The 132318-nt window shown below is 42.5% G+C and overlaps 3 protein-coding genes across 5 annotated transcripts; all 3 read left to right on the top strand.

Moving 5' to 3' along the window:
* The first annotated feature begins 13439 nt into the window (after positions 1 to 13439).
* Positions 13440 to 36071, top strand: RNPC3 (RNA binding region (RNP1, RRM) containing 3). 2 transcript variants are annotated; one of them, XM_048860287.2, is made up of 15 exons: positions 13440 to 13771; positions 16096 to 16143; positions 19287 to 19405; positions 21023 to 21106; positions 21886 to 21997; positions 23215 to 23283; positions 24370 to 24518; positions 25749 to 25874; positions 28365 to 28501; positions 29718 to 29891; positions 30152 to 30246; positions 30325 to 30383; positions 31187 to 31319; positions 32083 to 32155; positions 34861 to 36071. In XM_048860287.2, the coding sequence occupies exons 1-14, from the start codon at positions 13574 to 13576 to the stop codon at positions 32140 to 32142; spliced, it is 1563 nt and encodes a 520-aa protein (XP_048716244.2). In that variant the 5' UTR covers positions 13440 to 13573; the 3' UTR covers positions 32143 to 32155; positions 34861 to 36071. The 2 variants fall into 2 exon arrangements, with proteins under 2 accessions (XP_048716244.2, XP_048716245.2); XM_048860288.2 differs by having other exon boundaries at positions 13441 to 13771; positions 35831 to 36071.
* A 6485-nt stretch (positions 36072 to 42556) lies between these two features.
* LOC125641008 (pancreatic alpha-amylase) lies at positions 42557 to 65696 on the top strand. 2 transcript variants are annotated; one of them, XM_075131589.1, is made up of 12 exons: positions 42557 to 47552; positions 48626 to 49571; positions 50232 to 55433; positions 57001 to 57147; positions 57947 to 58144; positions 61153 to 61383; positions 62535 to 62668; positions 62757 to 62879; positions 63037 to 63136; positions 63264 to 63385; positions 63477 to 63602; positions 65440 to 65696. In XM_075131589.1, the coding sequence occupies exons 3-12, from the start codon at positions 55233 to 55235 to the stop codon at positions 65627 to 65629; spliced, it is 1572 nt and encodes a 523-aa protein (XP_074987690.1). In that variant the 5' UTR covers positions 42557 to 47552; positions 48626 to 49571; positions 50232 to 55232; the 3' UTR covers positions 65630 to 65696. The 2 variants fall into 2 exon arrangements, with proteins under 2 accessions (XP_074987690.1, XP_074987689.1); XM_075131588.1 differs by having other exon boundaries at positions 42557 to 49571.
* A 566-nt stretch (positions 65697 to 66262) lies between these two features.
* On the top strand, positions 66263 to 79158 carry LOC125641010 (pancreatic alpha-amylase). The gene is made up of 12 exons (XM_048860290.2): positions 66263 to 66457; positions 70682 to 70752; positions 71790 to 72005; positions 72695 to 72841; positions 73073 to 73270; positions 74184 to 74414; positions 75411 to 75544; positions 75632 to 75754; positions 75849 to 75948; positions 76191 to 76312; positions 76422 to 76547; positions 78625 to 79158. Exons 3-12 carry the CDS (start codon positions 71838 to 71840, stop codon positions 78812 to 78814), a joined length of 1539 nt encoding a protein of 512 aa, XP_048716247.1. The 5' UTR covers positions 66263 to 66457; positions 70682 to 70752; positions 71790 to 71837; the 3' UTR covers positions 78815 to 79158.
* Positions 79159 to 132318: the final 53160 nt, after the last annotated feature.

Here is a 132318-nt window from a genome sequence, read left to right as displayed (position 1 = left end):
GGTGTAAGTCTTTGTGAAATAACTAGCTCAACAGATTTAGCATGCTGGACTGAAGTTGGTGCCCAGCCTTTTGTCCAATTACTAGTTCAATACCTCTAGCCTCACATCAAGGAATAGGCCTTTGTGAGGTGGTCAGTGACTAAGTACCTCTAGATTGCTTAGCTGATACCAAGGGGCAGGTCACTGTGAATTCACCGTTGGACCGTTGTTGGACTTATTCACCGTTGTTGGACTTATTTCAGAAGCACAGGCCTCTGTGCATATACCAGCTCAACAGTGAGAGAATATGGACAAGGGAATACATGTATCCGAAAGGAGTCATGTTCCTAAAATGGGCCAGGACAAGCCCAACAAAAAAAGTTTAGTGTGTGTACGTACACATGGGTTATGAAAATCTGTAGGGAAACTTCCCTTGTTCTACCAATCAATTTTACCAACTCTTTCACTGCTTCACAACAGCATGCCAGGAAGAGGGGAGGAAATTCACAATGTTTTTCCTAGATTGTAGCTACAGGTGGAGAACTGGAGATAGCAGGCATTCCCTCTGTGCCCCTCTACAGAGGAGGTGGAACCAGCAAGGGAACATTAGGGAATATCCTGTAATATTAATAATAGTATTCTAACAGCCCCTTGCAGCCACTAATCAAGGATCAGAGCCCCATTGTGCTGGGCACAATACAAACCTACAATAAGGATAGTCCCTGTCCAAAAAAGCTTACAGTCTAAAAGACAAATGACAATAGGTGAGGTGGATTCAACAGATGGGAAGAGCACAAGTTAACACTGACAAAGTTATGATCATTGTAATAAGGGGTCATAGCACACCAGCTACCTGACCATTGTAGTCCCTGTCACGGTTCCTGAGTTAACTGCACTTCTGTCCCCACCATGGTCTTCTCAAGGATGCCACTTTAGGTCTTAGGCCTCTAATTGTCACCTCTTTATGGTTGGGGACCTGCAGCTCTCTCTCCCTCCAGACCTGGGATTTAGGCTTGCACTCCCCCTGCAATTCCCCTATCCCAGGTCTGATTTTAGTCCTACAACTGTGGTTTGCTCTCTCTAGGGAGTGTTTACCAGTGACGAGCCAGCTTTCACAAAGCACTGTATGTTTATTTTTAGGCCAAAACTGTTACAGAAACAACATAGACTAAAACAATAAACAGTCTAGAAGCATGATAAGCTTATCAGGTGTCACTCATCTTCCACTTGCAGACACCAGTAGGTTTCCAGTCCTTCAAACCCTTCCAGCGAGGCTTTCTTCCGGCAGCTCGCAGAAGCTACTAGATCGCACGCCCTGGTTCTCATGGGTGACTTTAATTTTCCTGATATCTGCTGGGAGAGCAATACAGTGGAGCATAGACAATCCAGGAAGTTTTTGGAAAGCGCAGGGGACAATTTCCTGGTGCAAGTGCTAGAGGAGCCAACTAGGGGGGGAGCTTTTCTTGACCTGCTGCTCACAAACCGGGAAGAATTAGTAGGGGAAGCAAAAGTGGATGGGAATCTGGGAGGCAGTGACCATGAGTTGGTTGAGTTCAGGATCCTGACACAGGGAAGAAAGGTAAGCAGCAGGATACGGACCCTGGACTTTAGGAAAGCAGACTTCGACTCCCTCAGGGAACGGATGGGTAGGATCCCCTGGGGGACTAACATGAAGGGGAACGGAGTCCAGGAGAGCTGGCTGTATTTCAAGGAATCCCTGTTGAGGTTACAGGGACAAACCATCCCGATGTGTCGAAAGAATAGTAAATATTGCAGGCGACCAGCTTGGCTTAACGGTGAAATCCTAGCGGATCTTAAACATAAAAAAGAAGCTTACAAGAAGTGGAAGGTTGGACATATGACCAGGGAAGAGTATAAAAATATTGCTCGGGCATGTAGGAATGAAATCAGGAGGGCCAAATCGCACCTGGAGCTGCAGCTAGCCAGAGATGTCAAGAGTAACAAGAAGGGTTTCTTCAGGTATGTTGGCAACAAGAAGAAAGCCAAGGAAAGTGTGGGCCCCTTACTGAATGAGGGAGGCAACCTAGTGACAGAGGATGTGGAAAAAGCTAATGTACTCAATGCTTTTTTTGCCTCTGTCTTCACTAACAAGGTCAGCTCCCAGACTGCTGCGCTGGACATCACAACATGAGGAATAGATGGCCAGCCCTCTGTGGAGAAAGAGGTGGTTAGGGACTATTTAGAAAAGCTGGACGTGCACAAGTCCATGGGGCCGGACGAGTTGCATCCGAGAGTGCTAAAGGAATTGGTGGCTGTGATTGCAGAGCCATTGGCCATTATCTTTGAAAACTCGTGGCGAACGGGGGAAGTCCCGGATGACTGGAAAAAGGCTCATGTAGGGCCAATCTTTAAAAAAGGGAAGAAGGAGCTTCACAGCTTCCAGCTTCACCTCAGTCCCCGGAAAAATCATGGAGCAGGTTCTCAAAGAATCAATCCTGAAGCACTTACGAGAGGAAAGTGATCAGGAACAGTCAGCATGGATTCACCAAGGGAAGGTCATGCCTGACTAATCTAATCGCCTTCTGTGATGAGATTACTGGTTCTGTGGATGAAGGGAAAGCAGTGGATGTATTGTTTCTTGACTTTAGCAAAGCTTTCGACACAGTCTCCCACAGTATTCTTGTCAGCAAGTTAAAGAAGTATGGGCTGGATGAATGCACTATAAGGTGGGTAGAAAGTTGGCTAGATTGTCGGGCTCAACAGGTAGTGATCAATGGCTCCATGTCTAGTTGGCAGCCGGTGTCAAGTGGAGTGCCCCGGTCCTGGGGCCGGTTTTGTTCAATATCTTCATAAATGATCTGGAGGATGGTGTGAATTGCACTCTCAGCAAATTTGCGGATGATACTAAACTGGGAGGAGTGCTAGATATGCTGGAGGGCAGGGATAGGATACAGAGGGACCTAGACAAATTGGAGGATTGGGCCAAAAGAAATCTGATGAGGTTCAATAAGGATAAGTGCAGGGTCCTGCACTTAGGACGGAAGAAACCAATGCACAGCTACAGACTAGGGACCGAATGGCTAGGCAGCAGTTCTGCGGAAAAGGACCTAGGGGTGACAGTGGACGAGAAGCTGGATATGAGTCAGCAGTATGCCCTTGTTGCCAAGAAGGCCAATGGCATTTGGGGATGTATAGGTAGGGGCATAGCGAGCAGATCGAGGGACGTGATCGTCCCCCTCTATTCGACATTGGTGAGGCCTCATCTGGAGTACTGTGTCCAGTTTTGGGCCCCACACTACAAGAAGGATGTGGATAAATTGGAGAGAGTCCAGCGAAGGGCAACAAAAATGATTAGGGGTCTGGAACACATGATTTATGAGGAGAGGCTGAGGGAACTGGGATTGTTTAGTCTGCAGAAGAGAAGAATGAGGGGGGATTTGATAGCTGCTTTCAACTACCTGAGAGGTGGTTCCAGAGAGGATGGTTCTAGACTATTCTCAGTGGTGGAAGAGGACAGGACGAGCAGTAATGGTCTCAAGTTGCAGTGGGAGAGGTTTAGGTTGGATAGTAGGAAAAACTTTTTCACTAGGAGGGTGGTGAAACACTGGAATGCGTTACCTAGGGAGGTGGTAGAATCTCCTTCCTTAGAAGTTTTTTAAGGTCAGGCTTGACAAAGCCCTGGCTGGGATGATTTAATTGGGGATTGGTCCTGCTTTGAGCAGGGGGTTGGACTAGATGACCTCCTGACGTCCCTTCCAACCCTGATATTCTATGATTCTATGTCCTTTTGGTTACAATCTCATGTCAGTTTTTTGATCAAAATGAAGATCTCTGAGTCAGTTCATGCTGACCCTTTGTACCAAAAGCCCTTTCTTTGTCTCCTGGGCCTCATGAACCTGGTCTGAACCAGTATATACAATTGCTTCTAGGAAGTAGTACTTCTCTGAAGTTGTTCACCTGTCCTGGGATTTGCAGTAATTACTCCTCCCCCACCCCTCCCGCCCCCGCCAGCTCCCCCACACACAGATTTTAATTTGAGGGAAGCTTGGTAACTGTCCCACGTGGAGCTAGAATACAATCCACAGTTCACAGAAATACATATAGGGTTACCATACATCAGTATTTTCCCAGACATGTCCGGCTTTTTGGTTCTTAAATCACCATCAGGGAGGAATTTTTAAATATCTAAAAACGTCCGGGATTTTGCCATTATTATTTTTCCCCAAAGAAGAGTTGATCATTCAAGAAAGAGAGTGAATGTTGATCACTGGAGAGTGTGCCCACTTTTCCCCCCTAGCTCCCAGTGCTTGTGCTGCGAAACAGCTGTTTCACGTGGCTGGGAGAAACGGGGGAGGAGGGGGAACGCGGCGCGCTCAGGGGTGGAGGCGGGGCTGGAGCGGGGATTTGGGGAAGGGGTCTAATGGGGCAGGAAGGGGGCGGAGTTGGGGCGGGGACTTTGGAGAAGAGGTTGGAATGGGGGCGAGGAAGGGGGAGAGTTGGGGCGGGGCCAGGGGCGCGGGGGCCAAGCAAATTCTCTCTCCCCCCCCGTGGAGTGTCCTCTTGTTTGAATGTTCAAATATGGTAACCCTAGATACAAATAATATTTATAGATACAAAAATCTGACTAACCTCTCTGACTATAGTGTCTGGCATATCTCGATATATATCTGTTGAAGTCTGCATGCTTCCAAGGCCTCACATCTGTCACAACCCCCATCAAATTCACTTTGTGTTTAATTATCTATTCATATCACGCTCTCCATGTGGTGCCAAGCACTTGAAGTAAAATGGAGCCTGTGTCTTCACAGAATCAGTTAGCTTACCCTCAGTCTTCTGGGGATGAGTCTGAGAGTGAGGCTGTCATGGACCGTGTAGCTTGGGCCTAGAACCTGAGGAACTCTGTGTTTTTGTTTGGATCTGGTGGTTGCTGTCTGTAGTGAGGTCATGTTGGACGAGTAAATTGTATATGCTCCCATCAGGTGCTGGAACTGCTCCACCTGGACATTTTTTTCCCCCACTCAGCCAGTGGATGTAGCCTGCTTCTGTATCAGGATCCACTGATGGAGTTCTGCTCCAAATTATGTACCCTCAGAAAGAGCAAAATAACTTAATATTTTTAACAGGTGAATACATGATACCAGTCCAAAGAGGTACTGCAACTTAATGTGGCAAAAATATCTTGATCTTCTGAGAATATATACAAGATATTGGGAGTGCACTGAAATTTATGCATGACTTTGATGTTTGCATGCAACATGAAAAACAGAAAGCATTCAAAGCCATTTGGAACTCAGTTTTTTAATCTTGCGATGTTGAAATTGGAACAAAATGTTCCTGGGTAGTAAATGATAAGTTAGCCCTGATCCAAGGGTAATAAATGTACACGGTGATGCACATTCCTTGACTGATTAAACTAGGACATTTTTGTCCACTTTGAAATAAAGCAGAAAATATTTGAATTTTAAAAAAGAATGAAAGGGAAATAATGAATTCTGACAAATGTCAAATAAATTTACTCAAAAGGCTGGAGAGGTAGAAATCTGTTCCTTCTTGCCAGAGTTTTGCCTTTTCATGTTGGTGTTTAAAAAGCCTCATGCTTGGATCCCTCTCTTGTTATGCCCTAACTCTTTTCAGAACAAAAACAAAAAACTCCACCCTTTTTTGTCTTCTGTACTCATGCCTCCCACACAGGTCGGTATATACTTCATATATACTTTTTTGGGGAAAAGGGAAATTCCAGATTACAATGTCCCAATCTTGCTTGTGGCACCTTAGAGACTAACCAGTTTATTTGAGCATAAGCTTTCGTGAGTTACAGCTCACGTCATCGGATGCATACTGTGGAAAGTACAGAAGATCTTTTTATACACACAAACCATGAAAAAATGGGTGTTTACCACTACAAAAGGTTTTCTCTCCCCCCACCCCACTCTCCTGCTGATAATAGCTTATCTAAAGTGATCACTCTCCTTACAATGTGTATGATAATCAAGGTGGGCCATTTCCAGCACAAATCCAGGGTTTAACAAGAACGTCTGGGGGGGGGGTAGGAAAAAACAAGGGGAAATAGGTTACCTTGCATAATGACTTAGCCACTCCCAGTCTCTATTCAAGCCTAAGTTAATTGTATCCAATTTGCAAATGAATTCCAATTCAACAGTCTCTCGCTGGAGTCTGGTTTTGAAGTTTTTCTGTTGTAATATCACAACTTTCATATCTGTAATCGTGTGACCAGAGAGATTGAAGTGTTCTCCGACTGGTTTATGAATGTTATAATTCTTGACATCTGATTTGTGTCCATTTAGTCTTTTACGTAGAGACTGTCCAGTTTGACCAATGTACATGGCAGAGGGGCATTGCTGGCACATGATGGCATATATCACATTGGTGGATGTGCAGATGAACGAGCCTCTGATAGTGTGGCTGATGTTATTAGGCCCTGTGATGGTGTCCCCTGAATAGATATGTGGGCACAGTTGGCAATGGGCGTTGTTGCAAGGATAGGTTCCTGGGTCAGTGGTTCTGTTGTGTGGTATGTGGTTGCTGGTGAGTATTTGCTTCAGGTTGGGGGGCTGTCTGTAGGCAAGGACTGGCCTGTCTCCCAAGATTTGTGAGAGTGTTGGGTCATCCTTCAGGATAGGTTGTAGATCCTTAATAATGCATTGGAGGGGTTTTAGTTGGGGGCTGAAGGTGACGGCTAGTGGCGTTCTGTTATTTTCTTTGTTAGGCCTGTCCTGTAGTAGGTGACTTCTGGGAACTCTTCTGGCTCTATCTTCACTTCCGCAGGTGGGTACTGTAGTTGAATTGGAATTCATTTGCAAATTGGATACAATTAACTTAGGCTTGAATAGAGACTGGGAGTGGCTAAGTCATTATGCAAGGTAACCTATGTCCCCTTATTTTTTCCTACCCCCCCCCCAGACATTCTTGTTAAACCCTGGATTTGTGCTGGAAATGGCCCACCTTGATTATCATACACATTGTAAGGAGAGTGATCACTTTAGATAAGCTATTACCAACAGGAGAGTGGGTTTGTGGTGGGGGTGGGGAGAAAACCCGGATTTGTGCTGGAAATGGCCCATCTTGATTATCATACACATTGTAAGGAGAGTGATCACTTTAGATAAGCTATTACCAGCAGGAGAGTGGGGTGGGGGGAGAGAAAACCTTTTGTAGTGGTAAACACCCATGTTTTCATGGTTTGTGTGTATAAAAAGACCTTCTGTACTTTCCACAGTATGCATCCGATGAAGTGAGCTGTAGCTCACGAAAGCTTATGCTCAAATAAATTGGTTAGTCTCTAAGGTGCCACAAGTACTCCTTTTCTTTTTGCTAATACAGACTAACATGGCTGCTACTCTGAAACCTGTCATTATGCAAGGCACTGCATTTAGCTGTATGGAGTGGAAATCTATCAACTGCATGAAAAAACTTGTATAGATACAGACAGACATCATCTTCCTTTCCAAATGCAAACAGATGGACATCGTACCAAAAGGACTGAAAGTAAAAAATCCATTACAATCTACATACCACACAGACTATGCTGACAGCTTGTGCCACACGCTCTCAAAGAAACTGCGGAACCACCTGATCAACATCCTCTACAGCAAACAGGGAAACATAAAGAATGAGCTCTCAAAAATGGATACTCTCATAAAAAAACAACCTTCCACACAAACTTCCTTGTGGCTGGACTTTACTAAAACTAGACAAGCCATTTACAACACACACTTTGCTTCTCTACAAAAGAAAAAGGACACTAAACTTTCTAAACTACTACATGCCACAAGGGGCCACAGCAATGGTTCCCTCAACCCACCCAGCAATATTGTTAACCTATCCAACTATACTCTTAGCCCAGCAGAAGCAGCTGTCCTATCTCGGGGCCTCTCCTTCTGCCCCTCCACCCACACGAACATGATACAGTTCTGTGCTGACCTAGAATCCTATTTTCGACGTCTCCAACTCAAGGAATATTTCCAACACACCTTTGAACAACATACTAATCCACAGAGACCTCCCTACCAACACTACAAAAAGAAGGATTCTAGGTGGACTCCTCCTGAAGGTCGAGACAGCAGACTGGACTTCTACATAGAGTGCTTCCACCGACGTGCACGGGCTGAAATTGTGGAAAAGCAGCATCACTTGCCCCACAACCTCAGCCGTGCAGAACACAATGCCATCCACAGCCTCAGAAACAACTCTGACATCATAATCAAAAAGGCTGACAAAGGAGGTGCTGTTGTCATCATGAATAGGTCAGAATATGAACAAGAAGCTGCTCGGCAGCTCTCCAACACCACTTTCTACAAGCCATTACCCTCTGATCCCACTGAGAGTTACCAAAAGAAACTACAGCATTTGCTCAAGAAACTCCCTGAAAAAGCACAAGATCAAATCCGCACAGACACACCCCTGGAACCCCGACCTGGGATATTCTATCTACTACCCAAGATCCATAAACCTGGAAATCCTGGGCACCCCATCATCTCAGGCATTGGCACCCTGACAGCAGGATTGTCTGGCTATGTAGACTCCCTCCTCAGGCCCTACGCTACCAGCACTCCCAGCTACCTTTGAGACACCACTGACTTTCTGAGGAAACTACAATCCATCAGTGATCTTCCTGATAACACCATCCTGGCCACTATGGATGTAGAAGCCCTCTTCACCAACATTCCACACAAAGATGGACTACAAGCCGTCAAGAACACTATCCCCGATAATGTCACGGCTAACCTAGTGGCTGAACTTTGTGACTTTGTCCTTATCCATAACTATTTTACATTTGGGGACAATGTATACCTTCAAATCAGCGGCACTGCTATGGGTACCCGCATGGCCCCACAGTATGCCAACATTTTTATGGCTGACTTAGAACAACGCTTCCTCAGCTCTCGTCCCCTAACGCCCCTACTCTACTTGCACTATATTGATGACATCTTCATTATCTGGACCCATGGAAAAGAAGCCCTTGAGGAATTCCACCATGATTTCAACAATTTCCATCCCACCATCAACCTCAGCCTGGTCCAGTCCACACAAGAGATCCACTTCCTGGACACTACAGTGCTAATAAACGATGGTCACATAAACACCACCCTATACCGGAAACCTACTGACCGCTATTCCTACCTACATGCCTCCAGCTTTCACCGTGACCACACCACACGATCCATCGTCTACAGCCAAGCTCTGCGATACAACCGCATTTGCTCCAACCCCTTAGACAGAGACAAACACCTACAAGATCTCTATTAAGCATTCTTACAACTACAATACCCACCTGCAGAAGTGAAGAAACAGGTGCATTTTGATCATGTGGTTAGTATCTGAACTAAGTACATAAATGAGACATACACAATGTGGTGATTTTCTGTCTTGAATAGGACGTCAGGGGATACTGGAGTTACTCGGAAACATGTTTGATACTCTTGAACAAGAAGAACTGATTTGAATTTAAAACTATGCCAATATTATTCCTAAACACTATAGGAAAGATTATCTCTTATACCGGAGTTCTGCTCAGTGCAACAGAGACAGGACCCTCAGAGAGCCAGTTACAACTCCGTGATTCTTAGAGCTGACCCTGGCAGGATTTAGAGCTGTTGCCATGCAGCTCTATTGCACCACTGGTGGTGCATTTCCCATTCCTACTGCCTTTCTTCCTAAACTGGAAGAAAAGGAGCTGGGAAAGGGGGACAGAGGCAGTGCTTAGTTTGTAATGAAAGAGGTGCTGGGTCTCAAGCAATTTTTTTTTATATTGATAACTGATGCAGCAAGCCCAGAGGTGCTGGGACTTTGAACTGGCAAACCTAGAGCTGTCAGCCCTGGTACAAATTAAGCACTGGACAGAGGAGCAGTCTCAGCTGTGGCACAGTTCTACTCAGGAATTTGAAGCTAGATTATGGCTCCTTTATCACCATCTGATTGGTGCAACAGGCCCATGCTACAGAGAATTTGGCATTATACATTACAACTATGAAAGAGAACGTTTCTTGAATAGAAAATGTAACTCCTTTTGCCACTAGGCAACTTAGCATCAATTCAAAATTGTGAATTTATCATCAGGAAATAACACCTCAACCAGACAACTGAATGAATGTTTTTAAAATCTAAAAGCACTATGCATTATGCCCATGAAGAAATGCTTTCATCTTAAGTGCATCAACATGAATATTAACTCAAACTTCATTTTCACTGTTCATGAAAACTTATGTTCACTTCACCTCCAAATTGGCCAGTTATTTTCACTGTGAACTTGCTTTCAGTGTTTAGAATTCGTTTGCAAATAGCTGCTTGGGATGGCATTGGTACTAGATGGGGGCAATCTTCAAATTGCTTCAAAATTTCTTGTACAGTTTAAAAATTTGCAAAAATATCCGTTTTTTTTTAAACTTTGTTAAAATGGTCATATTTAGTTTCTTTTTTATTTCTTTAACAGTAAAGCTCTGAAGTCTCTGGTGAAATCAGACCTATTTGACTGGTTCCTAGCCCACCAAAGACAAGAGAAAAAAATGTGCATCTACATGAGTGGCTTTCAAGTGTTTTCACTTTCACTTCACTTTAGTCTCAAAGTTACCTATATTCCACACAAATATTGTGGCTTCTCACTTCTTGTTAAATTCTTTAAAACAGAAAGTCATGAAAATTCTGGTTAGAGAAACAGCATTTACACTCAAGGAAGGAATTCCACAACTTCAAGTTTCCTTCATAAATAACTTTTGGCTTCCTTTATTTTGGATCTATCACACCTTTGGGCCTTTGCAGCTTGTGAGGCATAGTTTGATACAATACCACATTTCATTTGATTTGTTCTATCCATTTCATTCATAACTGCTGAGTTGAGTGACCTATTTAACTTTTAAACTCTGTTCTCTCCTCTCCAGCATCTCAGAAAAACAAACTTTTTAGAAATAGATGCTTCTTAAGTAAAGAACTTTGAAAGTGACACACACAATCACAGCCAGCTAGGTGCTGTCAAAATCTGTACTGGTCTGCAACTATGAAGTTTATCAAGCCTCCCATGTCTGAAGCAGACAAAGTTTTGAAACTTAGTTTAATTTAGGAAATGTTTGGAATTGGAAAACTGGTGGATCTCAGGATTCAGGAAATGGTAGGGTGGAAGCCAGGACAGTAAAACTCACACCAGTCCATGTGCCCCCCCAACTCCGCTCCCATTTAGCATCCCCCGATGAAAAATGTCCAACAAGGGGTGGCAGCCTCATCTCATTAATTCTAAGTTGTCCAAAGTAACAGAAGTCCAACTCCAATCTGTTGAAATAAAATTGTTTCTAAAAGTCAGCAAAAGTTGGAGACAAATAGACTGGTACAAACTGGATTGATTAAGTTAGAAGAACTATAATAAGGGGCCTGGAAGGCTCCAGGTAAAGTCATGGGTTGGCACGGCAATGACTGAAATGGGAGGAAATATTTATAGCTGAAATCACAGACGTGTTTTGCTAGGTTAATGTTAATCTGATCCCCTTCTGTACATTGTTAATATGGGCATCACAGAATGCGAGGGGAGGGAGAGGGAGGAGTGGGACACATAGAGTGGAACGAGTGACCTTTACTATCCCTAGGTTGAAGGGAGAAATGAAAGAAGAGGAAAGTGAAATTATTTGAATACAATGTTACAATATTACTGCACTGTCTGTGTTTCTATATGACATTATCTCACATGTGTACTGTCAAGCTGATTCTTCATTAAAATGTGTGTTTGGAAGTTCTGCTCCTTCTCTGTTGGTGTCAAAGTATTCACACAGCAAGGGATTGAAAAGCAAATTATTCAAAGTGAACAATGCTGGAAACTCAGCTGCCATAAAGTAAACAGTAAAAATGAACACTGGCAGTCCAACTGCCTCAGAGTAAACATCCTGGGAAGCAAATAATCAGTACATTACTTTTATATCCAAGGTAAAAATAATGTAAACTTTCTCCCCTTTAACTTTTATCTCCTTAGTATGCATTCACCATCTCTGCACGACTCTGCCCAGTCTCTGGGTTCTTCCTCATCAGGACAATGGCAAGTGCAATTAGAAGGGGAAAGGTGTGGGACAGCAGACCAGTACAAGTGATGACGGTCTTAACATTTTTTTAGTATGTGGTAGCACTGGAAGATGTGAACTTGCTTGAGATCCCTAAGTGGAAGAGAGAACAGTTGTTCTAGGCTTCTGGGAGAAAATCATCCATTGGTGTCATGGAACTGTTTTGTTGTCTGGTGACTGAGGAGCAGATTAGTGACTGGAATTAATGAGCTACATGGGATGAATTTGGGAAGTCTGCTCTGCCTAGAAACCTGATAGACCAATTCAAGTTTCTCCTAAATGAAAAGTTTTCCTGCACCATGAGCTAGGAACAAACTAAAATTCAGGCCAACATAAACAGGATGCTGAAGTAGGATGCAGACATAAAACCATCACAAATGTGCCTTTGTAACACCTCCCTCCCTTCCACTCACAGCAGCTGGATGCCGGACCTGTATTTCCAAGAGACTTTGAAAGTGGGAATACTCCAGACTTAATATTGCTACAGGCCATGCACTGGATTTATTTCCTAGGCCTCGATTATCTTCAAAGTTCTGGCTGCCTCTGAAAATGCTGTAATGCTATTGCCATGGTGAGAAAAAGTAAGTAAGTAAAGGTCATTTATCCATGTTTGAACACAGACACTAACATAGCAGAATTTTCTGAAGCCTTCTGGAGCCACCACCAGCATTGCAAATTCAGCAGCTGACCTCCCAGTGATTTGTGACATACCATCTACCCATACCTGCACCTGTCGTCCCTACAAAAATGACCTGCCATCATTCCTTCCATGATAACTTTTTTTGGGATTATTTCCACCTCTATGCCTGATGTGCCCAAGGTGTGTGCGGAAACGCACGCTGCTACATATGTACTCTTCAACTATGTTTGCTTTTGCAGGCAATACCTGGTTGGTACTAATGTCTGCTTTGCACACATGCAGACACTGATGTGCGTGGTGCACACTGATGATTCCCCCGGTTGGAATCCATCTTGGATCACTTGTGTCCCGTGGGGAGAACCTCAGGAGTTCGGTTAGCCTAAGTAGGAGACTCAGCTAGGGACAGGGTTCAACATTCTTCACAGTCTGCGCAACACAGCCAGGCTGACCTAATTCTTCAGCGCCAAGCAGCCAGCAGGCGGCGCGGAGGGCGTGTCTACACAGGGCAACTGATAACTGTGCGGAGCAAAGCTGCCCCAGAACAGCTCCATGTGGACGCGTTCTGAAAGCGAAGTGACTTCGGACCCACGTGTACTGCGCAGCGCGGCACCGCGCCCGCAGGGGGAGTCAGCGAGCCAGCCACAGCCGCGATTCGCCAGGCTGGGGAACACGGAAGCGAAGCCCCTGAACCCCTGCAGCCCCGCCCAGGCTCCGCTCCGTGCCCGCCTCCCAAGGGACCGCCCCCTCGTCAGCCGAGCGAGAGCAGCCTGGGCGCGCGCCGGAACAACCCGGAAGCGCAGAGACTCTCGGGAGGTTTGTACTCCCCGCCCCTCACCCCCGGCGTTCTCGCGAGGGTTGTAGCTGCCGTTGCCGGGTGTCGCGGCCGGGCTGGCACGGCCTTTCCGACCCTGGATCTCACACCCCCCCGCCCCGCGGCATGGCGGCCCCTGGCGGCTCTGAGGAGGACAAGGCGGCGGCAGGGGGAGGGCCCCCGTCCGTGGGGCGGCGGCGGCGGCGGAGCCGGACGCTGCTGGTGCGGCACCTGCCTGCAGACCTGACGGCCGCGGAGAAGGAGGATCTGCTGAGGCACTTCGGGGCCGCGTCCGTGCGGGTCCTGTCCGACCAGGGGCGGCTGGTAGGGAGCGGGAGCGGCCTGGCGGCGGGAGGGGGGGGGGGGTCGCGTCCGGCGGGGTTCCCGAGGGAGGGTGGCCCTGTAGCGTCTGATACGGGCGGGGCAGGTTGTGAGGTTACCCCCAGCCCCTCCCCCTCCTCCAGCGCTCGGACGGCGCCACTTGCGGGAGGAGGCTCCACCTCTCTCGTCGTTCCCCTGAAGCCTCGGCCCCCGAGGGGGTGGGGAAGGGCCGTCTCCGGTCCGGGGAGAGGACAAGAGCCTCGGCATCCCCACCCCCGCAAGGGAGCCGGGGCGGGGTGCCTGACCCGCGGGGGGAACTGGCCCCTCCTTCCCCTTTCTTGGAGCCAGAGACGCGTTTGTTCTTGTCCGGCCGCCTCGGCGCCGCTCCGTAATAACTATGTTTGAGGCGGAACCTCCCGGCTATTGGCAACTGTTTGCTGCAGAATTAGATCTGTATGGGGTTCGGCGGCGCTGGGGCTGGCGACCCAGGTACCAGTCCCTGCATATGTAATTTGGACCGCGAGCAACAGCTCCCTTGGTAGAGCAGGGGTTTGAACCGGCGTCTCCCACAGTGCAGCGGAGCACCCTCCCTAATCGCCACTTTCGCCAGGTTATTCTCGGGCATCCTCCCACCTCTCCATCCTGGACCCAACTAAAGTTTTGTTGAAACTGTTACGTTCCCATAAAACTTCAAAACATGTTGAAAAATTCCCGACTGGCTCTCTCACAGAGCTTAGTTGATTTCAGTGGGCCTCCAGATAGTTGCAGGGGTCTGTCCACATAGAGCTTATTTCAGGATCGAGCTTTTGTTGTGACAATGATAAATGGATGACAGAAGATTTGATTCAACCCTAAATAATACACCAAAATTATGCAATATGATTCCCATGCCCAATATTATTATGAAAGCATTCTGAAAATAACCACACAACTTCAGTTTTTATTGATGTATAGTGGGGTTAGCCTTCAGGGTTATAGGAGTAAAAACAGAGATTCCAGTTTGGGGTTAAAAGTTGTCAAACCCCATTGAACCAGAAATCTGAGAATGGCCTTTATATTAAATAAAGGTATTTCAAACACTAACTTAATTTTTATCACTACAAAATCCTATTATAATGGTGCAAGTGGATGCTTCAGATCTCCCAGACATCCAAGATGTGTGGACTGTTGGTTAGAGGTGACAAAGCCAAATTGTTTTTAAAAAACTGCAAGATGATTTAAAAGCCTGAACTAGTGCGCTTAATTTATGTTGGACAGTTCCACAATAGAGGGGCTCAATCCTGGATGTAGTAAATGCCCTATTATATACTTGGTCTGTCATCTTGAAATGTAAATTTTCTTTATTATCTTCTGTTAGATCCTTAATGCTTTTTCACTATAACAGACTATAATGTTTAAACCTCAGTCTAAAATTCAACTACTGGAGCTACTTTGGAAAATAAAGTTAAGTATGTGTTTTTAGTGTTCGCAGGATCTTTGTAAAAAGATGGAAAACAAATGCCAAAATAAACTATAGTAAAATTTGGTTCCAGTATATACATATAAAATTATGCCAACTAATACAACTTTAGGCTGAAGTCTAAACTATTAATTAAATGATAGTTTGTTTCAGATTTGAAATCTGAGGCAGTACTTTGGAACAAGTGGCTTGTACTTAGGAAAAAGAGGTAAATCATCTATGCTCAAAATAAGCAGAAAATCTTCCAAATTTCAGAACATAGCATTAGGTGTGATGTTGCCTTTGTAACAGGAAAGTAGTGTTCGTAAGAATTACTTTGATGAAGATGTTCCACCACTTAGCACTGTTGACTTGGATTTTATTCACTAGAAAAGCCTATATCATAAAATATGTCTAATATACAATTATGATGACTTAGAGATGATATACTCATGTGAAAATCAGGGCTTGATAAACATCCCCAATATCTGCTTGGCCACAAACTAAGCATGCTTTAATTTTACATTGGCAAATCTTCACTTCTTCCCCACAACCCTTTACCTCTTTGCAGAGCTCCATTGCCTTCATGGACACAGAGCTGACTGTTTTCCTCCCTCTTGTTCCTTTTTGTGAGCCATGTACTCCCTGGTCATCCATCTCTTGTCCTAAACATACATTTAGTAGACTAAAAACCAGAAACCTTGAAACCTGCAAATAATTCATTAACTTTGAAATTTTCATTTATAATTTAAAATCTAATTTAAATGTAATTTCTAGTGCTAAATCTTTGGGAAAAAACTGTGGTCCAAAAGTTTGTTTATATGTCTGAGATCTCTCATACTCTGATCTAAAAAAAACTATAACAGACAAATAATTGTTTGTTTTCCAGAAACATACAGCTTTTGCTACTTTCCCCAATGAAAATTCAGCTGGAAAGGTTTGTATTGGGCTCTTCATTAAATATTTTAGCAAATGGTTTCCAGCTAACTTTTAACATTTCCTGGATCTCCCAAAATTGGGAGTTTGGGAAAAAGATGCAAAACAAATGCCAAAATAAAGTAGAGTAAAACTTCTTTCAAGTATATGCATGCTATTCAGACTAAAACAAACACTGTTATATTACAGGTTTGGTTATAGCAAACATAAAAGTGTGTGTGCAACTACAACTGAACGTTTGCTAGAACATCTGCTAAAGGACTTCACAGGTGGTGAAGTGTGCACATTCGGGACTGCACCCTGAAAAAATCTTTGTCCTATTTTGATAAGAGCGGGGATGTTGCCATGTTGATAGGCACCTTGTAAACAAGGTAGAGAGGTAATAATAATGTTATATAGCACTTCTTGTTGGCAGATCTTATATTCCACCGAAAAGGAGGTAATATTCATTATGTCCATTTTACAGTTGGGAAAACTGAGGCACAGACGGGTGAAGTGATTTGGTCAGTGTCACCCAGCTGACCAGTGGAAGAGCTAGAGATAGAATCCAGCTCTTCTGAATCCAGTTTTAGGCCACGCTGCATACTATAATTTTCAAGAAAGTGGTGTTGAATGTGTCATTTGAATAGTGACTTGGCTTCAAGTGGCTCTGCTGTTCTTTATTATCATGCCACAAATGTGACAAAAATGTTAGTTATCAACTCTAGTTGCTCACCAGAATACAGGCTCGCTGACTTGCCAGAGCTTCATAAATTCACAGTTCAGGAATCTTGGTTCTAGAGCATTGTTTTGTATGCAATGAGATTTGAACCATGCTATCTACAACCAGTACAATACAATAGAGTATGTAGAGGCCTCCGTATTTTCCTGAGTTGATATGGTTAGAATCCTATAAGGTGAGTGAGTAGTTTACAATTATTAATATTCAACTTCTGCTATTGTGTTGACTAGCTTGGTTAAAAGTTCCTCGGTCTTCCCTGGACAGTTTTTGATCCATGACAATACTTTCCCTCTCACCACATGACTATTTAGATTCTTTAGTAGCCTCTTGGGAAGAAATTTCTCAGCCTACGTCTACACTGCAACTTAAAGCCAGGATTAGTGGGACTTGAGTCCACTAAGCTGTGTTGGGTGCACTGTTCTTGAGTGTCTACATTGTATTTTAACCCTAGGTTAAGACTTTTATAACCCAGGTTCAAACCTAGGACTCTGGCATCCACAGTGCAGGGCACAGACCCGAGTCAAAGTAACCATATCCCAGAGTCCCTAGTGTCCCTTCTCCCCCACAAAATATGGCTGCTCTAGCGCTCTAACCATGATGCACTGTGGGAAAACTTTACTGCCTGCCCTGCACGCAACCAGCTCGCTGTGCAAAAGGTTTGATTGGATTGCGCTCCATTGCAAACCGAGAAGGTTCTCTGATAGTGTGCCTGCAGATCAGTGATCAGAAGAAAATGGGTGAATGCTGATCTGATCTGCTGCCATTTGCAAAGGGTGGGTGGCTTCCATTTTTAATAGAGTGGATTGTAGACGGTTGGGATAGAAAGGACTAAGGAAGTTGTCCCATGGAATTTTGGGATACTTTCATCTGACTCCTGGGACCCAAGTCACTGGGGCTGTATCTGCGCTGCAAAGCAATAGGGCTTGGGCCCTGGGTCTCTCCTTAAGTCGAGCTCAGACCCTCCACCCCGGTGGTGTCCTGGGACCCTGGGTCTGAGCCCTGGGCAGTGTTCCCTCTAATTTTTTACATCCATGTGCAGAATGAATTTTGTTATGTGCACCAATATGGAGGTGATGTGTGACACATAACATTCATGTGGTGGGGGTGGGGCCAAAGGGTTGGGAGTGGGAGGGGGCTCAGGTCTGGGGCAGAGGGTTGGCATGCAGTGGGGGGTGAGGGCTCTGGCTGGGGCTGCAGGCTCTGGGGTGGTGCCAGAAATGAGGGGTTCGGAGTGCAGGGGGCCTCAGGGCTGGGGCAGAGGGTTGGGATGCAGGGGGTACAGGCTCTGGGGTGGGGCCAGGGATGAGAGGTTTGGAGTGCAGGCTGCCCCAAGGCTGCGGTGGGGAGAAAGGACTCTCCCCCCCCAATCCTCTCTCGCTGCAGCAGCTCAGGGCTGGGGAAGGGGTGCCTCTCCCCACCGGAGCAGTTTCGGCTGGGCTGGGCCAAGGGAGGGGCTCTTCTCCCTAGCAGCTCCGTCGGACCTGGGCCAAGAGAGGGGCTCCTCTACCCCGCTGCCGCAAGTCTAGGGCATCTCTCCCCGCCGCAGCCCTGGGCCCCTGCTCGGCCGCACAGCTTAGACGGAACTTAGGTCCTGGGTTAGTGCAATTTCAGTGTAGACGCAAAGCGGGTTAGGCCTGAGCCTGGCCTCAAGCATGGGCTTGTGTTGCAGTGTAGACATACATACACTGTAAGGCCTCTTGAAAGTTTACATACACTATGTCAACTGGTTTTGTTTCATTCATTGCTTTGTTGACATATTCAAAGACTTCTAATAATTGGTGAGAGCTGATTTACCTTTGCAGAAACTGTACTGGTTAGACCCTATCATATCATGATTTTTCCAGGTATTCTACCAGTCTATTTTTAATCATTGTTCTATTAATAAATATAGAATATTTAAGTTCTACATGGAGAGCAACAGATTAGCTGAATAGATTTTGGTTTAATAATTAAATTTTGCTTTCTAATTTGAAGGATATCTGAGTGTGTTACTAATATTGATACAGGAGTCATTTTTCCTATACAATATCAACATTTTTCAAAAATAACTTGCTATAACCAAAGAGGCTTGATCTTTGTAAGCTAAAAATAAAACATGTAATCACTAAATCTTTGACTGTTGACAGCCTTGACTTAGCACTTCAGAAAATTAATACAAGTTAATGTCTTTCCTTTTCCAAAACCAACTTCCACCCAGGTTGGCAAGTGTTATGGTAGGATTCTGCCTGTTCTATTGTATATAGTAGAAGTTTAGGTGAAAATCAGGTTATATAATAAAATGGCAAGGGGCAGTATGTTAGGAAGAAAAAATGAGCCTTGAAAAATGATGAAAATATTATTTTTATTGGAATGTATTTAAATATTTATATTTATTAACTTAACTGAGTCTTCATATTCTTTTTTGCTATTGTGGTTATTTTAAGGCACTGTCAAGACTACATCAGCTGAGACTTTTAGGCCACACTTTAGTTGTTGAATTTGCAAGGGAGCAAGACAATGTTCATGTTCTTAGCCAACCTTCACTCTCAGAGAAAAATAAAAGGTATGTATGTGCATAATAGCTTGTTTCCGTGTTTAGAGTTTTTTATAACTTTGACCATAACAATAAGAAAAAACATTTTTAAAATGTGTTCACAATATCTTAATTGTCATTTATTTTCAGTCAAAAAATAAAACATGTCCATTTAAAAACATTAACATATTTGAATTCAGTTTCTACAGTAAGAACAATAATAGATCTCTAGACTGAGGGCCCAAATCCTGCCCACATTACTGACTTCAGGTCCAGTTGTGCCACCATTATATAGAATAGTACCCTAATCCAGCATTTCCCAAATGGTTGGTCTTGACTCACCAGTTGCTCATGGAAAGATTGTAGATGGGTCACAGGTCTGGTGCAGAGGGCAATCCATGAAGGAGAGGGATGGTTGGAGAGTGAGCCTGCCCTGCACTCACCCCACAGTGGTGGCTCCTGGGGATGGGCCAGCTTCCTGCTTTGGGCATTGTGACGTGGCATATAAGGTCACAGTACCACTCAGGAGTGGAAAGCTGGGCCCCTTCTCCACCTCACCCAGCGCTCCCATAGGTTGTTGGCGACTGAGGAAAAAGTTTAGGAACCACTGCCCTAATTGATGTGTAGTCCCACTGGTTTCCACTTGCAGAGTAAGTCTCCAGTCCTTCAGTGATCTCCACATGTGCTATCCACTGTTCCCACACAAGACCCATATGTTAGGGATGGAATATCTTTCACTTCTCATAGCTCATGGGCTACAATTCCCTGTGGGTCTGTAACAGAGCACATAGCAGTGTGGGGAGGTTTTCCAAGCCCTTTTCCACTGTGAATCTGACTGTACTAGCCTCAGTCCTGTGAGGAACTCCTGCGCAAGTGCACAGTTTCCTTTCATGGAGCTCCTTGCAGGCTTGGACCTTAGTGATTTATTCATATCAACTTACTTTTAAAATTTTCAATACAATACAAAAATGTGTGATTATTCTTCAAAATAGCCCCATTCATTCTAAATCTGTAGGTATATAAACAAGGAGTGTGATAGTTTGGGTCTCATTTTATAATCTTTCATATAATACTTCATTTCCAAAGACACATAAGGGGATCAAGTAAAAGAATGGAAGACTTAAAAATTCTAAATTTTTGATTTCAGGTCACAAGATATAATTTTGAATTTTTAAATCAGAATAGATCTGACTACCTGGTTGCCTGATTACTTACATTATACAAAATATAAAAAGCTTTTGTCTGTCAAATTTGTGTTTACATATAATTAAAATCAACCACAGAATAAAATAAACATTTGACTTGTACACACAAAAGAAGAGAAATTGAAATAAAGCTGAAATATTTCTCAAATCATAATGTTATACTTTGGTATTGTACAAACCTCCAAGCACTAGGTAATATGACATTGCATTTAACTCTGAATTTATTTGTTTTTTTTAAGAGCTCAGGACAAGTCTTAAAGGTCTAGGTGCTATAATTACAGTACTAGCATTGTCTACAAAAGTTGTAAAGGCCAGTAGACTAACCCATTGTATTCTGAAATAAATTATGAATGTTACAAGAGAAACTCTTCTTCTGGGCATTGTGTATTACGTATTTCATGGAGTTTTGCCCAACTTTAATTAATACTAATCTATTTTTCAGGCCAGAAGAACCAGTGGAAGAAGAGAGAGAACGGAAAGAGCCAAGCTGTCCTAAAATAGAGAATGGAATTGCTCCCAGCCATGGGTAAGTACTGATTCTTTGGCTGCTTAACTATTATATTCTTGGCATAGTATAGTTACTGAATTAGCCTCCTATCCTCTAAATACTTACTTAATGTTTTAATAATGTAAATATGTGCATATGGGTTAGTGGAGTTGGAGATTTAATATGGATGTGTAACCACACACAGCTTATTGGTGGGGGGGGGGGGCAGGCACTGTAATTGTTACAAACTGAGGAAAGAAAAGTCAAAGTTGTCTAGAGTTTGTTGTGGTTAGCATATTTTAACGTACAGGAATTGCTATACTGGATCTGACTCTATCTCTGAAACTCTGAAACTATCCTGTTTCAAATAGTGGCCAGCATCAGATGATTCAGAGGAAGGTGTTAAGAACCCTGCAGGAGACAGATGATGGAGTAATCTATTTCCCTCCTTTTGTTAGGTCTCATCCTAGTAGTCAGAGATCAGCTTAAGCCCTGAAACATGAGGCTTAATATCCCTTCCAGTGGGTTTTATTTGTTTTTTGTATTGTATCATTAAGTATGATAACTCTGGACAGGAGATAAGTTCTGAAATTCAAGGTTGAGTTTTGTGCTATACTCTTTTTGGCTGAGATGTCTGCATTTTATGGAGTGCTGTATTCTATTAACCATAGGTGGCTCTGAGGATGTATTTTAAGAGGTATTTCGGAAGTTAAATATTTCTTTAATTTTACCTGTAGGGTTCAAGAAATGTAAGATTATTTGATGTTGCTCCTGGTTTATTGTTTTTAAAATTTTCTCCAATTTTTATTTTTTCCCAGGCTAACCTTTCCTATAAACTCTTGCCTCAAATATCTATATCCACCGCCTTCAAGTACAATCCTAGCAAATATAGCAAATGCCTTAGCAAGTGTGCCTAAATTTTATGTACAGGTAAGTGAAGAAGGGGAAAAGTAAAGGAATACAAGTCAAACACCAATATTTTCCTTTTTTTTTTTTTAAAGTAACACATACTATAGTAGCTATTATCCTATAGAATACTGCTGTTACTTTAGTTCCTGTGGATAATTAAGACTTGATTTTCCAGTGCTATGAGTTAACATTTTACTATTAAATAAGTTGAGATAAATATAGAGAAGATTTAGTTGGCAAGAAGTGGATGTAATTTCACTAGCATTGAAGACACCACTGGATAATTTCTTTGTACTGTTTTTGACTCTGGTACCCAATCCTGTAAACTGGCTCAGAGCAAACCCTTTGTGTTAATTGTACTTAGCCACTGTCAGGTGTCTGGCCTCCATTGCTAACTCATTAGCTACATTTTAATTTTAGTCTTTATTTCTTCATAGTGGAATGTTAACTTCATAAGGTAAGCTTCATATGAGGTTAGCTCTTCAGCTGGTGTAAATTGGCATAGTTCTGACTTCAGGGGAGCTACACCAGTATACACAAGTAGGGATCTCACCCAGGGTACTTAGCTAATTTACAGTACCAATGCTGATGGATTACAATATAAGTGTTAAGTACTTAAAACAAAAATAACAATAAGAGTAACTGTTCTTATTATCGTTGTACTGCGTTTTAACGTATACTTCTATTTGAAAATAATTGCAAAAAGACACCCTCGTAGTGGAGTGGAAATTGAAGATTGCAAATAGCTTATATGCTAGAACCTCAGAGTTACAAACACCAGAGTTACGAACTGACCAGTCAATCACACGCTTCATTTGGATCCGGAAGTACAGAATCAGACAGATGCAGAGACCAAAAAAAAAAAAAGTAAATACAGTACAGTACGGTGTTAGATGTAAAATACTAAAAAAAAGGGAAAGTATCTTTTTTCTTCTACATAGTAAAGTTTCAAAGCTGTATGAAGTCAATGTTCAGTTGTAAACGTTTGAAAGAACAACCATAAAGTTTTGTTCAGAGTTACGAACAACCTCCATTACCAAAGTGTTTGTAACTCTGAGTACTGTACTGATAACATTTCCACATTTAACAAACACGGCTGTTGTAAAAGTCTGTATATTTTTACCTGTATGATGTACAATTGAGTAGAATACTAAAAAGTCATATTAAAGAGTTAGAAAGTACTGTACCAAAGAACTAGTTTGTTTATAAAGAGAATTGTTACTTAATTTTTATTTCAGGTGCTGCACCTTATGAATAAAATGAATCTACCCCCACCGTTTGGACCAGTTACTGCTCGACCACCCATGGTAAGAAACTTTGTATATTACGTTTAATATGTGTGCCTTGTCCTAGGAGGTTCATCGGTTTTTGCTTTTGATTAGACACTTGTGCACCTGTTGGATGTGTTGGCATGGGCTCCAAACAGGTGTATGTCTATTTTCTGTTGCAAGGAAAATTGAATTTTCCAACAGTATGAGATGAAAACCAGTGTGTTGTGACCTTTTGGTAATATCTTCAGAATATTTCAAAAATAATGGAGGGCATTAAAATGGAGATTATGGTAGTGCAAACAATATCTTGTAACAGTTATAGGAAACGTGAAAATCAATTGAATATCGCATGGTTAGTCTATTGCATGAAATGTTCTTTGATCTATGCATTCGTAGAGAGTTCTTATGAGATTCTGACTGCTGATGTGAAAACCGCATAATCACTCACTTTGGCTCTAGGATTTAATGGGGGTGTTATGAAGGGAAAAAGGGAGGAAGGACCTGAATCTGTGGCCCCAGTTCTCCACTATGTCTGGATACAGGGAGCTAGCACCCTGTCTCCAGCAGATTTTGGAGCTGCGGAGGGCTTACTGTAAATTATGCCATTGGCAGGATCAGGCATAAGGAAGCTCAGGTCCAGTACATCCCACAACTTGCCCTGGCACACCAGCACCTTCTGCTTTTTCAGGGATTGGGAGGGTAGTTTCTTCAGGAGGTTACATGATGCACAGTAAATTTAGCAGACCAATGAATTTTCCCTGATATTTTTGAAACTATCCTTTGCATCTTATAGGACAGGATCAAATACTAGGAATGTTATGATCAGGTAAAGATTAGTAACAGTTCAAAAGACTCAGTCTCTCAGTTCTCAGTAGAAGCTGCTCAGCACTATTTTGTTACTATTTTTGAGTTTGAATTGTTTGATGTAAAATCCTCATGAAACTGAATTTGTCAAGAGTGGGTAGATAGATCTCAATAAACATCTTGTTTTGAAAAGCTTCCTTTGTCATCTGCCAGTTTATCACATTTGAGGCTTCTTATTTATGCAGAAGAAATTAAAACATACATTTTTTTCCAAAATGAGTGTTTAAAGACTTCGATTTTATGTCTTTCATTGATTAGTATGAAGAATATTTATCAGCGCCTGTGCCGCCGCCACCTATCCCACCACTGCCTCCAGAGGAGCCTCCTTTGCCTGAAGAAGAGGAAGATCAGGAATCTAGCAGAGAAGAATCTGAATATGAAAGTGCTGATGAGGAAGAAAAGGAGAGGTTTGTAATTATAATCAGTAACTAATCATGCTTGGGGGCGGGGGGGAATGCTGTTCTTGTAGGTCTCAATCCAGCCAAAATCAGCCTCTGTGCCTCCTGGCCCACAGAAGCTCCAATTTTGTGACTGAATAGCCCCAGCTATTCTAATATGTAGGTGGCCTTTCCAGACATAAATTTTAAAGAAGCTGCAGTTCTTAATATTCTCCCTAAGGCTGACAATACTCCTCTGAAAGTCAGTCAGGGCAAGGATGAACGTGGCCATGTGGCTCAAAAATTAACATGACTAGTTTCTGTACACTTGTACTCTCCCACCTCTTCCAAAATGTCTATTGAATAGGGTAGATCTCTTATCTGTTAGGGGAAAGACAGAAAATCTCATCTATGCTCTGAAATTGATGTCAGCTTTCTACCCATCTGCATGCTGAGCTCTGTTAATTCCCCCCCATATGTGGGGGAATTAACAGAGCTCTATGCTGAATATGATGTAGGAGGTGCAAAGCTCATTTGCATGTGTTCTCCTCTCATGAAGTAGCTGTGCCACTTGCTTTTGATTTTGGATTGGCTCTTTTATTTTATGATATTTGTGGAAAGCTGACTTTCTCTAGCCCTCCACCCCACTATTATCCTGCATTGAAGCCGGTGTCAAGGGCTTGCCTGACTTACAAGGCCAGACATTGATTGTGTATTATATGCATTATGCCATGTATTATGTGGGATTAGGCCTTTAGGGCAGTCTTTAAAAATATTTCCCATTGCTAATCTGTTGCCTCCAATTTAAAAGTATCTAAAATTCCTTGAAAGATTGAAGAATTTAACTAAACTTAACTAGAACAAATACTTTAAACATATTTGAGTAAAGATTTCCTTTTATGAGTCATAATATAGTAATGAAACTTCTGTTTCTTGTAAGTTTACCTTTTTTTTACTTTGGTGAACGATTTAGGCAGTTTTTATACACTCTTTCCTCATGTCTGAGTACTACTCTAATTTTAATAATCCACGTTCTCATCAATCTAGATGTTCTACAGTAATATTATTTACTGTATAATAAGTAATGTGTGGCTGCATTCTGCTAGTATATCACAAATGTTTTGTGGGATCTAATAGAACAGTTCAACACATTTGAGTTTCAGAAGTTCTGGTCAGAAATAAGAAGCTACATTTCTAAAATGGCATCTCTAGATTAAAAACTAAACTGTTTTGGATGTCTTTATTGTGTTTCCAATTTAGAATGACTAAATTGATGGAATTAGCCACTATTCAGCCTAAAAGACCAATGTCCACAAAGCAGCGTAGTGTGAGAAAAAAGCAAAAAATAAAAGACTTGCTGAATGCTCCCACATCTGCTCCCCACAGGTATTGTATTATTATTTGTATTTCTGCAGTGCTCATCGTGTTTTGAGTGTAAGGAGTAATCACAAAAAAGTGCCTTGCTCAGGATTTTTTATTTTTCTACCTCAGAACCTTTAATACAGAGGGTCTTACTGCAAGATGAAGTGTTGTAGGTGATCCCTTCCAGTTGTTACTAAAACTTCCCTGAACAGATGACACTTGTATCATGCTCTGAAATCTCCAAGACTTGAGCTTTGCCTGATCTCAAGCCAGTTCCACAGATGTGGACCCTTTATTGAGACTATTGTTCTGGCCCCTACCATATCTGTTTTTCTATCAATTTGTTTTCTATCAAGTTTGAAATAGACCTGAACAGAACCCCAGGTTGCTCCTCTACCCATTCTGGCTAAAGGCTGGAACATGGATCTGAATAGGCTTAGGCCATCTCTAGTAGAAATATGAAAATACAGAAAATAATAATTTTGTTTAAATGCTTTGGCATCTCCAGTTTTATTCCACTGTGTCCCTAAGAAACAGAAGTAATATTTTGATCTCCTGACAATCAACTGTTTTAAAAATGTATTTATACAAGTGTATTCACTTTGCCGTGCACACGTGAAGAAAACTAAATGGCACATTTTTATACTGAGGTAGAATAGCAGAGGACACTTGTTAATATTTTTGCTTTGTGACTTGTTTAAATAATATGACAGTTCTGCTTTTGCAGAGCTCTAATAGAAAACTGTGAAGGAAAGAAAAAAATCACTTAATTTTCTTGGCTTGTTTGAGGAAAAACTATTCTAGACTTATTTTTGTCCTGGTGATTTAAGAAATTGATCGTTAAAGATGAGTTGCAAAATATTTTTTCAAAAATTGTGCTGTGCCCTTTTCTGCTTCTTTGAGATAAAAGCCTGGATGTTTTGGAGGGTGGATTGCAGGGGTTATTGTGGTTTAAAATATTTTTTTCTACTTAAACAGTATCAACTAAATTGGTCTATGTCAGATAAGGCAAGTTGTACTTTAGTATGTGCCAAAATAGTGCAATTAATGCCTAGGGGAGAGCCTAAGCTTTAACTTGACAGATTGCTAAAGTACAGCTTGCCCTTTCTTTACTAGAATTGTACATGTCGTTAGTTAAAGTGAATTAGCTAACATGATCTGACATCGCACCTTTAAATCCTGGTTTAGAAATAGCCCTGGAAATATCAGGGGTGTCAAGTCTGCTCTTCCGTAGTATTGCTGAAGGGTCCTTGTGGAATCTGAGAGCACGATTAACATGCGCTCATGCACTCTAATTGAAAGGATATTGGTGCTGAATATTTAACAAAGATGTCTTTTACCCAAAATGTTAACTAGTCATTGAAGCCAAATAACAATTTTATACAGTCTGCTTCTCTAATCATTTGCTTAACTTTCATTCTTAGTCATTATGTCATTATATCATTTGTTCTCCACTCATGAGAGAGTCTTCCAGCCAAGAGAGGACCTGTTTTCTAATACGAAAGGTTCATAGGCTTTAAGGTTAGAAGGGACCACCATTATCATGTAGTCTGATCTCCTGCACATTGCAGGCCACAGAACCTCACCCATCAACTCCTGTAAAAGGCCCATAATCTCTGACTGAGTTACTGAAGTCCTCAAATCTTGATATCAAGACTTTGAGTTACAGAGAATCCACCATTTACTCTAGATCAAATCAGCTAGTGCATCCAATGCTGCGGAGGAAAGCAAGCTCCCCTCTCTTCCCCCTGGGTATCTGCCAATTTGACTTGGGGAAAAATTGCTTCCCGACCCCAAATATGGTGATCTGTTAAACCCTGAGGATGTGGTGACACCCAACAGCTGGACACCTGGGAAAGAATTCTCTGTAATAACTCAGAGCCTCACCCTCTAGAGTCCCATTTCCAGTAGTCATGGATGGGCTATATGTCATTGTTGGCAACTTTATCATAGCATCCCCTCTGTAAACTTATGCTACAATTTAGGTTTCCACCCCCCTCCCCCTGCTTCTCTCTTTGGAAGACTGTTCCAGAACTTCACTCCTTTCATGGTTAGAAGCATTCATCTAGTTTTGAGCCTAAGATTGAAGCTAAGCTTTTTTTAAAAAAATATTTTTTCAATCCTCCTTTATATAGAGACACAAAATAAGCCTAATTTATTTTTCTTGGCATTCAGTCTTTAAGAAAGTGCATTTGGTGGTGCCTCATATTATTCCATTTAATATTTCTCTTAAGACAATTTTCTTTTGTAAGCGAGTCTACTTGTAGTGTAAGGTTATCTCTGGTCTTTGTTTTTGCTGTTTGGCAACTAAACATGTCTTACCACTGATGAACTACATGTAACCCACAAAAAGTTGTGTAAAGTTTAAAGTTGCTTTGGAAACAGAAGACTACTGTGCTAACGGTAAACAGCATGAAATATAGTTGGAAAAGATGCATATATTTTGTTTGACCATGCCTGTTCCATTGACCATTTAAACTTCAAGTGAAATTGACATATTGTTGTTTTAAACAGTAATCTGCACCCTACACTATCACCTTCGGATGTGTTTGAGCAGCCACAATCTGTAGGTCATAAAAAAATTAAGTTCCAAATTTCTGCAGACATTCCGGACATTCTTCAGAAAAGCTTAAAGAGAGACCAAAACAATGGTAAGAATGCTTATCCTTAAATTCTTCTGTTAAATAATTTGAAATATTTAAAGATGCAAAGAACAGGCAAGATGACAACATAACATGTGAGTTGAATATTTTTATGTTCTGTGACTTGCAGAAAGACGGCTATGTAAATAGTGCTGGTTTATTTTTGTATTTATTTAATGTGAGTTTTCTTTTAAGGAATTCAACCCTAAGGCCTGGTCTACACTTAAATTTTGGGTCAACATAGCTACAATGCTCAGAGATGAAGAGCTGTGCTGACCTAACACTTCGTTTAAACTACCATCTCTAGGGGACACGGTGTTCCTACAGCGATGGAAAAACCTCTTCCATCAGCGTGGCTGCATCTATGCTATGGCATTATGGTGGCATAGCTACAGTGCCATAGCAATGCCACTCTGCTCACCATAGTGTAGCATGTCATTCAGTCACTAAACCTGCTGCCTTAAATCTCACTTTTTTCAGGAATTCTGTCTTTTACAAGACTCTCTGTTCAGTTTCAGTTCAGAATGCAGGATGGGGGTGGGATTTTAAGGCTCTAAGATTGCCTCATCAACACAAGATGTTTTAGTATGCTTGTCTTTTTGAAGCAAATTATGTTTTAATTTTTTTAACAATCTTACAAATTATGTTGAAGACTTCACATGGGGTAAAGAGGCATTTCAAGACACTTGGTGTGTGCTTCAGCTTCTTTTTCAGATCTTTGAAGAGAGCAGCCTTCCTGTAGTTGTCAGTTTCTGTAATGCCCCAATGTGCACTTTGCTCATATTCCCCCACTGTCTTTATAGTACTGGGGCATAAAGATTTCTTAAAGCTTTATTACCCAATATTATGAAGTTCCTGTAGATATTCTTATGGAATATAAAATGACAATTTAAAAAACCTTATAAAACAGCGTAATAATAATAAGAGGGAAGAATGGGTCTTGCTGAAAGGTGTTTTCTCCACTAAAGTAAATGCTGGAGCATTATATGAAGCAGACATCTTCTGTCAAAGTAGGAATTAGGACACATTGTTCTTCGTGCATCTGCAAAAGACAAATAATCATTATGTATGTACTAAAATTCCTTTCTATCTTGACTTATATTCAGAACTTAACCCCTCTAAAACTTCAGGATTTTCTGGCTTGCAGTCCATCCCTTTCCCCCTTCTTTTGGAATGTGAATCAGCTCTTACAAACATTGAGTACAATATTGTATTCAACTTTCAGACCTTTATGCAACTGCAGAAGAAATAACTAATGCAGGATTTGGAAAGATCTTCCCAGCTCCCAGCTCTAATGATAAAGACGACACAGAAGAAGATGATGAAGATGATGATGATGAAATACCATCAGAATTTGTTTCTAGAAGGGAACTGGAAAAAGGCAGACTTTCTAGAGGAGGTATTTTCTTTAGATTAGATTCTATTTTAACTATTATGTACAAATCAATAATTTAAAAATATTGATATTTTGTTTAAAATATTAAGTTACATTACTGTTACATAGTCTATAATTTACTATTTATGTTGTAAGATATTTGGTTTTGTTACAATGTATAATTTTTTTTTAAATGAGGTTTTAAAAAGCTGTGAGATGAAGATTTATTAAATCATATAACATGCATATTGATTATTTTTCCCCATCTGTCTGTCTTGGTCAAGAAATGGAAAAACTTTCCATTTTCAAAAACTATGAGCCAGGTGATCCAAACTGCAGGATTTATGTGAAGAATTTGTCAAAACAAGTTCAAGAAAAGGTGAGGAAGGATTTATGAAAATGTCTTTCTGTTTTTCTTTGTTTGCTGTCTTTCCTTACACACCCATTTTAATTTCAGGATCTCAAGTTTATTTTTGGAAGATATGTTGACTTTCAATCAGAAACTGAACGGATTATGTAAGTTATTTCAATTCTTGGTAAAATTAAACTGTGCACTAACTTTTACAGCAATAGTGAAAACTACAGTTGAAGTTGCAGTCATTTTGAGCCCCCTTTGTCTGCTTCTAATTTTGGGCGGAGAAAATCATTTTGGCCTGAAAATTTTAATTGTTAGGGGAGAGTAGAAATTTTTTGTTTGCAGTTAGCAAGTGGTGGAAATGTGTGTTTTGTGTTTTTTTAAGTTACAGTTCAGTACAAAATGCCCAGCTTAAGTATTTTATCTGGAAGTGGTGTACCTATTAACAGAATATTTTTTTACACCTACCGCATAACAGTGGGGAAGGACTGGGTAGGTTTTTTTTTTTACTGCAACATTTATATTATACTCAGTATGCACACAACTTCCACCTACTGAGTGGAGTGGTACATCTGGGTCTAAGGACCCTGTACTGTGCCTTTTAGAACACAGACCCGAATTCCAGTTTCTGGTATCGCTGGATTGGCCAAAGTGTACAGCATTGTAATGATTGAAGTCCTAGATGCTTGTTCATCTGTTAAATGTTTGGTTGTATATGCGGTATTTGTTGTAGTAGTACAGCAACTTGCTGTCCTGCCTTCTAATGGTGATTTTTGACAAATTGCTAGTATATTTTTCCAGACAAACTTATCAGTGTCTCATGACATAACCCTGTCTGTACCAGAATGTAGGCATCGCTGCCACTTCCATTTGCTCCTCAACTTTCTGCATGTGATGTTTTATGCCGATTGTAAATTGTGGTGAGGAGGTAAACCTTTCATCCCTTTCCCAATTTTATTTCTAGGTTTGATATACGTTTGATGAAAGAAGGTCGCATGAAAGGACAGGCTTTTATTGGCCTCCCTAATGAAAAATCTGCTACCAAAGCCTTAAAAGAAGTAAATGGATATGTTTTGTTTGAAAAGCCCATGGTGGTTGTATCCTTTTCTGAACATTTTCATTTTAGTGCCTTTTAAATTTAGGTCAGTTACTGAGATTCTTGCTTCCTATCTTACAAACTCAATGTATTTCATAAATAACTATAGAAAAGAATAGATATTTCTTATTAAAATTACATGTAATTCACATTTGCTTCAGTGATAATTTAAAACTTTACAGGTTAGACTTTCATTCTGAGACAGAGTACATGTGTATGAATAACTTTAAGATTTAAAATAAAATCACCACTTATGTCTTTGTCCTGCAAGCACTTATGCATGTGCTACCTCACTCACATAAGTAGCCCCACTGACTAAAGTTATGCAAGTGTGTAAGTGTTTGTTTGCAGAATAAGGGGCATTATGTGGAAGATTCTGACTCACTCTCAAACTCTTTACAAATCAACAAGCTGTTCCTTTCCAAAGTTTATATTCAGGTTAAAAAAAAAAGTGATGTAACAAGTTTAAATTCAGAGGTGAGTTTTTTTTAGTTAATATATGCCAATTAAATCATGGATCACACAGCAAATAATCCACTTTTTAACTGCAGATAAGTGTTGTGGTGGTGAAGTAGTTCCATTTGATTTGAAGAAACAGTAAGTGTAGCTTCATGTGACGAATAAGAGGTAAAGTTGGATTGAGTACATACATATAAGTTTTATTTACCTTCTAGTGAATTAGTATTTCTCTGCTCATTGATTCTGGCTTCCTGCTAACAATTATCACTTATACTTTGGACTTGTAGTCCTTAACAAAACCTTAGCAATTTGCACGATCTGCTAGACCAAAACAGGATTCCAAAGAAGAGAAAAGAAAAAGATAGAACAAATCTAAAGGTAAGTAGATTTAGTGAGAAAGGAAAGAGAACGTTCAGACTGATTAAAAAAAAAAAAAAGTCAATTATTTGAGCACATAGTGGGGGTGGGGGAGAATTCCACAAAGGAAATCTATCAGGAAGCCAGTATGCAAGGAGGCTGTCAGTTTTGACTTATGTTAACATTTCACTTCTCCCTTTTAGAATCAGAGCCTATATCCCAGTCCTCAAGTTGTAGTGCTGATGTGTGTTGACATTCAGTCCTCAAACCAACAAAGAAAAGTGGGGGTGGGATGGGTGGGAGTTTTGAAGAAACTTGGCCATTGACCCTGCAGTTAAATTTAAGGGATTGTGGTACATAGGAGAGAGTAGGATGCTGCCAGTCTAACAGCTCAGGATCATACTCCAGCAGGGTATATGCCCCAGAAGCAATTACCGCTTCATTGCTATAACCCCATAAATAGTACTCTAGTTTCCTTGCTGGCATCTCCCAAGGAGTCTTTGCTTTGGTGACCCTATGTTTAATAGGTGGGATCTGTGCATCATTGCAGGTCTCTTTTAAGCCTTGTTTGTCTAGGAAATAGCATGGTGTTAGAAAATGTTTTAGCTAATGTGATGTTAAACAAGATTTGCCCTTTCTATGGACATGGACAGTTGTGATTAAAAATGTTTGCTGATTCTGGTTATCCCTAGGATCTCTGTCCACACTGCCAACAAAAGCATATTTAGCATCATGTTAGTTTGAAAAGATGTTCCTATTTCCTAGTGTAGATGAGGTCTTAATTTGAGTGTATCTGAGAAAATATCTCCAGAAAGTTCTTAAGTTTAAATTTGTTGTCTATTGATAATTGTTAGTTGAAATGAAATTAGCTTCAATGTTGCTGTTTCTGATGGAAAAATAACAGCACATTTTCTTAAAATTGTTTTGAGATGCTCAGCACTGCTGTCACTAATGAAGTATTTATTAAAATAGACATTTTATTGTAGATGTCTTGTGTCCGCTGGAGGCCATGCTATTTAACCTATATATTGCCTTCAACGGTATTTCTAATGTTTTTGAATTGTTGATAAGACACCCTCTGAAACTTCTGGCTTGTGCAATATTGGGATGGTGTGTAGTCTACTTTTGTATAAGCTTTGGTTCCATTTGGCAAAGTTAGCTGTTTGATTTTATCAAATTAAAAACAAATGCTGTTCACAGGTATTTTCTTACATGGGTTGAAAAGAAACAAAGAAATTAAACTTGGTTAAATTATTCTAAAAGGGATAAAGGCACAAATAAGCTTTGTTTTGAGATCTGTTCCCTATTGTTTCTTTATTGAATTATTCCATTGTTTTAAGGTTATTTTATGTAGTGTGACAAGTGCAGAAAAAAACAAAAAAGATATTCTTTGAATGGATGTTGGCAATCATTAATTTTAAACACTGAAAAAAAAAATGTACTATAATTGAATTCTAGTCTTCCCAATTTATTCCTTGTGTAAAAAAAAAAAAAAAGTCACTAATCCAGTTTCTGACTACACTAACAAGTTTCAATTGGCATTCAGACTATATAAACAGAAAAGACTAGACCTTGGTTTGGTCGCTAATCATGTTTTTAACAGTCAATTCAGAGTTAGTACTTTGGAGTCAGCTGTCATACTTGCTTGAGCTTTATTTACAATGTAAAAGGATTAGATTTGCAGTTAGCAAATTAAAAGTCTAATAAACTGAGTTAAAATCAAAACCTGCATTTAAACCCAGCCTTTTGTATCGAAGTATCATGGAATACATAACACTGTTGTGTGTACAATTGGCCACTACAGAACTCGGGCAAAGTGGCACAGTGGAGGGCTGAGTTTCATTAACTTTGAATTGTTTTGCTTTTGCTAAAGAATAACAAACATGAACCCTAATTTTATTTGAATATATTTTCTTCTGTCGTTGCCAAGAGCCAATATGACTTGAGGTACACTAGCTTTTGATGCAAAATAGTGGTTTCTATGATATGAAATCTGGAGATTCAGGTTTATAAGTACATTTTGTAAATCAAGTAAAATAAAAATACTGTAAAATGTGAATTGTATACACAGCAAATGTAAATTGATACACCCATACTATTTAAGTGTCACTTTATATGGCACTTTATTAGTGTCAGATTTTATTAAACTGTGAAAATAGCTAAATTTATTGGACAGTAGTTATTCAAGTATTACTACTTTCTGCTTTATGAAGATACTGTAATGCACGTGCCTTCCCAGAAGATGAAAAATATACAGTTTTGACTTTTCATTGACTGGAATTTCCCTTTCCCATCACTAACTAATGTTTTCATGAACAGTTGGGTGCACAGTTCTGATATAAATAAAATTCCAGCTATATGAGAGAGCATGGAAGAAGCTAATGTTGCAAAGGTTACTGGCTCCCGTGAGAGAGGTAGCCTAAAAGACTGCATTGGATGGAAGCATGATTTAAAAAAGAAAAAAAAGCTGATGGAAAAACAGAACCTTATGTAAAATGCAGACCACTGAATGAATGGGACAGTAAATGCTGACATTTTCCTAATAGTTCCTCGATTTGTAAAGAGCCTCACTTGCTTATGGGAGTGGAGCTCTCACTAATTTGCAGATAAGGGATCAAAACAGCTATATTTTATTGAACAATCTTGTAATAGGTAGTAAAAAAGTTTTGTAAATGCAATACTGAGAATCAAGTAAAATTAAACCACATTCTGCTGTTCTTCTTTAGAAACATTCCTGCGTAAATACTGCAGTAATACTGTCATGCAGAGTGTATCCTTTCTTGTTGTATCCTTTTTTGTGCAATGTTTTCCATAGCACTCAAATACCTCAAAGTTCTCTTTTAGTGTAGGTGCGGGGAGGAATTTACTCTTTTTTTACAATTTTGTAAATCTCTGTTAAAATAAGTAAGATACTTAAAAAATTATAAAGGGGACTTTTTCAGGGAGAAAGTTAGTGAATCAGGTCACTTATTTACTTAAAGCGACACCATGAACGTTTCTAGTCTCAAAATGTGACCTTTCCTCCCTGTTCCTTCTCTGAATTCATAAATTCTTTATTTTATGGCCCAGATCCTGAATTGATGTAAATTGGCCTTGTTCCATTGACTTCAGTGGAGCTATGCTGACTTATATCAGCTGAGGAGCTGGCCCTAGATATTCCTTTTTAAAAAATAGCAACACCACACTGTGTTAGAATGTTTCAGTTTTGATGGGGTGGTTATAAGCAGAAAACAATCCTTGACGTTGTCTTTTTAAGTAATACAGTCATTTAATGACAGTTTGTGTCCCAGTTTATGGGACGCAACCTGTACTTAGTTTCTCTTATAACACTTTCCTTTTTTTAGAATAGAGAACAGAAAATCTAGCAATGTCTCATAATGAAGTAATGAAGACTGAAACTAAACTTTATTCATTGCTACCTTTGTTTCCCACTTTCTGGTAGTGTTTTGTGGCAACTAATCTATAATTTTCTTGGGGGTTTTGTATTACAGCATTCTGAGATTAACCTTACTTTTTTTAAATGTAATATAAACTAATACATGCTGTGTGTAGTAAGCCAAATTTAGCTGGCTCAGACATGATTCACTAATTTTCTGTATCTTACGATCTTTCAACTTTCCAGTTAAGCTTCTGACAACTGAACACAGTAATTTTTCCAGTCATTTATACTTTTAACATGCCTTTATAATGTTCCAGGTTCCTTTTGTGTTCCATCTCTTTCAAATGTTACCAAGCCATGGGAAGAAGCAATGTGATCAACAGGACTATTGAACAGTGCGTAGTAGCATTTCAAATGTTTTTAAAACAAGACTTAATTCTCTTCATTCTTAAAGGTTCCAAATGCTTTTAAACACATTGTAGCCTATCAGACAGATATATGAAAAATGTATATTAGTCGGCTTGTTAAGTCTCTAATAAATTATTCCTTTTCCCTTCACTTTGCGTTATACCTGCTTTTTTTTTTTTGAGATGAGGTGTTTACCTCTTACAGAAACACAATACTGAATTATTTTACATCTTTATGCCTCAGAGCTTTAATGTCAGAAGACACATTCATAGGTGCCAGGGTGAATGATGTTTTCTTCCTGCCTTGAGGATATTGATGTGCTCTCTGAAAGTAAAAATGGGCATAAGAATCAGTTTTAGTGTATCAGGAATTCTTGTTTTGCCTTGGAAACAGTACTGAACTAATGCCCTAGTATTGTGTTGGGGGCACAGTACCATCAGAGATTTTTTCATTCAAATGAACGTGAGTTGCTTCTGGTCATTCATTCTTGGATCGAGAATTACACTGGTATGACCAATGTCAACAAGGTAGGGACCTTTATCTACAAACACACATGAATAGTATCAAGTCCAAAGAGGCCCCAGTCCTGAGTGAGGCCTCTGGACATTACCATAAGATAAATACCAAACAATAATTTTAAACACTGCTAAGCCAAGGGAACAATGTAGAACATTCTTACTCTCTCGTTGAAGCAGCAGTGCGATAAATCAATGCTTTAGGCCAGTGGTTCTCAAACTTTTTTTTTTTTTTGTGGACCACTTGAAAATCATTGAGGGTCTCAGTGAACCACTTCATGATCTTTCCAAATGTTGTTTGTACCGATAGCTAACTATTGTAAAGCACTTTGGATAAAAGCACTATATTAAAAAAAAACCCTTAATAATTAACGTTTTTTTATTCTACGAATAAAAGCACACAACTCATATTCTAATATCAGTATTCTTACCTTTCTAATGCGATGGATGTGCCCTCTCTCCCCCACACCACTATAGCCACTGATCTGAGGCTGGGAAAGAGGGCCGTCTCTCCCCGGCAGCTGCAGCCCTGGAGCTGGGGAAAGTCTCCTCTTTCTCTGGCCGCTGCAGCCTTGCACATTCCAAATTTCCCCCAAGGCCACCACCTCCTCTTACATGGCCACCACTACCTTCTCCAGGGTCAAGGCACCTAATTAGTGGAACCAGGCCTGCACGGCTCCACTAATTAGGTGCATGGCCCTTCATTCTCTTGTATGTGCTGCCCATGCACACACCTTAGAGGGAACTATCCGTGGACCACCTGAATGGAGCTCATGGACCACTGTTTGAGAACTTCTGCTTTAGGCTATCTGAAAGTATGAGACACTATAATTTTCAGAACTGTAGCGAAGCCAAGCAGTTTTATATATTCTAAAATCCATGTGGGAAAGACTATGTAACTGTGCTTAATTGGCAGTGAAATACAAATATTTTGAGGAGCAATAAACCTTACCATCAAATCCAGAGCTAGTACTTTGTAAGGCAGGTGGAAGGGGGATATAGACCTCTCTTATCCCCTCTCCAGTAGCAACAGGGGAACGAAAGATCACTCTTAGTACTTACTCATTACTATTTAAACCTATGCAATACATCTACATTCTTTCTTCAGTGAAACCTGGTTTTATCATTTAAAATACTTACATATGAGTTCTTGAGTTTAAGAAACCCTACTTGTTATATTCTTTAATGCCGACATAGAGGTGTGTATGTGGGGAGGTTAAGATGACTTGCATCAAAACTTTTAACACTGCGTTAACACCTTAAACAGCACACCAGCCAAATAATCATAAGAGTGCTCTTTATTTTGAGTACAGCTTATGGAGATGGAACACTAGCACAAGCTGTGAACAGATATTTTAGAAAACTAACCTGTTGACACAAAAGAGCAGGGAGTTTTGATTTTTTTATAGTCTATCAAATAATTCTTTAGTATAACTAAGATGACTAAAACTAAGACACACCCTCATGATGCTAAAAGGTGTTTTTTCCTGCTCACTAGCGTAAATAAAAAAGCTAGTTCTCGTATGTTGGTTTATGTCTGAAGTTTAGCAAGCAAACAAAATAATTTGTTAATTGAAGTTGGTTAGTTATACTGTCGAGTTAAAGCCACATCACAAGTTAAGTTACTCGATTTTGTTAAAGAAAAGCAGAATAACCTACAGGAACAAGTGTTCAGGTACCCATTATATCAACTTCCCAAACTAGCTTTGACTCATCATCCACACTTGAGAAGTAAGTGATGCACCTGCCATGCCTCCACAGTCCATGAGTAATGTCTCTCTCTTTCTGCCCTTTTTCACCAACCAACCAACCCACCGAAGCCATGGTGCTTCTGTTATGTCTAAGGTCTTTTAACACTTAAGCCTTGACTTCAAAAGCTTGCTAAATTACTAAATTGTGAGAGCAGCCATGCTACCAAAACAGCTCAGGTTACACAGAGTGATTTGATTAACAGCTCAGAGTTACAGCTGAAGACTGTAGCTTTGTCCCCACTGCATTATTATTAGCTCATGCTTCAGTAGTACTTAAGCATCTACCCACTGCCCACGTCAGACCATCTAGCTCGAATTTAAAGCACCAGATAACTCAAGCTAGAGATTTGTGTGTGTGTGTAGATTTGGAAGTTGGGTTAGAGGCAACTCTAGTTATACCTTGAGCTAACACTGCAGTGAAGACAAGCCATTAGAGAAAATTTTCTTTGAGTTTCTAGCCCATATGTTTATAAACAAAAGCTTAAGTTCTGCAGACACTGATGAGTACTCATCAGATGTACTGAAACAGAATCTGTAAATACCAGCTCAATCTTATCATACTTTCTACTCTTGCCATATCCCCTCCCTACTTGGGAAAGAGTTTTTATCTCCCGTGTATGATTTTAAAAGGATTAAATGCCTTGAGCCTTAACACCTTTTAAATTATCCCTTTTTAGCAAGGCATGAGAGGATGTTTCCCAGACAGTGTGTAAATATAAAATGTAAAGTTCACTCACCTTTAGTAACGAATGGCTTATAAAAATAACAAAGCTTAAATTACACTTAAATCTACTCAGTACAATGTACACCATTTAGATATAGTTACCTATCACTATTTTTCAAGCAGATGCCAGGCTATAACAGTAAAGCACTTGGCTAATTCTCAGAATAGATGTGCTTGAATAAATTACTCCTGAAGGTTTCTATTAAGGTCTTCTAGCACAAAAGTCCTTGATGCATCATCAGGAACTTGGGACATCAGAAAGTACATTTTCTATACAGTGTAAATCTAAAGCTTGGCCAGATTCTTGGGAATGACTTGATCATTCTGTGCCACATTGAATCTGCCTGTAGAGCAAGTATATCCAGTCCTCAGAAGGTCACTTGAACCCATGGTAAGTCTAATCATTTTCCTTGAAAAGAGAGCCTTGAAATTAATGCAAATGGATTGTTGTGGTTAAATGGAAAATGCATGCAGCTTGGCTGCACTTCTGCTGCAGGAGACTAGAGTTCTTAAAGAGCATTTGCACCCGAAATCAGTTTATTTTTGTGGTATATCCCAAAGAATCATCTAACTAAATGTACCTTGAATTTAAAGCTAGCCTCATGTGAAGTGTATGCTGATAGCACGTGAGGAGGAAGAGACCTCCAGTAGCTACAGCAGATCTACTCTGTAAAGAATCAAAAAGAACACCTTCAACTTCCCATCCCACAGCTAGAGCTCACAAGAAAACACTGGCCACCTCTACTGCTGTGAGAAACAGCTGCCACTCACGGAGCTGCTTAGAGAAGATTCTGAGATACTGTTGGGTGTAGAGGTACTGAGGTGGAGGGTGGAAAGACTGAAGGGTTTGTCAGGGAAGATTACAGAATGGATTTGGGTGAGGACGGGTTAGGGAATGGGACTCTTTCCAGGGAATTGCTGATAGGCAAAAAAATTGTAGCAGAGCTCCTTTTGCGAGGATATCGCTGTGACTTTGGTGAATTTGTTCCTTCATTTTCATTTTAATGGTGGGAGTGGTGTATTTTCCCCCAAAGAATTTCAAGAAAGGGTGGGGTAAGTATTTTCACTACTACTAACACAAATAAATATTTAGAAAGATGTATGGGATTCCTCTCCCCCCTCCCCCCCCCTTAAAAAAATCCATTCCTGGTTTGGGGGAAGGGGGTTGGGTTTTTTTCCCCAGACACAATGTTTCTTTCAAGGAAACTTGTGGTGTGCCTTACCTCCCACTGTTTTGTTTTTTAAGTTCCTCTTTGAAGTAGTTTGTTACTAGTATTCTCATAGCAGCACACATTTAGCAAACAAATTGCTCAGGTAATGCTTAGGCTTTTTCCTCTTTGGTGGCACTCTTCTCAGTTTCTGAAACTGGATCCAGTTTGGGTTTGTGTGACAGTGCACAAATGTTTATCCTAGCCCTGGAGCTCTAGTAGTTTTCATCCTGAAGAAAACATTTCTCTACTCCAGCTGCAGTTATCTTAGTGATAGGATGAACTCCACTCTCGTATGGAGAAGACTGTGTGGCAAGAGTAAAATAGGCTGGTCTATGGAAGACAATATTGGTTGGTCCACCAGTACCACTTCCTGTCATACCTAGATATTCTTTGAAAGGGACTGAATTCCTTAATGAAGTTGTCCTGGCATCCTTAGTCTGTCTAACTGACAAGATCACAATACAAAGCAGAATGTAGTCAGGCTACTGAACAGATGAAGTATAAAGCAACAAACGCAGTTTACAATGTTTTAAAATCTCTCTGCTGTATTCCCTGGCACACACATTGCTTCTACATGTTCTGCCAAACAGCCAAAATCTGACAGAATAAAACATTATTCCAGATTCCTAAGGAATCAATAAGATGGAAGCAAGATGGTGATACATAACAAGAAACAAAACAAATCCCCATTGATCCCTTTTTCAAATCTCAAGAATCGAGACAGGGCCCATTGCTCAGCAAATGGTTTGAACTTGAAAACAAAGTTATTTTTAAAAAAATTTCACATGTGCCTTTGATTTATTGTGGTGTTTAAAAACAACCAAACAAACCTACCTCCTAAACAAAATACATGTTAAATAGTTTTTAAACAAAACTGAATTGTTAAATCAATAGCCCAAATAGACCATTAGAGGGCAGCATTCAGAGACTTATGATTACTAACAGTAGTTTCAAGAAGCAGTCCTGGCAGGCATCGGAGGAATGGATTCTATCTACCGCTCCTTTATAGACAGAAAGGTCTGCCTTTCAATGATCGACTTAGTCATATGATATTGCCATCAGTCTACTTCATACTGCAGAATGCTGAGATGGTTGTAATACAGCAGGAAAACTACTGAAAATGCCATCAATCAGTCAAAAATGTATGTCTTCAGATCTGCTTTGTATTTATTTTAGTGAAATAGTATTATAATGAATTTGCTCATTTCTTGTATTTACAGGAAAAGACCTACACAAGGCTATGGTTGATAAAACTTCCTAACAAGAACTTTTATTTAGAGATACATTTATTTAAGGAGACAGGTAATAGTCAGTTGAGAGCAATTCTAAGAAGAACCAACAGATTGCATGGGATTTAAATTACTTCCCTCTGAGGCAATCAATGATTTTTTGATATGCTCATCAGAGATAACAAGCCTGGTTGTAATCTCACACTTGAATGCAACTGAGTTAGTCCTTGTCTGTACAATTGAGTTACACCTCTATAAAACTCGTGTGAGAAAACAATCAGGCCCAATAGATGGATTTTGAGAATAAAGTGGTATCAACTGGTGTCCACTGTGCCAAAGGGATCAAACAAAAGCGGGACTACAGTATGATATAAAAGCTTTGAAGAAGTCCCAGTTTTATGCTATATTCTAGTTCGTTAAACCACACCTAGATAAGTTAATCATAAAAGAAGCACAACACATCGTAGTGATTCCTCTTCCAAGCTGAGAGAGAATCTATAATTGCATCCCTAACTGCTTTTCTTCTTCGAGTTCTTGCTCATGTCAATTCCATTCTAGGTGTGTGGGTACCCAGGTGCACAGTTGTCAGAGACTTTTGCCTTGGTGGTATCAGTAGGGTCAGCTGTGGCACCCCTTAAGTGCCACCCTCATGAGTCGGTATATTAGGCGCTGCCCGCCCTCCGCCCTCTCAGTTCCTTGTTACTGCCGGTGACTATTGGTTGGAGCACCTTGTCTTGCAGATCGCAAGAGCATTAGCAGTTCTTTACAATCTTTGTTATCTTCTTTGTGCACAGTTTGTAGGTACTTAGCCATTCAGTTAAGTGTTAAGTTAGTTGGTAGTTAGTCTTGGCTGGGACTTCGTCCTAGAGCGAAGCATGCCTTGCTGTCCGAGCTTCAAACCATGTTCGTCAAGCAGCAGGCTGATGCCTATCAGTGACCTCTACGACTGCTGCTTGAAGTCTTTGGGGGAGTCCCATAGGAAGAACAAGTGTCAAATCTGTAAAAACTTTCGACCTAGAACCCAAAAGGAGCAGGATATCCATTTGAGGGTCCTCCTCATGGAGGCTGTGCTTCATCCTGCATCGGAGCTCTCCCACTCGGGCTGGGGCAGAGAGTTGGGGTGCAGGAATGTGAGGATGCTGGCAGGGGGTGAGGGCTCTGGGGTTGGGCCAGGGATGAGGGGTTTGGGGTGCAGGAGCGTGCTCTGGGGCTACAGTCAGCAGAGAGGACTCCCTGCAGATCTTTCCTCCCCTCCCCCCGCAGCAACTGGACTGGGGGAGAGGCACCTCTCCCTGCCGTGGCAGCTCCAGGGCTGGGACCGCAGGATATACACCTCTCCCCTGGGTACTTGTTGGGACACATGACGGCCTGCACTTGCGTGGTCCAGCATATGCTGCTCCGCCTCAGGCCCTTGCAGGTGTTGCTGGCGTCGGTCTACGTCCCCAACAGACACAGCCTGGACTGGGTGATCTGGATTCCGAACTGCATACTGTTGTCACTCAGCTGGTGGCAGGATCCTACATTAGTGTTGGCAGGAGTCCCCTTTGCGACTACTTCCCCGTCGGTGACACTCGTCTCCAATGCATTGCATTGCATCTGGGGTGGGGGAGTCCACCCGGGCAATCTCAGCACACAAGGTTATTGATCCAGTCACGATCGATCCCTCCATATCAACGTCAGAGAGCTCAGACTTTTTCGCCTGACCAGTCAAGCCTTCCTACCTCACATGTAAACAAAGCGGTCCAATTACTAATGGACAACACAGCAACTATGTTTTATATCAACAAGCAAGACAGCGCCAGATTGTCTTTCCTTTGCCAGGAAGCCCTCAGGTTCTGGGAACTGCAGCACGACCTTCATCTCGTGACCACTCACCTCCCTGGGGCCAAGAACACTTTGGCAGATCGCCTCAGCAGAACCTTCTCATCTCGCCACAAGTGGTCCCTCCATCTGGAAGGGATCAGCTTCATCTTCCATAAGTGGGGACCTCCCCAGGTGGACCTGTTTGTGTCCAGACAGAACAGGAAATGCCATGTTTTCTGCTCGATTTGAGGGATCGACAGGAGCTCCCTGTCAGATGCTTTTCTGCTGCCATGGTCGGGAGCTCTGTTTTACGCCTACCCCCCCCCCCACACACACACACACTTCCGTTAATTCAGAGTTCTCATGAAGATCAAGCAGGACAGGGGGAAAGTGATCTTCATAGCACTGGCTTGGCCGTGCCAGCACTGGTTAAGCACACTGCTGGACGTCTCGGTGGCCGCTCCGTTACGACTGCTGCTCCAACAGGACCTACTGTCAAAAAACCATGGCAGTCTTCTGCATCTGAACCTGGAGACACTGCAACTGACGGTTTGGCTGCCGCATGGTTGAATGTTTTGGAGCGGCAGTGTCCAACATGTCCTGTTGGGCAGTAGAAAGCCCTCCACCAAAGCAACCTACCTTGCCAAATGGAAGCGGTTCGCCTGCTGAATGTCGCATAAAGGCATTCAGCCCAAGCAAGCGTCGCTGCAGTTAATCCTGGACTACCTTCTGCATCTCAAGCTCCAAGGCCTGTCCCTTCATCTATCAAGGTCCATTTGGCAGTTATCTCGGCCTTCCATTCCCCCCTCGAGGGTAGGTCAGTTTTGGCCCAGGACATGACAGTCAGTTTCCTCAAGGGCTTCGAGCACCTTTACCCGCACATCAAGGACCCTGTTCCTCCGTGGGACCTGAATCTGGTGCTGTTGCGGCTCCTGAGTCCCCACTTCAAGTCTCTTGCTTCCTGATCTCTCCATCACCTGTCCTGGAAGATCATGTTCCTGGTCGCAATAACATCTACCCACTGGGTCTCCGAGATTAGGGCACTCACCTCAGAACTGCCCTATATGGTCTTTTACAAAGACGCAGTCCAGATGAGGCAACACCCAGCCTTCCTGCCCAAGGTGGCCTCTCAGTTTCATACAAGCCAGGATATTTTCTTACCTGTCTTTTTTTTCAAAGCTGCGTATGTCAGAGGTGTAGCATAGGCTGAATTCCCTAGACATCAGGTGGGCACTAGCCTTCTGCATTGAAAGGACAAAGCCATTCTGCAAAACAACGCGGCCAACAGAATGAAAGGTCGCCCAGTGTCTGCTCAAAGAATTTCTTCTTGGATCACCACCAGCATTCTCTATTGCTATGATCACACGAAGGTGCAACCCCCGGCGATTGTAACTGCCCACTCGCCCAGGGTGCAGGCCTCTTTGGCAGCCTTTCTGGCCCAAATGCCTATCCAGGACATCAGTAGGGCGGTCACCTAGTCGTCTGTCCATACGTTAACGTCCCACTATGCACTTATCCAGCAGGCCCTGGACGATGCTAGCTTCGGTAGAGCAGTACTGCAAGCCGCCAAACGGTGAATTCCCAGCCCACCTCCGAGGATACTGCTTGTGAGTCACCTAGAATGGAATCAACATGAGCAAGCTCTTGAAGAACAACAGTTACCTGTCTTTTGTAACTGTTCTGTGAGATGTGTTGCTCATGTCCATTCCATTACCTGCCCTCCTACCCATCTGTCAGAGGTGCCAACAGGAAGGAACTGTGAGGGTGTAACGTCGGCGACGCCTAATATACGGACGCATAAGTGCGGCACTCAACACGGTACCATAGCTGACCCTACTGATACCAATAAGGCAAAAGTCTCCAACTGCGCACGTGGATGCGCACATACCTAGAATAGAATGGACATGAGTAACACATCTCGAAGAACAACAGTTGCAAAAGGTAGGTAACCGTTTTTTCTTTGTTACTCAAAGTGGTATTCTATTAAATACTAGGGTCGCTTGTTTTAATCCAAGACAGATGACAATTGCATTCTTAGATTTGCTCTGAATTGAAGGGGGAGAGTGCCTACCTAGCACTATTTAAAGCTTGGAAATTTACATACTGAATTACAACAGCTTTCTACAATTAAATGCAAAAACTAAGTTAAGAAGAAAGTTTGGAATGCCAATTTTATGTTTCCAGAGCATCTGTAACTCTTAGGCCTTGTCTACACTACAGGGGAAATTCGATCTAAGCTACGCAATATGAGTTCTGTGAATAGCATAATTCAAATGGATGTAACTTAGACCTACTTACCTCTGGATCCACACTACGCGATGTCAATGGGAGATGCTCTCCTATCGACTCCCCCTACTCAATCTGGTGGAGTGCAGGAGTCGACGAGATAGTGATCTGCGGTCGATTTAACGGGACTTCATTAGACCCGCTAAATTGACCGCCGATGTATCGAACATCAATCCCCCAGTAAGTGTAGACAAGTGTAGACTATATAGTATTTTGCTGCCTTCTATTTTTTTTGTTTTGTTTTGTTTGCATACACATTGTTTCAAAATAATTACTTTGTAGGAACCACAACTTTGAATTTGTGTATATCAGACAATAAGAAAATGTCAGTTGAGTGTTTGAGCATATTTGAATAAGCAGGTGACATCTTGTATGTGAGTGAGGTACCATGGGCTGCTAACCTAGTTCAGCATCTGTTTCCCCACACACACTTTTGTTTTGTTTATTTTAAGGCTGACTGGATTTTCACTAACTCTGGTGTTTTCAGGGGAGTGAATAGGAGGCTTGTTCCCCTAACTTGTCACCTGTGGGAAATTGACTAGCGCTCTCTAGAGATTTCAGGAAGAAGTCGATGATTGTTCAGAGGGTCAGCCCTGGGCCTGCTCCTCCATGCTGTAGCAGCAGGATGTATGTGCTCCTCTGTGTAGTATTCTGCTCTTTGAATACTGAAAACACACTGTGACGCAGACTCTAGGATCCTGTGAGGTGAGAGGATCCCAGAGCTCAGGCTGCAGCCCAAGCACAAACATCTACACTACAATTAAACAGCCCTTTTTCCTGAGCCTGAGTCAGCTTGCATGGGCCAGCTTCCAGTCTAGTTGCAGTGTGTAGATATGTAGTCAGGGTGCACTGAAGGATTTCACAATCACCATCATTAATTGATCTGGCTTTACTGCAAGCTAATCTTCCACCTCATCTCAAAGAACTAGAAAACCTGTGCAATGGATCCTCCTTTCAAACATTAACTGAACTGGGTGAAAATAAGATCAAAGTTTATATTCAGCTTGCTATTTCATATGGTCTTATTCATTTTACCTATATGATTACTCACTTTACGATGGACAAAAACATGTAACTGTTCTCTTGGAGTTAGGACAGTATAACCAATCATTGTCACAGCCAGCACACACACACACATTAAATAGCCAGTCAATGCTTTAACCTCACTCTTGATTGCTAGGATTGCATGTACATGTGCAACTCACAGTTATGGTGTGAATGTAATGACAAACTTAACTTTAAAATCAGATTGCATTGTATCTCATTGTAGAATTGCCTGGCTTTTCTAGCAGTGATGTTTCAGACAGTGTGATTCACGTGGCCAGGAAAGAAAAAAGATTCCGAGTGCCATAATTCTGCCAATCATGTAAACTGCTTCTGTCCTCTCCAGAGAAAATCAAAGGTTCAGTGACTTGATCACAGGTTCTCCCTCTTTGGTACATACAGTCTCCTCCAATCAGAGAACAGAAACAATACTATGTGGTCAAGCAGTCCTAGCACACAATGATGAATCTACAAACCACAGTTCATATACAATTCCTAGGCTGAAACTTGTTCATAAACTACCCAACAGTTAGCCCATTTTTCTGCTTATAAACTGATTTTCATGCTAAATTTGTCAAGTGATTCATTCAAAATAGCTCAGTTCCCAATTATGATTGTGAATTACAATAACAGCTGATGGCAACAGGATCTGGCAGCAGAAGCTGCGCTGTATAAACTGGCACACTTTGCAGTTGAACAAGTTCCAAAGAATACAACTACACAGAAAGGGTGAGGTAGTTCTGCCTCACTTGTATTTTATTCAAGCAAAGGGAGGGTTGTTATGTAGATGACATTTTTTCTTGCCATTTTAGATAGACCCTTTTCTATTCTGCTAATTTGTTTGATGTCTGTAACATGATGTGGTTCTCAGCAGCATTTTCCAACCAGCGTTGTTTACAAGTGAAGGCTGTGTGACTGGGGCTGCAGAAATCCTGAAGACTAAGTCTTCCCAAAAAACACATGCTGCACTGAGCTGAGTGTAAAAGAGCCTGTCCTGTTTTTCAACCTTCATTGTGGACCACCTCCATATTGGACCTCCCTTTCAAACATCACCAGAGCTGAACAAAAGTCAAGTCAATGTTTATTTTTATCTTGCTACTTCAGATGTGAACCTTAGGGCTGGTCTACACTGGCAAGTTTCTGAGCAGTAAAGCCACTTTTTGCACTCAAACTGCAGACGGGTACATACTGCCAAGCCACTTCGTGAGCAGAAACTCCTCAATTGGAGCGCCGCAAAAAAAAAAAAAACCACCTCGAGGAGAGTCGTCAGGCTGTTTGCGCAGAGGCTCCAGTGCTCTATTGCCAGTGTAGACACTTGATTGCTTTCTGTGCTGTAATTGGCCTCCGGAGATGTCCCATAATGCCTCGAGTGACCGCTCTGCTCGTTGTTTTGAACTTGGCTGCCCTGGAGACATACGCCCCTCCACTTTCAAAGCACCATTTCTGACAGCCGTTGTGTGCTGTGCTGATCTGCTCCGGGACACAAAGCAAACCATTAATGTGGAATGCTCGTGCTGTTGAACACAGAGGCAGGTGTCTGTGTGTGAGAGAGAGATTGCTGTGCAGAGAGCCCGGGGAGGGAGGCAGGGGCTGATGTCAGGGTTTCCCCCTCCCCCACCTCAGGACTGGTTGCTTCCTGCCATTGTCTGAACTTACAAGACAGCATGCTCTCTCTCATACACACATACACTCTCTCTCTCTCTCTTTTTTCGCCCACCCCCACTTCAGCTGAAAAGCAGCTGGCAATGTATTAGGATGCCCATGGAAGATGGGACTGAGAAAACTGAATCATGTGATGCTGTGCCTGCCCCATGAGGCATTGCAAACCCTTCCCAAAGCACCCTGTGGCCAGTTGCGCAGTGGGATAGCTACCACAATGTGCTGCTGTCTTTGCCATTGCAAGAGCTGCTAATGTGGATGCGCTTCAGCGTCACAAGGAGCACAGTGTGGACAGGCAACAGCACTTTAATTCCAGCATTTTAATAAAAGTGGTATAACTTGTGCAGAAACTTGCCAGTGTAGACATATCCTTAGTTCCTTTCTCTGCCCTCCTCTAGCCCAATACTCAGTCCTGAATGTATATGTTGACTTCCTTCCTTCATAAAGAACAGCTATTCAGCTTCTTTTCTCCGAATTTTTAGGTCTTGAACCAAAGGGCTTGGCTACACTTGTGAGTTAGAAGGCATTAAAGGAGCTCCGGGCACCCTAGCTCACTACCCGTCCACACTGGCAAGGCACGTAGAGCGCCCGGACTCCACGGCTAGAGCACTTCTGCTACTCCACCTCGGAGAGTGGAATAATGCTTGATGCGCCCCCACTGGAGCGCCGCAGCGCTAGGGTGGACGCCCTGGTCTGTTAGTGCACTCTGATTGGCCTCCAGAAGTGTCCCACAATGCCTGTTCTAGCCACTCTGGTCATCACATTTTGAACTCTACTGCCCTGCCCTCAGGTGACCAACCTTCAGACCTGCCCTTTAAATTCTCTGGGAATTTTGAAAATCCCCTTCCTGTTTGCTCAGCCAGGCATGGAGTGCTCTCAGCGAATCTTTCCAGGTGATCATGCCTCCACACGCCAGGCAATCCCCAGTATGGACCAATGGTGAGGTGCTGGACCTCATCAGTGTTTGGGGGGAGGAAGCTGTCAGGTCCCAGCTGCACTCCAGCCATAGGAATTATGATACCTTTGGGCAGATATCAAGAGACATGATGGAAAGGGGCCATGACTGGGACGCTCTGCAGTGCAGGTTTAAAGTGAAGAAGCTGCAAAATGTCTACCACAAAGCCCACGAGGCAAACCACTGCTCTGGTGCTGCCTCTGCGACCTGCCGTTTCTACAAAGAGCTGGATGCAATACTTGGGGGTGACCTCACCTCCACTCTGAATACCACCATAGACACTTCAGAGCCCAGTGCAACAAGGCAGAAGGAGAAGAAGGAGGAGCAAAGCGGGAGTGAGGGTGCTGAGGCAGAGGAAGACACCCCGGCATCCCTAGATGCATGCAGCCAGGAGTTGTTCTTAAGCCAGGAGGAAGGTAGCCAGTTGCAGCAGCCAGTGCTTGGGGAAGGACAAACACCAGAGGAGGTTCCCGGTAAGCGGCTTTTATTTTGGGAAGGAAGTTATTCGGTGCGAGCTCTTGGGGAGAGAAGGGTTAGGGCTGCATGCATGTGTAGATGCGGAATAGGGTGTTGATGTGCTCTCTCACATCGCAGTAATCAGCCTCAGTGATTTCTTCAAAGGTCTCATCCAGAAGTTTAGCAATGCGCTTGCGCAGGTTTCTTGGGAGAGCTACTGTGGTCCTTGTCCCAGTTGGGTAACATGTCCACACCACTGTGCCGTGATGGGTGGGGGGGACCATTGCTGCACACGGGCAAGCAGCATATGGGCGCAGGTGGAAGCTGTATTATAGTAGAAGACCCTCCCTTGCTTCCCAGGTCACCCTCAGCAGTGAGATATCTTCCAGGACGAACTGCTGTGGAAAATGTGGGGACAGTGTTCAGTATAGGGGCCCCCTATGGCTCTCCCCAAGACACAGAAACCCAGAGGACAGTACAGCCATGAAACAATCAGTCACGCTTGACCCTGTGCTTACTCACCATTTTGGGGCTCCCGTGGGTTATGTGTGCTCGCTTTGGGATGGGCAAATTCTGCTATTGTGTAGACTGTGCTTGCCCTTAAGTACAGGGGAATCATTGTTCTGTCTGGTGTGAACAATGCTGTCTCTGTTAAGTGTTGCATTTTGCCTTTACAGATGCAACCTTGAGATCTCAGTTGTCCATGTTATCACCAGCCAAAAGACTCCAAAGATACAGAAAGAGGCCACGCAGAAGCAAGGAAGACATTTTGCATGAAGTAATGCAGCATTCAAGTAATGAAAATCAGAAAGTGCAGGAATGGCAGTACAGTGAAAGGAGGATCCGCCAGCAGACTGAGGAGCGCTGGCACAAAAGCACTGTGCTCCGGCAGCAAAGCACGGATCAGCTGATAAGCATATGGAGCGCCAAGCGGACTCTATCCCCATCTCCATGCAGTATAGCCATCCTGAAGTGAAGCACTCATTGCACAGCATTCCAGACAGGAAGTCTGAGTATGAGAACAGGACATACGCAAATCAGTGATTGTACCGTTCCTCACCCTACCCCCTTGCCCTTTCTGTTTCCCAAGCAGTTGTGTTTCTTTTTAATAAATGAATTTTCTTTTCAATAAATAGATTTTTTTGGCTTTGAAAACATTCTTTATTATTGCATAAAGTAAAAGATACCTTATCCCAGGAAAGAAACAGGCACTGCAAGTCATTGTAGCAAATACAGATTCCTACTAACATTTGAACCACTGCACTTCACTCCCGTGCAGGGCACCAGACATTACTGGTGGTTTTCAGCCTCAAATTGCTCCCTCAAGGCATCCCTAATCCTTGCAGCTCTGTGCTGGGCCCCTCTACTAGTCATGCTCTCTGGCTGTTCAAATTCAGCCTCCAGGTCTTGAACCTCCGAGTTCCATGCCTGAGTGAATTGTTCATCCTTCCCTTCACAAATGTTATGGAGGGTACAGCATGCGGATATAACCGCAGGGATGCTGTCATCGGCCAGGTCCAGCTTCCCATACAGAAAGTGCCAACGATGCTTTAATTGGCCAAAAGCACACTCCGCAGACATTCTGCACTGGCTCAGCCTGTTGTTGAACTGCTGTTATACCAATAAAATAAAAACCAGCAGGATCTTATTAAAGGGAATAAGAAAAATGCCACATTTATTGTGAATACAGAAAGAATCATAGTAAGCAGTTAGTTATAGCTATAACATTCCATTTAATTTCATATTTATTCACACATTCATTCACACACACACACACACACACAGGTTCTGCAAGGTTGTTATCATAGTTACCAGCCTTAGAGTTGCTCATGCCAAGCCACTAGCCAGGTGGCCTGGACACGAGGAGGGAGCAGGGCCTTGTCAGATGCACATCTGGTGCTCCTGGAAGTTGGTTTGCAGAAACAGACCCCGAAGTTCTCAGTTTCTAGATTCCATTTTTATAGGTATTTCTTCCTATGCCAGTCTTTGGGAATTGCTTCATCATGCTGTTGCTGAATCAATCATCAGATGGCACATTCCTGACGGCTCTGTGCTGCTAGATGTTATCTTGTTCTTCGGCTCTCCCTTCTTGAGGCTGTTGGGTAGATTCCAGTCTGCCCTCTGGGGGTCATCTGGTTGTCTTCATTCTGCGCATTCTTCAACCGATCTATACTGAACTCCTAGGCTGGCACCTCCCTGATTATTCATTTATTATCCACACCAAGCATCCATCCACATACATCCTCTATCTTTATTTTAATCACAATTGTTAACAAAGCGAGATAAATACAACAAGAGGGCGGGGAGTCTCTGTGTGTTGTTTCTGTTGTTACAAAGTATCGCTTTGAGTCTCTCTCTGTGTGAGTAGTTGTTACAATGTATTGCTTTGAGAACAGACTCTGTCTTAGGATGTACTAACACAATTAGCAGCTTGCAAGTTTCATACAGAGAGGGGAGAAACAGTAAAACCAAGAGACCTTTTAATTAGTAATACCCTGGAATTTAAACTATGGGGAGTCAAACTCGTGTGTGATTTTAATACAGAACTTCTTTAATATGATCCAACACCGCTCCTTGCTGCTGCCAAGGCTCCCTGTGGAGGGTTTCATGAGCCACGGCATTAAAGGGTAAGCAGGGTCTCCAAGGATCACAATTGGCATTTCGACTTCCCCTACGGTGATCTTCTGGTCTGGGAAAAAAGTTCTGGCTTGCAGCTTCCTGAACAGTCCAGTGTTCCAAAAGATGCATGCGTCATGCAACTTTCCAGGCCAGCCTGTGTTAATGTCAATGAAACGCCCACAGTGATCCACAAGCACCTGGAGAACCATAGAGAAATACCCCTTCCGATTAATGTACTCGGAGGCTAGGTGGGCTGGTGCCAGAATTGGAATATGTGTGCCATCTATCTCCCCTCTGCAGTTAGGGAAACCCATTTGTGCAAAGCCATCCACAATGTCATGCATGTTACCCAGAGACACGGTTCTTCTGAGCAGGATGCGATTAATGACCCTGCAAACTTGCATCAACACGATTCCAACTGTCGATTTTCCCACTCCAAACTGGTTAGCAACCGATCGGTAGCTGTCTGGAGTTGCCAGCTTCCAGATTGCAATAGCCACCCACTTCTCCACTGTCAGACCAACTCTCAATCTCTTGTCCTTGCGCCGCAGGGTGGGGGCAAGCTCCTCATACAGTCTCATGAAAGTGGCTTTTCTCATCCGAATGTTCTGCAGCCACTGCTCATCATCCCAGACTTGCATGATGATGTGATCCCACCACTCAGTGCTTGTTTCCCGAGCCCAAAAGCAGCATGTCCGTGAATGCCACAAGCAAACTCGTGTCATATGCATTACTCAAGTCGATATCGCTGGAGCCCTCACTGTCATTTTGGATGATAAGGAATAACTCAACTGCCAAATGTGACGTGCTGACGAGACTCGTCAGCACATTCCTCAGCAGTTTGGGCTCCATTCCCACAGTCCAAAAGGGAAGACAGAGTGTGCAGTACAAAAAACGTTGAAAGATGGTGCCAAATGTGGACGGAAGCACAGGGATTGTTGGGATGTGAACCGATGCATCACGGGGCGTTGGGACAGGACCCAGAATGCCCCGCACCCCCTGCCCTCTTCCCACAAGCCACAGCGCCAGAATGGGAAGAGGTGCTCTGTGGGATAGCTGCCCATAATGCACTGCTCCCAGTGCTGCTGCAAGTGCCGCAAACATGGCCACACCAGTGCGCTTGCAGCTGTCAGTGTGGACGGACTGCAGCACTTTCCCTATTGTGCTCTCCAAAGGCCGGTTTAATTCAAAGCGCTTTACATTTGCAAGTGTAGCCATGCCCCAAGAAAAGCAGTTCAACTCCCTGTTTATAACACAGGGTGGGCAAACTTTTTGGCCCAAGGGCCACATCAGTATTGCGAAACTGTATGGAGGGCCAGGTAGGGAAGGTTGTGCCTCCCCAAACAGCCTGGCCCTCGCCCCCTGTCTACCACTTCCCGCCCCCTCAGAACCCGACCCATCCAACCCCTGACAGCCCCCCAGGACTCCCACACCCCTATCCCAACCCCCCTGTTCCCTGTCTCCTGACCGGCCCCTCCCCTGCAGAACCTCTGCCCCATGCAACCATCCCCTGTTCCCTGACTGACTCCATGGGACCCCTTGCCCCTTATCCTGCCCCTGCTCCCTTACCACGCCGCTCAGAGAGACAGGAGCTCGCAGCCGTGCGGCCCGGCCAGAGCTAGCGACACCGCCCAGAGGCTGCGGGGGAGGGGAGACAGCAAGGGAGGGGCTGGGAGCTCAAGGGCCCGGCAGGATGTTCCCGCAGGCCATAGTTTGCCCACCTCTGTTATAACAGATATTTATCATCTTATAGGAAATGTGTACAAGTTAACCTAATTTAACTGTCCTACTATCACTGCTACAAAAGGAGAGGCTAAAAGCTGGGGTTCGGGCAACCTCCAATCTGTTAGGCTCTACATCCTTGTTGTGATTGGAGAAAAGAGCCCAGGTTGTTTTCACAGAGGCATTTCAAGAGATCCCAGAATTTTGACAAACCCACCGTTTAGGGAACATGTTTAGGGACTCTTTATTTTAAACGAGGTCTGGAAACTGAGGACTAAAAGCTGGTTGGCCCTTGCTTGGCTGCACAAAATAATAAGGAGCTTTACAAAGTGTGGAGCTGTGCTACATTCAGAGCTAAGTAACATGAAGTTACTGCACCCAGGAGAGCATAGCACTCCAAAGGTGTGGGAGAGTAGGTAGCCGTGGCTCTGGCCTCACTATGTGCCAGTCTGGAGAGCCGGTTAAGCCACACAGTGGTTGGGACTATGCTGAACCTGTTAAATGGGTGAAGCACTTTCTGCTAGCTCTCCTTTTGTACTAGGGAGCTAAGAGGGATAGCACAACACAGCTCCACACCACTCCCAGCCCAGGAGTGGGCATGAATGACATAAGCTACCCTGAGAAACTGGTATTTTGTACATTTAATACATCATTTTGCTCTATCAAGCTGCAGCACAGATGGATGTCAAATATTTAGTATTTCTGGTTCCAACCCACTAAAAAACTACAGCTCTGAGAGACCCTCAGAGATTAGGATTTAGCTGCATTATCTGATGCTGTGTTCAAGTCTGGTTTTGACAATAAGTATTTGTTCACACACACATCACAGTCCTTTGAAATATTGACTTTGCTGACAGCATTAAGACCCAGAACAAAACATCAAGGCTTTATCAAAACACAAAAGTAGTACACCTGTAACTGTACTTACAAGACCCCCTTAGTGCAGATACAGTTATAGCAGTATGACAGTGCCTTACACCAGTAGAACATTCCTATGCAGGACGGGGAATGAGCTCTACTGTATAACACACCTTTATACTGTGTATTTGTGTCCACATTAGGGATTTCACTGGTATAAATATAGCTGTAAAAAGCTCACTCCCTCAACCAATATAGTTATACCAGAACAACACCTTTGTGTAGTCCAGGACTGAGCCTTAAAGTGTTACATTAGTAAAGTTGTCATGAGAGGTTGTGGCATAGCTTCATCGGATAAGCAATTCCAAAACAATCAAAACAACAGCAAGATAAGCAAAATACATGCTAAAAATAGTTCGCCTTTTTAAATGTGTAATGTGTACCATGTACTTTACCCTCTTGCATGAGTATAAAAATCCATGAGAAGAGCACAAGCTATTACGGAAAGAACCATGAAGACCTTTCTTCTGCTAGCAGCCATTGGACTTTGTTCGGCACAATACAACCCAAATACAAGGCCTGGGAAGACGTCTATTGTCCACCTGTTTGAATGGCGTTGGGTTGACATTGCTCTTGAATGTGAACGGTATTTAGCACCCAATGGATTTGGTGGAGTTCAGGTATGTAGCCTCTAATGTTAATAGAGAGTGAAATTGCCTCATAGCTGGCACATTTTGCTTATTAAAGTAAAAATCCAGGTCATATGGGACAGGCACCAAGTTCAAACTAAATAGAAATTGGTAAGGGAAGTACTAAATGCTGAAGCAGTAAAAATAGACCAGTCCATCGTGATGGAGTTCATTTATTTAATCACTCCAAAGGAGTAACTGAAATATTCCTCTAAGTGAAAAGTAACACCTGAATCTTTTAGGTTTCAGAGGAACAGCCGTGTTAGTCTGTATTCGCAAAAAGAAAAGGAGTACTTGTGGCACCTTAGAGACTAACCAATTTATTTGAGCATGAGCTTTCGTGAGCTACAGCTCACTTCATCAGATGTTTACCGTGGAAACTGCGGAAAATGAGGGGGATACCTGTATTTTTTTTATGACCATTGTATGTACCTCAGTTTACCTGCCTGATATTTTGACTATGCAGAATTAAGTGAAAGGAGAATGTTAGGAGGAGAACAAAAGGAAATGACAGAGATAAAAGTACCCACAGAGAGATGCCAAAGCTCCTTAGGAGAGCAATGGAGTGAGCTTTAATTGGGAAATACCCACCTCTCTGACTCCAGCTGGGCTAGTAAGTTTATTTTTCCTGACCCTGGGACCAAAGGAACACTATGGCAAAGACCGCACTGCCTAGGAACAAGGAGGGTGAGCAGGCAGCTGTGGCTGGAGGTAAGTCTGACTGACACACTGAAAGTATGCTGCAGGGGCTGTCTGTCTTTCTCCCAACCCAGGTTTATGGGGTCTGAGCTGGATGGAATTTACTCAAAACTTGCAAAGAGAGAATAAAGTTTAGGTAAGACATGGGCATGTATCTAGGCCCCTCACTTTTTAACTCACTTCTCAGAGTAATGTGTATTTTGGGGTGAATAAATAATACTTTATTTTGAAGAAGCTGTTTTTAGAGCCTTTAATCAGCCAGTAGTCACAGGTTCCTAGATAAAAAAGGCTGGCAGGCCAGGTGCCAAATACCGTTTGGCCTGTCATGTTCTCACTGTTGGTAAACAGGGGGCCTGCAGCCCAGAGGCTCATTCTAGGAGTTGTAGGACTGTGTGGTTCTAACCAGAGAGGGATGAGGGTAACAAAACTTGTTACTAGAGGGGTATACTCAAGGAGCTAAAAGGGGTCTAAAGTGCAGCTTGGCCTTTTAGTGTGACAACTACAATTTGATACATACCGTTTCTCAAATGGCTGCACAAACACTCACTGCTCACCTATGTCTATTTCATATGCCAGCTTCATTAAACACTTAAATATAAGCAATCTCAGGGGCCTGATCACCCAATGAGTCCCTGTCTGTAAGGACTGCCTCTGAGATGCTGAGCCGCTTCATCTCCTATTGATTTCAAAGGGAGATGAGAGTGCGGAGCATCTCCCTGGATTGGATTCTGATAGAGCCAACTCTTTGTCGCAGATGATCAGGGCCTCAGACCCTCTGTCTTTATATGTCTTTTACAACACTAAACAAGTGCATAAGTAATTACTAGTTTATTTTCAAATGACATCACTTTGTTCACAGATATCTCCTCCAAATGAAAATATTGTCATTACTAACCCGTGGAGACCGTGGTGGGAAAGATACCAGCCAATCAGCTACTATCTATGTACACGATCTGGATATTATGATGAATTTAAAGACATGGTGACCAGGTGCAACAATGTTGGAGTAAGAGACTTGAAATTCCTCCTATATAAACAGTGTGGGGAGATGTAAGAGATTTCAGGTAGTCCTCTGTCCTGTTCCCAGTGAAAAAAATGTTTATTCTTCAATAATTCCTAGGAGATAAGGTGCCAGTTCTCAACTGAAGTCATTTTGTACTCCTTCGCAGTGGAGGACTAGGTCAATAAAAAGCTTCATCATGCAGCAATAGCTCAACCCAACAAAGTACTGTTAAAGAAAAATTGCTTTTTTGGGTTGTTGTTGTGTTTTGTTTTTTGGTTTGCAAACTTTAAAACAAGCAAACAATCAGGAGAAATAGTTACTTTTCAACAGCCTATTTTTAATATTTAGTTTTTCAATTATACTATCAGTTAGCAAAATTGGAGTCTTTATTCTTTGAAGATAGAAGAACTTAAGATGGATGCTTGCATTTAACTTCTTTACTTCATATGGTCTTGACAGCTGTCTGACTAATGGTATGTAGTCATTAGCACTCAAAATCAGAGTGAGGCACCAGATAACTCAGGAGGGAAGATATGAGGAGATCAGAGTTAAAAAGAGAGATGATCTAATTTTCTCCTGAACAGTCTGGTCTTTCAGATGAGGTGTATATCACTGAATGGTAAGCTCACTGTTGGATATTTAGAAAAAAATAATACTCTATCACTTTGCTCACATGAAAAAGCTCTAGAAGAAAAAAAAAAGGGAGTCAAAAGGGGAATGTAAATGAGGGAATAAGTGTTATTTAGTCAATGGCACTCAGGTACTGGTTTTATTAAACTGAAATGCAAACATTCCTCTCTAGGTTCATATTTATGTGGATGCTGTAGTCAATCACATGTGTGGGTCTGGTGCTGGTTCTGGTAATAGTTCTACTTGTGGAAGCTATTTCAATGCAGAGACCAGAGATTTTCCTGCTGTGCCATACTCAGCCTGGGACTTTAACGATGGTAAATGTAAAACTGGAAGTGGAGACATTGAAAATTACCATGATGTGACTCAGGTAAACTTAGAATTGTAAAATATATTTTCCCTGTTTATTCTTACTCCCACTCTCTTCTTTACTGGGCTTTGCTGTTACATAAAAACCTCGGAACAGGAAAAACTCAGAGATGGGTGAATAATTGATTTCTCAGTTCACTGGCAATTTAAAAATAATAATATAAAAAAGGTTCCATCTTAAGTTTTTTTAAACTTAAAAAACTAAATTAAATTAAAGGGATATTTTGAAATAAAAGTAGTTTCAAACCAAAATATTGATACTTTTAAAAAAAAAATAAAAAGTCAAAATGAAGTTTTAAAATTTTAGGAATTTCTCTCTCTCTCTCTCACACACACACACACACACACACACACACACACACACACACACACACACACACACACACACTCAACTCACTCACTCACTCACTCACTCACTCCCCAACAAACAATTTGGCAAAACAGACACAAATTCATTCTTTTCCTTGGAAAAAAATGTTTGATAGAAATTTTTTGCCCAGCTTTAGCAATATTTCACACATAATAGTCCCTCCATGAATTAGTTAGTAGGGGTAGTGAAAATTACGTAACCAATAGGATACATTTCAGCAAGGCACTTTAAGCATGTGGATAGTCCTATCAAATCAGTGGGATAACTCTTATAATAAAAGTTAGGAATGTGCTTAAGTACCTTGCTAAATCAAGGCCATGCTGGTCATTTCAAAGGATATTTCAGAGTAGCAGCTGTGTTAGTCTGTATTTGCAAAAAGAAAAGGAGGACTTTTAGCACCTTAGAGACTAACCAATTTATTTGAGCATAAGCTTTCGTGAGCTACAGCTCACTTCATCGGATGCAACACAAAAGCTTACGTTCAGATAAATTGGTTAGTCTCTAAGGTGCCACAAGTACTCCTTTTCTTTTTTCAAAGGATATTGTTATCTTTTAAATGCTAATCACGACTGAGCCTGATCAGTAAATATGGATGCAAATGCCGGGGTACTACAGAAAAGTGTGAGTAGATAGCATTCTTCCTTGTGCTCCCTTATGGGTGAGCCACACAACTGAGCTCTTGACTTTACCTCTTGTGATTAGTTGGTATTCGATAGCTCCTTTTCCCACTGTGGGGTCTTAGGTCATCAGCTGTATTCACCAAATTCCATTATACATTCCATTGCCTAAATTCCCATGGCAGCTTCATTTGGAAGCAATATTCTTCACCCCCCTGCCCTGAACAGTCAGGTAATGGTGCTGTGCATTGCTAAACAGCATCTTTCACCCCATTTCAATGGTACATGAAAGTATTCCTCTGTATATCTCTCTTACTCTGTTTCCCTTTGTCCCTGTCTTGAGGACTGGGAGAGGGGGAGAGATTGTAAATTCATTAAGTGATTGGGCATCATTCAGGATGAAAGATGCTAAAGTATCATTATTATTCGCCTCTTCACTGTAATGCAGAGATCAAACACTTGATTAGACATTGCCTCTCAGGATTGCCATAGGAAACCATTCTTTTTCTGTGAATATTTTAAAATATTCTTTTAAAATTTTCTATCTCATTGAAAATTCACAACAGCAAATTTTACAGGAAGCAAAGATTAAAAATGGGCACGAACATAGTCAAAATGAATTTGTTTAAAATTGTGAAATAAAATCGGTGGCAAAATTTTGTATTATGAATCCAGCTAAAATAAAATCTCTCATGCTAAGAGAAAAGTAGCATGCAGTTGATCCTGAAGAGAAATATTTTTATCTGTATATTAGAGCTGAAGTAAAAATGACATATTAAGACAGATTACTTCTCCTAGTTGTACTAAAATCCCATGAGTAGGTTTGGCAGAATTTGATTTTTATTTTGTATAATTTTGATGGATAATATTGTTTGTTTGTAAGCCTTTTAAAATTTTTATGTATTTAAATCATCAAAGTTGCAAAAATTGTTTTAAGCATTTTTATATTTATATTTAAAATTTTATAGGTGTGGGAAATTATGGGAAAGGTCACATCATTTTTAATGATAGTCCACATTGAGATTCAAAAAGTTCAAGCTTTATTATCATTAAAACAAAAATCAAATACCAATAAGTTCTCAAGCAGAATTTTTCTCACTGTGCTACCTGTAAATTTCAATTTTTATTGGAGGAAATATTTTTTCATTGGTTTGTGTGTGTATGGTGAAATCAATGTGCACTGACAGTTATTGATAAAAATCTAATCCTTCCAAACCTCCCTATGAGTATAGAATTAATGGACTGATTCTCAGCTGGCATTTTCCTAAATCATTTACACTTATGCAGAGTGGGTGTAAAATATAAACAACTCCACATGATGCAAAGTAGTAGAGAATCAGGTCCTATATCAGTATAGTAAAGTCTAGTATATGTAATCCCAGTGTCACCTGCAGCCATATGTATGTTATGCACACTGTGTACCATTGGCAGTGACAACAATGAACAGTGCTGGCTGGCTGGCCCACTGGGCACTCATGTTTGTCCCTGCCAGCCCCCCTGTCATGGTAGGGAACGAGAGCAGTGGGGCCAAAATTGAGAGGTGTTGTAACCTGGTGCACAGGGGTCACAGTGCCTCTCAGATTTGGCCCCATGACAGAGGGGCTGCGGGACCAACCTTGAATAGGTACACAGGGCAGCAGGATGGCCAGCACTGATCCTCCTTGCCATTGTCATGGGGCTAGCTCCTGCACCAGGACACTTCCACAGGGGCTTGCCCTTCCTCACCTCACTTTCAGCAGCCCATGTCCCCTCTCAGGGATGGGGAGTGACACAACAGCTGGCGGGCGAGGCTGGAAGACGGGCTGAGCATGGCACAGGTGAGGTGCTGCTGCCAGCAGCTCCCCTGGGCATGGCTCCATGGGGACTGACAGTACATACCATGGGAAAAATTTCTGGGGGCTCTGTGTAATTCTATATTATTCTGTGTTTTTTTCAGCAATGGTTTTGCAAGAACTGTGTTCAGGACACTTCATTTAGCACGTAGGATGAAAATTATCTTAAATCAGCTAATTTTTTTAACAGGTCCGCGACTGTCGCCTTGTCAGTCTTCTTGATCTTGCCCTGGAGAAGGACTATGTGCGTTCGAAAGTTGCTGAATACATGAACGATCTTATTGATATTGGTGTGGCAGGCTTCAGAATTGATGCTTCCAAGCATATGTGGCCTGGGGACATGACGGCATTTTTAGACAAACTGAAAAATCTAACGACAAAATGGTTTTCCAAAGGATCGAGACCTTTCATTTACCAGGAGGTAATCTCGTTTTCTTAATTTCACTCTATGGAGAAATGGGTTCTTTTATGCAAATACAGTATGGACTTGACCCTGCATGTATGTTAGTGCTTTGTTGTATCAGGACTGAAGTACTCAGCAGCTTGCAAAACTGAATTATCTACAAATTAATGCAAAGAACTAATGTCAAAATGTTCCACTTTCTAATTTGTATGGGCCCAAATGGATCCTTTTGTTTGCAATCAAGTAACCATCTAAATACTTGAGGTGAAATCCTGGCTCATTGACTTCAATGTCAACGCTCCCATTGACTGCTAGGGGCCAGGATTTTATTCATGATTTTACATGTGCATTCACATTGTAGATGTCTAAATGGTCACACAAAATGAAAAATAATGGAGAATCAGGTCCAAAAAGTTTGTTCCTGTGGATTCTAACCTTTAGTACTTCATATTCCAGCCCACAGTCTCCTATTTTGCTACTAGAGCTTTACGTTTCCAAGCCTACTTGGTTTATTCAGTGCAAAACTTTAAAATGTGTATATTAATTCTTTCAGGCATTTTCTTTTGATTTACTTCCTCCACCCCCTATTCATCATTATTCATATAATCATTAAAAATATACATAGATCTCAACTTACAAAATAAAACTCTAACTTCTGCAGCATCAATAGAGAAAGTATAAATAAATAACTTCGCAAGATTTCCCCCCCAACTCTCAGCAATTTTGTTACATGACTTTTATCAGTAAATGACTGTTTTTAAACCAGAAGACAATCTCTACCAATTTAAAATTTTAAATGTGAATTAATATTTTGAACCTAAACCTACCAGGAATGTTCCTTTAAAGTCAAACTTCTCATTAGATTCTTTTTATTGTCAAACTGATCGTTTCAGAACTGGGTCATGTATTTCCTTACTAATCTATTCATGGTCATGACATATTTGGGAGTGGGGGAGAAGAGACAAGAGGTTTTTAATGTTTTTCAATTGCACCTGAATTTGGGATGCTTTAGGAAGCAATAAGTGGGATTTAGTAAGTAACCCAACTTATTTCTGTTTTAATACATTCAATTGATTTCTTGTTCCCTAAAAGCAGCATTTAGGGCTATGAATTGTATCTTTTTAACCAGGTGATTGGACTATAATAGTGGCTTTTCTTTCTTCTACTAGGTAATTGACTTGGGTGGAGAGCCAATTAAAAGCAGTGATTACTTTGGAACTGGCCGAGTGACTGAATTCAAATATGGTGCCAAACTGGGTACAGTGATCCACAAATGGAATGGAGAAAAGATGGCCTATTTAAAGTAATATATATAATTTGAATTAATCATTAGATTCCTGCAATATTTGAACTACTAATTTCAATGTGTTTGACTCTGTTTGTTTGTTTAGGAATTGGGGAGAAGGCTGGGGTTTCATGCCCTCTGACAGAGCCCTTGTCTTTGTAGATAATCATGACACCCAAAGGGGACATGGTGCTGGGGGAGCTTCTGTTCTAACCTTCTGGGACTCCAGGTAGCTTCATACAGCCAACAGTTGTTGTTGTTGTTCTTCTTCTTCTTCCTCCTCCTCCTCTTCCTCCTTCCCCCATCCTCTCTTTCCCCCCTTCCGCACCAAAAAAAAAAAAAAAGACAGCGTATCTTCATGTGTTTCATTATTCTTTGGTTTACAGACTATATAAAATGGCACTTGGCTTTATGCTTGCTCATCCTTATGGATTTTCACGTGTTATGTCAAGTTACCATTGGCCAAGATATTTTCAGAATGGAAAGGTAGGTTTATGATCAATGAGAACAAGTATGTAGGCTGTTAATGATCCCTGTGTCATCTTTTATGCTTCATTGAGCTGTCTCCTCAGATAGAATGTTTAATCTGTATAACTTTGTGTTTAATAACAAGGACATTAATGATTGGGTGGGACCACCAAGCTCTGAGGATGGATCAACCAAACCTGTTACAATTAATCCAGACTCCACTTGTGGCAACGACTGGGTCTGTGAACACAGATGGCGTCAAATAAAGTAGGACACTGCAAACAGCAATTTCCAACATATTCTTCGCCCGATGTGGGGATATTTTAATTAAAGTCAAGCCCATTGGTTGTATTTTCAGGAACATGGTTATTTTCCGTAATGTGGTTGATGGCCAGCCTTTCTCAAACTGGTGGGACAATGACAGCAATCAAGTGGCTTTTGGGCGTGGTAATAGAGGATTCATTGTCTTTAATAACGATGACTGGTAAGTGGGAGGAGTGAATAGCTCCAGAAAAAATGTTACCCCCTGGTCAACCGGTACGCCCTATTACTGGCTATAGAATCTGTGGCAACTGGTTGGTGGGACAGGTCAAGGCTCTTACCTGATGCAACTCCAAACCTACCATCTTCCCACTCCCAAAAGCACTCTTCAAAACCCAGCATTAGCTCTTTAAGCAACACAGTATTCTGCTCGTGGTTCCTGGTCATTGGATTTGAAACATGCAGTAAGAGGTTGGTCAGTGAGGCGTGCATGACCACACAGGTCTGAGAGGTACTTTGGCCACTACTGGTGTTGGGCCTGGGCCTAAATAGGCTAGCAGACATATAAGGCTGTAAGGAATGGGTGGAGAACTGACTGAGAGTAATGTGGGTCAAGCTGGGATAGTTTTGAGAAAGGGCTGGCAGCTGGGAGTTTTCCGCTTTCTTTTATGGTGAGAAGAGTTGATGATTGGATTGGATATTTTAGAGGAGCACAGATCTCAGAATTGCATTGCATATGAATTGTTCTCAATCTTGCGTGTGTGTTAAGGTTTGAATCACTCACTTCATTTAAGTGTCTTCCTGCCTTATACAAAGGGCTTCCTGTATCTAACCAGGCCCACTTCCTTTCTGGATATTCCACAAAGCTCCTGGCAGAGTCTCATCAGGGCTGGCACTTCATGTTAGGGTTATTGTTATGCTTTTCCAGACTTCTTTAGAGTCAGAGGTGCAGAAAGAGATGTAGGGAATCTGTGATGCTGAGGTAGCCCAAAACAGTATAATATTGGCAGAGCCCTCCTGATTCCAATGGAGAATGCAAGAAATGCTGAGATGACTTAATGGGACTATCAGAAAAAAGAATTTGGGTATGTAGAGAGGGAAGGACTTGGGAGAAGAAAAAGAACAATAGGAGCCTAATTATAAGGAAGACTCTAAACTTTTGGAAACTGACAAGAATACCTGAATTTAGTGTCCCTGCAGATAATATCATACACATCTGTCTTCATGTTTTTTGCTCTAGTTATTTGGGGTCTAATTCTGTCTTCTGATTTGTATTCACAGTCGCCATTGACTTTCTGTGGAAATTATATTCACACAGAGGCATAGTTTATACTAGTAAATACGGCAAGTAGAGTAGAATTGAGTCTTTCATGTGTAAATTACACTGTAGATATCTCCTTCATGCAAAAGGAGGAGGAGCTGTCAGATAGAACTGTATGCCTGAGAGCATGAAAGAGAGACTATCTGTCTGAAAGATACTTCAGCAGATTAACATTTGTACTCATGTCTATCCCAGATGAAATGGGGCTTCAATTTTAATTAATTTTTGCCCTTTCAGAAGTGGGATCATTCTAAAGATAATCAAAAGCTAATTCTTTAAATGTCGAGGTCAAATGAAAAATAAGTGAATAATTTATATTCACCAGCCTGTATATTGAATTTTAAATATATGAAGCCTTTGTGAATGGGAGTAGATGGATAACTGCTGCTTACTCATGCCTACACATGCAAAGCCTGATGGCATTTCAAACTGGAATCTTTCTTTGTCTAGCAGGGCTGCATGGACACATTGAGGCCATATAGACAGCATATACAATGGCCTTAGTACTCATTGTAGGCTGATGTTGCTCCCTACCTAACACAGACAGGCTCTGCTGTATCAGGGAGTGAAAGACCCAGACCCAAGAGTAAACCCCAAGTGTTGGATATTGTAGTGCAGAACACTATCCCCAAAGCCAGCTGGCTGGCCAAATGAATGACGCTTTATAATAAAAGAGAAATACCTGTACTGGAGAGTCTGAATAATCATTTATTCCTTTTCAATCTGTTTTTATAAATAGGAGCTTGAATGTGAATTTGCAAACTGGCCTTCCTGCTGGAACTTACTGTGATGTTATTTCTGGGCAAAGGGAAGGTGACCGCTGTACAGGAATACTGGTGCAGGTTGTAGGTGACGGCATGGCTAATTTCCAGATTAGTAACCAGGCTGAAGATCCTTTCATTGCAATTCATGTTGATGCCACATTGTAATCCATGCAAGAACGAATGAGTCTCTGTATAACATCTCTAGCAAGGAATAAACTGTATTGGCACAAAAGTAATGGGTTTTTTTAGTCTCATTAATGAAATACTGTGTCATTGCTGTAATATTATTACACAATAACTAGCACTGATCCTGATACACATTTTTGAGATGGTGTAACAGGCCTACAGGTATCGTTCACTTTAAAGAGTACTTCATTTTATTTCACATGAAGTAAAGGAGAAATTAAACCATGAATTGAGATGATTTTTCTATTGTAATTCCAAAACTCAGGCAGGCAGAGAAACCGACGCACTGTAGGCTGATGTTGCTCCCTACCTAACACACACACAGGCTCTGCTGTATCAGGGAGTGAAAGACCCAGACCCAAGAGCTTGTAACAGCACCTGTTAGAGCCTTGGCAATGCAAAAATATTGAAAAAGATCTTGTTTCACATCAAACCTGTGACCCTCTGAAACCCCCATATTCACTACTGTCATATAATTATATGTTTTGTACATGTCTTGTGAGGTATCAGTCTTGATCTGTTGAACAATAATAACCTGTTGGATTGTATGTACTATCCTTGTACATGAAGGTATGAAGTATTACTACATGTGTTACAGAAATATGTTGTGAGGTTGGGAACACCCACAACCAAAGATATGGCTACTCGGCATTAATGGCTCATCAACACACAATCCACTATCCTAGAGACTTCTCTGAGGAGGCACATACATCATGGGGGCAGACTAACCCGCATCATAGCAAAGATCTGTGCAGCAAGCTGGAAGAAAACAGAGACAGTGACATCATCACTTGGCACACAGTACAGGTGAAAAAACTTGAAGAACACCAGCAAATCTATTGGTTAGCAGGATGGCAAAATAGGGAGGGGATCAGTTTCTGCAGCATGAATTACATTTTATGCAACCTTACCTTCTTAACATTGAAGAGTTATAATGAATTAATTAAATAACATCAATGCAATATTCAAGTTACATATGCAAACGTAAGTGTCAGGAAATGTTAACATTAAGACTCCCATCATGTAAATTTGTTCACATTGTTTAAATATATGCTTTAATAGACAATATATGCAATTTAACTAGTCATTAAAGATGGAACAGCATAACTTTTTTTCAAAGTATACAGTTCATTGTCAGGTATGGTAGGCTGCAGCACTACTGGATCCCCTACCAGGACAGTTGGTGAAAGCAAGAAAAATCAGCTCCTGAAATAGTCTCTTTAGTCTCGCTCATTGTGAGTGGGACTCTTTTGGGGGGCAATTAATTTTACAATAATGTTTAAAATCTCTCCCTGGGGAGGTGAAGGGTATTTGAATCACATGTTCCATCTCCCACATTCAAATTGTTGCCGCTCCTGGCCTTCTCCTGGTTGCTGTTTGGTCCTTGCTGTGAAAATTAGCAAGTGAGCTGGAGGGATGGGGGGGGGGGGGGGCTGAGAGCAAGTGATGGAAGGAGAGGGGATGGAGTGAGCGGGGCGGGGGGCCCTTGGAGAAGGGGTGGGGTTGTGGGAGCAAGTGTGTTGGGTTTTCTGCTATTAGAAAATTGGCAACCCTAGTGTGTAGCGGGGTTGGGTGGTGCTCCCTCCCCTGTGGGAACTGGCCCAGGCCCCTTTGCACCCTCTCCCAATTTTGCACCGTGCCCCCTCATGGGGGGCATGTCCCACAGTTTGGGGATCATTGCTTCATCCACCCACTGGCCTACAACAACAATGCTCCAGGCCCTCCAGACACCTTTCCCCAGCCTACTTAAGTCTGAGACAGGAACAGAATAGACTGAAAAGTCCTGCAAAGCCACTAGAGCAGTGGTTCCCAAACTTGTTCCGCCGCTTGTGCAGGGAAAGCCCCTGGTGGGCCCGGCCAGTTTGTTTACCTGCCACGTCCGCAGGTTCAGCCGATCGCGGCTCCCAGTGGCCGCGGTTCGCTGCTCCAGGCCAATGGGAGCTGCTGGAAGCAGCGTGGGCCGAGGGACATACTGGCCGCCGCTTCCAGCAGCTCCCATTGGCCTGGAGCAGCGAACTGCGGCCACTGGGAGCCGCGATCGGCTGAACCTGCGGACGCGGCAGGTAAACAAACCGGTGTGGCAAGTTTGGGAGCCACTGCACTAGAGAGGTTTGTGATGGAGTGAGTAGGCAATTATTACAAGCAGTTTGCTGGGCCCACAATGAGGCATGACCGCTAAGCCCCTCAGGCAGAGGACAGCCTGACTCAGTGATAAAGAGACTAGGTTTAGTTTCAATTTTGGTCAAGTCAGGCAGTTAGAGACCTGTGGATACCAGTATCCTGGGAGGCACAGACCCAGCTGGTGTTGGCGACCTAGAGCCAGGTGAGACCATAGGTCCAGGAGCCAACTCATCGTACTTTACGAAGGCCCTATTGTTTTCTTTAAGCCAGCCAGTGGTTGCAGCGTTACTACACACATATCCAGCTGCCTGGTAAGGTGCCAGGAGCTGAAATACAGCTGTGAATGGTGGAAGGGGGGGAATTTGTTGTATTATTAATGTTTTAGCATTTAACATTTTTTGTCTCTGGAATCTCTGTTGCCTCTCCCCAATAAAGTCCCCCTTTGTTACATTGTTCTTTGTGGGTGTGACATTGAATTTGTTTAGGGTTCCATTATTGAATTCTATTTCTTATGTTCTGGGTCAGAAGCCTTGGTAAGAACAGGAGTATTAGTCATTTTTCCAAGGGACAGCATCCGCTTGTGTCCTAGGCACAGAGAGGATGCACCTTGGTTTGTGGCACCAGGCAGCACAACAAAGAACCTAGGTTGCTACCGTTGGGGTTGGGGTGGGAGAGAAGACCCTCTAACTAGCAAGCATCAGGGAGAAGGCTTGATCCACATGAGCCCTTGGGAGAGCGGATACACCAAGTTATTTATTTTTAAATACTAAAAGCCGTTTGTGCTGCCTTTCTGCATTGACAATGTTTTGAATAATATTAAAAATAAAGCATCATCTCGTACAGTCTATGATGAAGCACTTGTGTTAAGAAATTCACTAAAATCTGTACAGCAGCCTATCTACAACGAGACTGGTTTTTTCAAAGATAAGCTTTTGTACTGCACCCATCTCCATGGTAGCTGAAAACCTACAGAATTCCCAGTGCCTGTGATTGAAAATTTCCAAGAAAATAAAAGTAAGCGTGTGTGTGTGTGTGTGTGTACGCACGCACGCACTTCTACACTAGATGCTTTCTGCGTTAAATAGTAAGTGAAGCTTAGATTTTTTTTTCCACGTTGCCTAAGGAACTTGGCTTGGTAGTTGGATGTCCAAATGCCTTAGTCTGCTTTGAAAGGCAGATGGGAGATAAGCACAAAGAATACCAGTCTTTATAAATGTTTTTGCATATCATCAGAAGGCTGTTTTATTACATCAGGGTCAGAATGGTCCTACTTGGATGCATGCTAGGCATCTACATTCCTCTTGCATCAACTAATTTGAGTTTCTCCATGAGGGTTTAGCTGCCTAGTTGAGTTTAATTTTGTGGCATCCATGTTAGAAATTGTAGGTCAAAATATTAATAGAGTTTTAAGGCCAGAAGGGACTTTTGTGATCATTGTGTCTGACCGCCTGCATAACACAAGCCATAGGCCTCCCCTAAATTAAGTCCAGTTTCAAGGCCAGTAGCTGTGGTTGAACCAGTGCATGTCTTTTAGAAAAACATCCAATCTCGATTTTAAAATCTCTAGTGATGGTGATTCCACCACAGCACTGGTACATTGATCCAATGGTTAATAATTACCCCCACTGTTAAAAGCTTGCACTTCTTTTTTCTAGCCTGATGCTGGCAATTTTTAGCCATTGGATCTTGTTATACCTTTTGTTTGCTAGACTGAAGACCCCCCCCAACCCCCGTATCAAATTTCTGTTCCCTATGTAGGTACATTGGGGATCAGATTATAGCACTGGCCATCTCAGCATTTAGGTTTTTTTTAGTTTGAGTTTGGATTTAAAAGGTAGGTGAATTTGACCAGTTAGAGAATATATTTTTTATCTATAGCCATCACAGTAACATATACTGGCTGTTAGCAGTTGGAGGCTTACTGCTGGAAAGCGGAGCCTGCTCTCTGACAACTTACTGTTCTTGTGATAGGTTTCAGAGTAGCAGCTGTGTTAGTCTGTATTTGCAAAAATACAGTTCTTTTTTTTTTTTGGTGATGTAGCCAGGCTTGTGTGTTAGTTGCCCGTGACCAATAAATTCCTGGTAAAAGAATGAGTCTCACAAAGTTTCTCAACTTCTGGCTGTCATTCATTCACATTGTTAAGCTTTCCATCTTCCAGAGTCTCTTTTGAAGTTTAATACATTTTCTTCATATTTACTTTTCTATCTGTTTACTAAGACTGTGGAATTTTATTACTCTTTGTTTTAGTGGGGGACTATGATATGATGCATCTACTTGAAATTCATATTGCCTTTGTCTTCACTGCAAGAACAGATGTTTTTCCATCAAGATAGATATCTTGTTAAAAGATATCTATTGGTAAAACCTGTTTCAGGGTTTTTTGTTTTGTTTTGTTTTGGTTTTTTTGCAGTAAAGACATAGCCATTGTCTCTCTAAAAACCTGACTCACGCCCTCCTTATATCTGCTGTATCATTTCAGCTGGTCTGTTCTGTTATTTCCCTATTGTTCTGAGTCCCTTCCACATTTTGGCTAAGATTTGCTCTCTTTCTAAAAGATAAGCTTTAGTTCATCCACAGGTTTTTGGGCTTCATGTCGGATTTTTTTGTGAAATTTGTGTTCTGCATTATGCAGAAGGTCAGACTAGCTGATCCCAATGAGCCCCTTTAGCCTTAAAAAGCTATGCATTTATAATTCCCTACGACCTCTCAGGCCTCTATCAGTCCAGGTAGTAAAATATTAACCAAAGTCGCATTAACCTCTTTCTTTCTGATTCTACTCAATTGTTCCCACTAAATCAATACGGAAGAAATAAGGGTGAATTTAACTTCTGTGACTATAGCCTTGTTGATCACCAAACTGTTATATATGTTGGGATTCCTTCTGAGCTTTTACCACTTGTTTTTTCCAGAATGCCTTGTCAAGTTCTGGGAGAACATTTCATCCAGTTCTCTGGGATCCAGAAGACAGCTTGATTCTCAGGTTACTTTATGAAGCATGTAACTGCTCTTTGCATATGCTAGCCAGGCCTAGATGCAAGGGTTTTAGGTACAGGGGGATACCACAATTCCAATTCATGTCATACCACACACCACCTATCCTCGCTACCAACATCTATACTTGCATGGAAAGATCAATTGCTTTGCAGATTGCATAAGATATGCTTATCAGTTCAGGGTGTTTCTGACTACATTGTCTACTATAAACATAGACACTAACTAGTGTGGTTATCTCCCTTATTTACTGTAAAGACAGTCACAATAGTTAATTGTTTCAGAAAGTACATGTTTGGGTTTGTTCAGCAATTACTGACTCAGGCATGTCTTGGCTTAATTTGGGACTGCTCATGTCAGCTAAGCCAGTGCTACAATAAAGGACCCAATATGCATTTTTTTGCAACCCACAAAACTACAGAAAAATACAATTTCTTCAAATATTTTTAGGCTACAGGGAAAAATACATTTTAAAACAGCCAAAGCACAATGCCACCTGTGTATCCCTTGGGGCAGTATAGTTCCATGCCTTCCCACCCAAGGACTATCTATCCTATCTGGCAGCAATTTAGCCCTGAGAGAGAAATTCTGGACTTTTCAGAAATCATGGAGCCCTCTAGAGGTGCAGTGCAGATGGATGTTTAATATTAAGTATTTCTGATTCTATGCCATTGATGCCTTTTAGATCTGTGAGAGCGATCCTCCCAGCTTAGCATTTACTCCTAATTATTGAAGCCACTGACATGTTCATATCTATTTTTAGTCAATGAGTTTGTGTCCCCATGTGCACTCACAGATGCCAGAGACCTCTGGAAAACTGTGTTGCCACCCTTAAAAAAACACACAGAGGCCTAATTTGTTTTATTTATAGTTAAAGTTTGTTAGCATGAGAATTTGTTTTCTCTTCACCTGTTGAGCACTTCAGACACAATCAGATAAAATGACAAATGGCTAGTTAACCAAATACTAGGCAGTCATGTGAAATATGTCACATGTAAACGTAATGTGAACTGTACCCTCTTGCAGGACTTTAAAGAGCCAGTAAGAAGACCACAAGCCCTCACTTACAGCACAATGAAGGTTCTTCTTCTGCTAGCAGCTGCTGGCCTTTGCTGGGCACAATACAACCCAAATACAAAGTCTGGGACGACGTCTATTGTCCACCTATTTGAATGGCGTTGGGCTGACATTGCTCTTGAATGTGAACGGTATTTAGCACCCAATGGATTTGGTGGAGTTCAGGTATGTAGCCTCTAATGTTAGTAGACAGTAAAATTTCTTCATCTTTTGGCATTATTTATTTACCAGAGTAAAAGGTCTAGTTCACAGAGGACAGGCACCAGAGTTACTATCAATTAAAATCGGTGATGGAAGTAGGAAATGTTGACAGGTACGTGCCTAGACCAGTCATTTTGAAGGGGTGATTTTACTTTGTGCCCACTGGGCCAGATCCAAAAAAAACACATGCTTTCCACTATGTGTCATTTACATTCTAATACCTCCAAGTACAAAGTAACAATTTATTTCTTATTTACTATCATTTCAGACATATTTATTCTCCAGTGATGTGCAAAACCACTAACACTTGTCATCTCCATTGAAAAAGAAACTTCTAAATTACTTCAGTCTCCCAGGGTGGTTTTGTCTTTCTTTAAGGAATCTGTCCTTAGGTACCTTTTGTGAGATGGTGAGCTCCTTTAACTCCCATTGATTTCAATCCGAGTCCTCCCAGGATCAGATCTTGTGACAGCAAGCTCCTTGTGGGAGAGAGTGGGCTGGATTACGGTGTAAATCAGGAGTAAAACTGGTGTCAGTGATCTGTGTTTGTGCTCCTCATGTGTGTTGTACAGCACTGAGCACCCTCTCTGCGCTTATACAAATAAATGTCAAAATAATTACTAGTTTATGAAATGATGTCCTTTCATTCCCAGATATCGCCTCCAAATGAAAATATTATAATTACTAACCCCTGGAGACCCTGGTGGGAAAGGTACCAGCCAATCAGCTACAAACTGTGCACACGATCTGGAAATGAAAATGAATTTAAAGACATGGTGACCAGGTGCAACAATGTTGGAGTAAGTGTCTGTGGATTTCCTCCTGGTGAAATAGTGTGGGGAGAAATAACTGATTTCAGATCGGAATAGCTGACTGTCCTATTCCAAATGAAGGGAGAAGGCTGCAAAGAAGTTAGAAAAGGTGAAGGGATGTAAATGGGAGGAATAAAAGGTGATCCAGTCAGCGAAACTCACAATGTCACTTCCCTCTCCTTTGTAAAAACAAACTGAAGTGCAAACATTGCTCTCTAGGTTCATATTTATGTTGACGCTGTAGTCAACCACATGTGTGGATCTGGTGGCGGCTCTGGAAATCATGCTACTTGTGGAAGTTATTTCAATGCAGGGAATAGAGATTTTCCATCTGTCCCGTACTCATCCTTGGACTTTAACGATGGTAAATGTAAAACTGGAAGTGGAGAGATTGAAAATTACAATGATGTGAATCAGGTAATTTCTATATAAGTATCTGGTTTTACTTTCCCCTCCCTCCTATCTTCTTGACTAGTCTTTGCTGTTGGATGACCATCTTAACAAGGAAAAAAAAATAACAAGATCCTTGTCTGAGCTGAGCAGTATGCACTCAGTACAAGAAGGTACTTAAAGTATGTGCCTAAATTTAAGCATGGGAGTATGACCATTGACTTCTCTGATGCTTAGAGTTATGCGCCTATTTATGCACCTGTTAGTTACGTAGTTCTGATCGCCCCTAACTGATGAAGACACTGTTGTGTTCAAGCTATTGCCTAAGCATCTAAGGAACTTTCAGCCTAATCAGTAACTATTAATGGGAGACCTCCTTAGAAAACCCACAGTTCCGCAGCAAGTGATGCTGGTAATTCAGTAGGTGACAAGCCAAATTTAGGGATTTTAGCTCCTTGTGTTTGCTAAATTCCATGGTGCAGTCTCCCTTCCTAAATTCACATTGCAGCTACATTTGCAGACAATCTTCTTCACTTCCTGGCCTGACCCGAGAATCACACCACCTAAACATAATACATTCCAGAGTACATTCTTCTGTATTGACTTTGAAGGAATTCTATTCAAAACAGGTTTGGCATGTGGATTGAACTGGTTTAGTACATGAAATTAAAAATATGTTAAAAATGAATGGTTTCAGAGTAACAGCCATGTTAGTCTGTATTCGCAAAAAGAAAAGGAGTACTTGTGGCATCTTAGAGACTAACCAATTTATGTGAGCATAAGCTTTCGACAGCTCACGAAAGCTTATGCTCACATAAATTGGTTAGTCTCTAAGGTGCCACAAGTACTCCTTTTCTTTTTTTAAAAATGAATATATTTTAATCAAAAATGTATAGTTTGGCATATGACTCGGTGATATCTCAACTAATTTTTAAAACAGGTCCGTGACTGCCGCCTCGTTAGTCTACTTGATCTTGCCCTGGAGAAGGACTATGTGCGCTCAAAAGTTGCTGAATACATGAATAACCTCATTGATATTGGTGTGGCAGGCTTCAGAATTGATGCTTCCAAGCACATGTGGCCTGGGGATATGAAGGCATTTTTAAACAAACTGAAAAACCTAAATACTCGATGGTTTTCCTCAGGAACGCAGCCTTTCATTTACCAGGAGGTAATCTCGTTTTCTTAATTTCACTCTGTACAGAAATGGGTTCTTTTATATAAAAATACAAATACAGTATGGGCTGGATCCTGCAAAGCACAAGGTTTTAAACACTCTGGACTCAATCTAGCAGAGTGCTTAAGCATAGGCTTAACTTAATAAAGAGTACTCAGTACTCTTTATTAAGTTTATTTATCAAAATCATGCCCTATATGAATGAAAGATTTAAGGGCTAAATTTTAAATTATTTAATTTTACATGATCATCAGTTTGCATATACAAATAAGTGCTTTTGTTTTGAAATCAAACTGTCTTCTGCATGCAGATATTTATGCATTTGCTCTACACAGGTGCAAATGATGACACAAAGTCTAAGGAAGTGGCAAATCAAGCAATAATATTCCCTATGGAGTCTAACCTTTGCCACTTAGGAATCCCACTTTTAGTCTTCTATGCTGACACGGGAGCTTTCCAAAACCCCTTGGAAATCTTAATTGAACAGTTTTCCAGGGCTTTTTAATATGTACAGGTCTAGGAAATTCTAGGAAAGTTAACTAACTTCTACTGCAGAGCCAACAGAAAGACCATAGCATTTATTTTGTGTAGGCTCTAAGCTGATAGAGCTTTGATTTAAAAAAATAAAAAATAGAATACTTTACTCTCTCTAAATGGCTGTTTAAAAAGTTGACACTAATTACTCACAGTAGAAAAAGTTTGGGGCGGTTTTTCCTCAAATGTCTCTCGAATTCTCAGACTAAGCTTTCTGGCACCAGGGCAATTCTTTTAACACCCACAAGTGCTAACCATGCTTGCTATATACAAAATAAGACATTTGCAATGTTGTTCATTACATTGAATTTAGGTTGCTTTAGGTAGTAACAATAAATGTGTTTGGTTTACTTGCTCAAATTATTTCTCTTATAATAGAGACCCAGAACTAGTGTTTATTGTATTGCTTTTTAAATAGCTAGGAATGTGTTAACAGCTTTTTCTTACTTCTGCTAGGTAATTGACTTGGGTGGAGAGGCAATTAAAGCCAGTGACTACTTGGGAAATGGCCGAGTGACTGAATTCAAATATGGTGCGAAACTGGGGACAGTCATCCGCAAATGGAATGGAGAAAAGATGTCCTATTTAAAGTATATAGCATTTGGATTCATTGTTAGATTCCTGCAATAGTTGAAATAGTAGTGTCCATGTGTTTGACTCATTGTTTGTTTGTTTAGGAATTGGGGAGAAGGCTGGGGTTTCATGGCTTCTAACAGAGCCCTTGTCTTTGTGGATAATCATGACAACCAAAGGGGACATGGTGCTGGAGGAGCTTCTATTCTAACCTTCTGGGATGCCAGGTAAGGAACGCTGTTGGCTGTGTGAGGTTCTTATTACTTTTCTCCTAACAAAGACAGTGTATCTTCACACGTCTCATTACTCTTTGGTTTACAGACTATATAAAATGGCAGTTGGTTTCATGCTTTCTCATCCTTATGGATTCACACGTATAATGTCAAGTTACCGCTGGACAAGAAATTTCCAGAATGGAAAGGTAGGTTTCTAACAGTTGAAAATAAATTCACAAGACTCTTAGGATGAACTTCACCCCTGTGTAGAGAGACAGCACTGGGTCTATGCACTACTTAATTCCCATTAACATCCTTAGGGTAGGAGTGGTATGAATAAGCCTTGTGTTGACTCTCTGAACAAGAATGAATGCTATCCTGTTTCCTATGTATGGCCTTTTTCCAAGATAGAACATTTAACTTTTATAATTTTACATTTATCAACAAGGATGTTAATGACTGGATAGGACCACCAAGCCATGGTGATGGTTCAACCAAAGCTGTTTCAATCAATGCAGATAGCACTTGTGGCAACGGTTGGGTCTGTGAACACAGGTGGCGTCAAATAAGGTAGGACACTGTAGAGAGAAATTAAATAAAGAGGATGCAGTTTGCAATATATCTTTAACTGAAGTGAGGATATTTCAACTGAAGTCAAGCCTATTTGTTGTATTTTCAGGAACATGGTTATTTTCCGTAATGTGGTTGATGGCCAGCCTTTCTCAAACTGGTGGGACAACGGCAGCAATCAAGTGGCTTTTGGGCGTGGTAACAGAGGATTCATTGTCTTTAATAACGATGACTGGTAAGTGGGAGGAGTGAATATCTTCAGAAACATGATAGCTACAGAGAGGATATGTGACAACTTTGTCATGGGACAGATCTTGGCTTTTACCTGTTGCAAATCCAAACCTACCACCTGCCCTCTCCCAGAAACACTTTTCAAAACCCAACATTAGCTTCCTAAGCAACACACCAGTCTGCCACTGATTCCTGATCACTGGATTCATACCCGGCAGTGAAGGTTGGTCAGTCAGGAATGCATGACCATGCAGGTGTGAGAGGTAACTAGCCATGAGCTAAAAGGTGGAAAGAAATGGGTGGAGATTTAACATGTCAGTAATAAGTAATATGTCAGTCAGGTTGGGATGCTCTCCAAAAGGCCATGAAGGTGGGATTGGGTTAGGTCTGCAGAGAGGAGAAGAGTTGATGACTAGATTAGATGATTATAGGGATGGGATTCTCCGCTTTTGAGCACTATTCACTGAATTGCTCTTGGTGTTATCCGTGTTAAGGTTTGAATCACTTCAGTTAAATGCCTCCCTCTCCAATACAAAAGGCATTTTGTCCCCAGCAATGCCTTCAATCCCTCTGGATATTCACTAGAGTCTTTGGGGAGTCTCATAAGGGGTGGCAGTTTGTTAGGATTGGTGCTGTGCTCTTCTTGGCTCCTCTCATGTCAGAGGTGCAGAAAGAGACTTTGGGAATTTGAGACTCAGTGGAAGCCATAAAGAGTATGACATTGCCAGAAAAAAGTCCTATGAAATCCGCAGTCTGCCAAGGTGCATCAGTGGGATTATCAGAAAAGGTCATTTCGGGTGAGACTTAGGGAGAGGGAAAAGAACAATATATGTACAGAAGTGATAATGAAAAGTCAAAACATTGAGTCTGAACTAAAAACTGAACATGCTATCAAAGCTGGTAAATACAGTAACAGTCTGAGTTTGTGTTCTCTTATTGCTAGGGGCCTAAATTTGCCCTGGGAGATGTAAGCCATGTCTACACTACAGGCATACAGCTAGTGTGCTGCAACTGTGCAACAGTGTAGACACTTCCTACAGTGACAGAAGGGATTTTTCCACCACGGTAGTTAATCCACCTTTCAAAGCAATGGTAGTTATGTCAATGGAAGAATTTTTGCATGGTCCTAGTCATGTCTACGCCAAGGTTTAGGTCGGCTTAACTATGGTGTCAGTGGAAGGATTTTTCGCACCCTGGAGCAATGTAGGCAGGCCAATCTAAATTTTAAGTGTAGACCAGGCCTTAGGTGAAATTTCTGTGGCTTCAGGGGTGGTTATGCCTGTTATGAGAGTAGTATCCCAGAAATATATGCAGGAGTGAAAGTAATTTAAGGGACATACCGGTATGCAGGGCGGCCGGGGTCCTGAGCAAGGTGGGGAGGGCCTGGGGCCAGACTCCCCCAGCCAACTCTTCAGCGGGGCCTGGTGGCGATTTAAAGGGCCTGGGGCTCCTGGCTGCCACCGCTAGTGCTACCCCAGGACTCTGGCAGTGACTTAAATTTAATCTTAAAATTGCCGCCAGAGCCTCTGGCCACCGCCGCTACCCCAGGGCTCTGGCAGCAATTTCAAGGGCCCAGGGCTCTGGCTGCTGGCACAGTAGTGGCAGCTGGAAGCCCCAGGCCCTTTAAATCGCTGCTGAAGCCATGGGGCTCCTGGCCACCACTGTTATGGTTGGCTGTATACCTGTTCTTGCAGTACGGGCTTACTTGCACCTCTGAATATATGAGGCTTTTGTTCTAATGAGTGACAGGGAACTCCCTGTCTGATTCATGCTGACCAATGCAAGGCTTCATGGTGCCGCAACCCTGTGAACTGCCTTTGAAGACTGCCCTGAACCCTTTGAATTCATCACTGTTGCTCTTACTTTGGCTAGAGAAGTCACAGTAGACTGAGTATGCTTCCAATACCAGCACTCCCAATCCCACTGGCCAAAAAGAGTAAAAGACCAGACAGAAGACTAAAACCCATCTAGCCTTGTAGTACCATCCCATGGGCCACAGGTTAGCATGACATTTGCAGAGAAATCTGTATTAAAGAGTCTGAATTACCACTTACTCCTTTTCAATCTGTTTTTATACATAGGTGGTTGAATGTAAATTTGCAGACTGGCCTTCCTGCTGGCACTTACTGTGATGTTATTTCTGGGCAAAAGGCGGGCAACTCCTGTACTGGAACAAAAATCTCTGTTGCTTCTAATGGTATTGCCAATTTCCAGATTAGCAACCAGGCTGAAGATCCTTTCATTGCAATTCACGTTAATGCTAAATTATAAAGTAAACTAGAGGCATCTCTTCCCTTGGTCATTCACCTAGTACTTTTTGTTCTGTGTAGCACACCACAGTGAATGATCCTTTAATTAAGAAATAAATGTTACTGGAGCAAAACTGTTGTTACACTCTATTTCATTAATGAAACTAACTATTTGTACTATCAGTATGTAACTAATAGGGATGCCAATACAGGTATATAAGCAGCAGTGTAACTGGCCAACAGTATCATTTACCATTAGCAGTACTAGTTTGTTTCAGCTGGAGCAAAGGAAAGGACACTGTAAAGAAGTGTAAGTGAGCTATAGCTCACGAAAGCTCATGCTCAAATAAATTGGTTAGTCTCTAAGGTGCCACAAGTACTCCTTTTCTTTTTGCGAATACAGACTAACACGGCTGTTACTCCGAAAACTGTAAAGAAGAAATTACATTATAAATTGTACTGTCATAAATCCAAATCTGATACATGTACATACACCACTAATATATTTTTGAATAATGAATTTAAAGTAGTGAAACTGGGTGAAACAAACACATACCCTCTATTAAATTATATGATGTCTGTCACGCTGCATGGAGTGGCTCACAATCATGAATGCCTACTTCAGGGAAGACTGTCAAAAACCAGGCAGACACCCCATACTGGTAGTGCGTTCTATAATTAGAATTCACCAGCCCAGTAGTAAATATGAACTGTAACAATCTTATCATGGACAGTCGTTTAGGCTCTCCAGTCTATTTTGTCACTCAGACAAGCTGGATTTAGCAATAAACGGTCACTTATACCAAACAAATAAATAAATCACAAAATATTCAGGTTGCTCCCCATCCAAAGAGACCTGTCACTTATCCAAGATCCACTAGTACTCTGGATCTTACACCAAAGAAAATGCCTGTAGCCACTCCTGTAATAAGCTATCCTTAGGATTTAATGTATATCAGCCATTATCTTCAGGTTACATAATACTGAATCCATACATAGATTCATAGATATTTAGGTCAGAAGGGACCATTATGATCATCTAGTCTGACCTCCTGCACAACACAGGCCACAGAATTTCACCCACCACTCCTGCAAAAAACCTCTCACCTATGTCTGAGCTATTGAAGTCCTCAAATCGTGGTTTAAAGACTTCAAGAAACAGAGAATCCTCCAGCAAGTGACCCGTGCCCCATGCTACAGAGGAAGGCAAAAAACCACCAGGGCCTCTTCCAATCTGCCCTGGAGGAAAATTCCTTCCCGACCCCAAATATGGCGATCAGCTAACCTCTGAGCATATGGGCAAGATTCACCAGCCAGATACTACAGAAAATTCTTTCCTGGGTAACTCAGATCCCACCCCATCTAATATCCCATCACAGGCCTATTTACCATGAATATTTAATTACCAAAAACATGTTATCCCATCATACCATCTCCTCCATAAACTTATCGAGTTTAATCTTAAAGCCAGATAGATCTTTTGCCCCCACGGCTTCCTTGGAAGGCTATTCCAAAAGTTGACTCCTCCGATGGTTAGAAACCTTCGTCTAATTTCAAGTCTAAACTTCCTAGTGGCCAGTTTATATCTATTTGTTCTTGTGTCCACATTGGTACTGAGCTTAAATAATTCCTCTCCCTCTCCGGTATTTATCCCTCTGATATATTTATAGAGAGCAATCATATCTCCCCTCAACCTTCTCTTAGTTAGGTTAAACAAGCCAAGCTCCTTGAGTCTCCTTTCATAAGACAAGTTTTCCATTCCTCAGATCATCCTAGTAGCCCTTCTCTATACCTGTTCCAGTTTTAATTCATCCTTCTTAAACATGGGAGACCAGAAACCCTCACACCCTGCACCCCAACCCTCTGCCCAAGCCCACCACCCTCCCCAGCCAGAATCCTCAACCCCCCCACACCCCAAACCTCTGTCTCAGCCTGAAGGCCCTTATTCCCGGCCACACCCAGAGCTCGAACAAGCAGCTGGAGCCCTACCCCCAACACCCCAACCCTCTGCCTGAGCCCGAGTCCCTTATCCCCAGCCCCACCCGAGAGCCCACACCCCCATCCAGAGCCCTCACCCCCTGAGCTCCCTCTGCCCCAGCCCCGAGCCCCTCATCCTCATCCCCAGCCCAGAGCCCGCACTCCCAGCCCTCCCCACAGGTCCCCAACCCCACCACATGAATTTTGTTATGTACACCAATATGGAGGTGGTGAACATAACAAAATTCATTTCACACATGAATGGGAAAAATTAGAGGGAACACTGGATTCACAATAAAGCTAGAAGTGTATCTCAAGTGGGGTCCTGCCAGGATCTGTCCTGGGTCTGGTTCTATTCAATATCTTCATAAATTATTTGGATGGCGGCATAGAGAGTACACATAAACTTTGGGGATAATACCAAGGTGGGAGAAGCTGAAAATGCTTTCAAGGACAGGATTAGAATTCAAAATGATCTTGACAAACCGGAGAAATGGTCTGAAATAAATAGGATAAGTTTCAATAAGGACAAATGTAAAGTAGGAAGGAATAATCAGTTGCACAAATACACAATGGGAAATGACTTCCTAGGAAGGAATACTGCAGAAATGGATCTGGGGGTTATAGAGGAACACAAACTAAATATGACTCAACAATGTAATTGTGTTGCAAAAAAAAAAAAAAAGTGAATATAATTCTGAGATATATTAGCCAGAGTGCTATAAGCAAGACACAAGAAATAATTCTTCCACTCTACTCAGCACTGACAAGGCCTCAGCCAGAGTACTGTGTCCAGTTCTGGGCACCAACTTCAGGAAGGATGTGGAGAAACTTGACCAAGCGCAGAGGAGAGGAACAAAAACGATAAAGGTCTAGAAACATGACCTACAAGAAAAGACTGAAAAAAAAAGTTTGTTTAGTCTGGGGAAGAGAAGACTGAGGAGGAACATGATAAGAGTCCTCAAGTACATAAAAGTTGTAAAGAGGAGGATAGTAAACGACTGTTCTCCTTAATCACTGAGGATAGGACAAAAAGTAGTGGGCTTAATCTGCACCAAAGGAGATTTAGGTTAGACATTAGAAAAAAAATTCCTGTCGGGGTGATTAAGCATTGGAACAAATTTATGGAGGTTGTGGAATCTCCATCATTGGAGGATTTCAAGAACAGGTTAGACAAACACAATGTAAGGAATGGTCTAGATAATACTTATTCCCGCCTCAGTGCAAGGGATTTGATTAGATTCCAAACCTACATTTCTAAGGTTATGGCTACACTACAGAACTTACAGCGGCACAGCTCTACCACTGCAGCTTTGTTGCTGTAAGATCTCCTGTTTAGCCATTCCATGGTGGCAGGAATGAGCTCCCCTGCGGGGACAATTCCAGCCGGGCCCACCCAGCATCAGTGGGGGTCCTGGGCCTCACACCTCTGCCTGCTTCCACCCCTCCCAGCAGCCAGGCTACCCTTCCCCAGCACCCACGGGGGCCCCGGGCAGCACCTCCAGTTTTATTCACTGGTATCTTTAGTAAAAGTCATGGAGAGGTCATGGGCCGTGAATTTTTGTTTACTGCCTGTGACCAGTCCATGACTTTTACTAAAAATACCCATAACTAAAACATAGCCTTAATTATAATGTTATGTTGAAAGGAAGAGCATGCACTAGAATGGCAACAATAAAACAGGTAGATGGCACCCTGTCAAGGTTCCTTCCCCACTCTGAACTCTAGGGTACAGATGTGGGGACCTGCATGAAAACCTCCTAAGCTTACTTTTACCAGCTTAGGTTAAAACTTCCCCAAGGTACAAACTATTTTACCTTTTGCCCTTGGACTTTCGCTGCCACCACCAAACGTCTAACCGGTATTTTTTTTATTAAGAAAGAGCCCATTTGGAAACGTCTTTCCCCCCAAAATCCTCACCAAAACCTTGCACCCCCCTTTCTGGGGAAGGTTTGATAAAAATCCTCACCAATTTGCATAGGTGACCACAGACCCAAATCCTTGGATCTTAAGAACAATGAAAAAGCATCCAGTTTCTTAAAAGAAGAATTTTAATAGAAGAAAAAGTAAAAAAGAATCACCTCTGTAAAATCTGGATGGTAAATACCTTACAGGGTAATTAGATTCAAAACATAGAGAATCCCTCTAGGCAAAACTTAGTTACAAATAGACACAAAGACAGGAATATCCATTCCATTCAGCACAGCTTATTTTCTCAGCCATTTAAACAAACAGAATCTAACGCATATCAAGCTAGATTACTTACTAAGTTCTAAGACTCCATTCCTGTTCTGTCCCTGGCAAAAGCATCACACAGACAGACCCAGACCCTTTGTTTCTCCCCTGCTCCAGCTTTGAAAGTATCTTGTCTCCTCATTGGTCATTGTGGTCAGGCCCAGCGAGGTTATCCTAGCTTCTTAACCCTTTACAGGTGAAAGGGTTTTTCCTCTGGCCAGGAGAGATTTTAAAAGTGTTTACCCTTCCCCTTATATTTATGACACACCCTAATCTACATTTCATGGATGTTTCTCATCTTCACAGATTACATATGTGCATAAGTATTACACCTGTTGCTCTCAGGAAGACTTAAGCCCAGTTAACCCTTATAATGCCTACTTGCAAATGTAATTTTCATTTTAAAAGAGGGCACTGAAGTATAGGGAGAAGGTAGAGTGGCTGCAAAAAGGGAATTTAGTACAGAGTTCAAACAAAATGCGTTTGCTAACACATATCAAGCTGCATATGCACAGAAAATGTCCTGAAAACTGACTTAAGCTTACAACAGTGAACCGTGTTGTTTACTAGATTGCCAATTTTAATTCAACGTTAACAGCTCCCTGAGCTGAATGAGGTGGAAACACAGATGCAAGTTTAACCAAATTAGATTAACAGAGCTGTTTGACATCTGCTACTTTGTGATGGCAGTATCTTGGCAACTGGAAATGATAACCTGAGAGCAAACAGATCCTATAGGGCTGTACCTATGAAAATGTGCAAGTACTTGCCAAAACTGGCATGAAAATGGCTTCTCTATCTGAAACCTGTGGCAGTCCTCTTGACATGGTTGGGAGGGAACTTGCTGGGGGAACAGCTGCTGAGAGGCAGGACTTGAAAGCTGATCCATTCCCATAGGGACTTCCCAGCAGAAGAAAATGGTGACTGTTGCTTTAATTTCAAAAGATTATGGTAGAAATGGGTTAGCTTGATGCAGAATCTGAGTAGAAAAGTACATTACAGGTATATAAACAATTCTAGAAATTGATTTGACACAAAAATAATTATAATAAAACTACCATGTCAAAAGTATTTGAACCTACTGAAATATAAATCAAGTTCTTCCTTCATGAATCTATCCAATCTTTGTTTAGATATTCTAGCATTTAGATAGTCTAGCATGATGTTGTTAGAGCCCATGTTCTTCAATTTAATAGAGAAATGTTGAGAATCATAATTAAATGAACAAGGAAGGAAAAGGGAATATAAGAAAGACTTGCCTAGTTTGTTTGTGTAGCTTCTTGTGTAAATGACAGTTTGCGTCTTCAGCCACAAGAAGCACAAAGAGTATTTTTCTACATTTGGGCTTTTCAAAAGTCCTCAGCACCTAGCAGATCCCAGAACAATGAGGTCTGCTGGGTGGTGATCTTTTTTGAAAATCTGGCTTGTGATGGGGCACAACTCACCACTGCGGCCCCTCCTGCTTGCCATCCTGGGAATTAGCTCTGGTTCACCAGTGCACCCTCATCTAGTGGCATCTCTCTGTCATTGCTTCTGTCAATACCTGTGTCACTCTCAGGATTGTGGTGTCCTCTTCTGGACACAGCCCTCCAGCTGTGCCCCACTCAGTTCTCTCCCCTCCCCCTACCCTTCCAGGCGGCAATGGGGGTCAACAGTCCTCTGTCCAGCCACTTGCCTCAGTGTTAGGCTGCAGTCTCGGGTCTAGCTTCCTGTGTCAGTGGCAACTATGGTTAAACGGGGGGAGGCAGCAGTCATGCACTGCATCACTTCCAACCCTCACCATCTGTTTCCTGGGCCATTTCCCCACAGCCCTAGTACCTTCTCCACCCTTGTAACAGGGCCCCAGTCTGGCAGCGGTCAACTGGGAGCTCACTCATGCTCCCCAGACCCACCCAACGCTGCTCTGACCATGGTGCTGTCTCTTCTCCCTCCTTCAGAGCACCCAGTCTTCCCACCTCAAACTGCAGAGGGTGACTGAAGCTTTTCTGTTCAGCAGCCCTTTTTATATGGCCCAGCCTGGCCCTGTCTCTCTAACCCTTATCCCAACTACTGTCTCTACAATCCCTTTCCTAACTGGCTGCCTCCTGCGCAGCCTCCCTGGGGCTGCTTTAACCCCTTTTCTGCCAGTGTGGGGCAAATGCCCCACCACATGCCCCCTTAATGTACATGCCTATATGTGAGCTGAACTGTAGAAAATGTGGTCCATTTTTAGGTGCCAGAATGGGTGCTGAGCTCTTTTTCAAACCTGGACTTATATTTCTCTACAAACAGGGGGAACTCATTTACAATTACTTGACATGCCTAAATAAAGAAACAAAAAGTATATTGTTAGTTTATTAACACGTTTCCCCTCAAGCTTAGTCCTTTATAGTAACATTCATTGTCTTTTTCCACCCTCCCCCAAATCATTACAATGACTCTCTGCAGAGGAGATATTAATTTGTTTAGTCTGGATGTTGGTGATGCAGACAATTGGCCTGAGAATTTTCTCATAGATTTTAATGGCTCTTTAAAAGGGTAAATGACATAGGGCCTTTTACTGTCATTTATACCAATGCAAAGTGGATGCAAAATGCTACTAAATCAGAATGGTACCATTTTTACACCCATTTTCACAATGGTGCATGACTACACAGGCAAATCAGGCACATTGCTTCCTGAGATGAGTAAAGGGTGTTCTCCAAACTTGTAAAGTTTGAGGTCTTTGCTCTCCAAACACTTAAATCTAAGGCCAAATCTCTAAGGTTTTTGGGTGCCTAATTTGACACATTTGCAGCTTGATTTTTTCAGAAGAGATCAACACCCAAAACTCCAGCTGAAATCTCTGGGAGCCAGAGGTGCTCATCACTCTGCAAGTCAGATCCAACATATCTCAGGATAGGCACAAAGAACCTGAAACACCCAAAATTGCATGCCATTTCTGAAACTTTAGCTGCATACTAAATACTCTTTACTTGGGGCTATGTTTGAAAAGGATTCAGAACCTTCAGGAAGCACAGAATAGCTTGCCTCACATTGGCATGTCCCACTCGGGCACATAACATCAGCACTACCTGTTTTGCAACCTGTTTGCTCTTAAGTGCAGATCAAGTTATTGGATGAAATCTCCGTGACCCCTAAGAAGTTTAGCACCCTGCCATGTAAGAGCGTACTTCTTCCCTTTTATTCTACCAAAGGAGCTATAAATACTATACTCACTATAAATACTCTCCTTAGCTGATAGCCGGGCATCTCAGCAAAAGACACACAACTTTGGGAAAAAGTTCCTTCCAGTGATCTGCCATAATCTAAATCTGGTGCGCTTCAGAGCACAATATGAGAAGAACTCGCTGGAAAAAGCCTTTGACTGATGCTCACTAATATTAAGGAATAGGGCTTTTGTGCTGAGGGGTGATGGTAGTGAAGAGGAGGGTCTGTTCTATTTTGTCATTATTTTTTTCTTGGTGTGTAGGGTGCCTTGGTGCTTCACTTAATGGCTTGATGTATTTTTCTAAAATAAAATAAATAATTTTGAGACTGCTTCCAGGCAATTTGAAATCTTTAATATGCTATTCACCTCTGCTACCATTTGAAAATATTCTGATGTTTACAACCTATTTATCTTGTCGGGGAACAGCTTCCTAGTGAATCTGATGTGTATAATGCTTTATTGAAAAAAGCCAATCAAAATAAGTAGTAATTTAACATTTAAAGAGCCCATATGAAAAAAAATAAAGAGCGCGGGCTCTCTCAATCTCAACTGGAATCAACAAGAAAAAAAGACCTTCAAAGGTCTTTGATTAGAAAATGAACAGATGGGCAAACGTGATCTGTTTGCTCTTTTTGTCCTTGAATATAAATTGTGGGAAAGAGAACGATGTTTCTGACACAGAACCACTGACATATCTTGTTTTAGAAACAGGCACATACCAGAATAAGAGTACAGGAACAAAGTGCACTGAGTTTAGATTGGTGTTAGAACTGATGTGATGTTTTGCTGATTCCCCTTCCTTCTTCACCTCCCAGATATCCACCAAGTGTCACTGACATTTTGTTCTTCAAGTTCTTTGGGGAAATCTTATAATTAACAACACAATTCTAGTTGTATATTTAAAGCACTGTCATTGAGTCCTTCATTTTATAATTTTGTATGTCAGTATGAAAGACTAAAGATTTTAAACCACAACTTTAAAATATTTTATAACAACATTAAATGGAGAATTTCCTGGGGCAAACCAGGATGCCTATAATTCATCTTCTTTATTGTTTCGGTTGCTACAATGATGAAATTCAGAGTGATTCATTTGCTTAAGTACTCATTATCTTTTTTAATATTTCAAATATGTGTGGACAAACAGTGTATTAGTCAACTACCCACTGTCGGCCAAAGTCAGGTTACTTTATTCACTCAAATAATACCATTTAATTCAGTTATACGGGATCATGGCATAGATCGGTATTCTAATGATTTGTAGCAGTATTGCCAACTGCAAGCATGACAAAATAATGAGCCACAAGATTGACTTAGATATCATAAGACTTTCAAGTACAATACATTTTGGGTTCTTTTAATCTGACTTCAAGTTTTTGAGCCTATAAGGTGCACTTGAGTCATATTTTCAATCTTTTCTCTATAACCATGAGAACTAGACATTTACCTGTAAAAGAAAAATGAAAGCAGGGATCCTCATGTAATCAGTTTATCTCTAGCAGCTGGGGTTTTATGAAAAACATCAAATTTTGCAAGACTTGTAATACATGCATGCACAAGAGTTGAAAACACTGTTGTAGTAATTATGACTGACAATTTGGTTCTCTTAAAACTTAATTCTGCCACCTAAATTATAACAGAACTGCCTCTAAGTTTAACTGTGAATTATAAGGCATCTCAAACATACTACAAAATAACAGCATTTCAATACTCCAGGGCCTGAATGTTTCAGTTGCTTTTGGAAATTCAAATCTTGCCAGTGGATAGCCGGCCCATTTCCAGTAAATATGTTCCATTTAACTACATGCAGCGGTGTCTGGATGTAGGTTTCAGAGTAGCAGCCATGTTAGTCTGTATTCGCAAAAAGAAAAGGAGTACTAGTGGCACCTTAGAGACTAACTAATTTATTTGAGCATAAGTTTTCGTGAGCTACAGCTCACTTCATCGGATGCATTCAGTGGAAAATACAGTGAGGAGATTTATATGCACACAGAACATGAAAAAATTGGTGTTATCGTACACACTGTAAGGAGAGTGATCACTTAAGATGAGCTATTACCAGCAGGAGAGTGGGGGGGGGGTGGAGAAAACCTTTTGTAGTGATAATCAAGGTGGGCCATTTCCAGCAGTAAACAGGAACGTCCGAGGAGCAGTGGGCGGTGGGGGAAATAAACATGGAGAAATAGTTTTACTTTGTGTAATGACCCATCCACTCCCAGTCTCTATTCAAGCCTAAGTTAATTGTATCCAGTTTGCAAATTAATTCCAATACAGCAGTCTCTCGTTGGAGTCTGTTTTTGAAGTCTTTTTGTTCTAATATTGCGACCTTTAGGTCTGAAATCGAGTGACCAGAGAGATTGAAGTGTTCTCCGACTGGTTTATGAATGTTATAATTCTTGGCATCTGATTTGTGTCCATTGATTCTTTTACATAGAGACTGTCCTGTTTGAACAATGTACATGGCAGAGGGGCATTGCTGGCACATGATGGCATATATCACATTGTTAGATGTGCAGGTGAACGAGCCTCTGATAGTGTGGCTGATGTGATTAAAAGAATAAATAGACACAAATCAGATGTCAAGAATTATAACATCTGATGAAGTGAGCTGTAGCTCACGAAAGCTTATGCTCAAATAAATTGGTTAGTTTCTAAGGTGCCACTAGTACTCCTTTTCTGTCTGGATGTAGTGTCTAAGGCCATGTCTACACTATGAAAGTACTCCAATTTTAGAGAAGTCAATTTTTGGGAACAGATTGTATGAAGTCGAGTGCATGCGTCCACACTAAGCACATTAATTTGATGGTGTGTGTCCACAGTACCATGCCAAGCATCAACATTCTGAGTGGTGCACTCTGGGTAGTTATCCCACAGTTCCCGCAGTCCTCACTGCCCATTGGAATTCTGGGCTGCGCTCCCAATGTCTGACAGGGCCAAAAATTTGTTGCGAGTCGTTATGGGTAAATGTCATCAGTCAACCCTCCCTACCTCCATGAAAGCAATGGAGCAGACGCCATAACATGGCAAGCATGGAGCCCGTTCAGCTCACCGCAGCAGTTATGACCATTGTAAACACCTTGCAATTTATCGTGCAGTTTATGCAGAACCAGCACCTGAAAAACCAGGCGAGGAGGCAACGGCAGCGTGGTGATGAGGACACGAACACAGATTTCTCTAAAACCGCGATCCCCGGCAATTTGGAGATCATGGTGTTACTGGGGCAGGCTCATGCCGTAGAACGCTGATTCTGTGCCTGGGAAACGAGCACAGATTGGTTGGACTGCAATGCGTTGCAGATTTGGGATGATTCCCAGTGGCTCTGAAACTTTTGCATGCGTAAGGGCACTTTCATGGAACTTTGTGACTTGCTTTCCCTGCTCTGAAGCACAAGAATACCAAGATGAGAGCAGCCCTCACAGTTCACAAGCAAGTGGCGATAGCCCTGTGGAAGCTTGGAACACCAAACAGCTACCGGTCAGTCAGGAATCAATTTGGAGTGGGCAAATCTACTGTGGGGGTTGCTGTGATGCAAGTAGCCAATGCAATCATTGAGCTGCTGCTATCAAAGGTAGTGACTCTGGGAAATGTGCAAGTCATACTAGATGGCTTTGCTGCAATGGGATTCCCTAACTATGGTGGGACTATAGATGGACCGCATATCCCTATCTTGGGACCGGACCACCAGGGCAGCCAGTACATAAACCGCAAGGGATACTTTTCAATGGTGCTGCAAGCACTGGTGGATCACAAGGGACGTTTCACCAACGTCAACGTGGGATGGCCAGGGAAGGTTCATGACGCTCGCATCTTCAGGAACTCTGGTCTGTTTAAATGGCTGCAGGAAGGGATTTTCTTCCCAGACCAGAAAATAACTGTTGGGGATGTTGAAATGCCTATAGTTATCCTTGGGGACCCAGCCTACCCCTTAATGCCCTGGCTCATGAAGCTGTACACAGGCATCCTGGACAGTAGTTAGGAGCTGTTCAACTATAGGCTGAGCAAGTGCAGAATGGTGGTAGAGTGTGCATTTGGACGTTTAAAGGGTCGCTGGCACAGTTTACTGACTTGCTCAGACCTCAGCAAAACCAATATTCCCATTGTTATTTCTGCTTGCTGTGTGCTCCACAATCTCCGTGAGAGTAAGGGGGAGACGTTTATGGAGGGGTGGGAGGTTGAGGCAAGTCGCCTGGCCACTGAATATGCACAGCCAGACACCAGGACGGTTAGAAGAGCACAGCAGGAAGCGCAAACCATTTTCATGACTGGCCAGGGTATTGTGCGACACTTCTGTTTGTTTCTCCTTGATGAAAACCCGCCCCCTTGGTTGCCTCTAAATTCCCTGTAAGCCACCCGCCCTCCCCCCTTCAATCACAGCTTACTTGCAAAGAAAATAAAGTCACTATCATTTAAAAAGCATGTATTCTTTATTAATTGATTATAAAAATAGGGAGATAACTCACAAGGTAGCCCAGGTGGGGTGTGGGAGGAGGGTAGGAGGGAAGGAAAAGGCCACTTCAAAACTTGTTGAATGACAGCCTTCTGTTGCTTGGGCTGTCCACTGGAGTGGAGTGGTTGAGTGGCCGGAGCCTCCCCCTCGTTCTTGGGTGTCTGGGTCAGAAGGCTATGGAACTCGGAGAGGAGGGAGGGCTGTTAAACAGGAGCTGCAGCGGCAGTCTGTGATCCTGCTGCCTTTCCTGAACCTCCACCAGACGCTTCGGAGCATATCTGTTTGATGCCACAGTAACCCCAGCGTTGCATCCTGCCTCCTGTGATCTTCCTGCCGCCACCTCTCCTCACGTTCATCGGCCACTTTCCTGTACTCTGCTATTGTGTCCCTCCACACATTCTGCTGAGCTCTGTCAGTGCCAGACGACTGCATGAGCTCAGAGAACATTTCATCACACGTGCATTTTTTCCACCGCCTTATCTGATATAGCGTTTGGGACGGAGGAGGGAGGCTTGAAACATTTGCAGCTGCTGGAGGAAAAAAAGGGAGTGAAGTATTTAAAAAGATACATTTTACAGAACAATGGCTATACTCTTTCATGGTGAACAACACTATTCACATTACATAGCACATGTGATTTTGGTACAAGGTCGCATTTTGCATCTTATATTGAGTGCCTGCAGCTTTGGTGTTAGAGATCACACATGCACTGCTGGGCAACAGAATTTGGCGTGCAGGCAGCCATGGTAAGCCATAGTCTTTCGGCTTCTGCAACCTTCATAACAGCAGCGCCCTCCTCTCCCATACCAAGCAAAGCATGTTGAGTTGACCATTTAGTGCTGTGGTTTTCCTGTCAACGTGCAGCAGCGGAAACCAAACTAACTGCCCCCCCATCCAATTCTCTGGGATAATTGCTTTACCCCTCACCCCACCACGTGGCTGGTATAGGGAAGATCCATGCTAGCCAAACGCAAACAGCTCAGCGCCAATGGCCTCCCCTCCCCCACCGCGTGGCTAACTGTGGGGACGATTTCTTTTCAGCCACAGGCAAACAGCCCAGTAGGAACAGCCACCTCTGAATGTCCCCTTAATTAAATTCCCCTATTTTAACCAGGTTATCATGAACGATATCACTCTCCTGAGGATAACACAGAGAGATAAAGAACAGATGTTACTTGAATGCTAGCAAACAGCGGGACCGTACGCTGCCAGGCTTTGTCATGCAATGATACCAGATTACTTGCTATTAGCATGGTGTGGTAAAGTGTCCTACCATGGAGGATGGAATAAGGCTGCTCTCCCCCGAAACCTTCTGCAAAGGCTTTTTTTAGAATACCTCCAGGAGAGCTTCATGGAGATGTCCCTGGAGTATTTCCGCTCCATCCCCAGACACGTTAACAGACTTTTCCAGTAGCTGTACTGGCCACGAATGCATCCCAAGTCCTCAGGGCTACTTAATCATTAAAAAACACTTCCTTTTATAACATGTATATATTTTAAAAGGTACACTCACCAGAGGTCCCTTCTCTGGCTTGGTTGGGTTGGGAGGGTATTTCAGTCAGGGTGATAAAAAGATCCTGGCTGTCGGGGAGAACAGTGTGCTGTGTGCTCTCCTCAAGCTCATCCTCCTTCTCCTCATCTTCCCCGTCCGCAAAATCCTCAGGCATGGCGGAGAGTACCCCATCATCGGCATCCACGGACAGGGGTGGGGTAGTGGTGGTGGACTCCCCTAGAATTGCATGCAGATCAGTGTAAAAGCAGCATGTCTGGGACTCTGTCCCGGACCGTCCGTTTGATTCTTTGGTTTTCTGGTATGCTTGTCTGAGCTCCTTAAGTTTCATGTGGCTCTGTGTTGCATCCCTGCTGTAGACTCTGTTCCTCATGGCCTCGGAGATTTTTTGAAATGTTTTGGCATTTTGTCTTTTGGAACAGAGTTCTGACAGCACGGATTCATCTCCCCATACAGCGATCAGATCCAGTACCTCCCGTTCAGTACCTTTTTCGATTCTGGGACTGCATGGTCACCTGTGCTGATGAGCGCGCCTGGCCAAACAGGAAATGAGATTCAAACGTTCCCGGGGTTTTTTCCTGTATACCTGGCCAGTGCATCCGAGTTCAGAGTGCTGTCCAGAGCACAATGTCACAATGGTGCACTGTGGGATAGCTCCCGGAGGCCAATACCTTCGAATTGTATCCACACTAACCCTAATTCGAAATGGCGATGTCGATTTCTGCACTAATCCCCTCATTGGGAAGGAGTACAGAAATCGGTTTTAAGAGCCCTTTGTGTTGAAAAAAAATGGCTTCGTTGTGTGGATGGGTACAGGATTAATTTGATTTAATGCTGCTAAATCTGACATAAACGTTTAGTGTAGACCAGGCCTAGGAAACAACAAATAAATCTTGTCTTATTCACTGTTTGTACCATGGAGGCTGTCTGTAAATTATTATTTATGTCCTTTATTGAATCTAGAGTTGTATGTCCCATGTGACTGATTGGAAGAGGCAACGAAAAGTTGTGATGCTGGGTCACGAATAGCAAAGAGAGACACCCTCACTTTCTGATGAAGTAGCAGTCTACCAGGCTGCTTTTAAATTGGCTGGAAAATGATTTATAGTTGTGTGTCCACCCCACAGCAGCATAAACTAAAACATGATTGTTTTCCCTTTGAGATCTGAAAAATTCATCCAACCGGAAAATGAAAACCTGTTTGTAATGTAGATTTCTTCAGATCCCTTAGTGGAGGAAAGCACTTTCAGAGCAACCCAGTTACAAAGAGCTCCTTGAGAGGAGGAGTGAGTGAAATCAATCTTTGATTATGGCGCCAAAGGGAAGATCCATCTCCCCCTAGGAAATTTTGTGCATTGGTTCGCCTCCCCTATTGTCTCCTATTTGCCCAATTCACCTTCTTTTCTCTCCTAACTTCCCCTTTTACTGTGCTCGCTTAGTTTCTTGTCCTTCCATTGTGCTTCCCCAATGTCTCCTTTCTCCCTAAGCCCTTCCCCTTCCCCCACAGCATTTTCCTTCCCTCACCATTCTGCTGCACAACACTGCTTTAGGCACTGTTGACTACCATTTCATTTCCAGCTAGTTCTTCTGCACAGATCACCTGTGATTGTGACTCTATGTTAGGCCCAGGCACCTGAGAAGAGGGAACATCCTGCTCAGTTCTTGTTTGGAGTATGAGATTTCAACAAAACAGAGGAAATGTGTGGGGATGGGAACCAGTGAATGAGCATCCCACCTATAGCGGAAAACTTGGCAGGTTGGTACCTTTTACATTTCCAGTATTTGGGCTGTTCGCTTTCTCTGGAATCTTTAAAAATATTCAGCATCATACTGAGTAGGTAGCGATGAGAAAAGGAGAGGGTGAATGTTTTCTCTCACTGGTTGGAAGCTTTACGCTTTATAGGCACTCCAACCTCAAAGAAAACTCATCTCACTCATTAATGGTGAGGATAGACACCTGTCAGAAAGAGCTCTATGCGCAAAGGGCACGAGGTACTATCTTACTGATAACACTCCTTTAGGCAATATGGAGTCTATAATGACATGATTTGGGAGAGCTAAATTTCATAGACTTCATAACTCAAACTAAGCAGAATCTTGTATATATCAAGATGTTGTTAAAGTATGTTTTGTTTTGTGCCACACAACATATGGAGGCATTTAAGGGAAACAGACTGGAACAGAAGGAAGATCAATGAAAAGATAATTAATTATGAGTGTAGGTGTGAGATAATGCCTTGATTTATATCACCCAGCTGGTCTATATGTATCCATTATTGGCAATGAGATCTCTCATTTAGATTTACACAACATTTTAAGGACAGTAGTAGTTTAACAGAAGAATTTGCGGGGAGTGGGGGTGAGGAGGAATTGGGGGGGGCTATGCTATGATTTAGGACTTTGCTAATACTGGTAGTGGAGTATTATTGTTGTAATCTATTTTGATCATTACATTACACAGTTTCCTTTCTGCATTAGGAAAGATCCTTTTTTTCAGTATTTCCAGTCAAGACATACTTTCATTGTGGCAAGTAGGGCAAATGGGTGATGGGTTAGAGCAGGGGTGGGCAAAATACGGCCCATGGGCTGGAGTGCGAGCTTCTGCTGGGGAGCGGGATCTGGGGCTTGCCCCGCTCCGGCACTCCGGCCGGGGGGCCACACCACACAGTTCAGCCCCCCTCGGCTCCGGCCGGGGCCGCACCACGTGGCTCAGTCCCGCTCCCGCCCTCTGGCGGGGGCGCAGGGTTGGGGTCCGCACTACACAGCTCCTGGAAGCCAGGTCATGGCCCTACTCTGGCTCCTACGTGCTCCAATTGGAGCTGCAGGGGCGGTGCCTGTGGACAGGGCAGCATGCAGAGCCACCTGGTCACGACTCCATGTAGGAGCTGGAGAAGGAACATGCCGCTGCATCCGGGAGCCGCTTGAGGTAAGCGCTGCTCGGAGCCTGCACTCCTGAGCCTCTCCCCATGCCCCAACGCCCTCCCCCAGCCCTGATCTCCCTCCCACTCTCCAAACCCCTCGATCCCAGCCCAGAGCACCCTCCTGCACCCCAAACCTCTCATCCCCAGCCCCACCCCAGAGTCCGCATCCCCAACCGGAACCTGCACCCTTCCCACACCCCTGCCCCAGCCCTAATCCCCCTCCCATCCTCCAAACCCCTGGGTCCCAGCCCAGAGCACCCTCCTACACCCAATCTCCTCACCCCCAACCCCACCCCCAGAGCCTGCACCCCCAGCCAGAGCCCTCACTCCCTCCTGCACCCAACCCCAATTTTGTGAGCTTTCATGGCCCCTCCATACAATTTCTATCCCCCATGTGGCCCTCAGGCCAAAAAATTTGCCCACCCCTGGGTTAGAGTAAAAGAACAATTAGATATTAAAGACTGAGTACCTGTAGGAAGCTTACCAATTGGAATGAGATGTTATTCTCATTTAACAATAATGCTTGCTAGCAAAATCACTTAGGAATAATTTATCAGTGATAAAAGGTTTTTCTCACTTTGTGAATTGTACTTGTGTTTAAGTGTGTTGTAAATAAAACTACATCTGTTGCTTTCCAAATAAATGTTGTAATGAGTTATTTTAATTGGACTGGGGTGGGAAAAGGAATGGCATTTTGCCAATTCTATAGGTGTTTAACACTTAATTTTCATTTAAACCTTCCACAATTACACCACAGAGAAAAGAACAGAAAGAGGTAGAGTAGCAGCAAATGTGGTTTTCTTGCTGTGGCCACTTGTTTTGATCATATGTTCTTTCAGTGTATGGAAAATAACTGGATTAAATAGCATAAAATAGTTTATTGGTTGATGTGGTAGCTGTGCCATTTCCTTATATTCTTTGCATAACCCATTCAGATCATCAAGCATTTCCAACATTTGTCAGTCCCTTTCCTTACACAATATATTAAATGTTTAGTCTCAAGCGATAGCTACCGAGGCTGTGATCTTGGCACAAGCTAAGGGACAGTCCAGTGAGTATTAGTACTGAATAGTTATAGCAGTATAGTAATATTTTTACTTAAGCGTGCTAAAATAATGGTAACCAAATTGTTTTCTGTGGTGTCTAAAGATGAGTATCTAGGGACAGGGGAGAATGTTTCACGAAATGTACATCATAATAACTTTTTTCAACTTTCTTTGAAGCATCAAGTATTGGCCATTCCTGGATTTAGGATATTAGATTTGGTGAAACAGTGGAAAATCCTATTTTTAACTGATTCTGAGTAAACTGAATTATCCCAATTTTCTGAAAGATAATTTAACACAATATACTACTTTGTTCTATTTGAATATTTATTACATGTGATTATTTCTACTTTTATATAAACTAAAAGCACCTTTCCCAGATGCTGGGTTCTACTGAAAAACTTTAAACCACAATTCTTAATAAACAAACAAACAAACTAGTAAATCAAGCATCTTATCCTGCTCACCCACATCTCAGAACTAGATAGGCCAAAAGATAATATGAATATATTAGATAACAATAAGCCACAAGTTACCAAACCTTAGCACACCCTAAAATCAGATATAATAGATGGACGTTGTACTAAGTCCTGAAGGTGAACACATTTGGGCTTCTTCAGACCAAATGGAGATGGTGTGGCAGTGTCTCAGGTAACTTTCCTTCCTTCTAGCTAAGGGCTTGGCTACATTTGTGAGTTAGCGCACATTCAAGCAGCCTTGGGTGCCCTAACTCACTACGCGTCCACACTGGCAAGGCACGTAGAGCGCCCAGACTCCGCGGCTAGAGCACTTCTGCTACTCCACCTCGGAGAGTGGAATAATGCTTGATGCACCCCCACTGGAGCACCACAATGCCAGTGTGGATGCCCTGGTCTGTTAGTGCACTCTGATTGGCCTCCAGAAATGTCCCACAATGCCTGTTCTAGCCACTCTGGTCATTTTGAACTCTACTGCCCTGCCTTCAGGTGACCAACCTTCAGACCCACCCTTTAAATTCTCTGGGAATTTTGAAAATCCCCTTCCTGTTTGCTCAGCCAGGCGCGGAGTGCTCTCAGCGAATCTTTCCAGGTGATCATGCCTCCACACGCCAGGCACTCCCCAGTATGGACCAATGGTGAGGTGCTGACCTCATCAGTGTTTGGGGGGAGGAAGCTGTCCAGTCCCAGCTGCGCTCCAGCCATAGGAATTACGATACCTTCGGGCAGATATCAAGGGACATGATGGAAAGGGGCCATGACAGGGATGCAGTGCAGGGCAGGGTTAAAGTGAAGGAGCTGCAGAATGCCTACCACAAAGCCCACGAGGCAAACCACGGCTCCGGTGCTGCCCTCGCAACCTGCCATTTCTACAAGAACTGGATGCAATACTTGGGGGTGATCCCAGCTCCACTCCGAGTACCACCATGGACACTTCAGAGCCAAATTCAACAAGGCAGGAGGAGGAGGAGGAGGAAAGCGGGACTGAGGGTGCTGAGGAAGAAACCCCAGAATCCCTAGATGCATGCAGCCAGGAGCTGTTCTCAAGCCAGGAGGAAGGTAGTCAGTCACGGCGGCCAGTGCTTGGGGAAGGACAAACACCAATGGAGGTGCCCAGTGAGCGGTTTTTATTTTGGGAAGGAAGTTATTCGGTGTGGGCTCTTGGGGCGAGGAGGGTTAGGGCTGCATGCATTCGTAGATGTGGAATAGGGCGTTGATGTGCTCTCTCACATCGTAGTAATCAGCCTCAGTGATCTCTTCAAAGGTCTCATCCAGAAGTTGGGCAATGCACTTGCACAGGTTTCTTGGGAGAGCTTCTTGTCCAAGTTAGGCTAACATGTCCGCACCACTGTGCCGTGCGGGGCGCGGAGACCATTGCTGCACACAGGCAAGCAGCATATGGGCCAGGGCGGAAGCTGCATTGTAGCAGAAGACCCTCTCTTGCTTCTCAGGTCACCCTCAGAAGCGAGATACCTTCCAGGATGAACTCCTGTGGAAAATGTAGGGACAGTGTTCAGCATAGGGGCCCCCTGCCACTGTTGGCTCTCCCCAAGGCACAGAAACCTAGAGGACAGTATGGCCATGAAACAATCACTTCCCCTTGACCCTGTGCTTACTCACCATTTTGGGGCTCCCATGGGTTATGTGCGTTCACTTTGGGATGGGCAAATTCTGCTATTGTGTAGACTGTGCTTGCCCTTAAGTACAGGGGAATCATTGCTCTGTCTGGTGTGAACAATGCTGCCTCTGTTAAGTGTTGCATTTTGCCTTTACAGATGCAATCTTGAGATCTCAGTTGTCCATGTTATCACCAGCCAAAAGACTCCAAAGAATTAGGAAGAGGCCACGTAGAAGCAAAGAAGACATGCTGCATGAAGTAATGCAACAGTCTCTTAACGAGAATCTAAAAGTGCAGGAGTGGAGGGAGAGTGAAAGGAGGATCCGCCAGCAGAATGAGGAGCGCTGGCAGAAAAGTGTGGAGCTGTGGCAGCAAAGCACGGATCGGCTTATAAGCATCATGGAGTGCCTAGCGGACTTGATCCAGGACTCATAGCCATGCAGGTGGATGTGACAGGGTCAGGCCAGATGGCTATAGGAGAGTAATAGAAGGCAGATATATTAGCCCCAGGCTAAGTAGGTCCCTTTTCCCTGGGTAAGGTAACAGGGAAGGTTCCAGAACAATCAGGAACCTTCTGGAGACAATTAAGACAGGCTGATTAGAACATCTGCAGCCAATCAAGGAGCTGCTAGAATCAATTAAGGCAGGCTAATCAGGGCACCTGGGTTTTAAAAAGGAACTCACTTCACTTTGTGGTGTGCGTGTGAGGAGCTGGGAGCAAGAGGCACTAGGAGCTGAGAGTGAGAACGTGGACTATTGGAGGACTGAGGTGTACAAGCATTATCAGACACTAGGAGGAAGGTCCTATGGTGAGGATAAAGAAGGTGTTGGGAGGAGGCCGTGGGGAAGTAGCCCAGGTGTCGCACAGCTGTTCCAGGAGGCACTCTAGACAGCTGCATTCCACAGGGCCCTGGGCTGGAACCCGGAGTAGAGGACGGGCCTGGGTTCCCCCCAAATCCTCCCAACTCCTGGTCAGACACAGGAAGAGTCGACCTGGACCGTGAAATCAGAAAAATGGCCAAGCTGAGGGCTGCCATGAAGCTCCAAGGTGAGCAAATCTGCCAATAAGCGCAAGATCCACCAAGGTAGAGCAGGAACTTTGTCACATGGAGCGCTACCGCGCGCAACCCAACCCAGCAACCCTTGTCCCAAAACTCTTTCCCTTGTGCCCCATGTCACCTCCAGCCCACTTTCCCCAACATCTGGGTTCTTATTGCCACCAGCTGCCTCCACTTGTAGCTTCACCACCCAGCCCAGAAAAATACAACCCTTACCCACTGCACTCAACCCCCATCACCATGCAGTGTAGCTATTCTGAAGTGAAGCACTCATTGCACAGCACTTCAGACCAGAAGTCTGAGTATGAGAACAGGCAAATCTGTCATTGAACCGTTCCCCATCCCACCCCCTTGCCCTGTCTGTTTCCCAAGCAGTTGTGTTTCTTTTCAATAAATGGAATTTTTGGCTTTGAAAACATTCTTTATTATTGCATAAAGTAAAAGATACCTTAGCCCAGGAAAGCAAGAGGCACTGCAAGTCAGCATAGCAAACACAGATTCCTACTAACAGTTGAACCACTGCACTTCATTCCTGTGCAGGGCACCAAACATCACTGGTGGCTTTCAGCCTCATATTGCTCCCTCAAGGCATCCCTAATCCTTGCAGCCCTGCCTGGGGCCCTCTAATAGCCCTGCACTCTGGCTGTTCAAATTCAGCCTCCAGGTCTTGAACCTCCGAGTTCCATGCCTGAGTGAATCTTTCACCCTTCCCTTCACAAATGTTATGGAGGGTACAGCACGCGGATATAACCGTGGGGTGCTGTCATTGGCCAGGTCCAGCTTTCCATACAGAGAGCAGCAACAGCCCTTTAAACGGCCAAAAGCACACTCCACAGTCATTCTGCACCACTGAGCCTGTTGTTGAATCATAGAATATCAGGGTTGGAAGGGACCCCAGAAGGTCATCTAGTCCAACCCCCTGCTCGAAGCAGGACCAATTCCCAGTTAAATCCCACTCCTTGCTGCTGTCAAGGCTCCCTGTGGAGGGTTTCATGAGCCACAGGATTAAAGGGTAAGCGGGGTCTCGAAGGATCACAACAGTCATTTTGACTTCCCCTACAGTGATCTTCTGGTCTGGGAAAAAAGTCCCGGCTTGCAGCTTCCTGAACAGGCCAGTGTTCTGAAAGATGCGTGCATCATGCACCTTTCCAGCCCAGCCTGCATTAATGTCAATGAAACGCCCACGGTGCTCCACAAGTGCCTGGAGAACCATAGAGAAATTCCTTTTCCGATTAACATACTTGGAGTTTAGGTAGGCTGCTGCCAGAACTGGAATATGTGTCCCATCTATTGCCCCTCTGCAGTTAGGGAAACACATTTGTGCAAAGCCAGACACAATGTCATGCATGTTACCCAGAGTCACAGTTCTTCTGAGCAGGATGCGATTAATGGCCTGCAAACTTGCATCAACACAATTCCAACCACTCCAAACGGGCTAGTGACCAATTGTAGCTGTCTGGCAGTGCCAGCTTCCAGATTGCAATAGCCACCTGCTTCTCCACGAGCAGGCCAGCTCTCAATCTCATGTCTTTGTGCCACAGGGTGGGGGGGGCGAGCTCCTCACGCAGTCCCATGAAAGTGGCTTTTCTCATCTGAAAGTTCTTCAGCCACTGCTCGTCATCCTAGACTTGCATGACGATGTGCTTCCACCACTCAGTGCATGTTTCCTGAGCCCAAAAGTGGCGTTTCACAGTGGTGAGCATGTCCGTGAATGCCACAAGCAGTCTCGTGTCATATGCGTTACTCGCGTCAATATCATCATCGGAGTCCTCACTGTCAGTTTGGATCTTAACTCAACTGCCAAACATGACGTGCTGGCGAGACTTGTCAGCATATTCCTCAGCAGTTCAGGCTCCATTCTTGTAGACCGAAAGGGAAGACAGAGCGTGCAGTACAAAAACCTTTGAGAGATGGCGCCAAATGTGGATGGAAGCTCAGGGATTGCTGGGATGCGAACCAATGCATCACGGGGCATTGGGACAGGGCCCAGAATGCCCCGCACCTCCCGCCCCTTCCCACAAGCCACAGCACCAGAATGGGAAGAGGGGTTCTGTGGGATAGCTGCCCATAATGCACGGCTCCCAGCGCTGCTGCAAGAGCCGCAAATGCGGCCATGCCAGTGTGCTTGCAGCTGTCAGTGTGGACACACTGCAGCACTTTCCCTAATATGCTCTACAAAGGCGGGTTTAACTCAAAGCGCTTTACATCTGCAAGTGTAGCCATGCCCTAAGTTACTACTAGTACTAACTTAAATACAAATCCCTGAAAATTGTTCTTTCCAGACAATATATATATAACATTCATTCACCACCACACACACTGAGTATGACCATAGGCACCCCTGTAGTCACATGCTACACACTACTGCAATAATATCTGTATATAATATGTCTTGTAAGAGAGGTATCATTTGAAAGCTAACAACATGCTGGCTATTAATATCACTGTAAAATGCAGGTGTTAATGTAAAATGTGAAGTTATGAATTCCTTCTGTATTATGTTATGAGAACGTGTTTAAGACCAGACAGCCTAGCCTAGAGAAAGGTGATAAACGGATCTGTCTGAGACAAAGCAATGTTGATTTACCTCAATTTACATAATAGCTGGAAACAAAGCTATTGAATTAAACCAGCAGGGGGTTATCCGTTTCCTGAATGCTAGAGAAAAAGAACTAAATGGCTCCAGCACCCCAGAGAGAGACACAAGACTCAACCCCGGGTCTTCTTGAGGGTATGTCTACACTGTCACTTGGCTGGCAAAACTTGTGTCATTCAGGGGTGTTAAAAGACCCCTCCCCCCAACGACAAAAGTTTTACTGACAAAAAGCACCAGTGTGAACAGCGCTTTGGGAGCAGGAGCCGATAAAGCTGCTGCTGCTCGCTGAGGGGAGGAAGTTTTTTGTGGGCAGGAGAGCTCTCTCTCCTGCCGACAAGCAGCAGCTACACTGCACAGCTTTCAGCGCCACAGCTGTGTCGCTAAACGCTTCGTAGTGTAGCCATAGGCTGTGTAAGGTGAAAACTTCCCTTTAGGGATATAAGCAAGAGAGAGAGAGAGACACTCCATCTTTTTCCTTCACCTAGGAGACAAAGGCCATGTCTACACTATGAAATTAGGCCAAATTTATAGCAGTCGATTTTTTAGAAATCAGTTTTATACAGTTGATTGTGTGTGTCCCCACTTAAGACCATTAAGTTGGCAGAGTGCATCCACAGTACCGAGGCTAGCGTCGACTTCTGGAGCGTTGCACTGTGGTTAGCTATCCCACAGTTCCCGCAGTCTCTGCCGCCCATTGGAATTCTAGGTTGAGATCCCAATGCCTGATGGGGCAAAAAACATTGTCGTTGGTGATTCTGGGTACATGTTGTCATTCCCCCCCACTCCCCGTGAAAGCAACAGCAAACAATCATTTCGTGCCTTTTTTCCTGGGTTACCCGTGCAGACGCCATACCACAGCAAGCATGGAGTCCACTCTACTCACCGTCATTGTACGTCTTCTGGATGCTGGCAGATGCGGGACTGCATTGCTACACAGCAGCAGCTCCTTGCCTTGTGGCAGCAGATGGTGCATTACGACTGTTAGCCGTCCTCGTCGTCTTCTTGGTGCTCTTACCGGCCTCAGTGAGGTTTGTCAGGGGTGCCTGGACATAAATGGGAGGGACTCAGGTCATTCCCTTCTTTAAGTTTTGTCTATGAAGATTCAGTCCTGCCTGGAATATTGGCAGAGGGATAGCTCAGTGGTTTGAGCACTGACCTGCTAAACCAAGGGTTGTGAGTTCAATCCTTGAGGGGGGCCATTCTGCTTCAGGCTGCCCTCCCAGCCAGCAGCACTGCGAGCACTCAGGAGAAGATGACAACTAGCAGTTGTACTGCACCAGCCTACCCCTTGCTCCTCCCTCCATGAAAGCAACGGCTGATGATCATTTTGTGCCTTTTTCCATGTGGGAGCCATAGTGCTGTCAGCATCATCATCCACCTGCTGCTTCCGCTGCCACTCTGCTCTCCTGCAGACGCCATACCACGGCAAGCATGGAGCCCGCTCAGATCGCCGCAGCAGTTATGACTGTTCTAAACACCACGTGCATTATCCAGCAGTATATGCAGAACCAGAACCTGCAAAAGCAGGTGAGTAGGCAACGGCAGCGCGGTGAGGACATGGACACAGACTTCTCTCAAAGTATGGGCCCCAGCAATGTGGACATTATTGTGGTAATGGGACAGGTTCATGCCATGGAACACCGATTCTGGGCCCGGGAAACAAGCACAGACTGGTGGGACCGCAAAGTGTTGCAGGTCTGGGCCGATTCCCAATGGCTGCAAAACTTTCACATGCATAAGGGCACTTTCATGGAACTTTGTGACTTGCTTTCCCCTGCCTTGAAGCACAAGAATACCAAGATGAGAGCAGCCCTCACAGTTCACAAGCGAGTGGCGATAGCCCTGTGGAAGCTTGCAACGCCAGACAGCTACCGGTCAGTCGGGAATCAATTTGGAGTGGGCAAATCTACTGTGGGGACTGCTGTGATCCAAGTAGCCAACACAATCACTGAGCAGCTGCTACCAAGGGTCGTGACCCTGGGAAATGTGCAGGTCACAGTGGATGGCTTTGCTGTAATAGGATTCCCTAACTCTGGTGGGGCAATAGACGGAACCCCTATCCCTGTCCTGGCACCAGAGCACCAAGGCAGCGAGTACATAAACCGAAAGGGGTACTTTTCAGTGGTGCTGCAAGCACTGATGGATCACAAGGGACGTTTCACCAACATCAACATGGGATGGCCAGGAAAGGTTCATGACACTCGCATCTTCAGGAACTCTGGTCTGTTTCAAAAGCTGCAGGAAGGGACTTTCTTTCCAGACCAGAAAATAACCATTGGGGATATTAAAATGCCTTTAGTTATCCTTGGGGACCCAGCCTACCCCTTAATGCCATGGCTTATGAAGCCATACATAGGCAGCCTGGACATTAGTCAGGAGCTGTTCAACTATAGGCTGAGCAAGTGCAGAATGGTGGTAGAATGTGCATTTGGATGTTTAAAAGCACACTGGTGCAGTTTACTGACTCACTCAGACCTCAGCGAAACCAATATTCCCATTAAGAAAAGGAGTACTTGTGGCACCTTAGAGAATTACAAATGTATTTGAGCATAAGCTTTCGTAAGCTTCAGCTCACTTCATCAGCTTATATGCAAATAAATTTGTTAGTCTCTAAGGTGCCTCAAGTACTCCTTTTCTTTTTGCGAATAGAGACTAACACGGCTGCTACTCTGAAACCTGTCAATATTCCCATTGTTATTACTGCTTGCTGTGTGGTCCACAATATCTGTGAGAGTAAGGGGGAGACATTTATGGTGTGGTGGGAGGTTGAGGCAAATTGCCTGGTCGCTGATTAAGCACAGCCAGACACCAGGACGGTTAGAAGAGTACAGGAGGGTTTGGTGTGCAACAGAGAAGCTTTGCAAACTAGTTTCATGACTGGCCAGGCTATGGTGTGAATGTTCTGTTTGTTTCTCCTTGATGAAAACCCCCGCCCCTTGATTCACTCTACTTCCCTGTAAGCTAACCACCCTCCCTTCCTCTCTCCCCTTCGATCACTGCTTGCAGAGGCAATAAAGTCATTGTTGCTTCAAATTCATGCATTCTTTATTAATTCATCACACAAATAGGGGGATAACTGCCAAGATAGCCCAGGAGGGGTAGAGGAGAAGGGAAGGACAAGGCCACACTGCACTTTAAAACTTATTGAATGCCAGCTTTCTGTTGCTTGGGCAGTCCTTTGGGGTGGAGTGGTTGGGTGCCCGGAAGCCCCCCCCACCACGTTCTTGGGCTTCTGGGTGAGGAGGCTATGGAACTTGGGGAGGAGGACGGTTGGTTATACAGGGACTGTCGCAGGGGGTGCTACATGACTGTGCTCATGCTGCCTTTCCTGCACCTCAACCATACACCGGAGCATATCAGTTTGATCCTCCAGTAGCCTCAGCATTGACTTCTGCCTTCTGTCAGCAAGCTGACGCCACCTATCATTTTCAATCTGCCACCTGTCCTTGCGTTCATATTGTGCTTTCCTGGACTCTAACATTGTCTGCCTCCACGCATTTTGCTGGGCTCTTTCAGTGTGGGAGGACTGCATGAGCTCAGAGAACATTTCATCGCGAGTGCATTTTTTTCGCCTTCTAATCTTCGCTAGCCTCTTGGACGGAGATGATAGGGGGAGCGTTGAAACATTTGCAGCTGCAGGAGGGGAAAAAAAGGGAAAGTAGTCGTTAAAAAGGCACATTTTAGAGAACAATGGGTAAACTCTTTCAGGGTGAACCTTGCTGTTAACATTACATAGCACATGTGCATTCAGTACAAGGTTGCATTTTGCCTCTTATAGTGAGGGTCTGCTGGTTTGGTGTGAGAAATCACACACACAGGGCTGGCAGGCAACAGAATTCAGCTTGCAGGCAGCTCTGGTAAGCCACAGTCTTTTGGCTTCTTTAACCTTCATAACATGTGGGAATGGTTTCAAACAGCAGCGCCCTCATTTCCCATACCAAACAGCTGTTGGCTTGGCCATTTAAAATGGGTTGGCAATTTAAAAGGTGGGGCTGCGTTTTCAGGTTAACGTGCAGCACAAAACCCAACTAAAGCCCTCCACACACATACACAATTCTCTGGGATGATCGCTTCACCCCTCCCCCCCAGTACATGGCTAACAGCGGGGATGATTTCTGTTCAGCCACAGGCAAACAACCCTGTAGGAACGGCCACCTCTGAATGTCCCCTTAATAAAATTATCCTATTTCAACCAGGTGACCATGAATGATATCACTCTCCTCAGGATAACACAGCAAGATAAATAACGCATGTTGCTTGAATAACAGCAAACACAGGGACCATACGCTGCCATGCTTTGTTATGCACTGACTCCAGACTATGTGCTCCTGGCCTGGCATGGTAAAGTGTCCTATCATGGGGGACGGAATAAGGCTGCCCTCCCCAGAAACCTTTTGCAAAGGCTTTGGGAGTACACCCTGGAGGAGCTTTATGGAGATGTCCCTGTTAGCATCCCCAGACATGCTAACAGACTTTTCCAGTAGCTGTACTGGCCGCAAATTAATCATTAAACACGCTTGCTTTTAAACCATGTATTATATTTACAAAGATACACTCACCAGAGGTCCCTTCTCTGCCTGGTGGGTCTGGGAGCCTGTGTTGGATGGGTTTGGGGGGTACTGGCTCCAGGTCCAGGGTGAGAAACAGTTCCTGGCTCTCAGGGAAACCTGTTTCTCTGCTTGCTTGCTGTGCGCTATCATCTTCCTCGTCCCCAAAATGTGCATCCCTGTTGCGTGATAATCTATTGACGGAGTCAAAGCACAGGGGTGAGGTAGTGGTGGCTGCACCCCCGGAATGGCATGCAGCTCATCATAGAAGTGGCATGTCTGGGGCTCTGACCCTGAGCAGCCGTTTGCCTCTCTGGTTTTTTGGTAGGCTTGCCTGAGCTCCCTAAGTTTCATGCAGCACTGCTGCGGGTCCCTGTTATAGCCTCTGTCCTTCATGCCCTTGGAGATTTTTTCAAATGTTTGGGCATTTCATCTTTTGGAATGGAGTTCTGATAGCACAGATTCATCTCCCCAAACAGCTATCAGATCCCGTACCTCCCGTTCGGTCCATGATGGAGCTCTTTTGTGATTCTGGGACTCCATCAGGGTCACCTCTGCTGATGATCTGCACTCACCTGCAGCTTGCCACACTGGCCAAACAGGAAATGAGATTCAAAAGTTCCCAGGGCTTTTCCTGTCTACCTGGCGACTGCATCTGAGTTGAGAGCGCTGTCCAGAGCGGCCACAATGGAGCACTCTGAGATAGCTCCCGGAGGCAAATACTGTCAAATTACGACCATGCTACCCTAAATTACCCCAAATGCTAATCCCCTCGTCCGGGGGAGGAGTACAGAAATTGATTTTAAGAGCCCTTTAAGTCGAAGTAAATGGCTTTGTCGTGTGGACGGGTGCATGGTTAAATCGAACTAATGCTGCTAAATTCGACCTATACTTGTAGTGTAGACCAGGGCAAAGAAACCAAGTGATCTGATCTCTGTGGTGGGTCCTGGTCAGGCTGGCCAGTAAAATGCTGGAAGGGAGACTGGGTAACAGAAACCATCCTGAACAAAAACTCTTTTGCTAGACTAAATTTTAGACTTTTAGATGTGTGTTTTTTCTACTTTTATCTCTAATACCTGGTATCACTGAATCCATGCTCTTTTGTTAATAAACTTACTTTACTATAAACCAATTCAGTGATGTGGAAGGAAAGAGTGTATTTACCCCCACTTAAATTAATAAGCTGATGTACTGACTCTTAACAGAGTGAACTTAATATCTTCTGAATACCCAATGATAGGGGCTGTGTGTTTGATGCTGGAGTTCACGGATTGTTAGCTGCTCAGCGCAGTTTGGGCTGGGTGAGCCTTGAGGAAGACAGACTAGTGGGGGCAGGGAACTGATACACAGTCTAATCACAAACAAAACTCACTCTTGCTGGGGCAGAGAGGTAACACAGTGGCTCACAGCTCTGGGTAGCTGCAGTAGTGCTAACATATGATGATGATGATGGTGCAGCAGATAAAGGATCTCCAATTGTCATGGTGTCCATGCCATGGTTTCAAGTCCTCTATCTGTCAAGGATAGCTTGGTTACTGTTGTGCACCAGTTTCCCCCACTTTAAAAGAAGTCCTGCACAGGCATCTTCCAGTTTTTTGGAAAACAACATTTGCACAAGTCAGAAGTCTGGTGGCAATCAGTGAGTGGTGACGGGAACAGGACAGTGAAATCCAGAAGTTCCTAATCACAGACCGACACACAGGCTGTGGGTGTGTGATACAGTCATCTTGCTTGAGGACTGAGGTGGCAGCTGCACCCACGACTGAGCAGTCCTTTTTAGGATCCACTCTGCTCACCCCACATGGGGAAGGGGTTAGGAAAGGTACCCTAAAAATAGTCTTGCCTCTGTTTTTCCTGGCTGGATATCCGCATCCAGCAGGCTCACCACCTCAGTGAACAAAAATGTAAGAAACTTTTCAACTTTGGAACTTGGAATGTATGTACCCTGATGGACAACTCAAACAGCAACTGACCAGAGCAACATACAGCCATTATTGTTCATGAATTGAGTCGATATTAACATAGATATTTAACATCGATATTGCTGCTTTGTCCGAAACTAGAAGAGCTGATGAAGGACAGGTCAGGGAGGAGAAAGGAGGATACATTTACTTCTGGAACGGAAAAATCTATAGATGAACCCCGATTGCTTGGAGTGGGCTTTGCTATAAAGAACAAACTCGTTAGGCACCTCTGAGGTACCAGTTGGCATTAATGAGTGGTTTATGACACTCTGAGTGAAGCTCACCAAAAATCAACAGGCAACTATTGTGAGTGCCTGTGCACAACACTGGATGCTGATGAGAATGTAAAGGAAGATTTTTATTCTCAGTTGGAAGCCATTTTATCAGAGACCTCTACAGAAGACAAGATCATCCTTCTGGGGGATTTCAATGCACTTGTTGGACGACACTCAGATCTGTGGAAAGGAACAATTGGGAAAGAAGGAGTTGACAAAAGCAATTCAAATGGAATTCTGCTCCTGACCAAGTGTGCTGAACATGAACTTATTATTACCAACATTCTTTTCTGACAAAAGGAAAAGTTCAAAACATCTTGGAGACACCCACTGTCAAAGCACTGGCGTCTCCTTGACTACATCATAGTTCATGCCCGAGATCATAGTGACGTACTTCTCACAAGAGCAATGACAAGTGCTGATGACTGTTGGACTGATCATCACCTTGTTCAATCCACAATGAAAATTAAGATTGCTTCCAAATGCAGGCTGCAAAATAAGCAGGTCAGGCGCAAGCTGAAGGTTCAAAATTTGAAGGGCCCTATTAAGTGTGACCACTTCCAAACAGTCTTAGAAGAAAAGCTCCCATCAGAGTTTCCGGAATAAACTGAGGAACATTGGAGCCAGTTGAAAGCAGTAATCATCAGTGCCCATGAGGAAACCATAGGCTACCAAACCAAAAAACATCAGGACTGGTTTGACAAGAATGATGCTGAAATTGAACAACTCATTGATGAGAAGAGAATAGCATTTTGTGCTTGGCAGAACGACATAAATTGTAATATAAAGAGAGAAGCCCATGCCAAGGTGAGGGCGGAAGTACAATGTAAAACCAGAGAACTTAAGAACAAATGGTGGACTGAGAAAGCACAAGAACTCCAACATCTCACAGACATCCACAATACATGTGGTTTCTTTAGTGCTACCAAGGCTGGGCCAATTTGTCATGGTATGAATCCTCTTCACTCTAAGGATGGAACCACACTTCTGAAGGACAACGAAGCCATCAATTCTCGCTGGAAAGATTTTGAAGATCTCCTTAACCATAATTCTATGGTTGCAGATGAAGTCCTTGAGCAAATCCCTCAATGACCATTTAGGGATGAGCTCGGAGACCCTCCCAATTTGTATGAGGTACACAATGCCACCCAGCAGATGAAGAACAACAAGGCAGCAGGTCTAGATGGGATCCCCGCTGAAATCTTTAAAAACGGTGGACCAGAGCTAAATCGGCAGCTTTACCTGCTTATTCTTAAAATCTGGATAAAGAAGGAGATACCCAGTGAAATGAGGGATGCCCTGATTGTCACTCTCTTCAAGAAAGGGGATAAAGTGGATTGTGGAAATTATCATGGTATCTCCCTCCTAACCATTGCAGGCAAAGTTCTGTCGTGGATCCTTGCAACCCACCTTCTGCCCCTGTCAGAAGACATTTTACCAGAGTCACATAGTGGTTTCCACCATGTTGTGGAACTGCAGATATGATCTTTACAGCATTGCAGCTGCAAGAAAAGTGTTGGGAGCAATACCGACCACTGTACATGGCTTTTATTGATCTAACTAAAGCTTTTGACTCAGTGAATTGCCATGCCCTCTGGCTTGCATTTTCTAAGATTGGATGTCCTGATAAATACATCAATGTCCTAAAATTGCTTCATGATAACATGAAAGCAACTGTTCTGAGCAGCACTGGCTCCCAGAGTGAACCTTTCAAAGTACAAACAGGAATAAAACAGGGCTGTATCATCGCTCCAACCATGTTTGCGGTTTTTATTGCAGTCATTCTTTACTTAATTGCTAGGAAGTTTACAGCTGGCATTGAAATCATTTGCAGAATAGATGGAAAGCTGTTCAGGCTTAACAGGCTGAAAGCCAAGAGTAAGATTTCCACAATATCTATTGTGGAACTTTAGTATGCTGATGACAATACAATCTTTGCCCACTCTGAGAAAGATCTTCTAACTATCTTGAATGTGTTTGCCGATGCTTACACATGACTTGGTTTCACTCTTAATATCAGGAAGACTAAAGTGCTCTATCAGCCTTCTCCAAATGAGGTATTACATGCCCCATCTATCAAAATTAATGGAGTGGCACTGGAGAATGTTGACCATTTCCTCTACCTTGGAAGTCATCTTTCATCCAAAGCAGATATTGATGCAGAAATTTAACATCGCCTGAGCTGTGCCAGTGTAGATTTTTCTCGTTTACAGCACAGGGTCTTTGAAGATCATGACATTCAAACAGACACCAAGCTTCTTGTTTACCAAACCGTTATTCTCCCAAAACTGTTTTATAGGTCCAAAACTTGGACACAACCTACAGACACCACTTGAAAGTCCTTGAGAGGCATCATCAATGCTACCTTTGTAAGATTCTAAAGATCAAATGGGCAGACAGGCACACTAATATTAGTGTTCTGGAAGAGGCAAAGATCACCAGTATCGTGGCAATGATCATCTGTCAGCAATTCCGCTGGACTGGTCACATTGTTTGGATGCTAGACCCTTGTCTCCCAAAACAGGTCCTGTTCTCTCAGCTGAAAGAAGGGTATTGTAACATGAGTGGACAATGGAAGGGTTATAAGGACTTGCTGAAGGACAACCTAAAAAATGTAATATTGACATTGACACTTGGGAGACACTTGCCCAGGATCACTTAAAATGGAGTGAAGTCCTATGTGATGGTCCCCTGCATTTTGAACTTTCTCGCCAACAAGACGAAGAGGACAAGAGGCACAGAAGGAAGGAGAGACTGGCTTCCAGTCATGGTCAACAGCCTCCCGCTGAGCCTGAAAACATCTGCCCTCATTGTAATAGAACTTGTGGTTCAAGGATTGGCCTCATTAGCCACCTGAGGACCCATAACTCCCAAAGAAGATGATCACACTCAGTAACAAGTGATCGCCCATCATCATCATTCCACTCATTCGCTAACTTGCACACCGAGTTTAACTGTTTCATGCATTATTAGTATCTAGCACAATTCTGCAAAAATCAGATTGCTATAATCGTCCACTTTCCAGAAATATACTGATACCTTTTAAAGCTAAGCTTTCAGACTATGAGTATAGAAGATAAATTTTTTCTTGTATTGTGGTCAATATTCTGCATCTTCTACAAAGCAGTAGTGCCAGCAGCTTTGCAGTTGAATTTAAATACAGGTACATGGGACATGATTTGATGTTTGGCATATTAAAGTGAATTCTCTGATCATAATTGTCATGGATGATAAAGTAACCTGTAGTGGTTGAAAACAGGGCAAAAGTACAGTTGGGAAATAATGCATGACACTTTTGCAAATATTTGTTCAACTTTCTAAATGAATTTGTTTTGGCCCTGCTTGCTCTCTTCTGATGTTTTCAATGAACATTTGAATGATCAGGCTTTACTGGAACAAACTTGGCACAGAAGTAATGTGAATTTCAAAGTTGCATATGCAAATATTAATGGATACTGAATTTTAAATTCACACAAGTATTCATGCTGAAAGTACTGCAAGCTCATCCAATCAGGGAACAGTTACATGATAAATTTGACCAATCACAATCAAGCAATACAGCATGAATTCTGAATACTGTATTTATGATCCACAAAGTAAAAAATTCAAAAACATTCAGATAACGTAGACATTCAAGGAAATTGCGTTTCTGCTCATGGCTTTTCCATGAGTGGAATGAAAGGTTAATCAAATAAATTATTCATTGTGATTTTTTTGCTCAGCTCTATTCAAGAGCGTAAACTCCATCTTTTCTTTTTTCCAGTTCTGCATGTCTCATTGTCAGACTGTTTCCATGAGTCACTCTTATTTTTCTAGCAAAAGAAAAAGAACTATAAAGGGAAACTAGTCATCTATTATGTCTTTTATAGAGACCAAAGTCTGATTCAAGTTACCATTATGCACAAATGGAAACAAATCACAAACTCTAAAAGCACATAACACTTGAACGTTTATTGCATCTCAAGTGCACAATCTCCTTCTATGCAAATCTGAGTATTTTTTTTTAAATGTGCATAGTCTCTTGTCCTCACCATACACATACACAATTCCCACGGTAATAAATGGCAGTCATATATTCATATGGCTATTACTGTCAGCAAAGAGTTCTGAATAATATTCTAGTACAGCACTTCCTCTGTAACTGTTTTCTCATCATGGCACTTATTCCTCTGACTTAACATTAAATCAGTGCCCCAGAATGGCAGCAGGGGTGGGGGTGGGGGTTGGGCAATTCTGTCATTCAGATGACATACATAAAGGTCTTGATTGTTAAAAAAGCTACGAATTTTTTTGCAGTAATGGATAAATTAGTTCCAATATTCTGGCCCAACTGGAACTGAGGTGACTATACACTGCCTCATGAAAATTCCCCTCTCTATTTCAATACAGATCTTCCTTTCTTAGTTAATCTGGTTTGAGCCAAAATTCAGTGCTGGGGGAAGTTTACAACCAGAAAAAAGGCATGAGGAAAAAAGCTTCTGCTTAGAGACCAGAAAATCATCTTGTCTTCAGAATTAGACAGAATTAGGCTCAAAATTACAGTTTGCATAAGTGGATGTAATATCATTGACTTTGGTGGGGTTACTCTCACTTAAGCCAGTGGTGAAGTTGGCCCAAAGTATCAACTCTACTCCATGAAAAAAGGAGAAGCTACCACAAGGAGGTTTAGCGGGAGTGATGATCTGTCCCAAAGCATGTATGATTTAAACAAGTACAGTTACATTGACTTCAGTGGAGTTACACCTGGTGTAAATTCAGCCCTAGTGTAAGCAGAATATTTTCCAGGTGCCATGGAAAGGATGATATGGTAAACATGTACCAAAGATACTGTAACACTGGCAGATCAGGTACCAGCTCATGCCAAGGACCTTACTTCTCAGCTGGAACCAGTCAGATCACCTGTGTGTTAGTATTGTTAAAAGAGGTATTAGAGTTATAAAAATGTGCTTCGTGTTTAGACTTTATGGAATGCTTGTAAGTTGCTGCATTTCTTAACTGCACTCATAATGAACTGTCTACTATGTGAATGGTAACATTTACGTGTTTGCTCTGTAACTGTAAGTCACTAGACAGGAGAGAAGCATTAGAAAATGTAAACCACTCGTTTAGCTCAGGAGGTTATCTCCTGCCCAACAAAAGAAGGACCATAAACATCAAACAAACCGCTGTGGAACATGAGAAGACAAGAGACCCCTCCCCACACCATGGAAGAGGAGACTTTCAGCTGAATTCCTCCCAACAACTGAACTTGCAACTCGAAGCAGAAGGGGGGTGAAAAGGAATAAAAAGCCCTAATGAAAAGAAACTGTATCTTTATGCTGCCTGGACTCTGAGGGACAAGGATTGCTAAGGATAGGCAAAAGATCCCCATTGCTTGGCCTGGGTTAGCCCTAAAGAACATATAGAGCTTGTTTAGTATTGAAAATTACAGTTCAAAAGGTAAGATTCATTCTCATTTGTGTGTATATATGTTTACTTGCATTAACCTTGTTTAAAAACCAGGGCACAACCCCCTAAAAGGTAGTGCGTTTTAAACTTAGATTTCAACAATGAACTGCACTAAGTTCAAACTCCTCAGCCACTTTAGCAGCTTCAACACAGCGTCACAGACAGAGTCCTTGGGTATTCCAGTCTGTCTTGCCACCCACGTGAGCATATCTCTGTGACAGATAGCCCCTTATACCAAGAATCACAGAAATATCCAGGTTACTCCTAATCCTAAAGGACCAGTCACTTACTCCAGGTCAACTGCGCTTTAGGTCTCGCACCAAGCCAATCCTTTACTAAACTACTTGAAGATTTATTAAACAGGAAAAGGAAATTAAAGAGTTATTTACAAGGTTAAAGCAAGCAAACAGACATGAATGAGTTAGTCTTAGGTTTCAAAAGGTAATATAACTTGGTGATTATAGAAGCCTGTATTAGCAGCTGGGGATCTCTCACCCACATCAAAGTCCAAACAGCATAGAGATCCTTAGTTCCTCGGGTTTGGGGCTTTTACCTACCTCCTGCCATGTGCTCTCAGCTGCAAACTCAGCTAATGGGAGGAATGCACTGGTATCATTCATCTTCATCCTGGCTTAACCAGGAGATCTTCAATGATCTGAAACTCAAAAAAACAGTCCTACAAAAAGTCAAAACTAGGTCAAATTATGAAGGATGAATATAAAAAAATAACACAAGTTTGTAGGGAAAAATTAGAAAGGGCAAGGCACAAAATGAGATTGATAGCTAGAAACACAAAGGGTAACAAGAAAACATTCTACAAATACATTAGAAGCAAGATGAAGACCAAGGACAGGGTAGGCCCGTTACTCAATGACGGGGGTGGGGTGGGAGGGGGGAGTGGGGAGAGAAACAATAACAGAAAACGTGAAAATGGCAGAAGTGCTAAATGATCTTTTTGTTTCAATTTTCACCAAAAAGGTTAGTAGTAATTGTATGTCTAACACAGTGAATGCCAGTGAAAATGAGGTAGGATCAGAGGCTGAAATAGGGAAAAAAACAAGTTAAAAATTGCTTAGACAAGTTAGATGTCTTCAAGTCACCAGGATCTGATGAAATACATCCTAGAATACTTAAGGAGCTGACTGAGGAGATATCAGAACCATTAGTAATTATCTTTGAAAAGTCATGGAACATTGGAGAGATTCCAGAGGACTGGAAAAGAGCATATACAGTGCCAATCTATAAAAAGGGAAATAAATACAACCTGGAGAATTACAGACCAGTCAGCTTAACTTCAGTACCCGGAAAGATAATGGAGCAAATGATTTAGCAATCCATTTGCGAACACCTAGAAGATAATAAGGTAACAAGCAACAGTCAGCATGGATTTCTCAAGAACAATTTGTGTCAAACCAACCTAATAGCTTTCTTTGACAGGGTAACAAGCCTTGTGGATAAGGGGGAAGCAGTAGATGTGTTGTGTTGTAAGCAACACACAAGAAGTAATTCTTCCACTCTATTCTGCCCTGATTAGGCCTCAGCTGGAGTAATGTGTACAGTTCTGGGAACCACATTTCAGGACAAATTGGGGAAAGTCCAGAGAAGTGCAACAAAAATAATCAAAGATCTAGAAAACATGACCTATGAGGGAAGACTGAAAAAATGGGTTTGTTTAGTCTGGAGAAGGGAAGACAGAGGGGACATGATAACCATTTTCAAGTACATAAAAGGTTGTTACAAGGAGGAGGGAGAAAAATTGTTCTCCTTAACCTCTGAGGATAGGACAAGAAGCAATGGGCTTAAATTGCAGCAAGGCGGTTTAGGTTGGACATTAGGAAAAAAATTTCTAACTGTCAGAGTGGTTAAGCACTGGAATAAATTGCCTAGGGAGATTGTTTCCATCACTGGAGATTTTTAAGAGCAGGTTAGACAAACACCTGTCAGGAATGGTCTTCTAGATAATACTTAGTCTGCCTTGAATGCAGGGAACTGGACTAGATGACCTCTTGAGGTCCCTTCCAGTCCTATGATTCTAGGATTCATGGGAGGAGAGCAGAAGAAGAGTCATTATTCTTTTTGGTGAGAGTTTCTTAATCCAGCGTGTAACAGGGTCCACGACCCTCCCCTCTTCCTGGGGCCCTCTTGCCCTCCCTAATAAGGCTCAGAGAGGCTTCAGAGTTGTGCAACACCGTGTCTTTATTTACTTAACTTCATCCCACCACCAGTGTCCATCTATGTACAGCTTTACAGGATTAATCTCCTCCTTTACAGACTGTGACAAAGTTGCTCCTCTACCTTGGTGGGTCCTGCACTTATTGGTGGATTTGCTCGCCTCAGAGATTCACAGCAGCCCTCAGTTTGGCTGCTTTCATGGCTCAAATCTGCAATTCATTCAGATAACCTCATCACTGGCCAGCATGGGGAAAAGTAGAAGAACAACCCCGCAGTCTCTGCTGATCCACCATGTGGGTCGGGAAACAGCCCAGAGACCTTCCCCTCTGGTGGAACCCACAGTCCAAGTCAACTCCTCCTGTGTCTTATCAGGAGTTGGAAGGTTTGGAGGGAACCCAGGCCTGCCCTCTACTCCGGATTCCAGCCCAGGGCCCTATGGATTGTAGCTGTCTAGAGTGCCTCCTGGAACAACTGTGTGACAGCTACAATTCTCTGGGCTATTTCCCCATGGCCTCCTCCCAACACCTTCTTTATACTCACCACAGGACCTTCCTCCTGGTGTCTGACAACACTTGTATTCCTCAGTCCTCCAGCAGCATGTCTTCTCACTCCCATCTCCTTATGTGCCTCTCCCTAACTGAAGGGAGGTCCTTTTTAAACCCAGGTGCCCTCATTAACCAGTCTGTCCTAATTGATTCTAGCAGCAGCTTCTTAATTGGCTCCACGTGTCCTAATTAGCCTGCCTGCCTTAACTGGTTCCAGCAAGTCCCTGCTTGTTCTGGAACTGCCCCGTTACCTTACCCAGGGAACAGGGATCTACTTAATCTGGGACTAATATATCTGCCTTCTATCACTCTTCTGTGACTGTGGGGCCGTTTTCCGATCCTCGGTCCGTTCACGTATCCAGGCGGGTTTCCTCTGGGCGGCATCCACCGACTCTCTTGACACCTTCAAGGAGCAGTGGGCGCTGTCCGAGGTTCTCTGCTCAGTGACCCTGTCAGGTTCCCTCCATCTGACCCTTTGATTGAGGGGAAGAGCAAGAGACCCCAGCCCCAGCCGTTGCCGCTGTGGATACAATCATTACTGTCACCTAGGAGGGGTCCTATCACACATGGTGTACATCCCCCTCCATCCCTAAACCGCTCACCCCGCAGCCATGCCCATATTGTCAGGCACTCTCAGGAGAGGAATAATCGGTGACACTGGGGGTGGCACTAGGTAACTCGAGGGGGTGGAAGACTGTCATAAATATAAGGGGAAGGGTACACCCCTTTAAAATCCCTCCTGGCCAGAGGAAAACTCCTCTCACCTGTAAAGGGTTAAGAGGCTAAAAGTAACCTCGCTGACACATGACCAAAATGACCAATGAGGAGACAAGATACTTTCAAAAGCTGGGAGGAGGGAGAGAAACAAAGGGTCTTGTTCTGTGTCTGTCAGTATGCTGCTTTTGCTGGGGATAGACCAGGAATGGAGTCTTAGAACTTTTAGTAAGTAATCTAGCTAGGTACGTGTTAGATTATGATTTCTTTAAATGGCTGAGAAAAGAATTGTGCTGAATAGAATGACTATTTCTGTCTGTGTGTCTTTTTTGTAACCTAAGGTTTTGCCTGGAGGGATTCTCTATTTTGAATCTAATTACCCTGTAAGGTATCTACCATCCTGATTTTACAGAGGTGATTACTTCTATTTACTTCTATTTCTATTAAAAGTCTTCTTGTAAGAAAACTGAATGCTTTTTCATTGTTCTCAGATCCAAGAGTTTGGGTCTGTGGTCACCTATGCAAATTGGTGAGGATTTTTACCAAACCTTTCCCAGAAAGTGGGGTGCAAGGGTTGGGAGGATTTTGGGGGGAAAGACGTGTCCAAACTACGTTTCCCAGTAAACCCAGTTAGAGTTTGGTGGTGGCAGTGGATATTCCAAGGACAAAGGATAAAATTTATTTGTACCTTGGGGAAGTTTTAACCTAAGCTGGTAAAAGTAAGCTTAGGAGGTTTTCATGCAGGTCCCCACATCTGTACCCTAGAGTTCAGAGTGCGGGAGGAACCTTGACAAAGACCATGAGTGTCAAGGAAGCCCCCCCGCTCTAGGCCACCAGGTAACTCAGGAGGGTGGAAGACCACGAGTGTCGAGGAAGCCGCCCCGCTCTGGGCCCAGGCTAGCCTGAACACTTCTCCCTCCTGAAGGCTGCTGTGTCATACCTTCTGTTTGCTTTTGTTTTGTTGCATAGTTTTGCTTTATCCTCTTTGGTGATTCTTTGTAAGTGTTACACAAATAAAATTCTTTTCTGCCTTAAAAAAAAAATCACTCTTCTGTGACTGTGGGGCCGTTTTCCGATCCTCGGTCCATTCACGTATCCGGGCGGGTTTCCTCTGGGCGGCATCCACCGACTCCCTTGACACCTTCGAGGAGCAGAGGGCGCTGTCTGAGGTTCTCTGCTCAGTGACCCCGTCCGGTTCCCTCCATCTGACCCTTTGATTGAGGAGAAGAGCGAGAGACCCCAGCCCCAGCCGTTGCCGCTGTGGATACCATCATTACTGTCACCTAGGAGAGGTCCTATCACTACTGGTGTACGTCCCCTCCACCCGTAAACCGCTCACCCTGCAGCCGTGCCCATCTTGTCGGGCACTCTCAAGAGAGGAATAATCGGTGACACTGGGCGTGGCACTAGGTAACTCGAGGGGGTGGAAGACCACGAGTGTTGAGGAAGCCCCCCGCTCTAGGCCACCAGGTAACTCAGGAGGGTGGAAAACCACGAGTGTCAAGGAAGCCCCCCCAGTCTGGGCCCAGGCTAGCCTGAACACTTCTCCCTCCTGAAGGCTGCTGTGTTATGCCTTCTGTTTGCTTTTGTTTTGTTGCACAGTTTTGTTTTATCTTCTTTGGTGATTTGTGTAAGTGTGTTACGCAAATACATTTTCTTCTGCTTCAAAAAATCACTCTTCTGTGACTGTGGGGCCTATTTCCAATCCTCCGTCCGTTCACGTATCCAGGCAGAGTTCCTCTGGGCGGCGTCCACTGACTCCCTTGATGCCTTTGAGGAGCAGTGGGCGCTGTCCGGGGTTCTCTGCTCGGTGTCCCCGTCCATTTCCCTTCGTTTGACCCTTTGACCACAATCCTGTCCCTGTTGTTCATTAGTTGTTCCCCGTAATTATTTGGTTTTCCAGGTCCTGTGGACCCCCCTCTTAGGCTGGGGGGGATCCTTTAGCCGTGGGAAGGTTTTGCCCGCCCACTTCCTGGATCCCAATAGGATCACTCTTCTGTAGCCATCTGGCCTGACCCTGTCACAAGGCAGAGCCAGACTTTAGCTAGGAGGCCTCCAGTTCTCCCCTGACTGACTTCTCCCTGGCTGGCCCCCTGCCTTCTGGCTCCCCCCAGCATTTATAGCCCTTGGCTTGGCAGGTCAGCAAGTGTTGCCAATCCTCAGGCCGGCATCAGGCCTTTTCCATCAGCCCCAATCTGCTTCCCCTGATTGGAGCTGACTGGGTAATTAGGGGCTAATTAGGTGCTTTTGCAACAGCACCCTGCCACACAGAGGTAGAGAGTTTCTGGATGTAAGATCCAACCTAGCCTGTCACCTCTTTCAGGAGGGACATAATTTCTGCAGAAGAGCAGCTCTTCACACTAATTAATGTCCCTTTCCTGTATGGTGATTCATACAGGCACAGAGCCTCACAATACACCCTCTCACATATTACATTACAATGTGGAATACAGACATTACAAGTAAGATCAATGCAGCAACTCACAAGCATTCAATAGAGTCCAAACGCTAAACACGTTCTAGTAATCCTGATAGCTATCCTAACTGTATTAACCCACAGGTGAGCAGACAGATTCCAGCTATGTAATGCTCATCATCATATGACCTGAAGCACAGTAAATTAGAAAAAGGATCAGTATCATAACCCCATTTTACAGATGGGGCAACTGAGGAAAAGAGAGGTGAAGTGACTTGTCTAACATCAACCAGAAGGCTGGTGACAAAACCCGACACAGAGCTCAGATTTCCTGAGTCCCACTCCCTTAATTCATGTTATGTTTTCAGAGACAAACACTGTGATACAGTGGGTGTACGTAAAAAGTTCATTCCATTTCCAGAGATATCAGAGGTCCTAGCAGTATTCCCCATTTTAAGTACATTTTAAGAATACTGTAATGTATCTACATTTGGAATAATCTGTCTAGACAGATCAGAATCTAGCTCAAAGTATCTCCTTGTGTAGTGTCAAACTTTGCAGTTAGCTTGGACATAACTATCTGTCTCTGGACATTGTGTAGTTAAATACAGGACTGAGATCTCTGAAATTCAAGTAATTATTACCTGAGCTCATGAAACAATGTTCACTGGCTGCCTTTTACCGAAGGGCTGTTGATTGGGTTTAGGTAATATAGATACTGTTCCCATTTACAAGTTGGTTTCCAAAATCCATAATGCAGTTCAAAAATGCAGAGGAAAGAATTATTAAACTGACCAGATTAATAAACCTGTACTATCCCATATAGTAAAACTGGATTCTACCTCCCACCCCTGAAGGCTGGTGCTAAAGCTAAGGGTGCACAGCTGAAACCTCTTATCATAGAATCATAGAATATCAGGGTTGGAAGGGACCTCATTAGGTCATCTAGTCCAACCCCCTGCTCAAAGCAGGACCAATCCCTTGTTTTTCTTCATTTAGAAAGAACAGTGAAGTAAACAAGCTTGGACATTTGGTAAGAAGTGACAGGGTCACAGTTTAGTTTTTTAATACAAGAGTTGCAGCGACATCATTGTTCTATCTATCTACCTATGCATCAGAACACAGCTTAGAATTTTGGCTCTGATGTTACATTAAATAAGAAAAAGGACACTACTAAACTGGGGTTTCTAGTAACCAATAATGTATGTTAAAGTTGTTCCACAAATAATTGTGTATCTGTGACTTGTGTGTATCTAGGCAACAGTTGATTAAAAATAGTTGTCAACAAAAATAAACATATAAATCCATCACAATTCCTGTCTATTTACCTAACTAGTCATTCTATCTATCTATCTAGTTGTTATATATATATAAAACAACTCATGCTCTGTAACAAAATGAACTGTCAGAATACAGAGGCAACTTCACAAAACATGTTTCTGCATGATAAGTGTGTCTGAGTATTCCATGGTTATCTATTGTTATGATACATTCCATTTGCAATTTTCGTCTGGATTACACTTTACACATGTTTCAGAGTAGCAGCCATGTTAGTCTGTATCCACAAAAAGAACAGGAGTACTTGTGGCACCTTAGAGACTAACAAATATATAAGAGCATAAGCTTTTGTGGGCTACAGGCCACTTCATCAGATGCATAGAATGGAACATATAGTAAGATATATATATATACATACAGATAAGTTGGAAGTTACCATACAAACTATGAGAGGCTAATTAGTTAAGATGAGCTATTATCCGCAGGAGAAAAAAAAAATTTGTAGTGATAATCAAGATGGCCCATTTAGACAGTTGACAAGAAGGTGTGAGAATAGTTAACTTAAGGAAATAGATTCAATATGTGTAATGACCCAGCCACTCCCAGTCTCTATTCAAACCCAAGTTAAAGGTATCTAGTTTGCATATTAATTCAAGCTCAGCAGTTTCTCGTTGGAGTCTGTTTTTGAAGCTTTTCTGTTGCAAAATTGCCACCCTTAAATGTTTTACTGAGTGGCCACAGAAGTTGAAGTGTTCTCCTACCGGTTTTTGAATGTTATGATTGCTGATGTCAGATTTGTGTCCATTTATTCTTTTGCGTAGAGACTGTCCAGTTTGGCCAATGTACATGGCAGAGGGGCATTGCTGGCACATGATGGCATATATCACATTGGTAGATGTGCAGGTGAACAAGCCCCTGATGGCGTGGCTAATGTGATTAGGTCCTATGATGGTGTCCCCTGAATAAATATGCGGACAGAGTTGGCATTGGGCTTTGTTGCAAGGATAGGTTCCTGGGTTAGTGTTTTTGTTGTGTGCTGTGTGGTTGCTGGTGAGTATTTGCTTCAGGTTGGGGGGCTGTCTGTAAGCAAGGACTGGTCTGTCTCCCAAGATCTGTGAGAGTGAGGGATCATTTTTCAGGATAGGTTGTAAATCTTTGATGATGCACTGGAGAGGTTTTAGTTGGGGGCTGAAGGTGACAGCTAGTGGCGTTCTGTTATTTTCTTTGTTGGGCCTGTCCTGTAGTAGGTGACTTCTGGGTACTCTTCTGGCTCCACTTTTTCACTTCAGCAGGTGGGTATTGTAGTTTTAAGAATGCTTGATAGAGATCTTGTAGGTGTTTGTCTCTGTCTGAGGGATTGGAGCAAATGCAGTTGTATCTTAGAGCTTGGCTGTAGACAATGGATCGTGTGGTGTGTCCTAGATGGAAGCTAGAGGCATGTAGGTAAGTATAGCAGTCAGTAGGTTTCCAGTATAGGGTGGTGTTTATGTGACCATCGCTTATTAGCACAGTAGTGTCCAGGAAATGGACCGCTTATGTGGATTGGTCTAGGCTGAGGTTGATGGTGGGATGGAAATTGTTGAAATCATGGTGGAATTCCGCAAGGGCTTCTTTTCCATGGGTCCAGATGATGAAGATGTCATCAATGTAGTGCAAGTAGAGTAGGGGTGTTAGGGGACGGGAGCTAAGGAAGCATTGTAATTTGTATATCCATGAGGAGGGAGGAAAATAATCTTTCCCCAAGGCTGCAGTGTAATAGTAGAGGAACTGATAACAACCATGCCCTGAAAAACTTTCTTCTTGAACAGCAGAGGAATAATAGAGTTGTTGCACATTCAAAACACACATACAGCCCTCTCTAGGGAGGGAGCCCCCAGTGCTGTGCTCTGTGGCATGCAGATGATATAGATTCAAGAAGCAAAATTGCAGCAGGATGTAATTTAGGCCTTTCTCACATGTGGAAAGAACTGTGCCCAAGCAAGAAAGGTAACATCATAAGCATGGTATATACACATTTTTTTGCCTTTCTGCAAGTTCTTATTTAACCTATTATTTACTAGAGTGACAGCTTTAGGGATAATTGATATGACAGAGCAAAGCACAGCAGTGACAGCGATATGACAGGGCATTTAGTGAAAAACAGCTAGCATGGCAGAGCAAGAGTTGCTAAGAGAATAAATAAATATTATTGTTGACAAATAGGTGACATGACAAGGTAAATAGCATAAATGATAGAACAGAATACAAATAATAGAACACAGGCAAACTTTCTGGGTTACTCAATTAACAAATGAAGCTGCATATCCATGGGTAGCAAATACAAATGATTGACACACCAAAGAGAATGGAAGAAATAGACTGATTCTGCAGTTACTTTGTTTATGCACTGTATATAGGATTTGTTACTTTCATGTTTGTAGCTGAAGATTACATCTCAGAACAGCTGTGATAGGACTTTATGATGCCTGGAAAACACTGAACAGGTCTTGGAGAGCCTGCTTTCATGGAGTCTGCATTTTCACTGCACAGCTCTGCTCCAGAGGGGCTCTATCCACAGCAGAGCAGAGGGGTTAGGAGGAGGAAAGTTAGAGGCAGAGCCAGTGGACCTGCGAGTCCATGGATTCTGTGGTCAGCTACCCTAAGGTATGGATCAGGGACCCTAAGTTTACATTATAGTCACAGTAGTAGCAACAAAGCAGCTGAATTTAGTGATCTGCACTCTAGGGGGAGGATTCTGTGGCTCCTAAACCCCACAGAAAATCCCTGCACAAAACTCACTAACTCCCCGGGCACAAAGCCCATTCATATGCTGCTCTCCAGCCAAGGCACAACCAACTCAGTCCTTCACAAGCTTTCAACTTATTTACAGTGTTGACATACATATTTGCAGTAGATTTATGTACCTAGAAGAGGAGCCACAACCTATTCTAGCAGGGAATTAATACTAATAGCTCATCATTTGTAATTGCTGCCATGGGATTTCACTTTTTATATTTCTTTCCTGTAGATACATATTCATTTTGGCTAATGCCAATGGCAGTTGTCTGTTCATTAGCGCGTCTCACTATTTTGCCATGTACAGTTTATCCAACGCAGTTAGAGTTCGTAAGACCACCTGGGTCATTTAGGCTGCACCATTATTATAAAATTATCCTGTTCACTAAGTGTTTTATCTGGTCTACTTTGGAACATGTCTTTGTTGGTGCTTCAGTGACCTCCCTTAACAAACTACTCTATTGGCTAATGCATTTTAAGGGCAGGACTTTTTTCCAGGTATCTCAGTTAAATTTTCCATTTTTATATTGCAGTCGATTACTCTTCTAACCACCTTAAATAAATTTTCTCTCTCCCCTGATAGTGTTACCTCTCAAGTATTTGAGAGACAAATTATATATTATGCAATCATATTTATGGTGGCATGTTAGTGGTTCTTAGATTAGGAGCATATTCAGAGTTAATTTCAGAGGCACAAAGAAACCCACTTCCAATTTTTTTCTCTCTCCTTTGCTTTATACATGGAAATCTGATTAATATTCTTCTCCTAGTGGTATGTGAACTAATGGATTGCATTGCATTGTCAGCTACCAATGCAAACTTCATTTGCTCACCTGTAATCATCACAGGTTTCGTTAAATTTGTCTACCCAGAAAAGATTAGGTAAGCATGTAGCCTAATACAAAATTAAAAACTGAATAATCATGAGAATATATTCTTTCTACCTACAGGACATCTCATAGCTTTTGAGATGATTGCATGGCCATATGGAATTTAAATTCAATCTCATCCTAAGAAACTAGTAGGTGTGTAGAAAATTTTGTTGAAGAACATCACCCTTTCCATATTAAATTACCTGTATTTTGATTTGTTCCCTTTTCTCTCTTTTTAAAACAAAGTTATTATTTAATAATTTTATTAGTAGAACTGTCATTTCTTTTTTAACCTTACATTGAGAGGCCTACTTGGTAAAAGTGATTTCTGGCCTTCTCCCCTCAAAAGGTTGGCTCCCCTTATGGATGGTTAATTCTGTACCACTTACTGAATGCATGTCTTTTTTTGGGGTGTGTGGAAGAAGTGGAGGGTAGCAAGAAGAATATTAAGATAGCAATTCTTGGCCAACAGGCTCACAACAGGAAGAGTTGTGGAAATGACATACAGATTTTTATTCTTGATTGAGCAAATGGCCATGAACTGGGAGAAAAGGATACCTTTTGAGACAAGGATTTAATCCGGTTCAAGGCTGGATTAAATTCATGGCTGGGTTAATGACTTTATGGCTGGGTGAATGAGTTAACTTCTTTTTAAGTTGACTCATGTTCTTATATACCCTCCCCCACCCAGTATCTGAGCATGTTACATGCATTAATGAATTTATCTTTACAACACTCCTTGTGAGGAAGTTGTTAGCCCCTTTGCATGGGCAGGGAATGAAGGCACTGAGAGATCAAATGACCAGCCCAACATCACACAGGAAGTCTGTGGCAGAGCTGGGAACTAAACTCTGGTCCCTTTAGTTCCAGCCCTCTGGCTTAACCACAATACCTTCCTAAAGTGGGACTTAGCTATTTTTACTCTCTTTGGCTTTCTCTCCTGATATTAAAAACGTAGGTCACAACTAATCTATTTAATGTTATTTGGTATATGGATAACTAGGGTTTTAATACACTTAGACATACGTACAGTATTTTGTATCATATACTGTATTTTGAATCTCAGGAAAATAAATTCGTGCCAATATTTTCCACTACATTTTACATAGTGTCAGATATAGTCAGTCAAACAGCCTCAGATCCCCACATGCGCACCTGAAGCTAGAATTTCTGCCTCACTCACCCTTGCCCCTCTTACTCTCCATTCTTGCCCTGTCCCGTCTTCCTTTTTTCCATTGTCTTGTCTTTCTACTTCCTCTTTCAGTTAAAAAAAAAAAAGTTTGTTTTTTTTGAAAATTCTCATGGATAAAATGTTTCAACCAGCTGAATAACTTTACTTACATGAATTGTCCCAGGGATTTCAGTTATTATGATTTCAATTGGAAAACTCACATGGGGGAAAAAAAACGTTCCATATCTATTTGCAGGATCAGGCTCTAAATTTGTAGCTAAACTAACCAAGGAGCTAATTTGACCAATTCCCTGAGAATACCCTTCAGGAAGGGTATGCTGCGGGTTTGGTTTGGTAGGGAGACGGAGAATGGTGTAGTTGCAGTCTTACTGGCTAAACTTTTAAATATACCCAAGAAAGAAAATAACTTAGCCAATAAAAATGTCTAGGTCAGTGGAGATATGCTTGCCTGTTATAACAGTCCTCTGAGGATAGGACAAGATGCAATGGGCTTAAATTGCAGCAATGGCAATTTAGGCTGGACATTAGGAAAAACTTCCTAACTGTCAGTGCGGTTAAGCACTGGAATAAATTGCCTAGGGAGGTTGTGGAATCTCCATCATTGGGGATTTTTAAGAACAGGTTGGACAAACACCTGTCAGGGATGGTCTTCTTGATAACAGTTAGTCTGCCTTGAGTCCAGGGGACTGGACTAGATGACCTCTTGAGGTCCCTTCCAGTTCTATGATTCTATAACAATGAAAACAGTGAAAGTATAAAAGAATGAAAAATACTACAAAAAGTTTCACACATGGATTGCTGATTGTAGAAATAAATGGTATATTTAAAAGTGTTACTGCAGCACGTAGAGGCCCCTGGTGAGATCAAGGCTCCATCGTGCCAGACACAACAAACATATAGGTTCTGATTCAGAAAAAACAGGACTGTTCAAGACAGCACTTAAGTATGACCTTAAGTGCTTTCTTGAATCAGGGCTGTAGTGAGACGGTCCTTTCCCTGAAAAGTGTATAATGTAAACATCCAGGACAAAAAAAAAGGTGGGAGGAACAGAGGCACAGAGTATGACATGCCCAAAATCACACAACAAATCAGTAGCAGAATGAGAATAGGAACTCTTGAATAGGTCTCTTGAGTCCCAATCCAGTGTCCAATTGACTAGACTAGTGGCTCTGAACCTTTCCAGACTACTGTATCCCTTTCAGGAGTCTGATTTGTTTTGTGTACCCCAAGTTACAACTCACTTAAAAACTACTTCCTTACAAAATCAGACATAAAAATATAAAAGTGTCACGCACATTATTACTGAAAAATTGCTTACTTTCTCATTTTTACCATATAGTTATAAAATAAATCCACTGGAATATAAATATTGTACTTACATTTCAGTGAATAGTATATAAGGCAGTATAAACAAGTCATTGTCAGTATGTTAATGTCAGTATTGTCATGTCAGTATTGTCAAATTTTAATTTGTGCTGACTTTTTGTGTAGTGCTTTTTATGTAGCCTGTTGTAAAACGAGGCAAATATCTAGATGCATTGATGTACCCTCTGGAAGATCTCTGTGTACCCATAGGGGTATGTGTACCTCTGGTTGAGTACCACTGCACTAGACCATGCTGTTATTATTTGAGAAATGTATGTTGTGGAGCAATTCCAAACTGAACATGAATGGATTTTCACAATACGGCAGAGTTAAGAGGGTATATACAATCTTTAATTTTGTCGCTTCCTGATTTTGGATGCCTAATTATGCAACATTAACATTCTCTTAACATAGGGTTTTTAAAAAGTGCTATTGACGTCTGTATATATTTAGCAGAGTTTGAGTTTCCGCAGTGTGTTACAGAACTGTAAGCTTTGCAAAATATCTAACTGAATTGAAATAGATAGCTTAGGTGCTCTGATTTCCATTTATATGCTCAACAAACTGTAACAGAGGAAGTAGTTTTGCATGGTTTATAACAGCTTCAAGAGATTTGCAGTTGTGCTCTGAATGCATTCAATTATACTTAATATAACCTTCAAAATTACTTTTTATCATTACCTGGACAACTTTGGCGCAGAGGAAAACGGTTAGTTCAGACATAGTATGTTAATATCATATATTTGAACATTTGAGATATATTCAAACAAGCCATTCTGGGAAAACTGCATCAAGTATTTATTAACTATCAAGACTCATTTTTACAGTATGTTCAAGCTGAGAGGCTAACTGAAGTGAACCAGGAAAAAAAGAGTGAAGAAGAAACAGAGTAAGGCCTAGTGAAAATGAGTTTGAGTTGAATGGGAATTAGGTGCTGAGGGGATAAAGACAAGTGGAATGATTATCGGCTTGAAAGCCTATTGAAATTAATGGAGACACTCCCTTTTATACTTCAGTTGTTTTGACTCAGGCCCATAAAGGTGAAGAGTTAAAAAAAATTTAAAAGTTAGATGAATAAATATCTAGGGGTTTCATTCCACTCCTTGGACACTAATCCCCTGGCCACTACCACCATTTCTAAGAATAGCATCTTGCCTAAAAAAATCATCCAAACTGTTTATTGCTTGGCATAGACATATCAGAGTCACTTGTGTAATCCTCCTCCCCTTTTCAGGTTTTTTTTAAATGTCATCTGTCTAGTCCTATGTGTATTCCTATTAATGGTTTACATGCCTAATCAATTTTTTAATGATTTCATGTGTGTAGCAAAAAACCCCAAAATTAAATGGTAAGAACAGTTCACGGATCTATGACTAAATGTCCTGTTTCCTTATGCCATGAAGGAATACAATGAAAATAATTCTTGGAATACATACGGCACCTGCAAGATTAAATAAGCTTAATGACTATTTGCTCAAACAGCTGGAAAGCCTGCCAAGAAAAACCTGGCACATCCATATTTGGTGGCACTGTCCTTATATTGCCCAATTCTGGCTCATGATCAAAAGGATAATTTTAAATACTAATAACCTAGTACCTCCACTTACGCCAAAAGTTTTTCTACTTAGACTGTTGCTGAAAATACCACTACTTGGTTTGTACGAAGACTTATGGAGTCATAATTCTTGCTGCAAATATTATTGATAGAACACAGAAACACACTTCGCCCCAAGGCAAGACTAACAGTTATAATTAATTTGATAGATCCTTACAGCTGAAAAGTTGTCTCTTTCACTAAGTGACAAGTATCCACAATGTATAGCCACTTGTGGCCATACTGTGCTAGCCTTACTCACAGAAATAGTTTGAAGTTTATTGTATGTTCAATTTAAATTATGATGTTGGGCCACTTTTACAGATCAAAGCTAAAATCCCAGGTCTGCAGATCCAGATCCCAAGCTTCCTGGGTAAAATCCTGGTCCTTTTGAAGTTAATGAAATTTTGCCATTGACTTCAGTGGGACTAGGATATAACCTTATATCCCTAGAGTGGGGCAAACTTAACCCAATTACTGGACACAGATATTCCAAAATTTTAAGGAGTATCATAAACCGGATCCAAGGATGTTCTTTTTCCAGGTGTGGGATATTCATATTCAGTGTTTAGATTCATCTCACTACAGAGATTGTTTAGAGCTGATAGCTGGAATCTAGAAGGGTATTCACTCTGGGCCCCTCTGTGGCCAAATTCTGCTCTCATTTACACCCAAGTAATTCCAGTGAATCATTGGGGTAGCAGGGATATAACTGACAGAAAAATCTGACCCTCTGTGTTCTCTGTCAATACCCAGATAAATTGATAATTTTTCACTCTTTTGATGGTTAATTTAGACTAAGAATAATTTTTTCTGACCCTATAAAAAACTATAGGAACCACACTCTGTCAGATTTCAGAGTGAAGTTTCATATACTCCTTAAACGTACAATACAAATTCTATAGAACTGAGAACCCAATCCTAACCCATGCTCTTCACCTTCTGCAGAAGCTGAGCATTCTCAAATATCATTGAATGCAGCTCTATTGATTGGTTTCACCAGCAGAGCTTGTAAGCATCTTGAACGGAAGTTATTTGTTTGCCAAGTTTATATCCTCCCCATTGCTTCAGGTCCAGAATTTACTCTTGCTATTTTGCAGTAATTACAAGTACAGCTGGTTGATATTCTCCCTCTCTCTCTCTCTCTCTCTCTCTCTCTCTCTCTCTCTCTCTCTCTCTCTCTCTCTTTCTCCTTTTTTTTTTTTTTTTTGGTCATCAAAAAAAATGCAGATTCATCAAAACCAAAGCTTTTCACAGGCAAACGTCAATTTCAACAAATTTCTCAACTCAAAAATTTTGCTAAAGAGGTTTTGAAATTGTTGAAACACTTTGTTTTGACATTTTTAAAACAAAATATTATGTTTTTCCAGCTTGAAATGACTTGTTTCAATTTTTTGAAAAATATAATCAAAAAGGTCAAAATTAAAACAAAAACATTTGAAATCCCTGAAACAAAATATTTCAATTGACCCAAAGTGATTGGGGGGAAAACAACAAAAAAACACTATTATGAATTTTGAATTTAAATTCATCAGTGAGGATCTTAAAAACCTTAGGTTCTCATAATAACACTGACTATACTGTATTACTGAGTTGCTTTTTAATTCATCCGATATAATAATTCTATTATATTTATGTCTCAAAATATACAAGAGTTACAAGGTAAAAAAGATGGCACTCGCTTTTGCATTTTTAAATTGGAAATATCACGGTACATTTTAATATTTTAAATTTAATGTCTATGTGCTTGGGTTTTAGAGGTTTTAGGAGATTATGCATTGTGATGACATGGAGCAATTATTTTAGGCAGTACATTAGTCTTCATACTTTTTACTCTTGAATGCAGGATGAAAATTTTAATTGAGTCAAAACTTAGGAGCTGGAGATGGAGTTGTCAGAATGGCTGCATATTTACCTGTTTCAGGTCACCAATCATAGCTACAGATGGATGCCATTAAAGTTTTGTTTGTGTTGTATTAAGTGAGAACAAGGTGCCTAAGACAGGTGATGTTTTGATTTAGTTTTTAGAACAAGATCATTGTTGATGACAGAGCAGATGGTCAGCTTTGTTGAAACAGAGAATTCAAATAACCAGATAGATTTTGGCAGATGTTCACTATATTCATCCATAAATAATCCTAATCCTCATCCTTTAATTTTGCCATCTGGATTCTAAGGTGCAAATAGTATGTAATATCATATTACAAAAGAATAAAATATTCCATAAGCAAAGTAACCAGTTTAAAGCAACATTTATGAATCCATTTTAAAGTATAAAAACCAAGATGCTGAAGAATTTGTCATATTCAGATAGTATTACCATGATCAGAAACAAGGGGATTTTTCTTTCCTACAGACACATCTGATGTTTCCACTAAAGTTAATTTGTCACATTTATTTGTTTTTGCTTTGCAATATTGCATAAAATCTGTAGTATATTTCTGAATGAGCTCTTCATTTTTTAACTTCTCCATTGTGAAAAGAATTCTGTCTTGTTTCTGCTCCAGAGTCATCGGAAGATATAAAAATTATATGAATCTTGCAGTTACCTCTGATAGAGCTGTAAAGCAAATTGTTATCTTTATTACAGAGAGATGCTCTTACCATGAAAAGCTGCACTTTCACAATCAACTCCTTAACTCTGGAGTAAAAGTGGTGCATATGTAACACAGCTCCTCTACAGCTGCAACTCCACCATCTGAGCTGATGTGGAGGGGTTATAGTGTCTTTGTGCTACTTAGATACTGTGTAAATACAGATTCCATAGCCTCTGCTCTTGCCTGCCCTCACTGCGGCCTTCCACAGCTGTAATTCGAGATGGTCAAGAGTTTTCAATCTGAAAATGCAGTTCTTGCAAAAATCAAAGGTTTCAGTTTTTTCATCGAGAGAATAAAAATGAAATATTTAATCTGGGGTCCTTTCCAATCAAATTTAAATGTTGCCTTTTTTGAACTGACCTGAAACATTTCATTTCAGATCAGTTCAACAAACATTAAACTGCATGTACCTATGGTGGCACATTATCTTATGTGAGTTGTAGTTCCACTCTCATGGACTGGGCTCCCTGGAAGATTACGTCTCTTGTAAAGCAATGCACTGATGTCACTTTGATCAAGGAGTGTGGTGCATCGGGCAATTGTATGATGTTGGGTGGATTGTAGGAGATGTAGTCCAGCCATGGAGCCTGGCCATAGGACGGGTGGGTGGGAGAATCCAGTGCCTGATCTACAACTCCCTTAAGGCTGTAGACTAGTGGCCAACTCATATCACCCCTTGGTGGTCTCAGTACCGCGCT

The sequence above is a fragment of the Caretta caretta genome, chromosome 8 (genome assembly GCF_965140235.1).
Source record: "Caretta caretta isolate rCarCar2 chromosome 8, rCarCar1.hap1, whole genome shotgun sequence".
NCBI lineage: Eukaryota > Metazoa > Chordata > Testudines > Cheloniidae > Caretta > Caretta caretta.
Note: the sequence above shows the minus strand (reverse complement) of the source record. Positions and strands in the feature narration are given on the sequence as shown.

What these genes read in the sequence shown, in the direction of transcription:
- RNPC3 (XM_048860287.2), top strand. Translation starts at nt 13,574, where the DNA reads ATGGCGGCCCCTGGCGGCTCTGAGGAGGACAAGGCGGCGGCAGGGGGA. An exon ending in CCCACATCTGCTCCCCACAG is followed by an intron (nt 25,875 to 28,364) that starts GTATTGTATTAT and finishes TGTTTTAAACAG; the next exon opens with TAATCTGCACCCTACACTAT. An exon ending in TCAGAAACTGAACGGATTAT is followed by an intron (nt 30,384 to 31,186) that starts GTAAGTTATTTC and finishes TTTTATTTCTAG; the next exon opens with GTTTGATATACGTTTGATGA.
- LOC125641008 (XM_075131589.1), top strand. Translation starts at nt 55,233, where the DNA reads ATGAGAAGAGCACAAGCTATTACGGAAAGAACCATGAAGACCTTTCTT. An exon ending in ATGGATTTGGTGGAGTTCAG is followed by an intron (nt 55,434 to 57,000) that starts GTATGTAGCCTC and finishes CTTTGTTCACAG; the next exon opens with ATATCTCCTCCAAATGAAAA. An exon ending in GAAAAGATGGCCTATTTAAA is followed by an intron (nt 62,669 to 62,756) that starts GTAATATATATA and finishes TTGTTTGTTTAG; the next exon opens with GAATTGGGGAGAAGGCTGGG.
- LOC125641010 (XM_048860290.2), top strand. Translation starts at nt 71,838, where the DNA reads ATGAAGGTTCTTCTTCTGCTAGCAGCTGCTGGCCTTTGCTGGGCACAA. An exon ending in CCAGGTGCAACAATGTTGGA is followed by an intron (nt 72,842 to 73,072) that starts GTAAGTGTCTGT and finishes ATTGCTCTCTAG; the next exon opens with GTTCATATTTATGTTGACGC. An exon ending in CACAGGTGGCGTCAAATAAG is followed by an intron (nt 76,313 to 76,421) that starts GTAGGACACTGT and finishes TTGTATTTTCAG; the next exon opens with GAACATGGTTATTTTCCGTA.